This window comes from Mytilus californianus, unplaced genomic scaffold (genome assembly GCF_021869535.1).
Source record: "Mytilus californianus isolate M0D057914Y unplaced genomic scaffold, xbMytCali1.0.p SCAF_4, whole genome shotgun sequence".
Classification (NCBI taxonomy): domain Eukaryota; kingdom Metazoa; phylum Mollusca; class Bivalvia; order Mytilida; family Mytilidae; genus Mytilus; species Mytilus californianus.
The window spans coordinates 96,068,547-96,182,963 of record NW_026262690.1 but is presented as its reverse complement, the minus strand read 5'-3'; the positions used below and the strand labels follow the sequence as shown (position 1 = coordinate 96,182,963).

At 31.8% G+C, this 114,417-nt stretch overlaps 3 protein-coding genes across 3 annotated transcripts; 1 reads left to right on the top strand and 2 right to left on the bottom strand.

The window, feature by feature from the left end:
• Positions 1–8,288: 8,288 nt before the first annotated feature.
• Positions 8,289–30,683, bottom strand: LOC127698958 (endoplasmic reticulum lectin 1-like). The gene is made up of 14 exons (XM_052202738.1): positions 30,451–30,683; positions 25,451–25,537; positions 25,021–25,098; positions 23,750–23,827; positions 21,966–22,026; positions 21,434–21,498; positions 20,033–20,253; positions 18,947–19,061; positions 16,048–16,209; positions 15,455–15,514; positions 15,063–15,172; positions 13,463–13,540; positions 12,809–12,887; positions 8,289–11,904 (listed from the first exon to the last, which is right to left on the bottom strand). Exons 1-14 carry the CDS (start codon positions 30,598–30,600, stop codon positions 11,830–11,832), a joined length of 1,419 nt encoding a protein of 472 aa, XP_052058698.1. The 5' UTR covers positions 30,601–30,683; the 3' UTR covers positions 8,289–11,829.
• A 211-nt stretch (positions 30,684–30,894) lies between these two features.
• On the top strand, positions 30,895–83,214 carry LOC127698954 (transmembrane protein 87A-like). The gene is made up of 22 exons (XM_052202734.1): positions 30,895–31,024; positions 35,090–35,147; positions 35,870–35,973; positions 37,478–37,594; positions 48,666–48,716; positions 51,848–51,889; positions 53,252–53,302; positions 57,858–57,878; positions 58,749–58,833; positions 66,564–66,625; positions 68,079–68,199; positions 68,902–68,964; positions 70,091–70,190; positions 71,198–71,291; positions 71,800–71,881; positions 72,671–72,775; positions 73,034–73,092; positions 73,745–73,848; positions 77,716–77,786; positions 79,051–79,115; positions 79,423–79,475; positions 80,157–83,214. The coding sequence occupies exons 1-22, from the start codon at positions 30,905–30,907 to the stop codon at positions 80,227–80,229; spliced, it is 1,701 nt and encodes a 566-aa protein (XP_052058694.1). The 5' UTR covers positions 30,895–30,904; the 3' UTR covers positions 80,230–83,214.
• A 4,012-nt stretch (positions 83,215–87,226) lies between these two features.
• LOC127698955 (A disintegrin and metalloproteinase with thrombospondin motifs 18-like) lies at positions 87,227–106,374 on the bottom strand. The gene is made up of 18 exons (XM_052202735.1): positions 106,345–106,374; positions 105,995–106,134; positions 103,611–103,694; positions 102,888–103,009; positions 101,339–101,473; positions 100,836–100,967; positions 99,566–99,698; positions 99,002–99,109; positions 98,680–98,819; positions 97,676–97,739; positions 96,396–96,459; positions 95,807–95,931; positions 95,120–95,252; positions 92,542–92,616; positions 91,383–91,474; positions 90,703–90,814; positions 89,051–89,140; positions 87,227–87,325 (listed from the first exon to the last, which is right to left on the bottom strand). The coding sequence occupies exons 2-18, from the start codon at positions 106,010–106,012 to the stop codon at positions 87,312–87,314; spliced, it is 1,641 nt and encodes a 546-aa protein (XP_052058695.1). The 5' UTR covers positions 106,013–106,134; positions 106,345–106,374; the 3' UTR covers positions 87,227–87,311.
• Positions 106,375–114,417: the final 8,043 nt, after the last annotated feature.

Sequence of the window (114,417 nt, the reverse complement as noted above, 5' to 3'; positions counted from 1 at the left end):
TATTAACATAGAATACAGTTCACTCCAGTCCCTTCATAAAGATTAATTGGCTGAATAATGTACAGATTGAAGAACTTTTGAAATTTTGTTTGCACAACAGAATCACATTTACTGATTTTTGATACATATGAAATAAGATAAGTATTGAGATAAGTAAAAAATATTTTAGCATAGCAACATAAATAGATAAATAGATAATATGAATATATGACTTTTTACAATATTTTGATCAAAGATTGAAGATAATTTTAGTTTTTTTTTTTTTTTTTTTGGGGTGGGGGGGTCTTTCAGGATCATCTCAAGGAATTGACAAATATTTATCCAGTTTCTGCAATGCCTTAAAACTTTTCCTTGTGCACAGGTTTGTCTGTACTCAAGAGGAAATAAAAAAAAATGGCCATATTTGTCAATATTTGGTCAAAGTTCAGTTTCCTCAATGAGGTTTGTTTCTAAGATACTTTAGGCAATATATGTTAAATAAATTTGGTGTATGGAATGATTGTACGGCCTACATGTTTGTCTGATAGGGTTTATCTCACCTTGACTTCATGTTCATTCATCATTAAAATTTTAATTTAATGTAAAGCTTATATAAACTTATTTTTTTTACTTTCAACATAAATTCAATTATGAACACTAAAACAGGCGAGACATTTCAGTGTGTCCACTCTTGTTGAGTTATTGTCCAAAAACTGGAAAATCCCCCCTTTTTTAATGAATAAAACCCCATAACTCCGAAATGTAAAATGTAAAATTTATAAAATTCTAAACGGAGCTTACATCAATATATATAAACAATTCACCAAAGTTTCATAAGAGCTGCTGAAAGCATTTTTGATTTTTTGTCTGAAAACTGGAAAATCCCCCTTTTTTTTATGAATAAAACCCTGTAACTCGGAAATGTAAAATCTAAAATATATAAAAATCAAAAGGGAGCTCATGTCAATAGATATAAACAATTCACCACAATTTCTTGCAAGTTGGTGAAAGCATTCTCGAGTTATTGTCCGAAAACTGGAAAATCCCCCTTTTTTTAATGAATAAAACCCCATAACTCGGGAACGTAAAATCTAAAATTTATAAAAAACGAAAGGGAGCTCACGTCAATTGATATAAACAATTCACCAAAGTTTTATGCAAATTGGTTAAAGCGTTTTTGAGTTAATGTCCGACATATTGACGACGGACGGACGGACAGACGGACGGATGGAAGGACAGACAGACAGACGGACAACGGTATACCATAATACGTCCTGTAAACCGGCGTATAAAAACAACTGCCTGATTTATGCTAAAAATAATAAAAGAAATCAGTTACTGCAGACATCATCCAAGGAAAATCACTGGGTTACAGCCTCCTGACTTGGGACAGGAACATCAAGAACGTGGTGGGATTAAACATGTTTGTGAGTGCTCAATCCTCCCCATAACCTGCAGCTGTAACAGGTCATATGATGAGGGAAGGACTAGCATAGACCTTAGTTCTTAAATGTACAACTATTCCTCATATATATATTCATGTCAAGGCAAAGAGGCAAGTTAGTAGTACTGAAACAGATTTAACAGAATTGTTGTTTTCTTGGACGACATGTACATTTACATATTTAATTGTAAATTGCAAAGAGTTAATATGTAAAAATAAAGCAGCCAAACCATTTATAATATGAGAAATAGAATATATTCAATAGAACAACAGGACATATGACTTACCCTATATCGCACATCTGGCTATATCAAGGGAAAATAAAGGATTTTTAGTCCTCGTAGCTTTTATGATTAAAGATATCTTGATGGACAGTTGAGCTAGCTATAAAACCTGGTTTAATCCACCATTTTCTACATAACAAAATGCCTGTACCAAGTCAGCAATATGACAGTTGTTTTCCATTCGTTAGATGTGTTTCAGCTTTTGATTTTACCATTTTATAAAGGACTTTCCGTTTTGAATTCCCTTGGAGTTTGGTATTTTTGTTATTTTACTTTTTTCGATGGCTGTTCAACTTCCAGCAGCAAATTAAATGCATATTCAGGACCAGAACATGTTAAGCAATATGAATATGAGCCAGATTGTAAAATGCTAGTTTACAGTTCCGCAGGAAGACATGTAACCCTACCTGGACACATTATTCAGATTTTTTAAAGTCTTCTGATTGACCAGGCTGAGGATCAAAACCCCAAAAAATCCTATACTCAAGGAGAGAATGCTACCACAAGACTACAGGGGTGGTAAAAAATATCTTGAACTGAACTTCCAAAAGAAAACCATTTGTAAAATTGGTGTACAGTACATCCAAATCAGTATCTGACATATTTTATCTATTAATGCAACCAAAGAAATAACATAGTCACTATTACAATTACACAATATAACATAGTGTAGATTTGTTGGTTTGACATGAATGCCCCTGCCTGCAGCCTTATTGTAAATAGTAATAAAATGTTCCGCTGGGTGCAGCTTGATACGACCACAGAGGTCGAACCCTAAACAGTTGGGGCAAGTATGGACACAACATTCAAACTTGATACAGCACTGAATTTGGATTGTGATTAAATATTTGACACAGCATAGGTTTCTGACACAGAATGAATGTGGTCCAAGAACATAAAAAATTTTTAATTTACCTATTCAAACCATATCATTATTATTTGCTTTTATATATAAATCAGAAATAACCAATTTAAAATGGAAAATTTTAAAGAAAAAAAAGCGGAAAAAAATCCCCCCCCCCCCCCCCCCCGAAATTTTTTGAACCCCCTTATGATTCATCACCCCAAACTCAATCCCAGCCTCCCCTTTGTGGTATGGTACCTTGCAGTACAATTTCAGAGAGATCCATACACTTGAACACAAGTTATTGTCTGGAAACTAGAAAAATGCTTGTTTTTTGGCCCCTTTTTGGCCCCAAATTCCTAAACGTTTAGGGCAATTACCCCCAAACTCAAACCCAGCTTTCCCTTTGTGACATGGAACCTTGTAGTACAATTTCATAAAGATCCATACACTTACACACAAGTTATTGTCCTGAAACTAGAAAAATGCTTGTTTTTTGCCCCTTTTTGGACCCTGATTCCTAAAATTTTGAGGCAATTACCCCCAAAATCAATCCCAGCCTTCCCTTTGTGGTATGGTACCTTGCAGTACAATTTCAGAGAGATCCATACACTTGAACACAAATATTGTCTGGAAACTAGAAAAATGCTTGTTTTTTTTTCCCTTTTTGGCCCCTTATTCCTTAACGTTTTGGGCAATTACCCCCCAAACTCAATTCCAGCTTTCCCTTTGTGATATGGAACCTTGTAGTACAATTTCATAAAGATCCATACACTTACACACAAGTTATTGTCATGAAACTAGAAAAATGCTTGTTTTTTGCCCCTTTTTTGTCCCTTATTCCTAAAATTTTGAGGCAATTACCCCACAATCAATCCCAGCATTTCCTTTGTGATATGGAACCTTGTGGTACAATGTTAGAGAGGTCCATACACTAACACACAAGTGATGTATGGAAGTTACAAAAATGCTTATTTTTGGCCCCTAATTCCTTAACTGTTGGTACCATAACCCCCAATATCAATCCCAACCTTCCTTTTGGGGTATTGAACCTTATGGTAAAATTTCATAGAGATCCATTCACTTAAACTAAAGTTAGAGTGCGAAAACTAATGTGTCTTCGGACGACGACGCCGACGCCAACGTCATACCAATATACGACCGCAAAATTTTTTTGCGGTCTTATAAAAATTATGTAAGCTAAAAACAAACTCAATAAGGAAATCATTTTATACCCTTATGAGCCAAAAGTCAGCTGGTGATCTGCAGGCATTACAAAAAAAAGTACAAATTAAATGAAATTTTTGTTGTCCAAGAGCATTTATACTGCCTAAAGTGGGTCAAGCAGAATGAAACACAAACTCAATTTATAAGTCATTATACACTTATGTACAAAAAATCAGCTTCAGATCTGCAGTAATTACAAAGTCCAGACGAGTACAAATTTTAGGGAAAACCAAATTCAGTTCCCAAACCTGCATTTTACAAGTGAGAATTTTGTACCAAGTCAGAACTTCTGGTTTACAAATGGGAAAACAGTAATCACTAAGTCCTTAAAAAAAACCAGAAACTTCACACATCAATAGATTTCTTTTTTCTTTTAACATTGAGTCTTTATTTATGAGAAAAAAATATTTATAATGCGAGAAAAAATAAAATGCTCCGCTGGGGCGCAGCTTGATACGACCGCAGAGGTCGAACCCTGAACAGTTGGGGCAAGTATGGACACAACATTCAAGCTTGATACAGCACTGAATTTGGATTGTAATTAAATATTTGACACAGCATAGGTTTCTCACACAGAATGAAAGTAGTCTAAGAACTTAAAATTTTTTAATTTACCTATTCAAACCATATCATTATTATTTGCTTTTATATATAAATCAGAAATAACCAATTTAAAATGGGAAATTTTAAAGAAAAAAAAGGAAAAAAAAATCCCCCCCCCCCCAAATTTTTTGAAACCCCCTTATGATTCATCACCCCCAAACTCAATCCCAGCCTTCCCTTTGTGGTATGGTACCTTGCAGTACAATTTCAGAGAGATCCATACACTTGAACACAAATTATTGTCTGGAAACTAGAAAAATGCTTGGGTTTTTTGCACCTTTTTGGCCCCAAATTCCTAAAAGTTTAGGGCAATTACCCCCAAACTCAATTCCAGCTTTCCCTTTGTGATATGGAACCTTGCAGTACAATGTCATAAAGATCCATACACTTACACACAAGTTATTGTCATGAAACTAGAAAAATGCTTGTTTTTTTGCCCCTTTATGGCCCCTAATTCCTAACATTTTGAGACAATTACCCCCAAAAACAATCCCAGCCTTCCCTTTGTGGTATGGTACCTTGCAGTACAATTTCAGAGAGATCCATACACTTGAACACAAGTTATTGTCTGGAAACTAGAAAAATGCTTATTTTTGGCCCCTTATTCCTAAACGTTTTGGGCAAGTACCCCCAAACTCAATTCCAGCTTTCCCTTTGTGATATGGAACCTTGAAGTACAATTTCATAAATATCCATACACTTACACACAAGTTATTGTCATGAAACTAGAAAAATGCTTGTTTTTTGCCCCCTAATTCCCAAAATTTGGAGGCAATTACCCCCAAAATCAATCCCAGCATTCAAACCCTCAATCAGCATCATTTAACAGTAATATCTAAAAATGGAAATTACATAATAAAGGTATTAAAATAGAAAATGACATCATAGTCATGGCTAAAAATAAACAAAATCCTTAATCAGCAACATTTTACAGTAATATCTAAAAATAAAATTCCTTTGTAACCATAAAAGCCCATTTAAATACATCATGACAGATATTAAAATAGAAAATGACATCATAGTCATGGCTAAACATAGCAAAAACCTTAATCAGCATCATTTAACAGTAATATCTAAAAATAAAAATTTCTTTGCAACCATAAAAGTAAAATAGAAAATGACATCATAATCATAGCTAAAAATAAACAAAAAATTTTTTTATTACCAAATTTTAAATGGAGTTTAAACCCCATTTAAACACATCATAAAAGTATTAAATAATTCAACTACATCATAAGGCTATAAAAATAGAAAATGACTTCATAGTCAAGGCTAAAGGTAAACAAAAAACCTTCATCAGCAAAATTTTATATTGGCAAATTTCCAATGAAGTTTATTATACTAAAATTGTTGGCAAATTTCCAATGCATTTATTAACAATAAAGTTATTGGCAAATTTCCAATTTACATAATTTAAAAGCAGTGTAAGTGAGATATTTAAATGAGTTTGAATTACCAACCTTACACTGCTTTTAAATAATGTTTTGTACTTATTTGTCTATTAACCTGGAAACCCTTGTTTTTTCACCTTTTTTTCCCTTATTATTTAAAGGTTTGAGCCATAACCCTACCCCAAAGCCAATTCTTAAATTCCAATGTAACCTAAATTTACAATATACATAACTTCAATTTAAGTTTTTGATAAAATCAAACCACATCATTATTATTTGCTTTTATATCTAAATCAGAAATAATTAACCAACTTTAAGTGGAAAATTTTCACACATCACGCCCCCCCAAACTCAATCCCAGCCTTCAGTTTGTGGTATGGTACCTTGCAGTACAATTTCACAGAGATCCAATTACTTAAACACAATTAATTGTTGGAAACTTAAAAAAAATGCTTATTTTTAACCCCTTTTTTAGCCCCTTATTCCTAAACATTTGAGCAATTATCCCCCAAACTCAATTCCAACTTTCTCTTTGTGATCAGAATTAACCAACTTAAAATGGAAAATTTTAAAGAAAAAAAAAAGGAAAAAAATCCCCCCTCCCCAAAATTTTTTGACCCACTTCCCTTTGTGGTATGGTACCTTTAAGTACAATTTCAGAGAAATCCATACACTTGAACACAAGTTAATGTCTGGAAACTAAAAAAATGCTTATTTTTGCCCCCTTTTTTGGCCACTTATTAATAAATGTTTTGGGCAAACATTTTACAATAATATTTAAAACTGAAATTAATTTGTAACCTTAAAATTAAATAGAAAATGACATCATAGTCATAGCTAAAAATAAACAAACTATTGGTAAATTTCCAATGGAGTTTATTATATTAAAACAATAAATTTGCAACCATAAAAGCGCATTAAAATACATCATAAAAGTATTAAAAAAAATTTAACTACATCATAAGGCTATAAAAATAGAAAATGACATCATAGTCAGACTAAAGGTAAACAAAAAACCTTCATCAGCAAAATTTTATATTAGCAAATTTCCAATGAAGTTTATTATACTAAAATAATTGGCAAATTTCCAATTTACATAATTCAAACATAGTGCAGGTGAGATATTTAAATGAGTTTGAATTACCAACCTTACACTGCTTTTAAATAATGTTCTTTACTCAATTATTTGTCTATTAAAATGGAAACCCTAGTTTTTTAACCTTTTTTCCCCTTATTCCTTAAACGAAAAAAAATAATTACCCCTTTTTTGACCCCCCCCCCCCCCTATGATTCATCACCCCCCCCTTCCCCCCCAAACCAAGCTCAATAACAGCCTTGCCTTTGTGGTATGGTACCTTGTAATACAATTTTAGAGAGATCCATACACTTGAACACAAGTTATTGTCTAGAAAACTAAAAAATGCTTATTTTTCACCCCTTTTTAGGCCCCTTATTACTAAACGTTTTGGGCAATTACCACAAAACTCAATTCCAGCTTTCCCTTTGCGAAATGGAACCTTGTAGTAAAATTTCAGAAAGATTCATACACTTACACACAAGTTATTGTCATGAAACTAGAAAAATGCTTGTTTTTTGCCCCCTTTTGGCCCCTTATTCCTAAAATTTCGAGGAAATTAACCCCAAAATCAATCCCATCATCGACCCTTTGTGATATGGAATCTTGTAGTACAATGTCAAAGAGATCCATACAATAACACACAAGTTATGTCTGGAAGTTACAAAAATGCTTATTTTCGGCCCCTTTTTGGCCCCTAATTATTTAACTGTTGGTACCATAACCCCCAAAATCAATCCCCACCTTCCTATTGTGGTATTGAACCTTATGGTAAAATTTCATAGAGATCCATTCACTTAAACTAAAGTTAGAGTGCGAAAACCATTGTGTATTCGGACGACGACGCCGGACGACGACGACGACGACGACGACGACGACGACGACAACGTCATACCAATATACGACCACAAAATTTTTTTGCGGTCGTATAAAAAATTGGCAAAAGAGGTGGTGGACTAGAATATTCACCATGGAGAAACCCTGAAAGTAGCTTTCTATATTGTAAAAACACTTATCTACTGTTGAAAACCATATGTTGACCTCTAGATGAACTTAATGTGTCAATGGCTTGCTGTCCCATTGATGTATACTCTAAATCTTTCATTCATGATGGTGGTTCAAAATTCCAGGATATTGCTGAAAAAGCCTTGGTTGCTAAGATAATCAATATGATTTCATTCTGATTCAAATACTGTTCTACGCTTTGCCAACAAGATTCTGACAACCCTCCAGTCTACTTTCTGTTTGAGTGGCCTTTGGTTTCATTGTAACGATACACACTTTCGAAAATTTGAGGGCTGAAATTTCATTAGCTGATGAAATAATTTACAGAACAGAAAATAGAAAGGAGTGCTGTCAGAACCTTGTAATGGAAGCATGGACACATAATCTGTTTTACAATCAGATTGGTATGATTTTTATATGAAGGTTAAGACACAAGTTTTGTGTTAAAAAGCATTTTAATATTCATTAATTGCTTCATTTTTAAGAAGCAATGAACATTAAACATATATTAAATGAATATAATACAGATGATAAAATAAATAAATACATTACAATAAAGTATGAAAATAATTTTGCCTGTCACACTTAATACATTTCCAACACACTTTCACACAATGACTTTACAATGTCTATTTTCTGCACAGTATATCTCCCATTACTATGTGTTCTTTACAATAACATAATGATCATCAATACAAATTATGATGAACTGAGAAAATAACATTTTCTTGTTAAATATAATAATAAATCTACACAATTCCAATAATTGACTGAAGACAATACATCTTTAAATGGAAACAAACATATTTTCTTGCAACTGATCAGGGAGTTTTGAACCCCTACAGTGTGAGGTGATCAGTAAATGATGATGCTATCCAATTGACTAGACCTATCAGCAAAAGAAGCTACTAACCCAATAGAAATTTTTTTTTCAAGTCTATTTGAATTGACATATTTTCCTGTTGTCAGAGATTCTCCCTGACCTGTGTTTTTTGCAATTTTCAAATCTTTTGTATTTCACTGCAGCATCAAAATTAATTAAGACTAAAACCAATGATATTTCTCAAAATATTTGATTTTTTTTTAAAACTTTTTACGGCAATAAATTATTTTTTCACTTTGCAAATAAGTAATTTCAACTTTCTGATAGGTGTATGCAGTTTTCTTTTAATAATCAACAAAGTGCAAGTACTTATTGCAAAACCAAATTATCCAAAGATAGTATTCAAAGAGAGTGAAAATTCTTGACAATTGATGGAAATAAAATAAACAATTCAAATGATCCAACTCCTACAGTAGTAAGTAAATTTACAATTGGTAAAATAAACATGATTATAATAAATAGACAACATACCTCTAATTTACAACTTATTACAATATGTAACATGTTTTTGCATAGATATAATAAAATGCTTCGCTGGGTGCAGCTTGATACGACCGCAGAGGTCGAACCCTGAACAGTTGGGGCAAGTATGGACACAACAGTTAAGCTTGATACAGCTCTGAATTTGGATTGTGATTAAATATTTGACACAGCATAGATTTCTGACACAGAAAGAATGTGGTCTAAGAACTTGATTTTTTTTAATTTACCTATTATGGTCCAATGTCCAAAATCAAAATACCCTTTTGACCTCAATATGAACCAATTTGAAAGTCGGGCCCACAAATAAAAAATCTAAATACATGGTTAGATTCAGCATATCAAAGAACCCCATATATTCAATTTTTGTTGAAATAAAAAAAAGTTTAATTTTGGACCCCAACTTGGACCAACTTGAAAACTGGGCCCATAATCAAAAATCTAAACATATGTTTAGATTCAGCATATCAAAGAACCCCAAGAATTCAATTTTTGTTAAAATCAAACTAAGATTAATTTTGGACCCTTTGGACCTTAATGTAGACCAATTTAAAAAACGGGACCCAAAATTAAAAATCTAAATACACGGTTAGATTTGGCATATCAAAGTACCCCAATAATTCAATTTTTGATGAAATCAAACAAAGTGTAATTTTGGACCCTTTTGACCTCAATTTGAGCCAATTTGATAGCGGGCCCACAAATAAAAAATCTAAATACATGGTTAGATTCAGCATATCAAAGAACCCCATATATTCAATTTTTGTTGAAATCAAACAATGTTTAATTTTGGACCCCAATTTGGACCAACTTGAAAACTGGGCCAAAAATCTAAAATCTAAATACATGTTTAGATTCAGCATATCAAAGAACCCCATATATTCAATTTTTGTTGAAATCAAACAATGTTTAATTTTGGACCCCAACTTGGACCAACTTGAAAACTGGGCCCATAATCAAAAATCTAAACACATGTTTAGATTCAGCATATCAAAGAACCCCAAGAATTCAATTTTTGTTAAAATCAAACTAAGTTTAATTTTGGACCCAAAATCAATCCCCAGCTTCCTTTTGTGGTATTGAACCTTATGGTAAAATTTCAAAGAGATCCATTCACTTAAACTAAAGTTAGAGTGTGAAAACCAATGTGTCTTCGGACAACGACAACGTCATACCAATATACGACCGCAAAATTTTTTTGCGGTCGTATAAAAATACTGCTTCAATTAATTCTGCACCATTCTTATAAATACATATAACTTCATCTCTTCGTTTTGGCATTTGATATGTAATAACCCTTTTCAAACACTTCCAAGTACTTAACATTTAATCTCAATGAGTTTTTATTTTCACATTTGTTTTTTAGCATCTTCTTTACTCATTAAACATAGCTACAGATGAAATTGAGTGGTAGATAATATAATATAATTATTCAAATTAATTTAAAAAAAAATAATTTTGTTTTATGCCACTTGTGAAAAAATACAAAATTACAAAGTCTGTACACTAAATTGGAAGGAGTTTAATGTCTGTATTTTGGTCAGTTTTTGAATTATAGTGTCAAGTTGGAATGTAAAAATATTGTTATATTCAAATGAAGTAATAAGAAAGTGGATTTACAAATATTTTGTCAACTGTGCATAAAACACAATTTTATTAAAATGAAAACTTCAGATTTTTGACAGATTTCTTTCTTCAATGCATTTGAAAAAACAGCCCCTGTAACTGTGGGTTGACCTTCCAATTAATTCAAAGAAATAGTAACAAATTTATTTTAGTTGCATATTGTTATCAAATATGAAAATGAACCAAGCTTATAGAGACAGTCATCATAACCATGTTATATCACCACAAAACTAGAAACACAAAAAAAGCACTTTATAAAATCTTTTTTGAAAGATGTTATTTCTTACCGATCTCTGCACTTAACTAATGCTTATGGATGTACACTTTGTTTAAATGTGAAAAAATATTGTGAAAAAAAAACCAAAGATGATCATTCTAAAATGTACAATAAAATGCATTGTATGATTTAAGGTTTTAGATGTTTATTTTCTGAAGTGACATTTTGAGGAACTTACAGTTATCTCATGTAAAAAATGAATGTGGTGTATTAATTCATCACAATCCCAACAAACATTTGGCAAACCCCAAAGCAAACAGAGTTTTAATTTCTGTTCTTTTGCTTCACCTATAACTTACAATGAGGCTAATTCATAAACATTAATCTTAATAATGAATGGTAAAATCAAATATTTGTAGCCTTTTTTAAAGATATTCTTATATGGGCTAATTCTTATAAAACCAAATATGTAACAATCAAACACAAAGATAATGATTTGTAAACTTGCAAGCAATGTATGACAATTTGAGGAATATTTGAATGAGAAAATCCATTGCTCCATAGTCTACAACTTTTGCATACATGAAAACTTTACCCATGTGAGTGCATTTGTTTTCCTATATTGTTTTTTCTCACAGACTTACATGATTTCTTAGAGGATGAGCACTTACAATAAGATCATAATCATATTTCCAATGTTTCCTAACCCATTACAATAAAAAAAATATCACAGTTTTCATGACTTTTAATCTTCTGGAGGAGAGTCAAATGTCACACTTTGAAATCTTTAATGATACCTTGAGTGTCTGCTCTGTCTAATACATTACAAAGTAGTGGAGATTCAATCTGAAAATGATTGAAAAAATATTTGTTAAACAGTAAATCATACTTAATCAGCTTAAGACATGAAAGTAAAGCAAACACTTGTCACTCCAAATAAATTGTAGAAAACTGTGTAAAATTATTCACGGAGATTTCATTTTTACTATTTTGTTTCAACAGCAAAACATACATTTTATTGGAAATTCTTGAAATAAGCATTACATGTACACAGAGACTCTATTGTGTTTAAAAAACTTTAGAATATTTCACTGAGTCTATCCTGAATTATTGACAGCTACAGTAATACTCCATGCTACAAAGTAGCAGGGGTATAAAGTATTTTCTGCATAAAAACCTCAGCAAACGAAGCAATTAAAAATGTATTCTTAGTGGGATAAAATAACAAGAATGCCTAACCCTCACTTGCACTATACCCCCTCGTTCATTTATTTTTCACTATACCCTCCTCGTTCATTTATTTTTGAAACAATCACAAAGTGATACTGCAACATGTGCAATGTGCATTTCAAATATCTTATCTTTAGAAACTTCTAAAAAGAATATTCTTGCACAATTAACAATTTTTATTTTACTAACATACTGTTTTCATTAAATAATGCTCTATAGTTTGTATTTATAAATTTCTCCTTAATAATTTGTTTATCAAAGTTCAATTTAGTTTACTTACACCTAATACATATTCACAAGATTTAGGTTCCATTACTTACCCCTAATACATATTCACAAGATTTAGGTTCCATTACTTACCCCTAATACATATTCACAAGATTAAGGTTCCATTACTTACCCCTAATACATATTCACAAGATTTAGGTTCCATTACTTACCCCTAATACATATTCACAAGATTTAGGTTCCATTACTTACCCCTAATACATATTCACAAGATTTATGTTCCATTACTTACCCCTAATACATATTCACAAGATTTAGGTTCCATTAGATATATAGAGACAGAATGAGGTTGATTCTTCTTTTCTATACATCTGAAAAAAAATCAAAGGTTGAGGAATTGGTTTGGTGACTTAAGTAACTTTTTAGTCCCTTGCATTAAAAAATTAAAAAGTAATAATAATCTATCAAATAACACCTTCAGATATTTGTTCATCAGATATCAATCCTTATACTTTGTCTAAAATACTTACTTTGGGGCTTCAAACTACTTTCATTTAATGAAATACTAAGAATATATATATATTACTTTGGTTCTCAATGAGCTTCAACTTTGTACTTTATTTGGCCTTTTAACTTTTTTTATTCCAGCATCATTGATAAGTATTTTGTAGACAAAACACGTGTCTGGAGTAAAAATTTATAAGCCTGGAATCTATGATGATTTTTTTCTAATGAATAAACTACCAAAATAGCCTCATTTTTAGATCTTGTCGTTAATATCTAATTCTGTCTCTTACACCAAAAAACTATGATCAAAGATATCAATGTGGGTAAATATTTTCTTGTGTAAGGCTCTGGTTTATATGCCTTTTTTTTTGTAACTTTGTTGTTGCCTCATTAAACAAAAATATATATATACTTTGACATACAATATAAGGACACTAACTTTAATTTGACTTCTACTATTCTATCTTTTCCTGTAATATCACATGTATCTCCCCCAGTGTATAACAAAGACAGCTGTCTGAAAAGATACATATACATATGAAACTAGATTTTAAATGTTTAAAGACACTGAAACAGGAAATTAATAAAAACTAAATAATTTTGAACTAGGTCATTACTTGGTCTGGACCTGCATTGCTGCATGCGATTGATTGAGGTAACATGTGTGCTGAAGCATAACTGATGATGATGATTTCCTAAATCTTCAGCAAACTGGAAGTAGCTGCACAAGAGATCTTATGTAGCTAACATGCTACAACTCAAAACTATCAAACTGCAGACCAAAAAACATTCATTCCTTTTCATAGAAGCCAGAAAACTTTGATGAAAGTTTTTTTTCCTAAGATCGTTTGGACAGACAGATGGAATAAAGGACAAGTGCATTTATAACTGAGATTGTTGAATAATGGAAAAAAATGTGAATTTAATTAATGCTATTTTCAGAAATTCTGCATGCAAATAATACTGAAACAAAAGAACATATCAGTTCCAATTATTGAGATGTTTATCAAGTTAAATTTTGCAATAATAAAACATTAAAAATAAATGGGGAATGTGTCCATGGGACACCGATGATGCCCCCGCTGGCATATCATATAAAGTTATAAAGGGACATACCTGAAGAACGGTAAAAGTGACACTACCCAAATGTGTACTTGATCTGAGTTTTGTGGTAATAAGCATTGTGTATAAGTTTCATAACATTTGGTTGAGGCAAACTAAAGTTAGAGAACGGAAACGAAAAATTCCTTAATTTTTCCATTTGTAAAGGGGCATAACTCTAGAATGGCTAGGGTGACGCCTCCAAAATCCAAATTGATCTTTGTTTTTTGGTAATAAGCATTGTGTATAAGTTTCATATCATTTGGTTGAGGCAAACTAAAGTTAGAGAACGGAAACCAACTTTGGGACGTACGTACCGATGGACGGACGGACGGACAAGGGTAAAAATCTGAATTTACAGTATATTATTGATTTATGCTACTACATCTTTTTAACATGTTGACTTATACAATATGAAATGAATTCTTTAAGCAGCAATCTAACTCTGTAATGCAACCAAGAGCATGACTATACTATACACAAATCTCAAGTTGTCTTTTATGAATTAGTTACACAGGTTGACCCAAGGTCAATTGGCGTAAAAAACGTCATCAAAGAATCGGCTTTTACTGTGACTTAATAACACAAGCATTGTGACATAGGAAATTTACAGGAAAATGCACAAACTGGAAAGTCGTCTATAGACAGGTAGGGTTTATATTTGAGTTTAACACAAAAGTTAAGGATGTTGTTATTTAATTCTTTTTTTTATCAATGACTTCATTTTATGTCTGAATATAAGAATACATGTGACAAGTTGCAAGAAAATATTATAAAGTGAGTCAAGTGACAGCACTTCTGCTCTTAAAATGTTCTCACTGAAACTTCTTGTCCCAACATTTAAATCAATAACAAACTCATTATACCAAATACAATCTAATTTATAAAGGTATCAATTTCTACATAAAATAACAATCCTGCTTGTCAAACTATCTTACTTTCTACTTCCTTTTGGTTTTGGCATTTTCGACGGATTTTTTGCAATCCACTCTAAATGTTTGGCTTCATTCCAATATCCTAAGTTGATAACAATACGGCCGTCACTTCCCTGAAAGAAACAAGAATCGTATTGACAAACTTTGTCACACGAATGTTGAACTGATGGTACCCCTGAGAACCAACAGTCCACCAGCATCTAATTCATAAACCAACAAACCATTTTCTTTCTCAAGAACCATGAAAATTTGCATACATGACTTTTAAATTATATGAAATATACAGTGGATAAATATGAAACATTAAATCATATTGGGCAGATCTGTATTTTCATATTTTAAAAACTTGTAATATATATAGCATGTATATCCATTCCAAAGAAAAATATACTTACATCATGGAATTGACGAGCATGTTTATTAAAACAAAATTCATGTTTCCACCAGCCAGTGCCCTAAAAATATAAAATAAGAATTTATTTTTTTTCAAATTATGGGCCAATGGTGGTCAAATAACATTTACAGTACAATAACATGTACATTCTTTAATGTTTGTTTTGTAAATACTAAGTTCTTGGTGAAATAGTAAACTAAAACTCACAATAGATAAGAAATGGTTCATCATTTGTGTAATTAAAAATGGTTTCTGACCTCCAATCTGTGGCCATTTGAAAATTGAAGTATTAAAAAAACTAGTCAGCAAAAACCGGTGAGAAAAAAATTATGTATTTTTCTGTCATACCAAATATCTAAGGCTTAGATTTTTTTGAAAATACTAAAGCAGATGTCATCAAGAATGGGTTTGTGTTTCAGTTTAAAGTTATTGATTTTGTGGTGATGTGTTAGATTAGTAAATAATCACAAATCCTTATGAAATAGTAGTTTATCTGTTTCTCTATTACAAGCAAGTTGTTGGTTATATTTATTCATTTTTTTATTTTTATTTTGGGGGGGGGATATTTTGTGTGCTTGTTTTGTAAATACTCACTCCCTGGAAGCAGTAGTCACCAGACAGAAACTCCCTGAGAACCTGTTTGTCTGTTGTGTCAGTTAATGTTGTATCAGGTTTTTGAGGTTGTTTAGGAGTTGATGGTGGTTTTGGTGGTTCTTCCTTCTTCATTTCTCTTTGTAGAATAAAGTTACCTTGAACCTGTTGAAACACATTATAAACGAGTCAAAATGATATGAATAAAACAAGAGGTGAGGTTTATCCAAATAAGACAGCAAGCCAATAACAATAAGCAACACATGATACATCCTTATTGTGCATATAGAAATTGCTGCAAAAAAGGGATATCTAGAAGGCATTTAATCAGAAGCAAATAAAATGGCTCTGAAGAAAATATGCCTGATGATACTCTAAGGCATAAAGGTATTGTGTCAAATATGACTGTTAAAATTCCAATAACACTGAAATGACAAACCAGAAAATTTCAAAATCAAAAGCGAGTCTATGTTAACCAATCCCAACGACAGTGTCAAATTTAAAGCAATTTGATCCAATTGCAAGCATTTTAGAGCTAGTGTATGCCATTTAAAAAATGCCTTTAATTCCCTTAACTCTGGAATGACATATAGGGATTTTTTTTTAAAATCAAACAGTGTTTTATGTTCACCAATTCAAACAAATATGTAAAGTTGTCAGTACCGTCTTTTGGTATGTATAGTGCGCACATTTATACCCTGGGTCATGTTTCTTGTAAGAGGGGTGCGCATTATACATGCCTACAAACATTTTCTTAGCCTTTTTTCAGGTCCAAACTCCCGACAAAGAAAAAAACAGGTGAAGTGAAGAGTACGGAATTTTTCGCTAATTCCTCGACTTTTATTATGTTTTACATGTTATATTTGTAATATGTATCTTATTGTACTTTATATGTCATTTTTATTCAAATAAAATACATTTTATATCTCTGTAGTTACGTTCGTTTATCGTGTAAATTTGTCCATCTGTTTGCAATCCGGAAGTTTGCCATGTCTTAATAAAGACACCATGAAGCTTTTGTTGTCGGTTAATTTAGGCTCTGTGTTTCTTGTGGTCATAACTTACTGTTTTGTATGTGTTCATCATGGAGAGTAGAAGATAAGTGTATGAAAATTGAATAAACCACGCTCGTTTTGAAAAGATAAACCGCCATTTTTTTTTTAATGTATAAGGTGATCGCCAGTCATGTGACTGAATATTGTAAGGTGATGATTTATAGTCTATGAGAAGTTTTTTTTTTTATAAATACGTTTCTACTTTTTAACTTTTAAACAGTAACAACTGTTTAAAACCGTTCAAGAAATTATGATTGAAAACATGATTATCCCATAGTTGTAACCTGAACGAATTTAATTAGGAACAAGGTGAACCTGTCATTGATTGTTTTGACATCGATTAGACCCATTGATTGAGGTGTGATAATCCGGATTAACAGCTAGAATCAACAAACAACAAATAAAAATTATGAGATTTTAACAATTTATTTCAGCACTAATTCATAACATAAAATTAAATAATACAAGATAATACAATTCTGTATTAATTACGTATTCCGTACGGAATTCACCGACATCGGTGACCATTTAAAAAACTTCCAGTTTAGACTTCCTGTTTGCCAACAAACGACAAACATTAACTTGTGTGTTATAAAAAGAAGATAACTATTAAAATTCTTTATTCAGCTACAATAAATTCTTTCCATGATATTAATCATGACTTCTCATAATTCCTTGCCGAACAAAATCACGCTCAAGCAACATTTTACCGATTTTGGAGCTGTGACTTTTCCGAAAATGTCTATGTGTAATATACGAAGAAGAAACTTTTTTTCTCAAGTTTCTTGGACCAGAAAGGGGGTGCGCACAATAAACAAATGCGCACTATGCATAACAAAAGACGGTTTACCAATCCAAGCAAACTCAAGTTATGGTACATGTGAAAAATTTACTACAATCTGACAATTAAAGTCTCATAACTCTTGAACAACAAAACAGATAATTAAAAGTCGAAATAGAGCTTCCTAATATTAATCCCAACAATAATGTTAAGTTTTGAAGAAATCAATCCAGACACACTGGAGTTAGTGCATGATATGTGAAATATTTCCTTAAATCTAAGTTTCTAACGGTTAAAGTCCCGGATTTCTGGAACAACAAAGCCACAATTGTTCAAAATCGAAAAAGGGTGCTCTCCTAATGTTGTGTTGATTAAAGCAAATTTGAGTTATTGTAAGAAGAATTGATGGACAGATGGACATTGGTATTTGATAACACGTCCCATCTTCGACAGGCAAATAAACACAAAAATTTGTAAGGGGTTCAATGGAATCCTGTGTCTCACTGCAATTGCAGCTGTCTGTGTAAAAGTGAATCCATTTATCAGTAAAATACAGAATTTAAAAAAAAAAATCAAAATTTTTCTAAAAATGCTTTTTTTTAGGTCTTGAAGTTTAGCTTCTGTCCAAGTTTCATAACAATCCATGAAGGTTTACAAATTGATTATGTCAAAAAATTCAATTCCAGACTGTAGATGTAAATGTTAATTGTAAAAAACTAAGTCCATCTATCAAAAACATACTGAAAATGAAAAAAATATATTTTCAAAAGTTTGCTTCAGACATTATCTTGTAAGCTACCACTTTGAGAATCTGACTCAGCTGTAGTGTACAAAACATGTTTATATGACTTTAACATTTTTATGCATGCAATATTTGCCATTGCTTATCAAACAGCAATCAGTTTTGAACAACAAAAGAGTACCATAAAATTACAACATTATGACATGGTAAAAAAAAAGTTTTTCCCAAAAATGCTAATTCTCATACACCTGGCTCCTGGGAAATGTAACCTAACATGACATTTTATTTAATGACTCTGCCGCAGCGTAATATATGTCCACAAACCTGATGATCATACTGTGGTAATGGCTGTTTTTCCCAATCTGTCAGGGTCTCTGGTTTTGTGGGTGAACCATCCATAGCAAGACAGGATATTGTAGACACTGGAGGCGTTTTTGGTCTGAAATGTATACCTTAATTTTACAATGTAAACCATATATATGTTCTCAAGTTGTGGTCAAAAATTTATAACAGTTGTATTTTTGTCAAATTTCATGTATGAAGACTGCATATGAGATAGTTAATCATTTTTACCCTACTGATATCAAATGTTAATAATAAAATACCCTTTTTTAAATTAATAGTTCCTGATGATATCTGTGGTCCTGCACTCCTGGGAGGCAAAATAATATATAAGTATTCATAAACTTATATAATTCAAAGTGTTGTTTCAAAAATGAAGAAATAGGGTTTATTTGAAAATCAAACATAACCATGCCTTGGATTGATAGTTTTCACTGAATTATTTGTTCTTCTGATCAACATAATTATTAACTGATCAAAATAATAAGCTAACATTTTTTTTTAATTTTCAAGTCAAATGATGCTTATTTACCCAGCTGTTGTCATCATCTTTATGTTTTCTGTTTTTGTGGTGTTGATACCTGATCATCTCTGTTGAATATATTGTATATCGGGATAATTTTGTGTCAGGTTTTGTTTGCGGTTTGGGAATGAGAAGAAACAATTTAAAATTTAACGTTTTTATAGCTTGCATTGCATGGTCTTGCCCAATGCTTTAAGTTGGACAATAAAATGTTTGTGTAGGGTAAATTTCACTGACAAATGCCTACCACAAATATGGCAGAAATTAAACACAATCATATTTCCTGATATTTTGTCTTGATTTTCTAAATTCCTTGGAGGTTTTCCTAATTATTAAGTTCCATATGGTGACCTTTTGATGTCCTTTTTAGTAAACTTTAGTAATACCTCTAGAACTATGTTTGTTTTGGTTTTCTGGCTGGTTGTCTTTTGTTTCACTGATCTTTACCTTCATTCCTTTTTTCTGATATTTTGATGAAAATTTCATTTTTAAATAAAAATGTTTGGGTTATCTTAGAATTAAACCATAAATTAATGAATATTCACTTGAAATCTGGATGAGAGCACAGTACACTTGTTAGAACAATCACTTCATATTCACATGATGATGTTTCTTTCAGTTCATATATTTCTCCTCGTCCCTCTGGCTGACATACATACAAGATTTTTGCTTTTCGTGGTTGATTTGTTAATTCACATACTGTCCCATCTGTCATATTTATTTCAAAGTAAGGTAAGTCTATTAGGTCAATTCTTCTGGTTTTAACCTGAAACAGAAAGAGTAGCATTCTAATTTACAAGTTTCTGGATAATTAACTAAACAAAATTAAACCACTGAATTTAATTGACAGTACCCGGTAGTGTAAATCTTAATTGTCAAAATACTGCCAAATACTTTATGAAGATACTATGGATTCATTTATTTTCGTGGAAAACAATTATTTTTATGATTTAAGAGAAACTGTATTGTGTGGATACTTTATTTCATGGTTTTGTCAAACTCTGCATACAAGCTGATTGGAAATTTGAATCGTTGACTACTTCAACTCATGGTTCATTTACACTTTGCAATTCAAGCAAATTGTCACCCAAAAAATAATATTGAATCAGCAGTATATTGTTTTAGTGGCTTTAAATTTTATCTGAAACAGGTGATATCATTTTGATTAAGGTGTTTCAAAATTTCTCATATTAAGGTGTTTCAAAATTTCTCATGGTTTGGCAGATGCATACTCAATTATTGAACAGAATAAGGGATGTTCCATAAAAACATAAACGGCATTCATGGAAGGGAATTAACCACTATCGGTGGTTGTGAAATATGATTTTGAACACGTTTAAAATATTTGCAGGTTTCTAAAATTGTTTCTATTGGTTGTTACCCACATTTCAAAGTGCCTTATCTGGGTACTATGTATAAATAAGAAGATGTGGTATGATTACCAGTCAGACAACTCTCCATCCAAGTCACAATGTATAAAAAGTAAATAATTATACCATGTTTTTTTAATGGAACAGCACTAAGGTTAAATATGAAAAATATTTAAAGCCCAATTGCTTAGTCCAGACAAATCTTTAAGCACATAAAAAAAATGTCAATTCAGAAAATACAATGTGCATTTATTATTAAGTTTGTTGAGCTGCAGACAAAAATGTGAGGCTTATTAATACAATGACAAGAAGTACTATATATATATATGTAGTGCTAACACTAGGTTTATAAAAATGTGAGTTCTTATCAGTACGCTTCATGTAGTGATTTTCCACATTTACAGTATTGAAAATATACTAAATGCTGATGTAGACTTTACAAGGGACCTACAATCTGAATACATTTCTGATATCATTAGCCATATGACTTATTGCTATTAAGTAAATTTGCATAATACTACTCTGGCAGCATCAATTGGATTGTAACCAGATATTTTTCATAAGTTTCATAATAACCTTAAGTTTTTTATCCTCTGCTCTGGATTCTGATTCTGATGTGTCTTTGTCAGTCATCAACACGTCTGCAATATGCAATTATTCTTTTCGAATTGAGTAAATGAGTAATCTCAATGTTTTACAACTTTTATTTCAAGTAGAAACAGTTCTGTTTAAAAAATAACTTTAATGTTTTCCAAAGAAAATTATCCTATCTTGACTGAAACAATACACATTGTTTCATCAAATTACTAAAAGGACTTTTTTCCAATTTATTCAATATTTTACACTAAATATTTGCAATAAATTTTAAATAGTTTTTAATTATGACATTAGAACTTTGCATAAGAAATGTTTTTCTTAAAATTTTCTAATTACTGCAAAATGTCTGTGAATAGGTTATCTGAAACATAAACAATAAAATTTAATTTCCTTACTTAATCCAAATTAAACTGATGTATATATTTGTAATATTATGTTATCTAGACCTTACCTTTTTTGTCATCTACAGGTTGATAATAACCCAGGTAATATTATGTTATCTAGACCTTACCTTTTTTGTCATCTACAGGTTGATAATAACCCAGGTAATATTCCAATACCTGTGGCTTTTTCTGAAAAAATGAAATACCACTCTGTTTAAAATTGATCAAATATCCCTAATTTTTAGTATTTTCTACTCACACCAGTGTTCTCCATTTTTCACTTAAGTAAGGTGGGTGTTGTGAAAAAATTACTTGCAACCGGGTGTTTTTTTTTTGTTTTAACATTTCCAACCTGGTTTTTTCAAATGAGGGGTAACCTCTCAATATAATGACTATCTCTTTTATGAGGGGTACATTTAACAAGATAAAAATGAGCACATATTTATTTTATTTACAGAAAATTTTCCCAAAGAACTATACATCTATTTGGTATTATATGGTCAAAACATGTCCAAAAATTTTGTAATATTCCTGGACTTATATCTTCTTTATCATTAAAAATAATGGGACCTTCTTTTAGAAAAGTTGGTCTGAATATAACGATTTTTTCCCCTTTAAGTTAAAAAATCTAAGTTTTTCTCTTTTCTTTTCTTCAACAGAATTAACATAACCTCTTGCCAGAGAGACAGTCCCTCGTTTAAGGGATATCACTCATTTGGGGGATAGACGTATTTACACTTGTATGCAAATTTGTCCGCCATTATGTAAAATCATACAGATTCCCGTAAACTTTTCCCAACCTGTTTATCTTCGCGATTGCTTCTGTGCCTTTTCCGTTGTTTTGATACTTTTTATTCCATTTCAACAATTTCAATACAACTATCTGTTTTAGTTGACTTATTTGGAAAAAAAAATCCGGAATTTGAAAAAAAGCCGACCACATCCTAAAATGGAAAGGTGGTCGGCACACCCGGCTTAAATGCCGAATGGAAAACACTGCACACATATATATATATTTGGCAAAAGAGAGATACAAATTTCAAATATATTATCATGCAACATACATGTACACTAATCTTAGTTCTTACCATAACCTACACATACATTACATGTTATATTAATACTTGTTACACTTCCATAATATTTCTGAATGGAAATTATTTTTAGACAACCATTTGTTTATAGAAAGATGAGAAATGCATTGATACAACAAGACTGACAGACAGAATTCCATAAATTATTTGATGTTTAAAGATAGCAAAGCATAACAATGATAAAACTAACATTTGACCAAAATACTTGCTCTTTTGGAATAAGTATTAAGGGAAATGAAACATTTATTCTTACTGATCATCTGTTGAAAAGAATAACATGCCATTAAATTCTTTTAAATTGAATATATTCCAACAGAACAATTTCAAAGAAATGAAGATATAGGCGATACCACATGAAATAGCATACAAACAACACAGAAAACAAACAAAACATCTAGAGATCAACAAGAATCTCCAACACTAAGCAGGTGTCCAGGGTAAACAATATTTCAAGATCTAAACCTCCAAAAGTCTAAAAAAAAAAAAAGGCTGTTGACACAGAGATATGTGTATGTAATTTTGATAGTAAGATGCAAATGTTAAAATTAAAATAGCAATACTTTAACATGTAAAATATTCAGTCAATGAACGATAACAGAAGGTACAGAGCCAAATATTTTCCATGGAAATAAAAAGTATCAATACTAACACAACTGCATATCAAATATTGTTTCATCATAATTGGTTCCCCTTAAACAGTCCAAATCACAAACTTAAAAAAAAATTAATCTAAGCAATTATTTTAAAGTCAATAGACCTTGAATGAGGGAATGGGATTTTTACTGTTTCACTAATTCTTAAAATCTAATACCACTTACTAAACTTAATTCCTTATTTTCATGGTACTGTCTAAGATGTTTTCCATGGCACAATTCATAGGTCCAGTAACTCTCAATCTGAAAATAGAATGTAAGAAATTTATCCTTTTAATCCTAATGTAAAAATAAAACATGACTTAATCAAGCAACTTGAGAATTTATTTTAATATTAATCATTGCCACAATTTTGGAAAGCAAATTGTGTACACTTTCTATGAGCAAGATGACCGACAGTGCAAGACCCTTATGGGTAGTCAAGGTCGTTAAAAAAAAACTCGTTGTGAGCAAGATAATCAAAAAGGTACTAAAGAGTAACCATAAACTTGCAGTGAGAAAACTAGAGTATATGGCATAAAATTTAACAAATTTTTTTTGGTTGTTTTTATGATTTTGTTGCTATTTAATTGATGTATACTAAATAACATGTATATCAACTACTTCAGGAAATTCGGTTACATAAAAGGATTAACAGTATAATATTGAAGCTATTTCATAAGTTTGAATGCACCTCATTTTTAATGGAAGTTTTCTCCTATTATCAGTCAAGGGCGTTACTTAAACAAGTAATCTTTTTTAGTTACTTATATAGGTAATTTTTGTTTTTAAAAATTATAAAATTACTCAATAGAGTTATTTTAAATTTCATTAGAAGCATGGACTAAATGTAGTTTTCATGAATTTTTACATCATTTTATATTATAAAATGAAGAATTTATTAGATTTGAGAGGAGTATAGAGATAAAGGGTTACTTTAAAAATAATGACAAAAATATTACTTGAATAAGTTATTTCATACATCTTTGAAAGAATTAGTAATAACACTTATTTAAGAAACATTTGTAATTGTTTTGGGTTACAAATTATAAATAACTTCAAGTCTTAATTAATTCACAAGTTTGTATCTATTTAAATCTGTCTACCTTCAAGATTTTCAAGGAAAATGATATTTTAATAGTCCCAAGAGACCAATCTTTGACCCAAAAGCGTCTATATGAAAGATAAGTGCCTCCAAAAGGCAATTAGTGTTTCAGAAGGATTAGATTTTATATATCATGGGAAAAATAACCAGATGACTGTGAAAATTTGTTAAAGCTAGTAAAATCTGTATAATTGGACACCCATAAGAATAATATTTAGAAAAGTTACTTATATAAGTAATATTTAAAATAGCATCGTTTTCAACATTACTTGTATAGGTAATTTTAAAAGTTACTTGTTTAAGTAATGCCCCTGACTGATTATCTAACAGTAAATTCTGTCTTATTACATACCCTGTAGGAGCAGCTACTCTGCTGGAACATTGTCTGAATTAGTTCAAATCCTGATAAACCTCCATACACCTTCTTGGACTGAATATAAAAAAAAAACATGATATCAATTCACAGATACAAGTATTTACAACAAAATATGAAAGACCATGATAAAAATAAAGTTCGCATATGAGAAATGATCACTAATAGCTACAACACTCATTGAAAAAAATTGCAAAGAACCCTGTAATCAAAGCAAATAAAAACATTAGACCCATTGGTGGCCTTGGGCTGTTTTATGCTCTTTGGTCGGGTTTTTGCCTCTTTGACACATTCCCCATTTCCATTTTTCCATTCTCAATTTTATTAGGTGTCACTTTTTAACAGAGAACATTATGTACATGATTTAATCATTTATTAATATACAACATATAAATAATATAAATTGTACCTCATCATCTTTCCCTGTTAACTCTGGAATGATACACATGTATTTTTCATGATTAACTGTCATCATTTCTACAACACCTTTATCTTTCTGAAAAAAAATAAAATGCTTACCCGTATCTTATTTTCAATTTCAAATTACAATGTTCATATCAACTGTTATTAAAGCATCTAATTTATATATTTCAACTTTTAATAGACTATTTTCATATTACTGACTTTTGACTCCGGATTATATAATTTTTCGGCAGGTTACTTTTTCTGTGGTTAGTAATAGACATCCTGGTAGTCGGTCAAGTAAGAGCAACCAAAAGAAGAAAAATCAAACGCATAATCCGTGCAATTTGAGAAGAAAGTTTTCTGTTTTCTGATGATTTTATCGTGTTAAGAAAATATAAAGCAGTTAATTTTCCCCATAAATTGTGTCGATTAAAAACTTGATTTTACTTTTTTACGTTGCTCTTACTTGACCGAGTACCAGGATGTCTTACCACAGAGTAGGTTACCTGTCTAAAAAATATAAACTCCGGAGTCAAAAGTCGGTAATATGAAAAAGGTCTTTTGCAATTAGTAGTTTGTCAAATTTAATAGCAATGTCTGGTTATCAAAAGTTAAATAATCTAATTGTTTTAATTTATTCAACTCAATATGATCACTTCATTCATCAAAAGGGAGAAGAAATCAGAGAAATTGAAGACATAGGGTCTAGATAGTTATACAGGTAAGGTTTGTGTGCACATTAAACTGGTCCTACACACCCCACCAGTATGTGTCTGTACCAAGTCAGGCTATCTGGACCATGTGTTTTCCATTGTTATTTGTCTTTATTTCTGCATCTTTTTTTTAAGGAGTCAAGTGCTGGTTGTTGGTGGGGTCTGTTGCATATCAAAAATAAATCTTTTATTGCTAAAAAAAATCAGTTGTTGCAAACCAGTTAAACAAAAAGGGCCTTCAGACTTTTATTGCTGTCTTCAAATCATCAATCAGGACCTGGTAGGAGGTCAATGACCTTTCTAGATTTTTCAAAGACAGGAACAGCTGGATTGATAGGCTGCAGACATGTGACAGAGTTGTCAAGTTACAACTAGAGATTTGAAAATTTTCAGCTGGAGTTTGGGCCTCATAACTGATTTCTATCGACATTTTCAGAGATCATTTCGATAAGAAAACTACATATTTCCCATTTTTTAGATAGTTTTACAATGTAATATCTTAACAAGATAAATAAAGAACTCAATTTTCCCTTTGACATGTAAAAAATTGCTTTGAACTTCTTATGACTGAAGAACAAAATTATATTTCAAGCATCTATTTAATAGTATTCATAAATCAGTTAATTCAATAAGTAAACATAACAATCAAAAAATTTGTGTGTACTGGATAGATTTCACTATCTTGTCACTTTACTATTTGATATTCATTGGGTAAATATGTGTTCTTTTTTGTCTTTATTTATGTTTTCCTCAATTCTTTTAAAGTCTTTTCACATAGTAAAGTATGGTTTGAGTCTATTTAAGTATCAATCTAGCCACACCTTGTATGGTCACTTAATGTCATAAAAATCATTATAATTTTATGTTAATACAGTATATAACTTGTACTTTTCTCAATTTTATTATAAATTTTCAATCTATGCATTGTAAAGAAGTATAATAGATCTTTCAAATAATTTCAACATATTTTCTTCTTATTTGTCCTAAGAAAATTAAAATTATTTACTTACCATTCTTATATAATTCTCCCTTTAATTTGTATTTCATTTATATTTTTTACCAATTTACATTATTTTAAGGAGTGTAACTGGAAAAACATGATAAAACAAGGGAAGTACTAAAAATTTCAATCAAGCACACGTTTCAAATACACAGATCATTTATTACATAACAATAGTTAGAATGAGGCAGAAGACATTAATTAATAGTACATGTATGATTGTCACCCAATATGTCAAGTGGAGCCACATAATTAACCAAGATCTTTAATTTTACAGGTAAAATTTACCTTCATTAGTGACACAAAATCGATGTTTGATACAGAAAATGGAGAATGATGGTTTTTTAGGATTTCAAATTAAAAAAAAAAAACAGAAGATTTAAATTATAAGAGCTGTGGGAGGGACAGATGGGGGCTTAAAAATTTGGAGACTTTGACCCTAGCTTGAAGAATCACATGTCTGAGGAGGATACACAAGGGACCAGTTTGTAAAAGTTATCATGGTTAACCTTCAGTTCAATGTCCAAGTTGGCATACCTTTATTCATCAGGATGAAACTACTTTTCAATAGTGGGGACAGCTGGTAGGCCTAATATCATCAGGATAAAACTATATTTCATAAATGGGGGGATTTGGTAGGTCCTTATTCAACAGGATTTAACTCTTTTTTTATGCGTGGGGCAAGTTTGCAGGCTGAAATTCAGCAGGATTTAAACCCGTTTCAGAAGTTGGGCAAAGGGTTAACATGATAGGATTGAGTTGGTAGAAAGTTGGGGCGGGTTGGTCAGTGCAATTTGGCAATGGGGCGATTTGTCAAAGATTCCTTGCCCGTGTCCTTTGGAACAAAAAGATGATGTGGTGACTGCCACATGCCAGAGAGCTGCCTTTATCAAAGGAAGGTTATTCCCCCTCAAACAGGTTGGGACCAAACCCCCTATATCATGTATATGGTGATAATACCTGTATAGAGTGATTACCCTTCTATAGAGAGATAAAATGATCCCTCTATAGAAAGATATATTTGTTTAGACTGGATTTAAAGCAGAACATGACAAATGCACATTTTCTACTTATTATGGCAGTAACCTGCAACATTGGATGCACCAATTGATGTACTTAATCTAATTTGTACATGCCTAGTTTACTGCTAAACTGACCAACTAGAAAATGCACTTTTGCATCTTCCTGCTTTAAATCCTGTCAAATATATCCCTCTATAGACAGAAAACTTTATCCCTCTAAAGAAGGTTAATCACTTTATGCAGGTATTATTGTCGAGCCTTCGACTTTTGTCGAAAAAGCGAGACATAGCGATCCTACATTCCGTCGGCGTCGGCGTCGTCGTCGTCGTCGTCGGCGGCGTCCACAAATATTCACTCTGTGGTTAAAGTTTTTGAAATTTTAATAACTTTCTTAAACTATCCTGGATTTCTACCAAAGTGGGACAGAAGCTTGTTTATGATCATAAGATAATATTCAAAAGTAAATTTTGTAAAAAAAAAAATCCATTTTTTCCGTATTTTACTTATAAATGGACTTAGTTTTTCTGCCAGGAAACATTACATTCACTCTGTGGTTAAAGTTTTTTAAATTCTAATAACTTTCTTAAACTATCCTGGATTTCTACCAAACTTGGAAAGAAGCTTGTTTATGATCATAAGATAGTATCCAGAAGTAAATTTTGTAAAAAAAAAATTCCATTTTTTCCGTATTTTACTTATAAATGGACTTAGTTTTTCTGCCATTTAACATTACATTCACTCTGTGGTTAAAGTTTTTGAAATTTTAATAACTTTCTTAAACTATTCTGGATTTGTACCAAACTTGGAAAGAAGCTTGTTTATGATCATAAGATAGTATCCAGAAGTAAATTTTGTAAAAAAAAAAAATCCATTTTTTCCGTATTTTTACTTATAAATGGACTTAGTTTTTCTGCCAGTTAACATTACATTCACTCTGTGGTTAAAGTTTTTAAAATTTTAACAACTTTCTTAAACCATCCTGGATTTGTACCAAACTTGGACAGAAGCTTGTTTATGAATAAAAGCTAGTATCTAGAAGGAAATTTTGTTAAAATTTTGTTCCATTTTTACCGTATTTTACTTATAAATGGACTTCCAGTTAACATTACATACAGTCTGCAGTTAAAGTTTTTAAAACATTTATTAGATTCATAAACTATCCTGGATTTTTACCAAACTTGGACAGAAGCTACTTACAATCAAAAGATAGTATAGAGAGGAATATTTTTATTAATTTTTTTCCTCATTTTTGTTGAGCCTGCGATTAACAGCAAAAGTAGGCGAGACACTGGGTTCCGCGGAACCCTTACGAATTTTTACAATAGGTATCAGGTCTGTTTGCTCCCAATACACATTCGCACCCTACACTTTCGCCCCCTGAGTTCGTTCGCACCCTATTCTTATTTAGATACTGGTTGTTTTTTTTAGATGTATTTATCAAAATACAAAATGTATTAAAACTTTTATGAATAAAAATTTGTGATTTTTTAAATATTTTATTTGGTGATTTGATAATTAATTATTCAATGTTAAATAAATATGATTACTTTTAATTTGTATTTACAAAGCCACATTTGGTATTATTGTTCTGTGTTTTAAAATCATGATTGTTGTTATAACTAGATGTTAATACTGCACATAGTTAGCTTGGTATGAGTAAACTCAATGAAGAATTGGTATCTTCCGCCTTTTTTTTACAGTCTCAGATGAACAAACTTTGCTAATTGATCATCACTGGGACACCATATATTGTATAATAGTGCAAGATCATCATGACAATTTTTTAATCATGATTCATCTCGTCAAAATAATTGATAAAACACTAAAGGAAATCTGTTTACGTTTTTATAATGTCACTTTATTTTGAAACAATCAAAAAAACTTATTTATAGGAATACACTAACTTTATTTCACACAAAACCCAATAAAAAGATTGGAACAGACCCAGGGAGCGCACTTGAAAGGGGGCGAACGTGAATGGGAGCTAACATGATTTTGGGAGAACAGACCCAGATTCATCACCAGATAGGGGATATATAATAACAAATATCATAAAAGGGCACAGGTGCAAGATTTCCCCCAATATTTGCTCATTTGATAATCAACAAGGATTAACAGCAATGAAACGTAGAAAATAAAATATGTACAGCATCAAATAAAAATGATAATTACTGGTGTTTTCTGGACATGGACTACCCTAATATTGAAAGCTTTTAAACACTAAAATGTTCATTAAAAGTGGTGTTAAGTAGTAACACATAAACCATACCATTTCTTCTGAACTGAAAGTTGACTTATCAACCCATTCAATTTTATGCAATTCATTATCCATGAATGGATTGAAGCCAGAGCTTCCAATCACAACTAAAGTGATGATCCATATATAATTGAAGGACTTTTTTATGGTTAAAATATTCATTTTTCATCTAATGTTAAGAAATACGATGCAGCATATAATGAAGCTGACGTGTAGAAAATTTGTGTACTGAGCGCGGCCATATGTTAGCCCCGCATTTGTTTTTGTAATTTATCGTGTCTGTTATTGGATAAAAATTTCGTATCTGAAAAAATATTTATCAGATTTTAGTTCTTAAAATATTTTGATGATTGAAATATTTAATAAATTGTATTTGTAAATCATCAATGTATAAAGATTCTTATAAGAAAGGACTTATTATTTTACACGTTACATTAATTTACCGCATTCCGGTCACTTGGTAAACATGGAGGAAGTGAAGCATTCGCAATTTTTGATAATTGTATGTTTTGTCATTGTCTGCAGCTGTGTCATGGTGGCAGCCTTACCAGAGCAAGGTGTTCTCACAGTCAACATGAATAACCAAGTATACAACTCTAATGAACTTTTAAAACTGCACTGTCATTAGAATGTGTTATTTAAAATATTTTGCAATACCCCGACGTCTTATAAAAATGTGTCCATATATTTATCATAATCCGGGACCATATTATTACTTTACACTGCAAGAATGACCCTATGAAAATTTCCCTTTGGAGACAAAATTGCTTCAGATTAACAGTAATATTGCCAACTTTCAGGATACAGGTGTGAACTACACGATTTTGACATCTTCAATGATCTTGATTACAAATGTAGATTGCAGGTTTGCAATCGGGGAAAAGCTCCAAAATCATAATATTGTGAAAATCTTAATGAAAAAAATTGTTGGTTGCCTTTTTTGAGCCTTTTCACAAGGGAGACAATTGTCATAAGCCAATCAAAATCATTATTTAGTGTGATTACGTTCATTAGGCATTGTAAACATACCAAAATGGTTCTCATTTTCATGGTTCATTGTTCAATATCTAGTTTTATCATGGTTTGGTATGTTTCTTGTATACTAAAATTAAAAGGTCAACTTTGGTGCATGGAATGATTGCAAGTTGAAGATGTACATATCAGTCTGGCTTGGTTTATCTGACTTTAACCTCATTTTCATGGAACATTGATAATGATATGTTGATGTGATCATGGTGATACTTGTAGTAAAACTTAATTTGTTAGGACTATCAACATAAAATCAATTAAGATAAGTACAATGTAAAGCAGGCAAGACATTTTAGCGTGTACACTGTTCTATTCATATGTTCATATATTTATATGTGCCAAAGTTATGCAAATGAAATTGTAATCGCTGAACTTAGTTTTTTTTTAAATTCCTAAGACATATTTATTAAATTGTCATACAGGCTCACATCGGGGAAAAAAACAGACAACCAAAGAAAACTGTACGTTTTATGATTGAGTAAAGCCTTCCAATTGATATTTTATAGTGTTTTTTTCTATGTTGTGATGTTATACTATTGTTTCAGAAAAGGGAGAAGGTTTGGTACCATTAAAACGTTTAATCCTGCTGCATATATTTGCACCTGTCCTAAGTCAGGAATCTGATTACAGTAGTTGTCTTCTGTTAATGTGGTTCAGGTGTGTTTCTCGTTTCTCGTTTTTATATTGATTAGACCGTTGGTTCTTCTGTTTGAATGGTTTTACACTAGTTATTTTTTGGGCCCTTTATAGCTTGCTGTTCGGTGTGAGCCAATGCTCCGTGTTGAAGGCCGTACCTTGACCTATAATGGTTTACTTTTATAAATTGTAGCTTGGATGGAGAGTTGTCTCATTGGCACTCATACCACATCTTCCTATATCTATGTATGACTAGATAAACATTTATTCTTCACACAATTCTGCATTTTTCAACACAGTTTGTTAAAATCAAACCATAAATGCCTTTCAAATTATTTATTGAAAAATGTAGTTTTGTATAAAATATATAGCAAAAAATTGTGAGCGAAAACTACCTTTGCCATGCACTGTACACTGACCTACACGAAAAGTATAAATATAGGGAGTCATATACATTGTGTACATTAAAAAAAGTAGGAACAAATTGTTTAGTCCCAGTAATAATGAACAAAATCAGTAGGAACAATTTTACCATTGACTTAAGCTTGGGACGAATTGGTTTGGAACAAACCAGACTTAGAACAAATTGACTAGCATTAAAAAAAAATCCCTAGTTCCAAAAACAGGCTCAAATCATGTTTTATTATCCCATGAAGTTTGAAGTCAATACATGCACTTAAAGTCAATTACACTGTAGACAAACTCACAAATTCAGAAATCAGTACTGTAAATCAAAATTGACGGCAGCAACTCTTCAACTACACAACTGTTGTTCTGATTCTAATCGATTTAAAAAAGAAAATTATACGTTACACTTAGGGCTTAAAAAAATGTATAAACTTGAAATGAAATAAATTTCTGCAAAACTTCATGAATGATTTTGGTGTAAGACATCATGTCTAAATGTGACGTCATTCAAATGAGAACTTACAAACTTCTACGATTCAAATTTGGATAAAATCAGATCAAAGGGAGTTTTTTAGGTAGGTGATGTTTTATATCCCATAATTTTGTGGTAATAGAACATTTGTCATGTTTGTTGATTCAAGCAATTCAAAATGACAGTCTCTCCTTAGTTAACACATGTCAACTGTGGATTTGATGTTAACTTTTAGCCAATGAAAAATATTGCTACATAAAAATTGCATTAGAATGTCTGATTATTTATTACAGAAAAAGTTGGAACTACTTTGCAGTAACTTGTTTTTTGAAGGGGTTTCTTTTTTTGGTATAAATTAGGGTAGTTTTGTAATGGGATGCTGTGATTTTCCATGTTACTTATAATTGTTTAGTTCATATAAAAATAGGGAGATGTGGAATGATTGCCAATGCAATGAGACTCAACCATAGACCATAGGATGAAGATGTTAACTATACTATGTAGGTCACTCTGTGGCCTTCAACATTGAGCAAAACCTTTAAAAGGTAAAGCAGTATATTCTGCATTTGAAAAAAGAAAACCAACAACTTTATTTATTCTAAACACTTTTTTGTTCACTTAAGGAACGATTTGACAACGCAACACACCATCTCTAGCTGATTTTATGAACTTTCTCCCTCACCCTTGATTTTCATTCTGTGTTGAACCCTGCTTAAACATTCAGTGTCAGAAATGTTTTCAGATGAAACAAATGGTCTTGATAAGGACTATGGAAATAGATTTGAAGCTTTGAAATGTGATCATCAAGATGACACAGAAGCTCCATAAAAGATCAAATGCACAAGTAAAAAGAATCGTTACATTCTTTATGGCCATATTTAATATCTTCTAAAAGGGGACAGCACATAGCCAAGTGCACATCTTCAGTTGCAGTAGTTGCGCAATTAAAAGAATTGCTGTCGGCTTTGTGGTATTAAAATATTGTTTCCTCAGTGAGCTGCAGATGTGACAATACTTTAACAGATTTCTCAATTTTTGTGTCAATATGAAAGATTGATGTAATAACTGTATGAAAAAATTGTTTCTGTATCTGCAAAACATCACGTAAATATTGATAAGTGGCTTTAGATTATTTTTAAAACGTGGGGGTGGGGGGTGGGGGAGGGAGAATGCCCCCATACCCACCAAGCAGGTTTGATATGCTTCATGTCACTCACCAGTACAATACTGACATATACCACAAAATACTGACAAAAGACTCTTGACTACTGATGGTTTATAAAATGGGTAAACAGCTCTGGTGTCTGAATATGTTTTGTTCTTCCTCAGCAAAGAAAAAAAAGATATTGATTTAAAAGTGAAAACTAAACACGAAAAAATAATCTGATAAACTTGACTTTTTTCCTGTGATCATTCTATACTTACAGCTGATACTTGTATGTAGGGATACAGGTATGTTATCATTAAGGATGCATTGTTATATGAGTATTTATCTTGTGTTCCTGTGATCATTCTATACTAACAGCTGATACATTGTATGTAGGGATATGTGATCATTAAGGATGCATTGTTATATGAGTATTTATCATGTGTTCCTTAGCTGATACATGTATGTAGGGATATGTTATCATTAAGGATGCATTGTTATATGAGTATTTATCTTGTGTTCCTGTGATCATTCTATACATGTACTAACAGCTGATACATTGTATGTAGGGATATGTGATCATTAAGGATGCATTGTTATATGAGTATTTATCATGTGTTCCTTAGCTGATACATGTATGTAGGGATATGTGATCATTAAGGATGCATTGTTATATGAGTATTTATCATGTGTTCCTTAGCTGATACATGTATGTAGGGATATGTTATCATTAAGGATGCATTGTTATATGAGTATTTATCTTGTGTTCCTGTGATCATTCTATACTTACAGCTGATACATGTATGTAGGGATATGTGATAATTAAGGGTGCATTGTTATAATAGTATTTATCATGTTTATGTTGTACAATTGTGTAGGTGGGGTGCAGCCATAAAACTATATATGGCTATTCAGCATAGATGACTTCAGTTTTACATGTAATTTTCTTTTTATTTCAGAATAATATCACATCTTTATCCAAGATTATGTACAATAACACAAAGATATATGTTAAAGGTGGGTTGTTTATTGTATAGAAAACATTTTTTAAATAACAATTCCTTTTCAAATCCAGCTCTAAAACAGCATAATCACATCTTATTCTTTATGTAAGAAGTTCAATACATGTCTTGTACTAAGCTTGGACATCAGTCTACAAGTAATCAGTTTATGTTCAGATTGTTGATTTGAAACAATTTTCATGCTCCCATTCATCTTTTATTTCAAACTTTCATTGATCTTTACTTTTCAGCCATCAACATAAATTGCAATAATATTTGTTTTATATTTCTGTCAGTACTCTGTTGTCCTCTGTAAGTATATTTGATAGCAAGGGTGCAAAACTAAGATCAATAAGTCAAAAAAGTATAATGATTTCAAGTATAATTATACATTCTACCATTATTCTCCTGTATTTTGCCAGTTTTAAACCATATCAAACTGGAACCAATGGTATGATATGGTTGACAGTAAAACTCCCTGTAACACCATAAAAAATATTTTTTAGACTGTACTTATATTTACCATCTTTTTCAGTATACTTTATTAGTTCATCATGTTTTTTCTATTATTCATTTATAATATGGTATATTATAGGACCCATAATAGGATGAAAAGGAAACAATATTGCAGTGAATCAAAAATGGGTATCATTGTGATAATAAGCAATGGTTATCTTTATGACATAAAATTTATTTAAAAAAATTGATGTTTTCAATGGCTTCCTATTTTTTTTAAAGTTACACCAAACCCTGATAAAATGAATCCTGGAGCAGAATTAACCATAAAATGGATGCTACGATATTCTAGGTGTATGGAGGAATACATGATGATCAATCAACCAGTGAGTACTGCAAGAGACGTGATGTTATTGCATACATGTACATGTCATTTCATAAATATATATATATATATATAAAGTATGATAAAATATCAAGTAACTCTCTAAAGGTTGGGACTAAAAATGTTAAAAAAAGTTACATGGAAAAGGTTACCATTAGCATAAAGTACAATGTTAATAGTTAATTAGTATATTTTTTTTTGCCCTGGTCATGGTGCTATAGCAGTTGTAATGTGCACTTTATGTACATTTGTAAGTATACATTACCATACCTGCCAACTTACACAATTTAGACATGAATTCTTTATCCAAATGCATATTCCTGGTCTGTAAATTAAAATAGCCAGAAAACATTGATTTTTTTGTAAAAATCTGCTGGTCCATTATTTTAAAATTTTGCAAAGGGAGATAATCCAGGACAGTGATAGTTAGTCAATCATACATATTTTCTTGTGCTGATCAATGGTGGCATTGTAAACTGTTGGGCTAGCAATTTTCAGTTTTTTTTCTTCGCTTATGTGTTACCATTATAAAAATAAAAGGTTGATTGATCTGATGATATGGAAAGGGTCAAGTCAGTTATTTCTTTCCAAAAAAAAACATTCATGAAATATTTGCCACTCGACGTTAAGCAACCAACAATCAATCAATCAAAAAAATAATATTGCTGGTAGTTTATAATTTTATCTGCACGATTAAAAAACTACTATAATCATCTGACAGCAAAAAAATTGAAAGACTTCAATTTTCCCATTTATACATGAATGTTTTTTTTTCTCTAAATAAGGTTAAATCTCCACTTTTCTTTCTTATGGTTTACTGATGATGATGCAAATATGTATATAACTGGAACCTGATTCTCAGAAGAAGTGATATTTTTCAGTTATAGAAAAAATACTGTACTAAATTCTCCTCTATAATTTTGTTTTGCATCATCTTCAGTACATTCAAAATAAAAGAGGAGACTAGACCCTAATTCTACAGGTAAAAACATGCATGTATAAATGCTATGAAGATAGGAAATTCTTAAAAATGTTGTCTCAGTGATATTTGAAAAGATAAGAGGTATATACGCACCACTAACAAAAACACGGTCACCACTGTATAAAAAGCATTTTCAAAAAGAGGATAGAGGATACACAACTTGATGACTGTTATTTGAATCTAGGCATAACAAATCACAAATGAAAGAATTTTAATCAAAATTTAACTGGAAAATGCATGGTTGTACTGCAATGGGAAATTATCTTCTTACCATACTGAACATTCTTAGAGAAATCACTATTAAAGCACATTATTGGAATCCTAAGTGTGGAGTATGTCTTCCACATTTTAATTGATGATATATATCAAGAAAGCAGTTTTCCATGTTTTTGATGAAAAACATATGCATACATGATATGGTCTGTTTTTTTACTGACAGAATATGTCTTTTATGGAAGTTAAGTAATTTAATTATGTATTTGTAATGGATAATTATCTATTTATTACTTCTACTTATTTACAGAATCAGATGTACAGTTTTCTATCACATCCTGATATTCAATATCTGAATGGAATGCCTTACAACTGGACAGAATATAAAACAAATTCAATAACAGTCAAAGACCACTGGGATCTTGGTGTATGTATTTTGTAATTACTGTCTTGCGTCAAATAGAAATTAGTGTGTTTTAGGTTTCATGACTGACTCCAAATTTGAGCTTCAGATTCATTTCACCTTCGAATGGCCAAGTGAGCTTTTGTCATCACTTGTCTTCTGTCGTCCATCATTGTCTTTGTAGTCATTAACTTTTACAAAAATCTTCTCTGAAACTAATGATCCACCATTAGGGTATCTTGTTTAAAAAATGTTTGATGACCCTGCCTGCCATCCAGGATGGCTGACATGGCTAAAATAGAACATTGGGGTAAAATGCAAGTTTTGTCTATTATCGTGAAAACCACTATGAGTAGAGAAAATCTGACAAGGCAGAAATGTTTGGAATGATCAGATCTACCTATTGTCCATTTACTTCTAAACTGTCAGACCACTTTTTGTAGGAGTTATTGTCCTTAAATGACAAATTTTACCATTTAGTTAAATTTTCGCCTATTATCTTGTAAATTATAATAGATAAGGAGAAACTTCAAATAGCAAAAATGATCATCAAGACAAGATCTACAAATAAGTCAAACATGGTTGAAATCTTCTGACGTCCCTTTATTGGAGTTATTGCCCTTCAATGAGGATTTTTACTATTTTTTTGCAATTTTGTCTTATATCTGAAAATCTGTAATAGATAGATAGAAACTTAAATAGGCAAAAATGATCAGCAAGACAAGATCTTCAAATAGTTGAAAACATCTTACGACCCCTTATTGGAGATTTTCTTTTTAATAATTTTTGCCCCCCTCGAAACACCGTCTGGTCTTGTTGGCTCTCTCAGGTGTACGGTTCTTGCAAAATTTTTATGAAGCTTATATCATAGGTTTATATTAGCAATGTTGTGGACGAGTTCCAAAATCAGTGCCGATCAATTATTTTTCAAAGAGTTATGCCCCTTGGAAACATTAATTTATATGGAAAATTGCATCGTTATCGCTCTCATGTGTACAATTCTTGCCAGAATTTTATGAAACTTATATATATCATAAGTTTATTTAAGCAATGTCTTTGATGATTTCGAAAATCAGTGCCGATCAATTATTTTGAAAAAGAGTTATGCACCTTGGAAAAATTAATTATATGGAAAATTGCCTTATGAGCGCTCTTATGTGTACAATTCTTGCCAGATTATTATGAAATTTATATTAGGTTTGTATCAGTTATGTTTTTGATGAGTTCGAAAATCAGTGTCGATCAATTATTTTTAAAAGATTTATGCCCCTTGGAAATATTGATTTATATGAAAAATTGCATTGTTAGCACTCTCATGTGTACAATTCTTGCCAGATTTTTATGAAGTTTATATTGTAGGTTTATATCATCAATTTCTCAGACAAATTTGAAAATTGTTGCTGTTCATCAATTTTTAAAGGAGTTATGTCCCTTGGAAACATTGATTTTTACGGAAAATTGCATTGTTAGCGCTTTCATGTGTACAGTTCTTGCCAGAATTTTATGAAACTTACATCATAGGTTTATACCTTTGACACTTTCTAAAATAGGTGCTGATCAAATATTTTTAACGAGTTTTGCCCCTTGGAAAAATTAATTATAACAGAAATCGCATTGCATTTGCTCTGAAGCCTTTATTTCTCTAAGATATTTATAAATTGTTTTAAAGAACCCAAAAAAAGTACTTTTTATACAACCCAAAAATTTGCGGTCGTATATTGGTATGACGTTGGCGTCGTCGTCCGAAGACACATTGGTTTTCGCACTCTAACTTTAGTTGAAGTGAATAGATCTCTATGAAATTTTACCATAAGGTTCAATACCACCAAAGGAAGGTTAGGATTGATTTTGGATGTTATGGTACCAACAGTTAAGGGATTAGGGGCCAAAAAGGGGCCAAAAATAAGCATTTTTGTAACTTCCAGACACAACTTGTGTGTTAGTGTATGGATCTCTCTGACATGGTACCACAAGGTTCCATATCACAAAGGGAATGGTGGGATTGATTTTGGGGGTAATTGCCTCAAAATTTTAGGAATTAGTGGCCAAAAAAGGGGCAAAAAACAAGCATTTTTCTAGTTTCATGACAATAACTTGTGTGTAAGTGAATGGATCTTTCTGAAATTGTACCACAAGGTTCCATATCACAATGGGAAAGCTGGGTTTGAGTTTGGGGGTAATTGCCCTAAACGTTTAGGAATTTCGGGCCAAAAAACAAGCATGTTTATAGTTTCCAGACAATAACTTGTGTTCAAGTGTATGTATCTCTCTGAAATTGTAATGCAAGGTACCATACCACAAAGGGAAGGCTGGGATTGAGTTTGGCAGTGATGAATCATAAGGGGGTTCAAAAAATTTGGGGGGGGGGGGGATTTTTTTTCCTTTTTTTTTTTTTTTAATTTTCCATTTTAAATTGGTTATTTCTGATTTATATATAAAAGCAAATAATAATGATATGGTTTGAATAGGTAAAAAATTTTATACGACCGCAAAAAAATTTTGTGGTCGTATATTGGTATGATGTCGTCGTCGTCGTCTCCCGAAGACACATTGGTTTTCGCACTCTAACTTTAGTTTAAGTGAATGGATCTCTATGAAATTTTACCATAAGGTTCAATACCACAAAAGGATGGTTGGGATTGATTTTGGGGTTTATGGTACCAATTGTTAAGCAAAAAGGGGCCTAAAATAAGCATTTTTGTAACTTCCGGACATAACTTGTGTGTTAGTGTATGGATCTCTCTGACATTGTACCACAAGGTTCCATATCACAAAGGGAATGCTGGGATTGATTTTGGGGGTAATTGCCTCAAAATTTTAGGAATTAGTGGCCAAAAAGGGGGAAAAAAAACAAGCATTTTTCTAGTTTCATGACAATAACTTGTGTGTAAGTGAATGGATCTTTCTGAAATTGTACCACAAGGTTCCATATCACAATGGGAAAGCTGGGTTTGAGTTTGGGGGTAATTGCCCTAAACGTTTAGGAATTTCGGGCCAAAAAACAAGCATGTTTATAGTTTCCAGACAATAACTTGTGTTCAAGTGTATGTATCTCTCTGAAATTGTAATGCAAGGTACCATACCACAAAGGGAAGGCTGGGATTGAGTTTGGCAGTGATGAATCATAAGGGGGTTCAAAAAATTTGGGGGGGGGGGGGATTTTTTTTCCTTTTTTTTTTTTTTTAATTTTCCATTTTAAATTGGTTATTTCTGATTTATATATAAAAGCAAATAATAATGATATGGTTTGAATAGGTAAAAAATTTTATACGACCGCAAAAAAATTTTGTGGTCGTATATTGGTATGATGTCGTCGTCTCCCGAAGACACATTGGTTTTCGCACTCTAACTTTAGTTTAAGTGAATGGATCTCTATGAAATTTTACCATAAGGTTCAATACCACAAAAGGATGGTTGGGATTGATTTTGGGGTTTATGGTACCAATTGTTAAGCAAAAAGGGGCCTAAAATAAGCATTTTTGTAACTTCCGGACATAACTTGTGTGTTAGTGTATGGATCTCTCTGACATTGTACCACAAGGTTCCATATCACAAAGGGAATGCTGGGATTGATTTTGGGGGTAATTGCCTCAAAATTTTAGGAATTAGTGGCCAAAAAGGGGGAAAAAAAACAAGCATTTTTCTAGTTTCAGGACAATAACTTGTGTGTAAGTGTATGGATCTTTCTGAAATTGTACTACAAGGTTCCATATCACAATGGGAAAGCTGGAATTGAGGTTGGGGGTAATTGCCCAAAACGTTTAGGAATAAGGGGCCAAAAATAAGCATTTTTCTAGTTTCCAGACAATAACTTGTGTTCAATGTATGGATCTCTCTGAAATTGTACTGCAAGGTACCATACCACAAAAGGAAGCCTGGGATTGATTTTTGGGGTAATTGCCTCAAAATTTTAGGAATTAGGGGCCAAAAAGGGGCAAAAAACAAGCATTTTCTAGTTTCAGGACAATAACATGTGTGTAAGTGTATGGATCTTTATGAAATTGTACTACAAGGTTCCATATCACAAAGGGAAAGCTGGGTTTGAGTTTTGGGGTAATTGCCCTAAATGTTTAGGAATTTGGGGCCAAAAATGGGCCTAAAAACAAGCATTTTTTCTAGTTACCAGACAATAACTTGTGTTCAAGTGTATGGATATCTCTGAAATTGTACTGCAAGGTACCATACCACAAACGGAAGGCTGGGATTGATTTTGGGGTGATGAATCATAAGGGGGTTTAAAAAAAATTGGGGGGGGGGGGGGGGGGGATTTTTTTTTCTTTAAAATTTTCCATTTTAAATTGGTTATTTCTGATTTATATATAAAAGCAAATAATAATGATATGGTTTGAATAGGTAAATTAAAATTTTTTAAGTTCTTCGACCACACTCATTCTGTGTCAGAAACCTATGCTGTGTCAAATATTTAATCACAATCCAAATTCAGTGCTGTATCAAGCTTGAATGTTGTGTCCATACTTGCCCCAACTGTTCAGGGTTCGACCTCTGCGGTCGTATCAAGCTGCGCCCAGCGGAGCATTTTATTTTTCTTTAAAATTTTCCATTTTAAATTGGTTATTTCTGATTTATATATAAAAGCAAATAATAATGATATGGTTTGAATAGGTAAATTAAAAAATTTTGAAGTTCTTAGACCACATTCATTCTGTGTCAGAAACCTATGCTGTGTCAAATATTAAATCACAATCCAAATTCAGTGCTGTATCAAGCTTGAATGTTGTGTCCATACTTGCCCCAACTATTCAGGGTTCGACCTCTGCGGATGTATTAAGCTGCGCCCAGCGGAGCATTGTTTTTAGTTATAGCCCTTGGATAGATGAAATATGGGAACATTGGAACTCATTTCTTTTATTATCATTGTTTGAGTTTTTGCCTACTATCTGAAAAACTGTAGATACTGTGGATTCACTTTTATTCGTGGTACACCAATTTTTGTGGGTTTCGTGGGTCACAGCGAACCACGAATTAAAGAATTCAACAAAGAATAATCCTGAGAAATGTGTATGGAGTCGAATGTTTATTTCCCGTTATGTTATGCAGTTCTAGTATAGTGTTGACTTTCGATAAACATTGTAACATAACACGTGTTTTTATTAAAAGAAGATACAAGTATTTTGATTATATCAATAATAAATATATCGAATATCAGTGATAAGGCCAAATTAAATAAATGGTGTGTTTCCGGTTTCCCGACCCTACCTCAGTTTCCGATGCCGACCCTAAACATTTTATTGACAAAAATAAAAATAAAAATTCAAAATCCGGATTTTTCAATCTGTCCGGATCCGATTATTTGTTTACAATACTATTGATCTTCAAAGCGTTTGATAATAACGACCAATATGGATAAGTAAAGCGTTTCAAGGACCAATATTTTAAATAAACAAGCATGGCTTTTCGGAAAACGTGTAGCGTATTAGCTGTCAAATATGCGAAATGTGTTCACATGGACGCAAAATATAATGACATCGATTCCGGATAATAACGATATGATAAATCTTTTTGAAGAACATCATGATGGACCTATAGACGAAAAAAATACAAAGTTGACGCACTTTGCTCAACAGTCAACTTCTTTGAACAGGTACAAGCGAGATTTTTTAAATATTTGTATATATAACGAATAGAGTATTCAGTATATATACATATATTAACAAAATCTCGTCTTGTACCTGTACTTCTTTGGACCAAAAGTCAGACTCGTTTCAGGTTGGACAGACTGTATCTGTCGGTAAATTGACTAACAATTTTATAGTAAAATGAGTTCAAATTTACTGCTAAAATCAATCCAGCTTTTGTTGTAAAGCATGCTCTTACGAATGTTGTACAGAATTGTGCTCAGGACGCAACATAAACGGCTGTTAATGCTTTTTAGTTTATGATGGCCAGGGGACAGACAATGCTTTTTAGTTTATGATGGCCAGGGGACAGACAATGTGGAACGAGAAAGATGAAACTTGAGAAGCTTTCCCCAGTAGGCAGACATGGTGTATGATTCATATTCATTTATAAATGAATCTGCCCCAGCACCATGTCTACTTTAATTCTTTTTTTATTTCTCTGGCTGGTCCCATAACAATTTATACAAGAAAAGGGAAAAAAATCATGTCATAATTACATCTGCATTTTATTTGACCAGTAGATTAATGAGGGTCGTAATTGGGGTACCTTCATGACGAATTGCCACGAAATAGAAGTTCCTTCATAATAGAAGTTCCAAATGGAAAAAGTGTTCTGGAATATTATTTCCACTGGAATAAATAGTACATATTGTTTATAACAAAGTTTTCAGTGGAACTCCTGTTAGGCAGAACAAATATACGTAAACAGAATAACGATAAAAAATTGATAAAATGTACACTTTCTTTTAGACGGTAAAAAAATCGACTGATTTTGACGAATCACGTAAATTTTTTTCCAAAAATAACAGTAACGATAATTATTTGAGACCTCTGACCAAGGATTTGTATAGTATACAAATCATTGATCTGACGAATCACGATAAGGATATTTTGACGAATTAAGGTAAAATTTTAACCAATTTGACGCTAACGGTAGCCGAAAATGACTGTTTGACGCCTGACGGTAAAGGGCATTACTACCCTCATTAGTAAGACAAAGATTTCACATTCTCACTCTTCTCAAAACCTGGAATTTTAATATTGTCAGAACCACCCAATCTTCAATCAACATCACATTCTGTCAAACATCAACCACATCTGTATATCAAATAAAGAGGGTGCAAGGGCAGAGTATTAACCCTCAAAAAATCATAATTAACTGCTGCTTAGCATCGGTTCACAGTGTTTTCAAGGGGTACTTACCTGCTTCCACATGTAAACCCTGTGTGACATTTACATTTTTAGGTTCAACGAGGCCCAACATAATAACATACCATGCCAGATTTTTCACTGCCATTTTTTATTTAAGATAATTAATTGGGAAGAACATACACTTTTCCTTTTACGACCAATGAAATGCATAAAATTTTCATTAAAGTTTATTTTCATATTTCTGAAGCAGAACAAAAACAGAAAATTAAAAAAGCTGTAGATATAATTACTATTCTAAATATCAAAGAAGCCTGCACATCAAACTATTTGATTTGCTGTTGACCCTTCAATAGAAAAAAATAATAAAATGTTTTCATAAAATAAAATGTTTTACCTACCTACCCTACCTAATTTTTTTGGAGGTGAAATAGGAAACACACTATTAATTTATTTTGGCCTAATTTACTTTTTAAAATTGAATAAAACTTCATTGAAAATAACTGCAAGTTGTTAATTACCGTGTCATAGTGTGGTTTACTGGTGAGTTAAAATCAATAGGATTAAGTACGTGGATATTACCCAAAGGTAATATTGTTTATGACAGGAACATTTATTTTCACACCTTTTACTTATATGACTGTTTATTATATTGTGATCAGGGAAATGAGCTTTAAATCATAGAGTTTTGAATGCCTTATAAAATTCCGACAAGAATTTATAAATTGTAAAACAAACAAGTAATTAGTTGTCTCTGTCCATTATTGTAATAGAAGTTTTCAATGAACTCTTTAACCTAGAATGACCAAGCGAGGATTTTGACAATTCAAAACTTTTTCAATGAATTCCTTCTTTTTTGTTTGTTTTATTATTGATCAAACTAAGGAGGTTATATGATCTCCTAAATTAAAAAGAAATCCACGAATTACGTATCTGAATTTTTTTCTTTCTTTTTGTAATCAGCGATCCACGAATTTACATATACCACGAAACGTCTTTTTTTCTCTATCCAAGAAAATTGATACCCACGAAAATAAATGAATCCACAGTAGATAGAAACTTAAATAAGCAAAAATGATCAGCAAGACTAGATCAACAAAGAAGAGATTTTTGTTATGAACTCTTTTCTAGTCCACAAAGATGGAGAGTTTCTATTGTTGAAGATGCACATAGACCTAGGTGAGCGACACAGGCTCTTTAGAGCCTCTAGATATTATCCCTCACGGACAAATTTTGTCTGTTTGTCTAGACCAACTTCTTTAATACCCCCTGGAAACAAAGTTTGGGGTGGTATATTGAAATCAGCCTGTCTGTTTTTCCAGACCAACTTCTTCATCCTTTGTTTGATTTACTTCAAACTTTTCAGAATAAAAGATCATGATATGCCTACATTATCATGTGAAGAAATTTTTATTCTGTTTAATGTATCTTGAACTATGCTCCTTTCACCTTAGAAAATTTTACCCTATTCAGAACCAACGCTTTCATGATAAGTCCTTCTACATGGCCTATCCCATCTTCATAAAACTTTGTATATTGTTAGATCCTAATATGTAGATGTGCATATATGTAGGCTTTTCCAGTCCATTGCATATTTGTTAGTTATGCCCCTTTTAACTTCCAGAATCACAACTCCTCCTACATGGTTTATCGTATCAACATGACACTACTTAATTGTTAGATTTTAATATTCAGATGTGCATGTGGTTAGGATGTTCTGGTTCATTGTTCAAATATATTTGTGAGGCGCCCTAGGAATGTCAAAATATATTTCTGCCTACCCTTAGGAATGTTAAAAAATATTTTTTTCTACCCTTAGGAATGTTAAAATATATTTGTGTCTACCCTTAGGAATGTAAATATATTTTTGTGTCTACCCTTAGGAATGTAAAAATATATTTATGTCCAACCTTTGAAATAAAAGATGTAGGGTAAACATAAGAAACAGCAGCTGAGCAACATTATTTTTAAAAAATAGAAAGTTGAAAGGTCAACATTTTGTCTTTCTTGATACAGGCTTTACTTACTGTTTTCAACAACTTAATAGAAGGTCGTATTGATTGTCAAAGTCAATTTATCTTTTCAACTAATAAAATCCATTGTCAAATCTACTTCTTCTATTTTGATTATAGAATTGCTTGCATTGTAATTTGAAGGTTTTTATCTCGCCTGTGACGAAAGTCGCAGAATGTGAGACATAGTGATTACAATCTAGCGGCAATGACAGTGTAAACTATTTGTACAAAGCTTTATATTTCAGAAGGTAGAAGACCTGGATGCTTCATATCTTGTATGCAGATACCTTAAATTACCAAGTTTCCATCTGTCAAATGCAGGGTTTAAGCTAGGATTTTGAGGGCTTTAGTCACTTTTGTGCGGGATGAAAATCAACCTTATTTTGGGTAGCAGCAAGGGACCTAGGATGTATATTACTATCTATACATTTTGTCAGACTTTGAAGGACTTAAGCATACTAAGCAGTTACTGCATGAATTGACTGATGTGGCACTTTAATATGAAGATTAGGATATAAGATCTAGAAATCTAGTTCACAATTTCACTTCAGTTAGTTTCACGGTAACATTCCTAATCAGCAAAAGTTGGGATCCATTTTATTTTAAACCAGGAATCACAGCATAAATGAACTTGTAAGGACTATTTCACTGCATTATTCATACTCATTATCCTTAAAAACGTTTTAAAGCGATATTTAGAATTAATTCTATAAAGTTGGAACCAAGGATTTGTACAAATCCTTATTGGAACAATTCTAATGACTTTAAATTGTAAATTTATCATGAATAGATCACGTTTACTTTCCATTTCCAAGTGAAATGAAAACGGGAAGTGACAAGTGGATAATAAATTCAGAATGAATCCGGATTCATCTACGGATTGGTTCGTGTTTAAAAAGGGCAGGAAATTATCATTTTTTAAATTAAATTTGCTAAATAAGAACTATATTTGTCTCTCTTGTTTAGTTTGATACTTAATTATTTGTATTATACGTTTTAGTGTCTTTAAATTCATAAGAATATTTTCGCGCATGCGCAGTTCATCGTAAAAGAAGCACCTGTTTGACTCGTGAAAAAATTTCTGAATGTTATGAATAATAATATATCAAATATGACGAAAATACGTTCATTTGACGAAACTATGACAAGCGAACTGCAATTTGTGATCGTTTGAGAAATATTGAAATTTAAATGCGAACTGTCCGATGGAAAACTCAAATGACGAAACTACGACAAACGAACTACAAATTGTGCTCGTTTGATAAATATTGAAATTGAAATGCAGACTGACTGATTTTACTGAGGAAAATAATTATGATGATCAATTATGAGGTTGATGAATAATTAATGGATTAGTGACCCATCCGATGGCGATAAGCGGATCATCTGTAATCACAACTTAAAAACACCTGTTGTAAATGTTATTTTGAAAACTGCTTCGTAAATGACGAAAATGACGAGCGCTAGCAAAATCACTGGTCAATTGTCCATTGTCCTTGACCTCATTTTCATGGTTCAGTGACTGATTGGAAAAAAAAAAAATTTGTCAAGTGAAATACTCACTTATTATAATTACATGTAATAGGATAATTATATTTGGTATATGTGTTCCTTGCAATGTCTTCATGTCTGTCAGGTAGGGTTCACCTGACCTCCACCTCATTTCATGGATCAGTAATCAAGGTTCAAGTTACGTGGTCAAGTCCGTTTCTCAGATACCATAAGCAGTAGGTCTATTATATTTGGTGTATGGAATGATTGTATGGTGTACATGACTGCCTTGGAGGGTTCTATGACCTTGACCTCATCATTGATCATTGGTCAATGTTTAGATTTTGTGGTTTGATCTGTTTATCATAAACTATAAGCAATAGGTCAACTTTATTTGATGCATGGAATGATTGTAAGGTGTACATGTCTGTCTGGCAGGGTTCATACTATCTTGACCTCATTTTCATGGTGCATTGGTCAATGTTAAGATTTAGTGGTTTGACCTGCTTTCCAGGTACAATAAGCAATAGGACCTCTATATTTGGTGACAGGTGTATGGAATGATTATAAGGTGTGCATGTCTGTTTGGCATGGTTCATTTTACCTTGACCTAAGTTTCATAAATTATTAATAATGTTAAGTTTATGTGATACTTGTAGTAAAACCTTCATAAATGATATTACAGGCTTTCAATCATAAGTAAAGAAGGCGAGACATTTCATTGTGTTCAATCTTGTTGTAGAAGTTGTGTGCTTTTAATATATATTCAAAGAATTGTAGGTTTATACATTATTTTTTAAGGACCACAGAAAAGACGAAATGACAGGAAAGTCAATGATACCCTATCCCTCCGTAAGTATGATAGATAGTTATCAAAAAGCAGTAAAGCGGGTAAGTGAATGAGCATATCATTATCACAATGATTGAAGCATCATCTAAAGATGTATAACTACATATTCATGAATATAATCTCACAAACACATAGGGATAAAACCCATGAGCATTATTTTCACATTGAAATAATAAAATACAAGCATTAAGCAATCACCTTGTTTGTCCGAATGTTTGTCCAAAAAATATTTTTGTCACATTTTCTCAAGCACCAACAGATCAACTTTATATTTAGTCGGCAGCTTGAAAGTGATGACTTTTTACCTGTGAGCACTTTTCAGATCTGTTACACACCTACTTCCTATTTGCGGATACTTATTTAATAGGTGGAATGAACTAAAAAAAAATTCTACAGTATTAAGGAACAGAATGATTCCGTATTTGGTCTTCATCTTAAATTGACAATAATAAGTTGTAACATGTAAGGGCTTTTTATATATGTGGGACACCTACTTCCTGTTTCTGATACTTTGAATTTTTCAACATGTTGACAAAAAGCAAATATTTTCATCACAATTTATAAAGAAAACCAAAAAACTACTGTCAGAACAGAATGACTTCATATTTGATCAGCTACTTGACATTGGTGCGTTGTAAGGTGTGAGTGCTTATTGGATCTGTTAGACACCTATTTCCTATTTTCTGATACTTTTAATAACTTGTTCAGATATGCTTAGCACAACAATGCATGCATTCTTGTTGCTTACAATCTTATATTTACGCAACAAACCAGGGCTGTGCAACTCTTAAGGGTTTGGGGAAAAGACTTTTAATCCCAATCAACATATTTGAAGTAAAAAGTAAGGCATTTCATCTAGGTGATGAGTCAATTTGATTTGAGTTGAATTAGATATGTATGTCAAAATGCTGTTTGTGCACAACAGAGAATTGCAAGAATTGTTATGGTGTTTTATTTGGCTGTTTCTGTATTTGGCTTAGTATATATTCAAGGCTAGCTGTATTGACCCTGTTCATTTGTCAATGAAAATTTCATCTCATTTTCTCAGGAACTTCAAACTCAGATAATCCAGAAATTTGGTATCAGTGTTCATATAAGCTTGCCATACCATGTGATATGTTTTAACATCCATTGCTTTTCAGCTTCCTGCTTACTAAATACTTATAGAGAGGGCTATCATTAATGAGCAGTAGATCAATGTTCAACTTGTTTGTCAATTGATGAGCTTTCTTATTATCTGTCAAGCACTTAATCTGTGCTATGTAATTTTATCTAGCAAATAAAATAACCCTAGGCATTTAACCATTCTCATTCTTAAAGTCTGCTTTCTAAACAACAGAACATTATTTAAACATTTAATGTCATTACATTGAAGTATAGAAATATGATGAAAAATTTATCAGGTGCACCTTAATATGCCCAAAGTTTGATGCTTTATAAAGTAGAGGCAACAAGAAGGAAACATTCCCAAGGACAGAACTGCTGTATTGGTATCACCTCTGCAACCTCATTAGTATTGCACATGATGAATTAACAGGGCTGTAATAGGGCTGATTTGATCATATCATTTGATAAAATTATTTTATTGTGAGGCAAAATGTTTGCTTTTATTAACCGGATTTTTGTGTCAAAAATGTCGGTTATTGATTTGGGGATGTACGGTGGGCGGTCGGTCGGGCGGGCGGGCGGCAACCAAATGTTGTCCGTGCATTTACTCATGAACCATTCAACCAAACCTTTTAAAATTTTAATATGTTGTTACTGACAACAAAATGGAGGTCAAGTTTAATAATGACGATTTTGACTTTTACCGTTCAGGAGTTACGGTTCTTGAAAGTTTAAAAAATGTCGTGTCCGTGCATTTACTCATGAACTGTTCAACCAAACCTTTTTAAATTTTAATATGTTGTTACTGACAACAAAATGGAGGTCAAGTTCAATAATGACGATTTTGACTTTTACCGTTCAGGAGTTACGGTTCTTGAAAGTTTAAAAAATGTCGTGTCTGTGCATTTACTCATGAACTGTTCAACCAAACCTTTTTAAATTTTAATATGTTGTTACTGACAACAAAATGGAGGTCAAGTTCAATAATCACGATTTTGACTTGTTCTGCTTTTCTTTGGTAAATTGTTAGAAGAATTTTGTGACAAGTTTGTTTGTTATTTGTAAAAACTAATTTTCTGAATGCTGTATATTTCTTTTTTGATGAAATGAACTCCTTTAAAAAGTAAGTTTATATTGTCCATCAATAAACATATATTTAGATTTCTGATTTTGGGCCCACTTTTCAAATTGGTCCAAATAGGGGTCCATACTTGCTCATCTTTTCAGGATTCGACCTCTGCAGGAAAATCTGGTTTGCTGTCACTCGACAGCCTCTTGTTCTGGTTAATTTATTTACTTCATTATGTTTGGGTTTTTAGTCCCCTACCGACGAAGTTGAAGGGGACTTTAGGTTTGCACTCCGTCCGTCTGTCTGTCCATCTGTCAGTCCGGCAAATCAGTTTTCCAGACTTTTTTTCTTCGTGCTTGAAGATATTGATTTGATATTTGGTTTATTGATTTATCATGACAAGTTACAGGTCAAGTTCAATTTTCACGATTTTAGCTTTTCTCTTTGTTCAGTTAAAGCCCTTTCCCTAGAATTAAATTTTTGATGAAATACTTATTAATTAGTAGATTTCTATTCAAAGGGAAATAACTCATTTTTTAAAGACAAAATGACATTTTGGATTTTTTTCCTTTTCTTTGGTAAATTGTTTGAAGAATTTAGTGGTAGGTTTGTTTGTCATTCTTGAAGATATTGATTTGATAATTAGTATATAGTTTTATCATGACAAGTTACAGATCAAGTTGGAATTTTGTTCCAGTCTGATAATTTTGTGCAGAGTTATGGTCTTTGGACATAGAAAATTCACTTGAATAATCAGTTTTCAACAGTTTTTTTCGTCATGCTTGAAGATTTTAACTTGATATTTTTATGTAGTTTACACCATGACAAGTTATAGATCAAGTTTGAATTTTGTTCCATTACAATGAATTTGTAATCGGTAGGGGACTATTTTTTGCCATTCAATACTCACAGAATGCTTGTTTTTTCAATTTAAGTATGTGTTTTGGTTAATTTTAGAGAAAAAAACGAGAATCAGGAAAGGAAGCTCCTGTTCCAACTGTAAGTATAGATATTCCTTTAAGGATATGGCAAATCAATTCAATATACATGTATGAATAGAAATTTCGTCATATATTAACTAGATCTGGTTGTACTTGGATTTATATACATTTATATCTTTTTTCATGTTTATAATATTTCAGTCATTGCTTCTACTTCATTTCTTTATACTTGAGTATAGTCATAAAAAGTAACTACACATATAACTGAGTGTAGTCATAAAAAGTAACTACACATATAACTGAGTATAGTCATAAAAAGTAACTACACATCAACAAACTAGAGAAGCCATCACAAAAAAATAATTATAGGCTTGTGTCCTTTTCTCCAAAGTTGTTCAGTATTCCAGGCATTCACCTCTTCATTGTGAAATATTTTAACTTAATTTGTGATTGTCCCCTGAATCGTGCAGAAGGGTATAACATTGATTGATTGTTGCTTCCTTAACATTAAGTGGCAATAATATCATACATATTCAGGGCAATGTGCAGTAGATATTATGTCTAAATATTATCACACTCCAGAATACATCAGGATATGAAGGCATCATCTTGGTCTTCTTTTCATTTCATAGTAACAGTTTTTGTTGATTGATGTTTGATTTCACTGTTTGACAAATTCTGTATACAAGCCTATAGGAAATTTATTTTGTTGAAAAAAAAAAAAAGAGTCAGAACACTTAAATTGGTTGTTCATGTATCCCACAAATAAAAATGAGTCCACAGTAAGATTTAAAGTTATCATGGTTAATTTCTTTGTTGAGTTTCAGGTTAAAGGTAGAATCTATCTTCCACACAACCATCTTAATTCCCATCATGCAGGAATTTATATATCTGCCAAATAGAATGATATTATATGAAAATAAGGAGATGTAGTATGATTGTCAATGAAACAACTGTCCACCAAAGTTTAAATGAAATGGATGTAAGCAATTATAGGCAACCGTACAGCTTTCAATAATGAGTTGGCTATAACATACTTTTACAGTACATATGACATTATGATAGGATATGAAAGTAAACACAAGCTGATTCAGTCAAAGATCACTCTTTGTGAGTTTTCAAAGTGATTGTGGTTGATTCACTTTGAAACACCCCTTTACAATTCCATAAGTATGATACTGTAATTTATGTTAATGTTGTATATACTGTAAGAGTGTTATTACTCTCAATTTAAATTGTAAGCAGTCACCACCTGTCAGGCAGTGATTCCCTCAAAACCAACATGAGTGATTTTCAAGCAAATTGAAATAAACATGAAACAATAAATTGAAATGAATTTCATTTAGGTTTGTAGCAATTTGTTGTTGAGCAAAATGTAGTGAAAGAAATAAATGTAAGTGTTTTTATCATTCTATTGTAGAAACAAACAACACAAAAATCACCTACCAAAATAGAATCTTCTACAGTAAATGTAAGTTTGATTGATAAATTTATTATAATTCTTGTTGATATTGGTGTTTTTTATATGACTATAAATTTTCTGTTTTCTCATTGGCTAAAAGCATAGGAAATCCTCTTTGATAAAACATTAAGTTCACCACTGCAAAAATCACAAGGGGTTAATATAAGATTGGAACAGCGTCCGTGTACCTAAATATAGATATTCTAAGGCAACATCAATGACGTAGGTTTATGACGTCAAGTAAATTCCCATTTTTTGTTCTCCCTGCTACGAAAGTCACGGAAAGCGAGACATAGGGATTGCTTTTCTGGCAACAGCGGTGGCGTCAACAATGGTTAAGATTTCTGCTTAAATTAGTTTGATAGGAACTACTTAGATAGATCATTGATGTTTAATAAAAAGTTGATTACTATCAGTACATATCATTTTGAGGACTATTTCGAGGCCCTGCCCCCTAGGTCATGGTCCAGCAACTTTGAATTAACAGCAATTTTCAATGTTAAGTTTTCTGCTTAAGTTAGTTTGATGGGAACTAGTTGTGATAGATCAATGATATTTTGTATGAAGTCTCATTACTATCAGTTCATATCTGTTTGACGACTTTGTTGAGACCCTCGTCTCTAGGACATGGTCCAGTGACTTTGAATTAATTTGCAATTTTCAATGTTAAGTTTTCTGCTTAAGTCGTCAGTTTGATAAGAACTACTTGTATCATATCAATGATATTTTGTATAAAGTTGCATTACTATCAGTACATCTTAGTTTGTCGACCATTTCTAGGCCCTGCCCACAAGATCATGGTCCAGTGACTTTAAATTAATAAGCAATGTTTGCTGTCCATCAGATTGTCTTTTTCTGAGTTTTATGCGGACAGGCGAGACATATCTCTGTGTCAACAGTTTATTTCTTTTTCTTCTTGTTTTAGGTATATTTTTTCTCTTCTTCTTGTTTTTGGTGTATTTTTTTAGTAAACTTTATTGAATATTTCAACTTATGAAAATTAGCCACTGCATAAGCAGATGATATATTTTGTATAAAAACAGGGAGCAGTTAAAAAAGAATCTTGAGCAAATACTAGACAATTGGAGAATGATAAAAAGTCATATAATAAAACAATTGTTGACTTTTGATTTCAGTTGATACAATGATTTATCAACGCCAAAGATGTGAAATTCACTCTCGGCCATTGGCCTTGGTGAATATCGTATCTCTGGGATTGATAAATTATTGTATCAACCTCATCAAAAGTCAATAATTGTATATTGTTTGTTTGCTAAATACTGTAAAACCTGCCATAATGATTACATCAGATCAGCGGCAACCTTGGTCTAAAGGTTATTTTGAATCCCATCAAAACATTTTCTCTACTTTTTTAACTCTTTTAACTAGTCATCTCATTAATACTGTCAGTGGTCACTTATTTTGTTTTGAAATCATGTTTCCATGATAATAACAGCCATTTTGAACAGTCAATGAAATCATGTGATACCTCAAGTATGCAATATCATGTGACATGATGTTTTTCCAAAGGTTGAATTAGGCATTATATGATTAAAACACTAGGAAACCCATTTTAATTGTATATTTAATACATGTACAAGGTTCTTGTTAAAGGATGCATATTCATTTCTAGTATTTTCTGTTGAATCATTTACAACTGTCTAGATTCTGGACTATTGGTGTCTATCTTCTTCTATCAGACTGATGTTTTATTGTCCCCCGTGCAACGTGTTACGGGGGATATAGAAATACCTGGGGTCTGTCTGGTCTTGTTAGCGCTCTCATGTACAATTATATGGAAAATTGCATCGTTAACGCCAGGGCTTCCAAAAAATATTTGAGCCAGCCGAACATTTTTTGTTGTATCCCGATTTCAGTCCCTTAAGACTTAGTAACAAAAGGCAAGCATTTTAATCAGTTGGGCTTTATATAAACAATGATTGACATAAAAACAATTTTTAACTTGACTTTTGATATAAATTTGATGTTCTGACGTAACTGTTAAATTGACGGTGCATCATTAGAAGTGTGCAATATCAGCGTAGACTCTTTATTTGTGGAAATATACGCCGTCAAAAACTTTGCTTTCAATTTAAAAAAAAAAACTTCTAATACCAGATGTTGACTTGGCAATGGTAAACCATGGACCAGAGACGGATACGTAAAATCTGTGTATGTTTACAAAGCACGATTGAGTTTAAGTTGCTCTTTCCACCTTATTTGTTCAGGAAAATACTCGAAATGAATGTTTTAATTAGATAGAGGTATCAATGATAATTTTAGCATTTTTGAAAAATTCAGATGCATAATTAAACCTCACAACTGTGCACATACGCACATGTGTACTAGTTCAAACAATGTGGTTCTGACGATTTTTCGCTGACAACCTTTATTACTACCTTTTTTATTTTTCATCAAATCATGTTCATATACATATTTCTGATAATCTTAATCTTTTTGACTAAATTGATTAGATGCAAACCGCTGAAATTTAAATATAACTTTTAAATAAATAGACCAATCAATGTCCGGTACAAAATAGTTTACCTGTTGCATGTAAATTATGATCTTATCGTTTTAAATACATTTTTCTGATAGTCTTATTCTGTTTTCCTAAAAAGTAGTTAGATTTAGACCAAGAATGATTTTAATTTAAATAAAAAAAATGACTTCCAAAAAGATCGATTGATGTCCAGCACAAATAGTTTACCTTACACAGATAATCACAGGTAAATCTCACCTGTTAGACACTTAATTAACCTTGATTGTAATGAGAGGGGATTATAGTAGGGCTTGTTTATAGAGTACTGTCACTTTAATGACCGGAAAAGTGTGTCTGTTTTAGGCACAAGGTCAAGTCAAAATGGTTGATTTATCAGAATCACATGAATGTTGAAATGGCAAACCTACGTAGGATGTCCGTTTCATGCTTGGCCCAGTCGGACAATGTCAGATAAATTTACATTTGTCCAGCAAATATGACCGTTTTGGAAGCCTTTGTTAGCGCTCACATTTGTACAATTCTTGCCAGATTTTTATGAAACTTATATCATTGGTTTATATTAGCAATGTCTTGGACGAGTCTGAAAATCAGTGCTGATCAGTTATTTTTAAAAGAGTTATGCCCCTTAGAAACATTAATGATATGGAAAATTGCATCGTTAGCGCTCTTATTTGTACAATGCTTGCCAGATTTTTATGAAATTTATATCATAGGTTTATATTAGCAATTTCTTTGACGAGTTCTAAAATCAGTGCCGATCAATTATTTTTAAAAGAGTTATGCCCTTGGAAATATTAGTTGTATGGAAAATTACCTTATGGACACTCTAATGTGTACAATTCTTTCCAGATTTTTATGAAATTATATTATAGGTTTATATAATCAATATCTTTGACGAGTTCAAAAATCAGTGCAGATTAATTATTTTTAAAAGAGTTATACCCCTTGGAAATATTGGTTATTGCCAGAATTTTATGAAACTTATATCATAGGTTTTTATCAGCAATGTCTTTGTCGCTTTTGAAAATAAATGCTGATCAAATATTTTGAACAAGTTATGCCCCTTGGAAATATTAATTATAATGGAAATCACATTGCATTTGCTCTGAAGCCTTCATTTCTCTAAAGATCTTAATAAAAAGTTTTGAAGAACAAAAAATTGCTTTTTATGCACCCGCCGTAGCGAGGGGGCATTAAGTTTACCCTTGTCCGTCTGTACGTCCATACGTACGTCCCAAATTTGGTTTCTAACTTAAGTTTGCATCAACCAAATTTTATGAAACTTATACAAAATGCTTATTACCACAAAACACAGATAAAGTTTGAATTTTGGTGGCGTCACTTTAACCGTTCTAGAGTTATGCCCCTTTACAAATAGATAAAATTGCTGAATTTTTCGTTTCCGTGCTCTAACTTTAGTTTGCCTTAACCAATTGTTATGAAACTTATACACAATGCTAACTACCACAATATACAGATCAAGTTTGAATTTTGGTGGTGTCACTTTTACCGTTTTAGAGTTATGCCCGTTTACAAATGGAAAAATTGCTGAATTTTTCGTTTCCGTTCTCTTACTTAAGTTGGCCTCAACCAAATGTTATGAAACTTATACACAATGCTTATTACCACAAAATACAGATCAAGTTTGAATTTTGGTAGTGTCACTTTTACTGTTCTAGAGTTATGCCCCTTTACAAATGGAAAAATTTCCGTTCTCTAACTTAAGTTTACCTCAACCAAATGTTATGAAACTTATACACAATACTAATTACCACAAAACTCAGATCAAGTACAAATTTGGGTAGCGTCACTTTTACCCTTCTTCAGTTATGTCCCTTTATAACTTTATATGATATGCAAGTGGGGGCATCATCTGTGTCCCATGGACACATTCCCTATTTATTTTAGTTATTGCCCTTGTACTTTGGATAGTTAAAATAAGTGCAACACTGGGGACATTGGAACTCTGTTCTTTTATTGTTTTTGGGTTGCTGTCTTATTGATGTTTCCAGTCACATCTCCTTTTATTTAGAATAATAATATTTAATATATATTTTTCAGACACAACCAGAACATGCCAAGGTAATTATTCTAATGTTATTTTAATGACAGTCGTAGTTTCTTTTAAATTGGTCAAAACCTTTACAATACCCCCCCCCCCCCCCCCCCCCCTTTTTCCAAAAAAAAAAAAAAAAGGATCCACAGTAGTTTTAATATTGTTTTCATATACACTGATTTTAGATTCAAATTAATAACAAATAACAATCCATACATTGCCAACAGTTTGAATTATTGTAATATTTAATGGCATCTGTATAAATTTCTTACCGATATAACATGTTACTTTTATTATTCTTCCCTTAGTTTATTTATTTTGTATTTACATTGTGTCATAGGTCAAATTTATTTGTTCAGTGTATGTTCAATGGTGTTAATATGTCCTTTGATTGAGTTAAGCTATTTCAGTTGATATTTTATAGTGTGTCTTTCTATGTTGTGATGTTACACTATTGTTTCAGAAAAAGGGTGAAGGTTTGGTACCATTAAAACGTTTAAACCCGCTGCATTTGTTTGCATCTGTCCTAAGTCAGGAATCTGATGTTCAGTAGTTGTCGTTTGTTGATGTGGTTCATAAGTGTTTCTCGTTTCTCGTTTTTTATATAGATTAGACCGTTGGTTTTCCCGTTTGAATGGTTTTACACTAGTAATTTTTTGGGGCCCTTTATAGCTTACTGTTCGGTGTGAGCTAAGGCTCCTATAATGGTTTACTTTTATAAATTTTGACTTGGATGGAGAGTTGTCTCGTTGGCACTCATACCACATCTTCTTATATCTATTATGGGATGATTCAATAGAATACCATTTGAAATTGTCATTTCTATGTAAATATCCTTGCAGCAAATCCAAATTTATGGTATTATTTTAAATTTAAATTTTATTTTGTTGTTTTAGAAATCACCTTTACTTGATACTTGGAGAGATGGCCCATACATATTTATATTGCAAGTGGAAAGTACAGAAAAATTTGATATTGATGGTGAGTAATGATATGAAAGTTACAACCAATAATCGGTGAGAAAAAGACAGTTCAAATATTATATTGTGTGTAATACACATATGTTGTGTGTAATGCACATGGAGATTTTAATAACCATTCAGAACTTCAAGACAACTTTTCATAATATTTAGTTGATGCAAAGTTTCTTTTCAAGATAGTGTTTTACTATCATACTACAATGTATATATGTAAGTGAATGAAGCATATTGTATGGTGTTTGAAATAGAACTTAAAGGGAAACTTCGCAAAAAAATAAAAAAATTGATATTATGTCCATTCTGTATAAAAAAGCACAAATTCATAAATATTAAAGTTTTATTCTGCTAGATAAGAGATCACCATCGATTTTAAATTTAGAGTATCAATTCTCTGCGTGCGGCCATTTTGACATCTTCTCGGTTTAGAAACCCCGATATATCTATAAACCACAAAGGACCAAAACCAGCAGTAACCTAACGTAGTCGCATTTATCCGACTAACTAACTTGATACGGAAAATGTAATTATTTTTTTAAATAACTATGGTCTGTCGTTTTAAAACTGTTTTTTCTTTACGAAGTTTTTGAAACAAGAAATTTATATGGGAATTAGTTAAAAAGTCAAAGTTCAAAGTCATAAATAAGTGTTCCGTGTAAAATCGTTTTCGAAAATCTAATTTGTTCATAATTCTTTTATGTAATAAACTTATTTGAATAAATTCGGACCTTCTCTTATCTGATCATCATGATATTTATGAAAATCTAAATAATTCCAAAAAAAGATTTGATAAAATAAAAATCTATTTACATATTTTTCCAAGGGTAAATTGGGGAAAATGTAAGTATATATACTCGTTGTCAATAATGATGGACATTTTGAAACATGAAAAACTATTGATTTAAAAAATACGCACTTGTCGATCATTGGTTTATACGCCTAGATAGAAAGTTACGGAACTATAGATAGTCGCAATTTAAAATTGTATATTGAATATAAGAAAGAACATCTAGAACCAATTTGATTTAAATACAGGTCGATATCTTAACTTGCTTTGGTTCATCGAAGTTATGGACAAAGTAAAAATCACAGATTTATATTTCAATTAGATTGTTCTCGAACAGTTGAAGAAATTCGTCATCATCACAATTGTTGGGTATAATGTATATTAATGTGAACATGGTTCTAATAGAACCTTTTGCCAATTTTCCTGTTCCGACATGCATGTAATATATATGCCACTGGACGTACACTAATGATCCCCAAAAGTTTATTTGAAGAATTAAAGAAACTTCACTCCGGATAGACTGATAGTAGTTGTATTAATGTCTGATCAGCTTGAGGGTTGATTAATTTATTACGTTAGCTTGTGGGGGAATAAACCATTCCCACTATTGCACTTATGCATAAAATATTAAATAAGAGTAATATAAGAGAAAATATAAATACGAAAAGTCGCATATCTGGTAAAAAAAAAGAATCACCAACTATAGGATTTCACGTACAATTGTCATTATGATCGAAATAACGGACAGTCATTAAAATAAATGCATGTACGCTTTGATAAAAAGGGGTGCCGCAGTTGCATATTATTCATCATAAATCTATTTCAAGTTTATACTTTCCTGTTATTCTTATCAGTTAACGAAGAGACATGTAACTATACATCTCTAGTTAACGACAATCAACTATATAAATATCTGAATCTGATGTGACTTACAGTTCATCTCTAGTGGTTCATCTCTTTCTTTTTTTTTTTCTTCTTTTTTTTTTTATTTGGGCAGGAACATAAACATTGTTAGATATAATGTTCCCAGGTTTGAGGGGGGGGGGGGGGGGGGGGAGGTCAAGTCTATCGAAAGTTACAAAATAAGAACGTTGTATTTATGAATTTACAAGAAGAATTCTGTTCTTGGACGTTGTTTTCTCCTTTCTTTTTTTTTTAGTTCAGTGATTTAAATTGAGAAAAAATCTAGTCAGAATTTAAATCGTTCCGACAATCCCCCACCTAATACTCCTCTAAAATCATGAATGGTCATGCTTCACAATCATCAGAATTTACTTTGCATTGGTACATTCTGTATCGGTAGTGATTAACCTTGACATTTCCGGGTATAACAGAGCTACTTGTATATTACCTGTATGTGGTTAGGTACATCGTCCCATGAGGTCTTACGTATACAGGTTCACATTTATAATGGTTTCTGATATAACAAGGTTTTATGACATTCACACTTCTGCATGTTCTGTATACCAGTTTCTTATCTTATTTTCAGACCGAATGAAGATGTGAATATTTTCCAGGAAAAATATTGAGTATCAAAGTATCAAATTAATTTCGGGATTTTTTTCTTTCTTGGTATTAAATCACAGAAATTTAAAGATAATACTGCTTATAGATATAAGAAGATGTGGTATGAGTGCAAATGAGACAACTCTCCATCCAAGTCACAATTTATAAAAGTAAACCATTATAGGTCAAAGTACGGTCTTCAACACGGAGCCTTTGCTCACACCGAACAGCAATTAAGCTATAAAGGGCCCCAACAAATTACTAGTGTAAAACCAGGAGTATTCTTGTCAGTTAAGACAGACATATAATTATATGTATATATATGTCTGCTGTATAGACATAGTTTATGAATGAATGATAAGTCTTACAAAGGTACAAGATATAAAGCACATTGAACATTGATTCCGCCGGTCTGTCTCCATTCAATAAAGGCAAGTTGACGTTAGATTGATTCTGTAAAAAAATTTTAAACATCGTTGGTCAAATAGCTAAAGTATTTGTTGTGAGATGTAGAATATTTTAATAAGGACATTCCCGATTATGTAAATGTAGATCGCTTTGGACGGACCAAACTATATTAATGTAACTGATAATTTTCTCTGCACATTTAAATATTCAAGGTTACTATGATAATTCAAAATAGCACAGTTTTTGGTTTATACGCTCGTTTTCGTGGGCCATTTTTATTTATAAAATTATTTCATTGAAAGTTATTCAGAATTCCGATGTCACAACAAAGTACTCATCCATCTATTTAAAAACTGAGCTAACGCAAAATATAAAAAATATTTATAACGGCGATTCAGGTATTTTGCCACCATATTCCTCCCCAAATAATTATTTTTTTCTGTCTCGAACCCACATTTCTCTTTTATCATTTTTTTTATGTTTTTCAAACCGGAAAATAATTTTTGTTCTTAATTATTCGATCTCATTCCAATAAGACAAAGTTGACCTTAAATTTCCTGTCAACTTTTTAATTATCTTTCTTCAAATGGCTGAAGTATTTATACGTTGTGAGATTTAAAATATTTTGATAAGGACATTAATTCCTGAATATGTAAATAAAGATCGCTTTGGACGGACCAAATTATATAATTGCAATTGGTAATTATCTATTTCAAATATTTAAGGTTACCGATTCTAATTTAAAATAGTACAATTTTTATACGACCGCAAAAAAATTTTTGTGGTCGTATATTGGTATGACGTTGGCGTCGTCGTCGGCGTCGGCGTCCGAATACGCATTAGTTTTCGCACTCTAACTTTAGTTTAAGTGAATGAATCTCTATGACCATAAGGTTCAATACAACAAAAGGAAGGTGGGGATTGATTTTGGGGGTTATGATACCAACAGTTAAGGAATTAGGGGCCAAAAAGGGGCCAAAAATAAGTATTTTCTAGTTTCCAGACAATAACTGTGGAACGGTGTATGGATCTCTCTGAAATTATACTACAAGTTTCCATACGACAAAGGGATGGTTAGGATTTGCTTTGAGGGGTTATGGCTCAAACCGTTTAAGAATTAGGGGCAAAAAAGGGGGAAAAACAAGGTTGTCCTGGTAAATGGACAAATACTTTAGTACAAAACATAATTTAAAGCAGTGTAAGAGAGATAAATCAAATACATCATTGAAATTATCTCCCTTACACTGCTTTTAAATTATGTATAAAGTAATGGTTAATGAACAATTAAGATAATTTAAAACAGTGTAAGGGAGGTAATCCAAATACAACGTTTTGGTTACTTCCCTTACACTGCTTTTAAATTATGTTTAAAGAAATGCATATTTATAAAGGAAGACCAGTAAAAATATCTGCAAATGTTGCATCTTTTTTTTTTACAAAAAAATCCATATGAAAGATTTGACACTATATTTTAAATTTTATTATAAAATAGATTAAGTTAGCACTATGGTAAATTTAGATGGGTAATTATGGTTTGGGGGAAAAAATGGGGGGCGGGGGGTAAAAAGAAATTGTGGGGGGTCAATTTTTTCTCATTTCAGATTTCAGAAATTAAAAAGAATTATTCTTCAAATATTATTTTTTTTTCAAATTTCAAATATTAGAAAATTTCAAGAAGTAATCTTTAATTGCACAGTATGGCGCATTAGATTTGTAAAATCTTTGACCACATTTATTTATTTGTTATGCCGAATCTAACGATGTATTTAGATTTTTAATTTTGGATCCAGTTTTCAAATTGGTCTACATTAAGGTCCAAAGGGTCCAAAACTAAAATTTGTTTGATTTTAACAAAAATTGAATATATGGGGTTCTTTGATAAGCTGAATCTAAACATGTATTTAGATTTTTGATTTTTGGCCCAGTTTTCAAGTTGGTCCAAATTGGGGTCCAAAATTAAACTTTGTTTGATTTCAACAAAAATTGAATATATGGGGTTCTTTGATATGCTGAATCTAACCATGTATTTAGATTTTTTATTTGTGGACCCCGCTATCAAATTGGTTCATATTGAGGTCAAAAGGGTCCAAAATTAAACTTTGTTTGATTTCATCAAAAATTGAATTATTGGGGTTCTTTGATATGCCAAATCTAACCGTGTATTTAGATTTTTAATTTTGGGTCCCGTTTTTTAAATTGGTCTACATTAAGGTCCAAAGGGTCCAAAATTAAACTTAGTTTGATTTTAACAAAAATTGAATTCTTGGGGTTCTTTGATATGCTGAATCTAAACATGTGTTTAGATTTTTGATTATGGGCCCAGTTTTCAAGTTGGTCCAAGTTGGGGTCCAAAATAAAACTTTGTTTGATTTCAACAAAAATTGAATATATGGGGTTCTTTGATATGCTGAATCTAAACATGTATTTAGATTTTAGATTTTTGGCCCAGTTTTCAAGTTGGTCCAAACTGGGGTCCAAAATTAAACTTTGTTTGATTTCAACAAAAATTGAATATATGGGGTTCTTTGATATGCTGAATCTTACCATGTATTTAGATTTTTTATTTGTGGGCCCACTATCAAATTGGTTCATATTGAGGTCAAAAGGGTCCAAAATTAAACTTTGTTTGATTTCATCAAAAATTGAATTATTGGAGTTCTTTGATATGCCAAATCTAACCGTGTATTTAGATTTTTAATTTTGGGTCCCGTTTTTTAAATAGGTCTACATTATGGTCCAAAGGGTCCAAAATTAAACTTAGTTTGATTTTAACAAAAATTGAATTTTTGGGGTTCTTTGATATGCTGAATCTAAACATGTGTTTAGATTTTTGATTATGAGCCCAGTTTTCAAGTTGGTCCAAGTTGGGGTCCAACAAAATTAAACTTTGTTTGATTTCAACAAAAATTGAATATATGGGGTTCTTTGATATGCTGAATCTAAACATGTATTTAGATTTTAGATTTTTGGCCAAGTTTTCAAGTTGGTCCAAATTGGGGTCCAAAATTAAACTTTGTTTGATTTCAACAAAAATTGAATATATGGGGTTCTTTGATATGCTGAATCTTACCTTGTATTTAGATTTTTTATTTGTGGGCCTGCTATCAAATTGGTTCATATTGAGGTCAAAAGGGTCCAAAATCAAACTTTGTTTGATTATATCAAAAATTGAATTATTGGGGTTCTTTGATATGCCAAATCTAACCGTGTTTTTAGATTTTTAATTTTGGGTCCCGTTTTTTAAATTGGTCTACATTAAGGTCCAAAGGGTCCAAAATTAAACTTAGTTTGATTTCAACAAAAAATGAATTCTTGGGGTACTTTGATATGCTGAATCTAAACATGTGTTTAGATTTTTGATTATGGGACCAGTTTTCAAGTTTGTCCAAGTTGGGGTCCAAAATTAAACTTTGTTTGATTTCAACAAAAATTGAATATATGGGGTTCTTTGATATGCTGAATCTAACCATGTATTTTGATTTTGGACATTGGACCATAATAGGTGAATGTCCAATCTGTGTCAGAAACCTATGCTGTGTCAAATATTTAATCACAATCCAAATTCAGAGCTGTATCAAGCTTGAATGTTGTGTCCTTACTTGGCCCAACTGTTCAGGGTTCGACCTCTGCGGTCGTATCAAGCTGCGCCCAGCGAAGCATTTTATTAGTTCATACACTCGTGTTTAGAACGGCCATTATTATTTATTCAATTAAATTAATTCAGTATTTCATTGTTACAAAAATATTCAGCAGTCATAATTCATTTTAAACTGAGCTTACGGAAAATATAAAAATATACCACGGCTATCCAGTTATTGTGCCACCATATTACTCCCTCAAAATAATTATATTTCTTTTTTTATTTTCTGTCTCAAACTATCACTCCCGTTTATCATTCATACGAAATGATGTTCACACCTGGAACCGTGACGGCTAAAATTCACTGAGTGAAGATCAAAAGATTAGAATAACAGAATGCAAACCTTTAAATACCTTGAATTTAACCACGCATTCAACAGGTAGTCACTAAGTGTCACAGTACAATACACATTGTATTTACAAGGTACTAGCGGAAAATGTTTGCTAGACTGAAGTAAAAGGTGAGAATACAAACATGCATTTTTAATACACTATCAGTTAAATATGTTTGTTGAAAATATCCGTCGGAAAAAAAATTCATAAAAATATTCTATTGTATGATTTACTTTTATTACTATAATGACTATAATCATATCAGAAATCCTTAAAATATAAATCGTACATTTTATTTTTAAAAGTTGCACGGCTGATCACTTTACTTTCTTAATTATTAGTTGGTTAATAGCTACGCCAAAAGTCGTCGATGCGCTTTAAATCGCGTTATTAGATGATTAACGAACAAGACTTAAATGAGATTAATTCCACTCTTGGCATGCAAAAAGACTTAAACTACGTCACAGAAGTCAGGAAGTTCGAATAAATAAAATTAATAATTCCCAATTTTCTTCTTTATTAGTTTTCATATCCAGATAAAACTTGGTGAATATGTTTTTTATGGTATTATGAACATAATAAGATGATAAGTAAAAAATCGCGAATTTTCCCTTTAAACCATACATGTGTTATCTTTTTTCTTGCATCTGGTCAGATTGATTTAAATTTTATAAAGAGAAAGTGGCTTAGTATTGAAATGAATATTTCTCAATATGTCAATCTTACTACATGTTACATTATTTTAGATGTACAATATACCTTTAGTTAGTTCTACCTTAGAAATTCTGCTTTCAACACTTGATATTTTTAAAAACAGCTCATGGTAATAGAAAATATAGTTGACTATATGCCAACGATTTTGTTAACACATTTATGGTTTTGGTTGTTCGTATATTTAGGTATGAGAAGACATGGTAATTAAGAATGAAATGAATAGGTTATGTCTGAAAATGTATTAAGTCTTTAGCTAAGAACAATATTTTGATGAAGCTTAAAAGATTATTATATTTACAGATATGGCAGTAATTGCCAAAGATAATATATAAATGGTTTTATTTCAGTTGTAATCAAGATGGAAGGGAAACACCAGTATATTTCAGCAGTAGACTGGCCTCTTCTTATCGTAAGTATAATAGTCAAGTTCTGCAAGTATTATTATGCAGTGATAATTTATTGTTTCAAATTAGAGACTGCAGTAGAGTACTGATGTTCAAGTCTCATAAATCCATTTTAAATTAACAAATTAAAATGAAAAAACAAATCTGAGGGAATTACATGAACTTCAAATGGAGTGAGAACAGAATGTGTCATCAGGATATCCATATCCTGCTTTTTAAACTGTTTGATAGACTTCTAATTGACACATTTTATTTCATCTGAAACCACTGGGCATTTCAAGGAAATCATAATAATATTTTCCATGATAGTGCCTAACAAGATTTTTTGAGGACTGCAACTTTTTTCAAACTGAAACCATTGGATTTGATTGCTTCTGTAAATTCAGAACTTTTTGTACAATGAAGATTTTCACAATGGCCACCAGGGGTTTCTGAATTGCTGAAATGTTTTAGATCATTTTTCTTCAATAGGATTAGGCTACATTGAATAAGATTTTATTAGAATGTTCTTTGGATTTAGTCTTCTATCAGAATATGTCTACTTATTTTAAATATCTCTGGTAGTTTAACAAATTACTGTAAATTCAGAAATTATTGCTTGCATTTATTATTGCGAGTTTCATTATTGTGAAGTCGGAAAAATCTGCATACAGATCTATGTTTCAGTTATCAGAATGCGAGTTCTTATTATTGTGATACCATCCAGTCGTATTATTCGCATTAATTAAAACTCGCATTAATTTCTGAATTTACAGTATATCAAAATATTGGAGTAAATTCAGAACTTCTGCTTGTACAAATGTGAGATTAATCATTATGATTTCAGGAAATGATTGATGAAAATAATGCTATAAAAACATTGTCATTGTTCTATTTTTAGCTAAAACTAGCCCATCGCAATTTTTACATTACCGGTAATAGAATAATTGAAAAAATTTGTGATCATACAGTTATATCTTAAATACATTGTCCGAAAAAGAACATGTATGTTTTTTCCTATTTGCATATTCAGGTAAAGAGGTATTAGGGAAGGGTTTGAGATCTCACAAAACATGTTTAACCCAGCTGCATTTTTACGGTTGTCCCATGTCAGGAACCTCTAGCCTTAGTTAGTCTTCTTGTTTATAATTTTGGTTCATTTGTATGTTTTGGAGTTTAGTGTGTCATTCATTTCGCTGAACTACAATGTAGTATACATTATTGTTAAAGGACCCGCTAAAGCCAACCTCCCGGTGCTAGATTTTCTCACTGTGTTGATGACACCATTGGTGGCCTTGAGCTGTTTTCTCCTCTTTGGTCGGGTTGTTGTCTCGTGACACATTCCCCGTTTCCATTCTCTGTTCTATAATATTCCATGTCCTGCGAGTGAGTCATACTAATATGAACCAATATTTAGTATTTATAACTTCCTATACTAATGGTTGATATTTTTTACCAAATACATTCTTTCATTTACAGTTCTATGGTTTAATGGGTATAGTGTACATCATGTATGGGCTAGTGTGGCTGGTATTATTGGCTTGTAGCTGGAGAGATTTACTAAGAATTCAGTTTTGGGTTGGAGGTGTTATATTGTTAGGTAATATTTTATCATAAGACATACACTCAAACTGATGATATAAATGAGTATATTTATAATCAAATGTTAAAAAAAACATGAATAAACAAGACTGCTTTGTGTCCATTCTACCTTTGTTAATAAACAGTTCTTATTTGTGAGTTCTGAAGTAATATATTTCTTTCTGAAGATACAAATAGGTAACTATTTACCTTTAAATTAAAGCCAGTGTATAACTCTTTTGTTGTAGACTCATTTTATTTTATGATGACATCAATTATATGTTAGAAACAACATGCAAACAAACTGTGAATCCAAAAAAAATATATACTTATTAATCTTGGAGGTGTTGTTGGGCATACATTGATTGTTAATACACTGAATAAGGAAATGAAAAGTAAAACACATGCACCCTAATGTTTATTTTCTTTCTTTTCTTCATTTCAAGAAGTTTCTGTTGAAACAACATACTGTATATATTCAGAAATTATTGTGTGCATTTATTATTGCGATTTCTAATGAATGGACAAAATGTTAGATTTTTTATTGCAATTTTAAGAAAGGCTGCATGGATATTTATTTATCGGATATCAGAATGCAAGTTCTTATTATTCTAATTATACTTACCCAGTCACATTTTATGCTTTAGTAAATACCTTGCAATAATTTCTGAATTAACTGTATTCCATTTTACACAATCTAGATTTAATTTGACTGTTACAGGAATGTTAGAAAAAGCTGTTTTCTATGGAGAATATCAGAGTGTTTCCAGTACTGGAAAATCAGGTAGGTTGTAATATAAATAGGTTGTATCCATCTTACGAAATTGTGATGTCACAGTTACAAGTAACTGTTGATTTTTATGCCCCCACCGTAGCGGAGGGGGCATTAAGTTTTACCCTTGTCCGTCTGTACGTCCCAAAATTGGTTTCCATTCTGTAACTTGTTTGCCTCAACCAAATGTTATGAAAGTTATGCACAATGCTTATTACCACAAAACACAGATCAAGTTTGAATTTTGGTGGCGTCACTTTTACCGTGTTAGAGTAATGTCCCTTTATTTGTTTTGTGTCTTAATTTAACTTTATGACTGGACAGACATTTCTATCTTAAAGGCTTACTGTAACTTATAAGTATTTTTGAAGTTAATACTTGGTAAAAAATATTCAAGAAAAATAAGCCAAAATATACATTTCATCATTTGTCAGTACGCATAACAGAACAGCTTCTTTTATAATAAAATTTTAAGGTAAAAATAAAGTAAACATTTGCTGTGATAGTCATCATTTTTCGTCGACACATATTTCTATGTGAAAAATTGCTATAATTTCCATGCATGAAAAAGAGCACATTTGATATTTGATATAAAAACATATTCAAATTGGTCTTTTTCCATATTTAAAATTGATAAAGGGATGCTAAAATTGTACCATTGGATCTGAAAAGTTTTGCACAAACACCTAGGCTGTCGTCTTTGGGTGAAATCAGTGAATATGAATTTGACAGCCAATGCCCTTTTAAAACATTTCTTGTTTTACAAAATAAAATTGTAGTTATGTTTCAAACAGAATGTCATCACTCTTACATGTAATATTTTCAAACAGAATGACATCACTCTTACATGTAATATTTTCAAACGGAATGACATCACTCTTACATGTAATAGTTTCAAACGGAATGACATCACTCTTACATGTAATATTTTCAAACGGAATGACATCACTCTTATGTGTAATACCAAAAAGTATTATTACTGTTTCTATCTTGATGGGTTGTGTAGATTTATGAGTTTATGAGTTCAAATTAAATTCATAAAAAAATTTTTATTCAAATTCAAAATTTAATGTCGAAGGTTGTATAAAGTATGTAAACTACCCAATTATGGTAATGACACAAATATTATACTTTTCAGTTCCTGGTGCTATAGTTTTTGCTGAGTTAGTTTCCTGTGTGAAGAGAGCATTGGCTAGAATGTTAGTTATCATTGTCAGCCTGGGATTTGGTATAGTGAAGTAAGTAAAACCCTAGAATTGAGCCATTTTTACAGTATATAAAAATATTTAGCTCTGGACCAGCAGATTCAGCTTTTTTTGCAAAAAAGAATGCATTTTATCACTATCTACTCTTTTGTTTTACAAATGATCTGGTAAAGAGAGTATGTTTATTTTTTTTGTAAAGCCAAATTAATTAATGAATGATTATTTTTTCAAGGTGAAATTTAAAGTTCCCATTGAATGAACTTCATGGCATGGAGAACATTTTTTTTCAATTGGACTGTTCCCTTTGCAAAAATTTAAATAGCCAGGTAAACACCAACTGATTCTAGGGAAAGTTTTTATTTACTTTGCAATAAGAGTTGAGCAGAGACTTAATTTCAACAAAATTTTATCCATTGATATAAAAGGTTCATACATGTCAATAGTGTTAATGGTGAAAACCACAGGGTAGTGTTATGCATCTAGTGCATTTATGCCGCTGACTAGCATTGTATGTGAAAAGAGAGCCGAGTGTGTCAGTCTCTCCTGTTACTACATAGCCTAAACACTACCAATACTCCAATGGTGCCTCCTCACGACAATGCATGGATATTGGTCTCACTCGAGGCCAGGCCAAACTTGATGGAGATCGGGGAGCAAAAAGGCTCCATAGATGTAATGTTTAGGCCCACCGGTGTGTGGATATACCCTAGCACTCATCACCCTTGACCCAGCTATGGGTAAATAGTCGGGTCAGATTGGGTCGATAGCTCAGTAAGGCAATCCATCTAGGAGAGACAACTCTGATACCAATCCGGGTAGATCTTGGCTCGTAAGCCTTGGCTGGCAACCGATCTAAGAGAGTGGAACCTCAACTACAAATCCGCTGGCCCTCCAGGTTAGGGGGTTGAACACAAGACTAACTATCTCATCTTATAAAAAACTCTACAGTTACGGAAACCAGACCAGTAAATAATAATTTATAAACTTTATTTGACTCATAATACAGAAATACATATTTATAAGGAGTGATTTTTTTTTAGACCAAGACTTGGAGCAGCTTTTCATAAAGTTCTGTTTGTTGGTGGTCTTTATTTTATTAGCAGTTCCATTGAAGGTTGTTATAGAGCATTAAATGTAAGTACACCTACAATATGCAGGGAAAATGGAATGGTCATTGTTGTGTCAAAACCTTCTTTTATAACACCACAAAATTCTTTTTTTTAACATTTTTTTCATCATTGTGCAGATAGGAATGTTCCATTTGAGCTTGTAAGATTCTTGCAAGTAGGCACCTTGAAAATTGATTAACAAAACAAGACTCATTTCTGTGTTTTTGAATCTAAATCAGGAATATACTATGCTGTAACAATACTTCTCTGTGTGCAGATGAAAACAGAACCTTTTTTTTTATGCTGATGAATAAGATAGATTCATTATCCACCATATTTGTTTTAATATTATCAGTGTCATATAATCGGAATTTTGTTTGAAGAAAAATTTTGTATTTATTAAGAAATCAGAAAATATTTAATGCAGTATAAAAGTGCTTTTTAAAACAAATATGAATATGTATGCTTTTAGTTTTAGCCTGTCGGATATATTGCTAGTTAATTATTTTTTTTAACTATTTGTATTTTTACAGACAAATCAAGTAAACAATTCAACATTACTGATTCTGAATATACCCCTGGCGATAGTAGATGCTGTTATTTGCTGGTGGATATCCTTTTTATTTAATTGTATATAAAGTGAAAAAATTATGAGAAAAGATCAGGCAATCAGTGACTGACAGATCTTAGTTGTTAAGCTGATTATTTTTATCACTTTCTTCAATCTTTTGATAAAATTACTAATGTACTTGCTTTACATTGTACTATTTTATGAATGATTTTTTTTAGTTTCTTTTGAAATGAAAAGTCGGGTGTTAACTTTAAGTTCTATTGCCTCTTTTGCCAGTACAAGCAGTGTATGTATACCATTGCATGTTCATATCCCATTAAACAACAACATGATTAGATTGTACTGTTTATCATTCCTTCTTCCTGTAATAGTTAACAAGTTTCTGGAAAAGTTTGACATGCGTTCTCTGTGAAATCAAACACATTATTTTGAATAGTTCTGAACATGGAAACTGTACAAAATAAGGTGATAAGATATGATTGTAAATGAGTTCGAATCACAAAGATGATTGATGATTTTTATTTCAAAAATAAACATCTTTATTTCAATGATTAATTTTGAAGGAAAAGAATTGACTGCCAGGAAATTTATAGCTGTACCAAAAAAAGTTTTTTAATTTCTTCAGACAAACTGTAGAAAAAATAACAGATTATTTCAAAATGCATAAATTTTATAGGATGAAAGGAGCATAGGGTATTGAAATGAATATCTGGAAATCCAAAATTGATCATTCATGCTTTATGCTTTGGCAAATTTAATATTAGCACTATGCAAATACAACAGGAAAAGAAGTTTGGTTAGCTGAAAATATTTCCTTGACAAATCTCAGATATTCTCAAGTCTAGTCCAAACCACTAGAACTTTGAGATTAAGAAGGAATGTAGTAAAATTATCATTGTACAGACATTTTACTAATCTTCTTATATTTGCAGTTTTATGTAAGTATAATCAATTTGTTTCAATACTGAGAAAGAATAACATATTGGGAATAAATAGAAAATTTTAATTTATGGTTTTTGGGGATTTGTTTTTATTTTTTGTATCAGATCAAATCATTTTGACATTGAAAGATTACAATTATGAACATTGAAGTATTTAAACGAACTTTTCTCCATATTTTTTTGTTCACAATCTTTATTTAAAACTGAAGAAAATAGTTACACGGATAATGAATGTTTTGATTTATTACTTTACAGCTTCGGTGATATTTATGTTGTGGTCCCTTGTTACCCATAAATTAAAGAAATGTATTACAGTAAGTACAATGTTGACCTACTTAGATATGATGTCAACTGTTTCATTACTATTCAGATTTGTAAAACCTATGTAAAAAGGTTGTTTATTAACAGAGAGTGAAAATTTACTTTATAGAAAATGAAACCTTTTATTTTAGGTTGAAATACTTGAAATGAGTTTTTTATTTGGCCACAATTTTACAGTAACATAAAAAAACATAATCAGGCTGGTTTTTTTGGATGACTGTTGAACAAAAGTTGACACATTCTGTAAAGGATATGACATTTTATATGAATACCCATTTTATCTCCAGATGTTTATTACTTTTTGATTTAAACATAAGGTGGTTTTTTGGATGACTGTTGAACAAAAGTTTACACATTCTTTAAAGGATATGACATTTTATGTGAATACCCTTTTTATCTTCAGATGTCTAATACTTTTGGATTTATAGCAATCAAAAATGCTTTTGAATGTCAAACAAATAGAACCAGTGCCATAAATATGCTCTCACATTAGTCAAAACAACAGTTTTTGAAACTGATTGGTGTTTGACAGCTGTACCGGTCTTTTTAAAGTTTTAAAATTTCCTATTAATTTTAGTGAACAAGTTTTAAACAATTGTTTTTAATTCAAATGTTATTTACTCGTCATTAATAATATTATTATAGGACTGGGAAGAGATTTGGATAGACGATGCATTCTGGCATCTTTTGTTTTCTGTAATTCTTCTGGTTATGATGTTTCTGTGGAGACCATCAGCAAACAGTCAAAGGTAATACATGTATAGATATGTTTATCATACTCCTAAAAATATGTCATTTATGTTATGCCATACCATTAGATGTTAAAAACAAGAATGTGTCCATAGTACACGGATGCCCCACTCGCACTATCATTTTCTTTGTTTAGTGGACCGTTAATCTGGGGTCAAAACTCTAATTTGGCATTAAAATTAGAAAGGTCATATCATAGGGAACATGTGTACTAAGTTTCAAGTTGATTGGACTTCAACTTCATCAAAAACTACCTTGACCAAAAACTTTAACCTTAAGCGGGACAGATGGACGGACGGACGAATGGACGGATGAACGAACAGACACACAGACCGAAAAACATAATGCCCTCTACTATCGAAGATGGGGCATAAAAATTATGTAATTTCAGTGCACTTTCTTAAATAACCATCCTCGGGTATGATTGTGACTAAAAGTTTGAAAAGACAAAAAGTTAAACATTTGAAAGCATTAAAACTACAATTGCCAAAACAGAAATTCTGCCAGATTTCTCTGAAGTCAACTTTTCCTTGATGAGTTGCTAAGTTCAATTAACAGGAACAATAAAAAATGCTGGAAATCACAACAAACTGCAACTGCCATTTCATATAGAAAAGTTAAGATGACAGACTTTAAAAATTGGCATTGGCAGACTGACACCATAGATACAGATAAAATTATGGTTGGGCTGATATAGTTTTACATGTTCATAAAGACAAAACAATTATCTTATATATTTAAATCAACTGATGTTAGAAGATGTAAAGACTTTATAAATGGTCTATTAAAACACACTTTTCGATATGATGTCTATAGCTGTAAAATGCAAAAGATTTTTATACGACCGCAAAAAAATTTTTGTGGTCGTATATTGGTATGACGTTGGCGTCGTCGTTGTCGTCGTCCGTCGTCGTCGTCCGGCGTCGTCCGAAGACACATTGGTTTTCGCACTCTAACTTTAGTTTAAGTAAATGGATCTTTATGAAATTTTACCACAAGGTTCAATACCACAAAAGGAAGGTTGGGATTGATTTTGGGGGTTATGGTAATAACAGTAAAGGAATTAGGGGCCAAAAAGGGGCCAAAAATAAGCATTTTTGTAACTTCCAGACATAACTTGTGTGTTAGTGTATGGATCTCTCTGACATTGTACCACAAGGTTCCATATCACTAAAGGAATGCTGGGATTGATTTTGGGGGTAATTGCCTCCAAATTTTAGGAATTAGGGGCCAAAAAAGGGGCAAAAAACAAGCATTTTTCTAGTTTCATGACAATAACTTGTGTGTAAGTGTATGGATCTTTCTGAAATTGTACTACAAGGTTCCATATCACAAAGGGAAAGCTGGGTTTGAGTTTGGGGGTAATTGCCCTAAACGTTTAGGAATTTGGGGCCAAAAAGGGGCCAAAAAACACATTTTTTTCTAGTTTCCAGACAATAACTTGTGTTCAAGTGTATGGATCTCTCTGAAATTGTACTGCAAGGTACCATACCACAAAGGGAAGGCTGGGATTGAGTTTGGGGGTGATGAATCATAATGGGGGTTCAAAAAATTTTGGGGGGGATTTATTTTTTTTTCCTTTTTTTTCTTTTTTTCCTTTTTTGTTTCTTTTAAAATTTTCCATTTTAAGTTGGTTATTTCTGATTTATATTTAAAATCAAATAATAATGATATGGTAGGAGATACACACCAAACAGGATGTGTAAATTATTATATAATAAGTATTGTGCAATAGCAAGAAATTTTCAATTGCACAGTATTGCACAATAGCAAGAAATCTTCAATTGCACAGTATTGCGCAATAGCAAGAAATCTTCAATTGCACAGTATTGCGCAATAGCAAGAAATATCCAATAGCACAATATTGCGCAATAGCAAGAAATTGTCAATTGTACAGTATTGCGCAATAGCAAGAAATATTTAATAGCACAGGATTGTGCAAAAGAAGATACTTCCTATAAATTGCTTATTTCTTGACCAATTTCAATGGGGTTTTATTCTTGATTTCATGGGGTTCTTTAATATGCTGAATCTAACCGTGTATTTAGTTTTTGGATTTTGGGCCCCGTTTTTAAATTGGTCCACATTGAGGTCCAAAGGGTCCAAAATTAAACTTTGTTTGATTTCATCAAAAATTGAATTATTGGGGTTCTTTGATATGCCGAATCTAACTGTGTATTTAGATTCTTAAATTTTGGTTCCGTTTTCAAATTGGTCTACATTAAGGTCCAAAGGGTCCAAAATTAAACTTAAGTTTGATTTTAACAAAAATTGAATTCTTAGGGTTCTTTGATATGCTGAATCTAAACATGTATTTAGATTTTTGATTATGGGCCCAGTTTTCAAGTTGGTCCAAATCGGGGTCCAAAATTAAACTTTGTTTGATTTCAACAAAAATTGAATATATGGGGTTCTTTGATATGCTGAACCTAACCATGTATTTAGATTTTTGATTTTTGGGCCCCGTTATCAACTTTGTCCACATTGAGGTCAAAAGGGTCCAAAATTAAACTTTGTTTGATTTCATCAAAAATTGAATTATTGGGGTTCTTTGATATGCTGAATCTAACCATGTATTTAGATTTTGGATATTGGACCATAATAGGTGAATGTCCAATTTAAAAATTTTAAGTTCTTAGACCACATTCAATCTGTGTTAGAAACCTATGCTGTGTCAAATATTTAATCACAATCCAAATCCAAAGCTGTATCAAGCTTGAATGTTGTGTCCATACTTCCCCCAACTGTTCAGGGTTCGACCTCTGCGGTCGTATCAAGCTGCGCCCTGCGGAGCATTTTATTTATCCTTGTTTTCACAATGTACAGTCCAGTATGGTTGTTTTGAGCATTTGATTAATTGACTAAGATATTTTTAGTCCACTACCGACGAAGTCGAAGGGGCTTTAGGTTTGCACTCTGTCCGTCCGTCTGTTTGTCCATCCGTCAGTCCGGCAAATCAGTTTTTCACACTTTTTTTCTTCGTTCTTGAAGATATTGATTTGATGTTTGGTATATAGTTTTGCCATGACAAGTTATAGATCAAGTTCGAATTTTGTTCTGGTCTGATGATTTAGTCCAGAGTTATGGACTCTGGTCCATATCTAATGTTAGAGTACTATGTTAAACCATATTTCTTTACAAAGGGAGATAACTCATTTTTTTAAAGACATTTTTTGGTAAATTATTTGATAAAATTTTTGGCAGGTTTGTTTGTTTTTTTGTATAAACTAATTTTCTGAATGCTATATATATATAAAAAAAATTATGAAGTGAAATCCTTTAATTAGATAATAATTTATTTTTATTAATGTATATATTACATTACATTGTGTAGATAAAAATTGTTGACATTTTATAGATAAGTTACAAATCTATATTAGTTTGTGACAAATAAAAGAAAAAATATTTGGAACTATCAATTATATTTGATTATAATTTGAAAATAGATATACACTGTATTACATCATATCTAAATTTAGAGAACTATTAATCATATCTAATGTTAAAGTGTTTTCCACACTTTTTTTCATCATGCTTGAAGATATTGATTGATAATTGGTATATAGTTTTATCATGACAAGTTATACAGATCAAGTTAGAAATTTTGTTTCGGTCTGATAATTTTGTGCAGAGTTATGGTCCTTGGACTTGAAAAATTCACTCATTTAATCAGTTTTCCACACTGTTTTTAGTCATGCTTGAAGATATTGACTTGATATTTTCTTTTTGTTTACACCATGACAAGTTATAGAACAAGTTAGCTTTTTGTTCCAGTATAATGAATTTTTACCCGGTAGGGGACTATGTATTGCCATGCAATACTCTCAGAATGCTTGTTTATGATGTTTTATAATTTTTCATACCAGATATGCATTTTCTCCATTATTGGATGCTGATGAAGATGAAGAGGATGAAACATCAATGAATGATGCCTTTGGTAAGATAAGTTTATAATTTAAAACTGAAAAAAGCCTTAAGTTCAGGATTGGGATGTTAGATATTTTGTATAGAAAGTTTATACATTTCAACACCTTATCACAACAACAAGACTTTTTCAGTTGACATGTAAAAACAACCATTTGCAAAATATTTGTTGAAGCTGTTCCTTTGTTTTTGTGTGTTTTTTTGCTGTGCATGTGCTGATTTTGTGTCATAAATGGATACCCCATATCCTGTTTTTTCTATTCTTTGTACACATTTGATATATACCCGATTTCCTTCTATTAAGAAATTGAGCAGAACCTAGAAAAGTAGAAACGCAATGAACTTTATGGTATCTTTCATCCCTCTTTTACATTATATATTTTTTCAATTGTTATTATGTTGTTAAAATGCTATCTCTAAAGCCTTAAACAATTCACATTTAATACGATTACAGTATTAATCAGCCAGCTGTTTGTCAATTCATTTGAAGTAGCTTAGCTGTATTATCAGTTGTAAATTATGCTTCTGTAAACATAACTTGCTTGAATCTAAGTGTTGAATCTTTTTATGGTTACAGAGCTGACCATTATGTTTATCATAGATACTTTTTGATTTTTTTGCCATTTTTGAATAGAAAGCATGGTCTAGAAAATCTTCATATATGTTCTAATTTGAATTAGACAACTCACAAGTCTCACAAATTGTGCCCCTTCCCCTGTTTTGTATAGAATTGCAAAGATTGCCATTGGAAAACCAAAAAATCATTCAGATCAAGAATGGAAATAGGAATTGCTGAATGACATTAGGCAAGGAAGATTTTGTAAAACGTTTATTGAAATCCAGTCTGTGGTTAAAGAGTTGTTGTCAAAATGATTCCCTTTTTTTCATATATCACAAACCTCAAAATTAATTTTGATAAAATTCCAAGTAGACGAAATACAATGCTATATTTGGACTACAGGTTCTCTGAAAATTTCATTGACATCCAGTGACTAGTTTAGGTGAAGTTACTGTACAAAGTGTAGATAGATGAATAAACTAACAGATATAATGATCACAACCAGATTCAGTCAGTTTGGATATTAAAAATAAGTTCATAAGAATTTTATCATAACAAGAGCTTTCATTGCCATTAGTTCTAGAAGAAAAACATATTTTATTGACAATGAAACAGTATCCAAGTATGATAAGGTATCCCCCAAAGAATGACCTTTTTTATAGAATACAATAATCAAATGTTGATTAACCTGCAAGAAGTCTAAATTAATATTTTTCAGATGGCATGAAGATGAGAAATGTGAAAGGACAACCAAATGGATCTCCTAAACTGAGAAATAATCCAGTAAGTTATTCACTTTTTATTCGACAGCATGCAGACATTAAGGAATTATTCAGATATATACTTTAAAGTATCAACTGTAACATGGTTATGTAATGTAATGTCAGAAAAAAGATAACGGTGAAAAAGTAAAGTGCCATTGTTTAAAATCTCTAAGTTGAAAAACTTTACTGTTCATAAGTTAAATTGGAGCTTCTTACCATGTTTTACAAGTACATATAAACTGAACGCTTCCAGATTTATATTTACATGTATGTGAATGCAAAATTTGAAAATTATATATAATATAATCTTAAATTTATGTTAACAGGATGATGACTTGAAGTGGGTTGAAGAAAATATTCCATCGTCCATAACTGATAAGTATGTATACATTGTAGAAATTAAAGTGTTATAAAAGTATATAGTTTTAAATTTGCATCTAGTGCATGTGTTTGAATATTGATATTTTATATAAGGTTGTAATTGAAGAACAAAAAATTGGAAAAAAAATTCCTGTCTAATTAGTTTGAAAAAAAATTCTTAATGTTTTATTTGAGACATATTACCATGACCCTGCTGCATCTGGGGGGGGGGGGGGGGGATAAAAAATCCCCTTAAGACAAAGAAGGCATATTGAGGATTTAATATAAAATATCAATAAAAAGAGATATGGGGTGTATGTCAATGAAACAGCAACCAAACAACACAAACAGCCAAAAGACATCTAGATGATGGTATATGGTATTCCATAATAGACAAGTCTCTACAATATGTCAATCTATTAATTGCTCCGAGACTAGGAAAGTTGGAATAGTCTGAAACTTTCAAAGATCTGCCATCAACACGAAAAAAACATCATTGAAATAATTTAAAGCAACCATTGACAAGTTCAGTGACTTCATACAGGCCAGGCACTTGAACATGTGGCAAAAAATGATACCAAGAAGAGTTCAAATGAGACATGTCTTCTGAATAACATTCATACATGTACACTCATGACCATTTTGTAGTCAGTACATTCTCACATTCATTTAAATATTTTGTCATATTTTTTTCTGACAGGGTTTTACCAAGTTTATTGGATTCTGATGAAGAAATAATGACAACAAAATATGAAGCAAATAAGATGCAGTGAGGAGCTTTCTGTGACTATGCCATTGAACCGAGGACAATTTTATGTTAATTTTCCATCCATTTGCTGCAGCTTTTCTCTAAGACTATAAATATTCATATAAAGGTAGTTAGGGCTTGATAATAAAATATTTTGCTGTTTATTGAAATTTGAATATTAGTTAGAAAGCTGCCTTGCAGAAAATGAAAAATTCAGGATAAACACATTCCATGATATGTCAAGAGTAAGAACATTGCAATATATATCAAAGTTCTTGAAGAAAAACAATACTCTGTTGCAATAAATAGCTTTACTTTGTAAATGATGCCTCATGATGTTGCAACTGCTTTCACAAAAAGTTTTTCAACAGCTTTGCAAGATAAAATTATTTGTGAATTGTAATTGAAGAAACAAGTATGTGGACAACAAAAATATATATTCTAAAACCAAAACTAATTTGTTCTCAGTGTCTGTAGAGCAGACATAAAAAGAATGTGCAGCAGACAGAGAAACAAAATTATGCCTTCCTTAAAATATAGTAATGCAAAATTGTTAACAGATAGAAACTTATCTAGAATTTTATAATGAGAGCAAATTTGAAAACATTCTTTTTATCATTTTTTACTTTTCCCATTTAACCCATTAGGCCATACCAAATTAAATTTGTTTTCTTCGAATTTCTTCATACTTGATAAAGGTTGAGCAAACAGTTTCTTTTTCTATATGAAATAATTATTCACCATCTTTGAAACATGCTGAGCAAAAAACAAACTTAATTTTCTTGTATTTTAAGTTAGGATTTTATGAGGACCAGCTATTATTTTCTAAGATGCAGATTCCAATTTTTTTTTTAAATTAAAAATTACAACTAGTAAGTGCAAATTGGGGAATAAAAATGATCCAAAAAATAGGAATTGAATTAGGAAATTTTAGGAACTTGCAGTGTGAAAGATTAATAAATAAACTTTGTGTGCCCTAATAAAGAAATCACCTTTTTTTCTATGTCCATTGAGAGAAGAGAGAGAAAAAAAAAAAAAATTGAGCCATTTTACTTCTAGATTTATGCCTGAATATTTAACATATTTTAGAATTATTCATTGTATTTGATAAATATGTCCATAGTCTTGACAAATTTCTTTATTTTTTGTTTGCTCGGTCATATTATTGTCATATGACAAGTGATGTATGTTGTTTGTTGTGAGTTTGTATTTATTGGTGGATAAAGATTATATTATTTGTTGATGTTAAAGATTAATGTTATTATTATTATAAAATGGGACGATTTGCTATATATGTGTCTGTCTGTATGATACTCTGTTATTATTTGTGATGGTAGTAAAGTTAGGAGTGCATGTGTGTATGGGCAAAATTTAGAATGAAAGAATATTATATAAGTATTCATGTGAGTAATATTTCATAATATTGCCATTTAATATAGGTACGAAAAAATATTGACTTGGTCATAAGGTTATTAAAATAATGCTTTTATATATATATAGTTTAGGTTCTCAAGTCTAATCTGTTGAAATATAGGCTATAGAATGACAAGTTGTCATAAACTTCACTTTTGAATTTAGATTAGAATAGAAATTTAGACACTATAAACTGTTCTCCACATCATTATAAAAATAAAAATGAATATGTATGACTCCTTTAAAATTCTTGTGTTGTGAGTCAAGTTCTGTAAATTGTTGATAAATTTTGTCACATTGGCTTTTCACAAATATTCTATTTTTAATGTGCATCACTTATCTCAGCATTTAGTGTTTTGTTATTTATGGGATTTAAAATATGGTATGTTGTCAGAGATGATGTTAAATGGTTAATTGTTTTAAACATGCAATACAGTATTTTTCATATATTAAAAAAACATTCACAGACGGTATAAGCTTTTTATTAGGAATGTTAGTCTGAATACATTTCATCTATGTTCACTTTATTTGTTATTTCAAAGTTATGGAATTTTAAATGTAAAAAAAATAGATAATATTTCTTGCATGTATATTTCCAAATAACTGAAGTATGTTTTCTGTATTTTTTTTGGAGTAGTTGGGGGTTTGTGTTTTACTGTCATATAATTGGGTTATTTCTATTCTCCTTTTTCTGTATCTTGATTTCCCTTAGAGCTAACAAGCTCTTTGATTGAAAAACATACATGTCCTTGGTACAATGGTAAACAAACTACATTGGATTAAATCAATTTGATATGGTTCTAGCTTAAATGACTGAAATTCTTATACACATAGACATTCTTGTAACATCAGTTCATGTAGGTCAAGGTATATTCAGTATTTATTTATATTTCTGTTCATTTGAGGTTTAGTACGGTAACCCATGTTAGTTTTACAAGGTTATTATGAATAAATATACAACAAAGCAAGCCAAAACCAGAAAAGACATTTGAAGGTAAATAATGTCTTCAACTAACAATAGATATAGGAAGATGTGGTATAAGTGCCAATGGGACAACTCTCCATCCAAGTAACAATTTATAAAAGTAAACCATAATAGGTCAAGGTACGGCAAAGATACCAATGTCAAAGTCACCAGAGTTCAAGACAATCATTGACAAAGCTTTTGACTTGAAACAGACACAACAGCATGTGGCAGGGTTTACCAGTGTTAACGGACACACAGAAAACTATTCCTTAGTATGCAGACAGTATTATTATCTTCACTAGTAATGAAACCTAAGTTAAAAATGGAATTGCAATTTTTTTAAGAGAAAAAGCAGTTCTGCTTTCTTATATATCATATTCCTCATTGTGGTGTTTTTTTAATGGGATATAATTAGTATATATTTACTGATACTGACGTCATAGATTGATTGCTATTATCATTATCTTGTAATATTACATTTGTGTCTGTTTGGAGATCAGCAGTACATATGTTATATCATATCTATATCATTTAATGTTGTGTATTATTTATGAGGGTATAATTCCCAGCACAAAGTGCTATCTATTGTATTATACTGTATATATCTGATTAATAAACACATGTCTTAAATGTCTGGTTTTATGTGTAGTCTCTACTGATTGTGGTTGAAGACAAGTCAGATATGCTATTTTAATCGAAGTGAAAATGGCATAAACAAGTAATACAAAGGTGTACATTTCAGAAGGTACGAGTGCTATCAATCTTTATTTTTAATGAAGATGCCATATTGTTTCGTAGTTTTGATCATGCAGTTGTCTTAAACCTCATTTTAATGTTTCAATGACTTTAGTGTGCACAATGTGTAGCTGTTACATTGAGCACTTGGTAATTGGAAGCAGGACACAAAACTTTTACAATATTGTCATAGTTGACTGAATCTATAATAAAGGCAGCAGGTTATTGAATGTCTGGAATAATTTGGTGAGTGTTGGTGTGTTGTTGTCATTGTGGTCTGTCTAAAGGACATTCTAGAACCTCACTTCCAAAAGGCCGAATCTGGTATAAATACTGGTTTGCTGCTGTGCAGAGCAACAGTGAGAAGTAAAATATTAAACATTTCCAGCTTTAGAATCGAGTTTGATTAAGAATTATACAAAATACCATTAATGAATTTTTTATTTATATCAACCAAATATTATCTTAAAACCAACAGGGATTTAAAACTAATTTTCGTTGATTCTTTAATGAGCTTCATTGCCGTGAAGCAGTTCTACTTCCCCAAAAAAGGGAGATAATCAACTTCAAACTATAATTTTGGAGTAAAATTCGTTATTCTGCAAATTATTTTTATGGAAGGGCTATATGTAGACAATGTTTTTTCCAAATAACTCATGTTCTCTTTGACCTATAGTTATGAAATTTTGCCACAATACTCAATGACTTGTACTTGGCCCTATATTTTTTAAGTCATGTAATTCAAGTTTAACAAAAAGGAAGAATATGTTATATATTTTTAAAAGAATATCCTTTATTTTATTCAAATCTTCAGATATGTACTTCTATTGAATTAATATCTTCCTGTACTCTAAATTGCAGACCTCTTTTCCATATGCAGTGACCTTAACAATGAAACCTAGTTAAAAATCGGCAATTAGACATCGCAAGTGCGACAGGAAAATCCATGATGGAAGAAAAAGAAGATACATGTGGAAGGAAAATAGTATTACTGATTCCCCAAATTATTTTTACTATAATACACCAAATCATTTATCAACTGTTATGACAAAATTCAATTAACAAATGGAAACACATGGAAAGTGTAAATAAAAAACAAATAAACATAGCTATATCTTCTAATTTTATATACACATGCTCCATGATTCAGTGTTGATTGTTTATCAAGGTCTTGACCAGTAAACTTTGGAATTAACCTGAAATTTAATTAGCAGGCAATGTTTTCGATCAGCAATCACAGATAGAAATATTTTTTTGTCTGTCATATGGCTAAAATAAATGAAAAAACAAGTATGCACAGACTGAAATGTCTCGCCTGCTTTACTGACCATTGATTTTATTTTGAAAGTCTTAATATCACAAAAACTTAACATTTTGAAAGATCTATGAAAATGAGGTCAATGTCAGATAAATCCTGTCCAATTTTTTTAAACACCAAATATAGATTACCTATTGCTTATGGTAATTGAAAAACAGACCAAAACACAAAAACTTAACATTAACCAATGAATCATAAAAATGAGGTCAAGGTCAGATGATACCTGCCAGACAGACATATAACACCTTGCAATCATTTCATACACCAGATATAGTTGACCTATTGCTTATAGTACTTGAAAAGCAGACCAAAACACAAAAACTTAACATTGACCAATGAACCATGAAAATGAGGACAAGGTCAGATAAAACCTGCCAAACTGACATGTACCCATTACAATTATTCCATGCACCACATATAGTTGACCTACTGCTTATAATATTTGAGAAATGGACCTAATCACGTAACTTTAACCTTGATTACTGATCCATGAAATGAGGTCAAGGTCAGGTGAACCCTGTCTGACAGACATGTAGACGTTGCAAGAAACCTATATTCCAAATAAAGTTATCCTATTACTCATAATAAGTGAGAAATTCACATGACGAAAAAACTATAATTTTTTTCCAAGCAGTCACTGAACCATGAAAATGAAGTGAAGTACAATGTACATATGACAGACAGAAACTTCATAACATAAGGTATCTGCATACAAGATATGAAGCATCCAGGTCTCCTACCTTCTGAAATATAAAAGCTTTATACAAATAGTTTACACAGCCACCGGATAGTAATACCAGGCGAGACAAAAATGGAGTTAAAAATCAAGTGTTTCCACTTTTTATACGACCGCAAAAAAATTTTTGTGGTCGTATATTGGAATGACGTTGGCGTCGACATTGGCGTCGTCGTCCGAAGACACATTAGTTTTCGCACTCTAACTTTAGTTTAAGTGAATGGATCTCAATGAAATTTTACCATAAGGTTCAATACCACAAAAGGAAGGTGGGGATTGATTTTGGGGGTTATGGTACCAACAGTTAAGGAATTAGGGGCCAAAAAGGGGCCAAAAATAAGCATTTTTGTAACTTCCATACATAACTTGTGTGTAAGTGTATGGATCTCTCTGACATTGTACCACAAGGTTCCATATCACAAAGGGAATGCTGGGATTGATTTTGGGGGTAATTGCCTCCAAATTTTAGGAATTAGGGGCCAAAAAGGGGCAAAAAACAAGTATTTTTCTAGTTTAATGACAATAACTTGTTTGTAAGTCTATGGATCTCTCTGACATTGTATCACAAGGTTCCATATCACAAAGGGAATGCTGGGATTGATTTTGGGGGTAATTGCCTCCAAATTTTAGGAATTAGGGGCCAAAAAGGGGCAAAAAACAAGCATTTTTCTAGTTTCATGACAATAACTTGTGTTCAAGTGTATGGATCTTTATGAAATTGTACTACAAGGTTCCATATCACAAAGGGAAAGCTGGAATTGAGTTTGGGGGTAATTGCCCAAAAAGTTTAGGAATAAGGGGCCAAAAAGGGGCCAAAAATAAGCATTTTTCCAGTTTCCAGACAATAACTTGTGTTCAAGTGTATGGATCTCTCTGAAATTGTACTGCAAGGTACCATACCACTAAGGGAAGGCTGGGATTGATTTTGGGGGTAATTCCCTCAAAATTTTAGTAATTAGGGGCCAAAAAGGGGCAAAAAACAAGCATTTTTCTAGTTTCAGGGCAATAACTTGTGTGTAAGTGTATGGATCTTTATGAAATTGTACTGTAAGGTTCCATATCACAAAGGGAAAGCTGGGTTTGAGTTTGGGGGTAATTGCCCTAAATGTTTAGGAATTTGGGGCCAAAAAGGGGCCTAAAAACAAGCATTTTTCTAGTTTCCAGACAATAACTTGTGTTCAAGTGTATGGATCTCTCTGAAGTTGTACTGCAAGGTACCATACCAAAAAGGGAAGGCTGGGATTGAGTTTGGGGGTGATGAATCATAAGGGGGTTCAAAAAATTTGGGGGGGGGGATTTTTTTTTCCTTTTTTTTCTTAAAAATATTCCATTTTAAATTGGTTATTTCTGATTTATATATAAAAGCAAATAATAATGATATGGTTTGAATAGGTAAATTAACAAATTTTAAGTTCTTAGACCACATTCATTCTGTGTCAGAAACCTATGCTGTGTCAAATATTTATTCACAATCCAAATTCAGAGCTGTTATAAGCTTGAATGTTGTGTCCATACTTGCCCCAACTGTTCAGGGTTCGACCTCTGCGGTCGTATCAAGCTGCGCCCCAGCGGAGCATTTTATTTTATATACAGGATTTATTCTCCATAAGAATTTGATGCAGTTAGTAGTAGTACCTGATACATTTAAACAGAATTGACATTGTGTCTTCACGGTAGAATAATTTAGTTTACCCGTAACATAAGATTCTAAATGACCTATTTGTTTTGGGAAAAGTTAAAGGTTAGTTTACACCCACCATGGCAGGCAGTTGATCTTGCTGGCCCTTTTGTTGTTCTGATAAAATTTGATTTTTAACACAAACTTAGTATGATTTTTTTTATTATGTACATAAGCTGAATGTCCATTAAGGAAAAATTACTCTTATAACATGTATAACAGCAGTCATGGTTTTACAATGTTAATTATTATCTGTCCACTCATCTGTCACTCCCTGAAAAAAATAAAATGAAATGTATATTAAGATGATCTGATTCAGATAAACCACAGACAATAATATGAAATATTGTGTGGAAAAAAATTTCCTATTGATAATTCCACAATCTAACATAAAAAAAGTTTCACTGCTTATGTTCAGTCAGTGATTAATATTGTACAAGTTGAACTGTTTTATGCACAGTAAGTTCACCTTTACTTGGAAACCTTCAAGCTATTAATTACAATCAGCCTTAGTGCTCCTTTATCTAAGGTCCAGTTAATACTCTACCAGTTAAATGACTAACACCACTAGCTAATTGATTAACAGTGTAGTGACAAAGGTCTTTCAAACTAAAATTATTCAAACCACATCTATAATTCTGCACAATGATGCAACCATGAGGGCTGACCCTTGTAGTTAAGTGCTATTTCTAATTATATTTTTCAAGTTTGGTGCATCAAACTATTCTGATTGGACAGCAGTGCTTTTTGAGAAATAAAAGTTGAACTGTGAGCTAATGATACCCCTGCTTTAAGTTAAGTAAAAGAGCAATGTATGAGAAAACTCATCACAGTATGCTTACAGAAAAGAGGAAACCAATTCAGGTGTTCATATTCTACGTTCATGAGAAAATGTCATACATGGCAATTATATAAAGGAATATACAAGTATTCAGTAAGCAGGAAGTCAATGAGTGATAAATGAAAAAAACAAGTCATGCTCACAGGAAGCTTGCAATCAAATTTAAGGAAGCCCTAAGAAAAATGCAATGAAAATATCATACATGGCCATTTTGTGCAAGAATATATATATATAGTATTTGGTAAACAGAAAGTTGATGAGGCACATATGTGAAAATGAGTCACACTTATCTGTCACTATACAGCATGCTAACAGGAAGCTTGCTAACAAATTGAAGGAAGCTCTGATAAGTAGTTATTGAGTAAAATGAGAAGGAAATTTCATGCATGGCCATTATGTGTATGACTATATAAGTATTTGGTAAACAGGAAATTGATGAAGGCTACATGTGAAAATGCATTGCACAGTAAAGCATGCCCACGGTAAACTTACATTCAAATTTAAGGGAGCACTGATTTGTAGTTCATGAGAAAAATATGACCCAAACTAGGCAACCTTTTGAGTGCAACATGTAAAAAGTCTATGCATAAACAATATATGTAGCTCCATAAGAGGGGGCAGGCCCCCTGGCATACATATACCCCACCCTAAAATCGCCTCTTCATATCAGCCTGAGGCATTGGCAGAGAACACGACTAGTGATTGCCAGTTAATATCTTGGACTGATATGGAATATACTGTGTCATGAATTTTCAACCATTTTTATTTATTTCTTTTTCTACTTTATAAATTATAAATAATTACTAACAATTGTAATGTCTGGGTGTTATTCAGTACATTTGGCTATTTGATGATCTTCATGGAAAGCCAATGATAGTACACATGCATACCAAATATCATTGACTTACCATTAGTAATTTCCCATTAAATGACCTTCTCACAAACTTTTAACAAATTGTTGATGGCAATGCCTAAGTCTCATTCACATGATTTCATTACAGGCAAGGCAATAAAACTGTGCTGCAAAACATACTTGCCCAGGTAGAACTCTTTCAATTCAAGCTGTTTAACCTTGGGAATTTTGTTTCACACCTTAAGAATATATAGATTAGATACAGACAGGTTTGCAATAATGGTTTGGAATAGGGTAATATTTACCTTGACATGGTTTTTGATCTGGTTTAGTGAACAAATAACAGTGTTTGTCTTCTACTAGAGCATTTAGTTTTGTGTCCATGCAACTGATTACTACAAAATTATAAAATACAATACAAATTACATTACTGTTTATTGCCAAATTAGACCTAAAGGGTATATGAACAAATTCAAAATATGGTTCTTGAAAACAAGCTTGTAATGACAGTAAATACATGAAATTTTTAATTAGAGGTTGTCTGACTAAATATCAAGTACTAGAGTATTAGCAAAATTTTCTTTGTTTCAAAAATTTGGTAAAAAGTATGCAAATTGCCATAACCTTGATACTGTTCCTTGTGGTCAAGTACGTGAATCTGATTGAGAATTGGATGGGAATCAAAATGTGGCAATCACCCCCGGTGTCAAGAGAGTGGGCAAACATGAACAAAAATCCAGAACAATATTCTAGTCAGATATTGCAATGTTCATTATTATTTGTAGGATATCAATCTTCTTAGATTTTGTGGTTAAATATGAACCATGAATTCAAATGTTCAACAAAGTGCAAATTTTCTATAGGCTTCTATGCCAAATTTGGCAAAACCATGAAATCAGTTATAAGCAAAAATAAACCAGTTCCTCAATCCACAAAAATTGGTACCCAAGAAAATAAATGAATCCACAGAAATTCATGGTTTGAGACTTTAAACATAACAAATAATAGAAAATTTATGTATTTCATTGGGTATTTAAATCTGTGGTATGTTTTATCTGCTTGTAATTGGAGAATGACAGAATTTTCTCAGTATGGAATTTAAGAACCAATTTGGTAAGACAATCAATTTGCATATGAAAGAGTTTGCCCATGGACCTTTCGCACAATTGAAAAGAGAAGTTTTTAGTTGCTTTTAAACCATTCCACTAACTGCTCTAAAAGACTACTTTTTATTTTTGATACTGGATTAATACTACACTTAGTCTTAACCTGCATCTCATTTGCACTTCAAGTGCTTCCAAGAAATCTGCTATGAATCAATATCTGTTTTAATATTCAAATACTGTAAACCAAATATTTCATATGATCCTTATTAACAATTTCTTTCCAAATCCTAAATTTTTTTTTAACACTACTTGTAAATTAACTTTCTTTTTGAGAATACTGTATTAGCCCTTTCTATACAATTTAAGGCAATTTTTATTCAGGATTTTCTAAATTTTATTAAATATTTTCATTACTTTTAACAGTATTCCAAATTTAACATGATGGGCTTACAATATTGTATACTGTAAATTCAGATATTACTGCATGCATTTATTTTTGTGAATCACTGATTACTAGTAAACAAATTGAAATCCAATCAATGAGATCCCAATAATTCTGTGAACAAGGTGAAATTAAATCACTACTGAAATTATTATGAATATGAGTTTTTATTATTACAAACCTGAAACTCACATTTCGCATTAATACAAAAAATCCCAATAATTTCTGAATTTACAGTATAAACACAATGGTTTTTTTTATATATTTCATTGTTTATTTGTATATAATTTGATTTTAAGTTGTCAGAGGGCCTCTGAGAAGATTAGTTTTATACTAACTGTGTTATCCTCTAAAATAAAGTCACTACCTACTTACTAATTTACTAGTTATTATTTTACATTATACTTACCTCTGTCTGCTGTTGATGTGCATTTGGATGACCACTGGTATTTGCTGGTATGATGCAGTGATGTATCATATCTGTAGCTAACATTAGCCGCTACAGATTCAAAATACGTAATCTGAAAAATTAGACAGAGTCATACTAATACAAGTACACTAATTACTAGGATTTAGTGCATTTCTTGTCATGACTATGTATGGAATATTTGCCACTGGAAGTTAAGCAAACTACAATCAGCAGTCAACATATTTGGAATTTATTAAAACACCCATTAGGAATTTAATATTCCCAACATATTTGTTAAATGTTAAAACAACAGAGCAACAACATCTTGTATTTAGGTTTTGCTTTTCTGTGATGTTACTTTTCAACTTTTTACAGTGTGAGTCAGTAAATCATGTACAACCTTTACAGGTTTTCCATTTGATTTTTAATTGATCTTTATTTTTTATCTTTATGAAATACTTTTTTTGTTTTTGTTTTCATGTTTTTAGTTAGAGGTGTTAGTGTCAAAGTTGTATGCAAAATTTTACCACAAAGTGTGACATATATATAATGCCCATTTACTGTTCCTTGACCTTAGAATGCTACATATAAAACACCAAACAATGCAGTAAATCTCACTGACAGAACACAAAAGATCTTTTCAAATGTATTAACCATCAGAATTTAATTAAGTGACTTACATATAAACTTATATTCCACAGAGATGGCTCAGGAAAATCTTTAAGTACATCTCCAAACCTCAAAGTTCCTCCCTTTTCTTCATATTCTGCTTCTAAATAAAATACAATTGTGTAATGTACAGGCAATATAGTTATATACTCATTCCAAATTCTGCCTGATTTATTAAAAAAAATCTTAATTTCAGTTGAGACAGGATCATAGGAGAGGTTTCAATTTCCCAAATCACAAATTCCTGCTGAAAAAGTCAAAGCTTCTTTCCAATATTCTAATCCAAAAGTAATATTCCATAAGTTTAACGAGGCAATGCTAAACATCCATCTCCCATAAAGTTACACCTAGAGAAACCCAACAAGCCAAAATTATCCTTATTAAGAATTTTTATAATAATCAAGCATTGAATGTTCTTTTTGCTTAATATGACTCATGTTACTTAAACATGTAACTATAACATCATATATATTTATAATAACACATACAGAATGAATGATCCTTAGTCAACAAACTCACATACCCTATTCCCACTTTTTAGTCCCTTTTTCAATACTTTCTATAAACAAAATCGTACAGGGCTTTGGTAAGAATAAATCTTTATTCAAATTTGAAAGAGAATAAACAACAAGAAACATAGGTTCTATCCAAACAATGTGACGAGAAATACTGCCATTGGAAACAATGACTACTGCACAAAGTCAATACACCAGCTCAATATTTTACATCCAAATTTGACCACTTCAGTGAAATAACAAATTCCAGACTTTAAAACTGCTGATCATCAAATGTTAAAGAACAACTATTGTAAGCAAAAATACCCAGATTATCATCTTTGCATTTCTGGTTCAACAAATTGGACTTTAAAGATTAACAAGAATGCAGTCATGTTGTAGTGCTTAACATACTTCCTACACGTAACTAAAGGTATCTGCAAAAATTTTAAGTTCATTCAACATATAGAAAATTCAAAGTATCGGCAAACAGGAAGCAGAAGTCTAACAGAATAGAAAAATGTTCAGACATTACAACTCATTGCTGTCAAGCAAATGGCCAAATATAAAGTCATTCTGTTCATTTGTACCTGAGAAAAGTGTTACAGAAATATTTGTTGGACAACTTAGTACGAACAGAAGGCATGTGAATATAATATAGCCCAATCTGACTTACCAATTTGTGTCCAGTCTGTATTATGGTTTGAGGCAATTATTCCTGTAGATCCTGCTGGTACTGTGTGGATTAAAACTACAAGATGATAATAATAACATTATGATTGGTACAACTTTTTCCATTAAACTAAATAATATGAGTTAAACTAAAAAATAATGCATTCTTTTCATTGGTATCAATTTTTGTGATTGGAGAAATATTATACTGTTTCTATGATACTTTTTTTTAATTCATAATTTGCTCCTTTAAAATTAGCTAACACGCTCTATTTTTTGGAGCATATTAATTAGTGGTCCACCCCTTATCACGCCAAACCTGATTGGTTTCTATTTGGGAAATCTTCCCAACAATACTGCTGAAAAATAATTATTTTTGTAAAAACAATGTAAATATCTCCTTTTAGTTCCTATAATGGACCAATTTCCCTTCTGGTACCCTGTTTAAATTATCTATAAAGAAAGTATACTTATTTACATGCAATTGGGGTTATCCATCAATTCATATTGCTGAAAGCGTTTTAAAAATAAAAAAAAAAAAACCAAGAATTTTATAGTTTTTATTCTTTGGGCCCTCAATTTGCACCTCTTTAAAGACCCAATGCACATAATTTTTGAACTGAAAACACTTTTCCTAAGAATTTTTTTTCACAGCAGGAGTGAGCTATCCATATACTATCAAAAGGTTTTGGAGAAATTGATGTGAAGACAAAAATTACCAAAGTTGCTGAAGTGTGAAGAGCAGGTCATAGCAACCCAATTATTATAGAAATATATTGCATCTTATAACAGAAACATAATACTGAAATGTAAAATGCATTATAAGGGCTGTTGAGTGATGACCTTGAACAGAAAAATTTACAAAAGTTATTGAAACATGAAATGTAAGTCATAGTTACTCAAAGGATGTAAGCAGTATTGTACTATCTAAAAGTTTTCTGTAAAGTTGGAACTTTTCTTGAGGGATTTATTTTGGCTTATTTCATTTTTTTTAAGAGAAGATCCATTGTGACAGGGCTCACACTACTTCAGAATCATAGGGAGAAGTGATTTCTCTTTTTGAAACTGATAGGGAGAAGTGGTGAGATTTGAAAGAAAAGTGCTCGTTCGCTCGCGGCACTACAATGTTTGGTTTTTACTATATTATAAAGGGCCATACGTATCCTTTTTATTCATTTTTTTATATTGTTCAATTCAAATCTGAGTATATAATTAAAGTGAACAGTTGTTTCAGTTTATGTCTTTAATAAATAATCATTTATAGTTGCACAATTATATTAGTCAGAAACTACCAACTAAATACCTAGCACTAAAAAGAACTGTTGTTATATCAAAAAGGAAAAGAAAGTATTATATATCAATTAAAGTTTAGTTAAAAAACTATTCTGTTTATCATGTTTATGAAACTCATTGTTTCTCATTAAAAAGATATCTAAATTTAACAAGGTTAAGCAACTTTAATCAATAAATTAAAATAATGCATATACATGGAAATATAACACATCAAGCAATGAGATCTAACCAAAAGTTTGTTAATGCGTATTGAATGCATAATTTTCCCTTTTGGGATCATTATTCTTCTGTCAGTTGTGCCATTCGTGCGTCCATAGTTATTATACCGGTAGTAAGAATCCAGATTTTGATCATAGCTGGTCCGTTTCCGATGAATCCCGCCTCCGATCCGTAGTTCGCACAAATATTTTAATGGCGGATGAAGAAAATTTACTAGTTATATATAAACGATGTTTGACAAGCAATTTGGAAAGGAATATGACGCTTTTAATGCAATAAATGGATTAATCATTAACCAAAGGCAATTTTCATCATGTACAAATGAATAAACAAACTTATTTTGCTGAAATTCAGAATTTTTTTATGTATGCTCTCGAGTTAAAATACAAGTACCGGAAGTGATAAAAAGTTGTCATATAATCAATCCATACTTTCACCTCTTTTCTAAAGAAATAAATCATTTATGTCTTTGAATTTCTTTACTTATAAATGAAAAATTGCTGTTTCGTCTTCTTGGTAAAAACTGAAAATGGCTTATGACGAAACCGACTGAAAGCGACTATAGTGAACACTAGGGCGACTAGATATCACTTTTGACGATCGGACAAAGCGAAGTGATGGGCGGGAAAGCGACTTCTTCGCCCCAGTTGCCTGCTAGCGTAAGCCCTGAGATCATTATCATAGACACAACAAATGCAAAAACTAAAACCTCAAAAACAGGTTTTGTCCTCAAAATCATGAATATTAAACACAGCAAAATTAAACCCCTTTCCAGTACTATACTGAAAAATCACTGATATTCCATCGTTGATTTCAGTGATGGATAAATGCAAAACATAATAGAACTGTACAGACTGATAGAAATATTGATGGACAAAGGTAAATCTACTTGTCCTAGCTCAGAATGTAGCTGATATTAAAAAAGATTTTAGTATAATAGTGCCCGGCCGCTCACAACTACCCAATAAAAAACCCATGGAGAAGGTGAACACCTTCAAGTTTCCATACATCCCCAACAATGTCTCAAATCATGAGTAAATAGTATTATAACATGTTTAAGTAAAACTTACAAGGTGTGTCTTTTAATGTTTGGTATTTTGTGTATTGACCATGATGTTCTTGACACATGCTGCCGTCACCATGACACGTACCACATTGATCAAACTTCAATCCAGATCCCATCTTCCCATCACAACCAAAGGACTGCAAAATAAAATAAATAGAGTTTGGATGACAAACAACTAAAGAATAGAAAAACAAGAATAAGTATCAATAAGACACAATGCCCCACTCATACTATTACATTTCTGTGTTCTGTGAACCACAAAATATGAGCCAAAAGGTTCACAACATAAAAAACTTCAAGTTGATGTGACTACACATTCATGGTTAACTAACTTAAGCCAAATTTTAACCTGATACAGGACTGACAAACAGACATACTAATGGACTGAAACATAGGTTGTAAAATATGATGTCCCTACTATTATAGGCTGAACATAGAATACAACAACAAAAGAACATCTCTAAATGTTTGATATTTTGTGTATTGACCTGCATGATGTTCTTGACACTACTACCATCACCATAATATACACCACATTGGTCAAACTTCAATCTGGACAACTCTGCTGTTAGCTCTAAATGTTAGTTTTTTTTTGGTACATATACATTAGATTGCTGTGTAAATAGACTTTGACCACCCATTTTCTCTTAATCATAAATTTCCACAATAAAAAGTCACTATATATTCCTACCTGAAGTTTTCCTTTGAAGCATTTACTAATATTATGTGAAGAAAGTTTTGGATACAAGTCGAAACCATCAGGATAAGCTACCCATGTCCCTTCTTGTGTTACTCTGCAATAGCATTCATAGTTTCCTATACAGGATGCAATAAAAGAAAAATTTACAATGTTAAAAAATAACAAGTAAATATTTAAAAGTTATATTTTGATAAATACATGTTACTTTTTTGCAAAGGCAGCGTCAATACTCAAAACTGTTTGAAAGAATAAGATTGCACGGATTTTCTTACCACTTACAATTTGAAGGAACATATCTTCAAATCAGAAAAGTCCTGTCACAGGTTAATCTACTCATTAACTTTAAAATTAAAACCTCACAAACAGGTTTTGTCCTAGAAATTGTGAAACTTAAACAGCAAAAATAAACCCCTTCACAGTATTATACTGAAAATTCACTGATTTGAATATAAACAAATATCATAGTATTTTTTTTTCTCATTTTAGTGAACTAACAAGAACTGCCATATACTTTGATTCTGTGGCAAATTTAACCTTTAATTTATATTCGTCTGATTAAATCCATTTATTTACAACATACCAGTTTCTGTATTGTGAGATTCACACCACTTTGTTTTGAGGTCATTTAGATTCTGTTTACATATCTGAAAAATGTTATGTACAAAAGATATACAACCTTTTTGAATAAGTATAAACAGTACGTTTTCTTTAACATTGCAAATGACCTTTTCTTGACAAATATTGTTTATTTTACACTAAACTGCATATTATGAAGACTTTAAAAATAAAATAAGTTTAAACAAATGCCATGTCCCCTAAAATATTGGCAAGTGTATTTCAAAAAGCTATTTATCACCATTATAGCTTTTATATCATTTTTTGACCTGATCCTATCTCACTCATCATGGATTAAATTCTTGTACATTTAACAATAAATATGAAGCTGTAATTTTAGAAAACGAAATGATGTATTAACAAAGAAGTACATTTTTGTATTCCTGTTAACCAGGAAACTTGAAATTCCATGAGCAAAATACTCTGTAGTCATATATCATATTTTATCATATTATATATTGTGTTGATTGACCAATGTCAAGTTAAAAGAGTAAAACAACAAGGTAATTTGTCATGGTCATCTGAGTGTTTATTAAATGTTACTTGTTTGTGAAGAATTTTGGAGTACATATGTAATTTTCCATATGAATGGAACCTTAGATAACCTACAATTACAAAAGTTTATTTTTATGCCCCACCTACGACAGTAGAGGGGCATTATGTTTTTCGGTCTGTTTGTCCGTTTGTTTGTCCATCCGTTCGTCTGTCCGTCCGTCCGTCTGTCCCGCTTCAGGTTAAAGTTTTTGGTCAAGGTAGTTTTTGCTGAAGTTGAAGTCAATCAACTTGAAACTTAGTACACATGTTCCCTATGATATGATCTTTCTAATTTTAATGCCAAATTAGAGTTTTGACCCCAATTTCACGGTCCATTGAACATAGAAAATGATAGTGCGAGTGGGGCATCCGTGTACAATGGACACATGCTTGTTTTAAGATTTCGTTTGGTTCTATAATTCTGAAAATTTTTCTCAAACTAAATATAATCTAAATAAAGATTTTTCTGTTTATCCAAATAAAACAGTAAATGCAAACAGCTATTTTAGGAGTAAAAACAATTTCTTAAAAAATCAATGCTTTTTCAGGCATATATATTGTAAATATTTAACATAAAGGAAACAATAAGACGATTTACCAAAACAATTTTATGCACCTCCAGTTTGGATATTTACAATTTCCATATATCAAGGTGAAGAAATTTAGAAATTCATTACTTTGTTTCATTGTTGAGAAATGAAGTCTACTTACCTTCATGTTACAGAGTCTGACATCCTCTTTTTCTCCGATACAATCATGTGCACAAACAGCCTGCCTAAGAAAAGAATTTCAATGCAGTTCAGTTCTTAACACATAATACATTCATTTTCTTGCAAAAATCCTGATAAATAATAAATGGTCATTACAATGGTTTTCTTTTAAACATCCTGATAAATATTCATTTGGTCATTGTTAGGAATTTTCTAGTATATGGCCAACTCTGAACTGCCAATCCTTCGGGCCACTCCCTAAAATTAAAAATGCAGCAGACAATTTATCATTAAAAAAGTGATTTAAGGGTAGTATCTTTATAATCCTGGCATCCATATTTTTCATAAAATATTTCCTACCCTAGAAGTACAGATTATTGGAGGTCATTATGTTTCCTAATTTTAAAAGTATATTAATTATCATATAACATGTATTCTGCTAAAAATACTGGTTGATGTGAACATAAGCATTTCATTTTATCAATGGAAGGCTTACATACTGAAATTTGGTCTAGGGGGTAGTTAAATAAAATATGTCTCAAGATTAGTAAGCCTGCCATTGGTGACTTAAAATCTTTTGTTCACGGACACAATAAAATTATAGGCATATTTACATACCAATAGACAATTACAGATAATAAGACACCACCTATAAAAACTTCAAAAGTATGTTTACATTATGGGACAAAAATTAACACAGCACAAAATTTACACCATACACAACTACAAAGGCAAGTTTGTATAAACTACTTCTTATACAGGTGCATATGTACTTTATGAAAAATGAATCCAAATGGTTTATTTTTCGCTTAAATTTCACAATAAAGATAAAATCATGAAAATATTCCTTTGTGTGATCTGTTCTTTAAAAGAAGATTAAAAACACAGACAAGAAAAATCTTTAAAAAATAAAACCTTGGTAAAAAGATTGGCACTAGAAATCACGAAAATAAACGAATTTACAGCAATTTGTCTATCATCAAATAGTAAGTAACTGTAACCTACTTATTTTGACAAGTTCTTCTTCGATGGGTAATACCACCACCACATGGTCTGCTACAATCTGACCATGCTCCCCAGGCTGACCAATGGCTTGGTGTATTACAATGACCTGTATATGGAATACATTTTCCTTTCATACACCACTGAAAGTGAAAAAAATATAACATTATTCAGTAATTAAAAAGGGTACATTATTTTTTATCCATAAAAACATAAAAAAGAGGTTAACATACAGTTTTTAACAATAGATAGGTGTATATATACAATTTGTCAAACTCTAAATTGCCCAGAGTTTAGAAAAAAGTAGACTAAATGGTATACCCACCCTGAGTTGACCATCTTTGAAACAGTCAGTTTTATCCGCCATTGGTGCTCCTGTTATACATTTATGCTCATTATCTGGAACCTGGCATGCCAGACTTTCACATGGATCCTGTAATCATATCAGTTTTATTAATTTTTTCCTAAAATGTTGAATTTAAAATTCTTAATTTTGAGCTTAGGAATGATTGAATTTATACTTGTATGTTAGTAAATTCATTCAACAGTATTCCTTAGGGCTGTTCCATTAAAACATGCATGGTACCCAGGGAAGGCACTTTAAAAATGGGGTAACTAACTATAGAGGCAATTTAGAATTTCTCATTACATTTTCACTGTTCAAAATTATTTTAACACCCACCCATAGTTGACATTCAAAGTGCTTTCCCTGGGTCTCATGTATGTTTTTATGAAACAGCTCTCAGTTAAAGCTGATCTAATAATTCAATTTTATCTGTTCAATGCAATTGCAGAAATATATGGGCATAAATTTATTGTTCTGGTTATCTTTTAGCAACAAATTACCAGTAGTGAAATTAAGTACATGTATAAATAAAACCATCCAAACCTTATTGGGCAAGCTGAAGCCACAAGATGTATCATGATGGGCAAATCTACACTGCTGATCTTTATCATAAATCTTTTGACGTCCTGGCATTATTTGTAATGGGAAATCATTTAAACATGATGAACTGCTACTTCTAAAAGTACATTTGATAGAACAGTTATTCTTGGTACGACAAATTCCTGAATGAAATGATATTGTACATTTTTAAATATGAAATAACAATTAGAAAATTTTGATTTCTGGACAATTAAACAACACTCGTTTGAGCAGTTAATTTTTCATATTTTAAGGGTGAGAGGTTGGAGATATTTTTGGAAGTAAGGCATGTTGTTATGTGTACAGCTTTATGCAATAAGTATGTGTCACCAATAATTTTTTGCTATATATTTCAAAAAAATGATTTTGATGACTTTTATGGTTGGATTTTAACAAACACAGAATTGTCTGAAGTCTATTTGTTTATTGGTCATTGTTTTGTCTTCAGTTGGTTTGTTTTCTTCTGATGTGAACATGTTTAATAATTCTTTAACTTCTAATTTGGTTGAAATATATATAAAATTTTAGGATTAAAAATAATCCTTATGTTTATATCATCAGAAAATGAGAACACTCCACAACAAAAATATAACCAAATAAGCAATAAACCTGTGACAATTCTGCATCTATTGGTACCAAGTTGATTTAATAACCAACCAGAAATGACTTCACAATAATTTTTTTTTAAATATATAGCAGACTATAGTGACAAATACTTATGGTATAACATTGTAGCTGTGCAATAATTAAGTGCAAAATAATCCTGTACTCACTGTGCACTGATGCATCACAGACTGTTGTGTGTTAAGATAATTTACAAATGATCCCAATCCAAAACTACTTTATTACTTTTAGTGCTTCAAGGAAAGCAGCCTGGAATCCTTCCTCATTGCTCAATATATAATGCATTCATTACCTCTGACCAACATATCATGATATCATAGGTATACTGTTAATTCAGAAATTATTATCAGGTTTTTATTAATGTGAATAATGCAAATTTGGTGAGTATCGCAATAATAAAAACTTGCATTCTTCCTTATGAGACATATACCCATATGAAGATTTTCCTGTAATCACAATATTTAATCTTTCATTTTTATCCATCTTAAAAAATCGCGATAATAAAAAATAAAATGCACCCAACAATTTCTGAATTTACAGTAATAAAATTGTCTACTTATATGGTACTGTTATAAACTCTATTTATTAATTTTGACAGACAATATCTTACTTTAGGAATCTATCTAATGCTCTGGAACTACATGTTGACCAGTGCAATCCCATGCTTCCTGTATAACCCTGCGTACTCATAATATTTCTACTGATTCCACAGGGAGTATTTTCATCATGAATCATGCCTAACCTGTAAAACACAGAAATGTTATCTAAATAGGCAATAAAAATTTGAAAGCAGAAGTTCAATTATTAAAAAGAAACCTATTCAATGTTTCAAAAAATATGTTTTTTCCCTAAGAAAATTCTTTGCTTCTGCTTTCAACAAGATTTTATAAAAAAAAATTTCTATAAGACATTTGATGCTATTTTTTAAAAAACTTTCAGAAATATTCTTGTTGAAGTTTGATAAATGGGCTCTAAAGAGGCCATTGTTTGTTCTTGCATAAATAATGTTGAACATTGAATTCTAACTCTGAAATAATATTATCTAAAATGCATTTCACTAAAATTTGGCCCCAGATATGATTTTATATAATGTAGATACATTGATATACATACAAATGTCCTAAGTCATGAGTCATGGTGATTGCTGTACTGACAAGTCCAGAATCTATGGCCACCAAACAACTGTGGTCAGGATTGCACATTCTTCCTTGATGGGTTACAGCTAAATTAGCAAGGGTTTCATTATCCCTAGAAAAAATTAAAGAGGCATTCTTGAATTTAAGTGATTCAAAGCATATGGTATAAAATGTAATTAACCAGTGGCTCAAAACAAGGCTGTATTACTAAGCCTTCTTAAATGTGGCCCACTTACTTTGTATACTGCATAAAAATCATTATGTTACAGAGGCAAACCATTCAACTAAAATTGAGAATGGAAATGGGGAATGTGTCAAAGAGACAACAACCTGACAGAAGAGCAGAAAACAGCCGAAGGCCACCAATGGGTCTTCAACACAGCGAGAAAATCCCGCACCCGGAGGCGGGCTTCAGCTGGCCCCTAAACAAAAACGTGTACTAGCTCAGTGAAAATGGACATCATACTAAACTCCAAAACATATAAATGAACTAAAATTAAAAAACATACAAGACTTACAAAGGCCAGAGGCTCCTGACTTGGGACAGGCGCAAAAATAGGGCGGGGTTAACATGTTTTGTGAGATCTCAAGCCTCCCCCTATACCTATAGCCAATGCAGAATAAACAAACACACAGCAATACGCACAGTAAAACTCAGTTTAAAAGAAGTCTGAATCTGATGTCAGAATAGGCAACAAAAGAAACTAAGCAAAATGGCGATACATAAATTAACAAAGGACTACTAGCAGTAACTGACATGCCAGCTCCAGACCTCATTAAACTGATTGATTGAAAGATTATGTCTTCATCATATGAAAATCAAGCACAATCCCTCCCGTTAGGGGTTTAGTATCGTACCATCATAAAATATATGAGAAGAACATAACCCGTATCATGCTAACAACTATATATTTTTGGGTAAAATATATCTGAGATTTCACGAACAAACAAAATTTCGACTGTGAACCAAACTGCATCAGAACTACATCTGGTTGCCATGTTTTTTGGTATTTTTTTATCTAACCGGATTAGTATAGTGAAATTTTAAAATAGACCTTAGACAAATTATTCTTGCAATTTTTTTTCATGCAAGTTCAATAGTTTCAGAGGAGATAAGAATGTGAAAATTGAAAGGGTAGAATAAGGTATAGATATTGTGGCTTCATATCTGCCTACAGTAAGGAGGCAAGTTTATTAGCATAATATGAACTATTCTTTAAACCTAAGAGAGAAGAGGATATTGAAAACTGACCAACCAATCAGATTATAAACAGCTTCAGACAACATTGCTTTGAAAGATTTTAAACCTTTTCTTTAGATAGACAATTAAGTCAAATATAAATAAGAAGATGTGGTATGAGTGCCAATGAGACAACTCTCCATCCAATTCACAAAGTGTAAAAAGTAAGCAATTATAGGTCAAGGTAATATATATGGCCTTCAAGTTTGTTTGCTGGGAGACAGCTGATTCATATAAATGTCATGGACAAATCTAATTTAACTGTTTTCCTGTAACAATTACTAACTTTGTTATATAAATTGCAACATCAGAATTTCCCTGGTGATTATCATTTCTATGATTTCTTCGAGAAGCCCATCTACAGAAACTACAAAGTGATGATACACAATCTGGTGTCTTTGGTTCTGCCTAAATTTTAAAAAAGAAAACTACATACAATATCTTTATACATTTTCTAGCTAAAATAAGGTTTACCCAGGTGTATTCCAATCACCTGGTTACAAGTATTTGCATTGAAATGGGGGATTTAAAATTTCTTGTGTGTTTTATAAATTTATGGTATTTTAGTGAATGTCATATTGTTGGACAAGAAGATGTGTAAAGCCCTTTCCAACAGATTTTTACAGTTTATTCTAATAATTTACTGTAACATTAGTGTCCCAGATTTGGGAGGGTTGCCTGCTCACAAACATGTTTAACCCTGCCACATTCTGTATGTGTCTGTCCCAAGTCATGAGCCTGTAATACAGTGTTTGTTGTTTGCCATACATGTATTGTTATTTAGTTATTGTGTTTAGCATAAATCAGACCCTTGGTTTTCTCCTGTAAAATTTTTTCACATTTTTAAAGTTGGCTTCCTTTAAGGTATATCATAAAGTATAGTTTGCACATTGTTGAAGGTTGCAAGCTGACCTGTAGTTGCTTACAATCTCATCTTTTGGTCTCTTCAAGTCTTGTGGATATTTGTCTCATTGGCAATCAAATCACATTTCCATATTTTAATATTTACCAATGATCTGTCCAAAAATTCTACTTTGTTGACAACTATGTTCAGAGGAGTGCTTAGGGTACTGTCTTTGAATAAATTATGCACCTGTAAAGACAAGTCATGGAAAGGTTATTTCTAGACACTAAATACTTAAATAATCATAATACCGTAGTTGAAACCACTGTTTTTTTCAAACTTAAAGTCATAATGACCCATTTTATAAACAGCTGATTTTGTTATGATTGTTATTGTATAAGTTGCACAAGATTAATTGAATCATGTGCTGCTTGTGATTGTGCCTTCCAAGGTCAAGGATAAAAGGGAGAATTTAAGTACTAACAAAACTATAGTTTAACCCTGACAAGTATTTAAGTGCCTGGTGTCATTAGTCAGGAGGCTCTTCAGTATTTGTTGCTGTCCAAGCATATTTTCCTGTCTACTGAGATTTCTGTGTGGACGTATCTCTTGAATTGATTTACAATTCATCTATTCTTTGAGAATTTGGATGTTTTTCATTCAGTGAAGCATTTCTTCATTGTTGAAGGCCATATAGTGGCCTATAGACTTCTATTTTTGTAGATTGGGTTTCTTCTTCATAAATGTTTGACTTGTTTCCTTTTTTCATGTATTTAACATCATGTTAACTTTTCAAAATTTTTGTGAATGGTATACCATGTATCTAGTAGAATATAATTTATTCGCATAAGCTTAAAAAAAAATATTTAGAAAACTTGAAAACTATAGCAAAAAATTCATGAGATAGACCTGAATATGAATGAAGTGTTGCCACTGGACATGAAACAAGCAACAATTAATCAATATCATACATGTGAACCTCCCGACGGGAGTACAATAATCCCATTTTCAGGGGTCTCCTCCAGACCTCCCGTTGAAGAGAAAAAAATCCTGTGTATGAAATATTTCATGAATGAAAAATTTCAAATCAACATATCTGGTGTAACTGACATTACCTGAAGTTATATTTTACCTGTAAATCAATTAACATGTATAATTTTATGGCTTCACTTGTCAGCTAGGGTGTCAAACATACTGGTAAGCAACGATTTTTACCTCAGGCTAACTGCCGTTGTGTAATAAAAACTTGTGTATTTAAAAATAATTGAAATGAATTTTGGGTTACTTCCCTTGATTTATCCTGTTTTAAGTTACTTTCCTTTAAATAATGTAAATTTTTAAAAGAATATAAATAAAATAAAAATTGAACAAATAATCATAAAAGGATGGTAATTAAATGATTTTAAATGTCTTAAGACAAATAAAAAAATTATAATTTGAAAATTATTTAAGGGTTCTATACTTCCTTACAAGGCTTAAATTGAAATTTATGTAATAACTATGACCCAACTTTCTAGATTGAAAGTAAATCTGCCTTTCTGCAGATAGTGAAACTAATAGAAAAAAAAAAAAAAAAAAAAAAAAAGATAGTGAAACAAATGTTTTGATTGCAGTGATTGTTCTAAAGAATAATGATAAAAAAGATAGAAAATAAAGAATGTTGAATTGAACATGTTGAATAAAGATACAGTAAATTTATAAGTACAAGGGTACTATAAACATAATACATTTGGATGGAAAGTTGAAGAAAACACACTTTAAAAGACAATTTCTACAGCACACGGTTACATTTACGACAAAATTTATGTCGATTAAAAACCTCCTGACCTGAGTCCTAATCTCCTGACCAAAATTTCCCAATCTCCTGATCTGAGTTTCACAGTCCATCACATGTATGCAATATTGCATGAGATACAGGTTCTAATTCCTAACATGACATTTAAAATACATCAGATCTGTCTGTCAACCATTTTTTTGTAACCAGGTTATTTCATTTGATCTTTATTACAAATTGTTATGACTTAAGATGGATTAAGTTGGCTCTACCTAAGATTTAGATTTTATACCAAAGTTTCACCTTAACAAAATTAGTTTCAGCACTTGTCATTTTCAAAATACCTTTTGATAAAAATTAAATTGAAATTGACCATTTGCCAGACATTTGATAACATAAATTGTTTATGCTAAAATTGAATGGAACGTTCAGCAGTCTTCACGCTTAACCACAAGTCCTACGGCCCTGGCTTGTAAAATTGTTTTCAGGCTTGTAAAATTCTTCTCTACAAGCCAACAGAATCCAACTAAAATTTTCAAAAAATTGAGCTTCGGGCTTGTGGACTCAAAAGTTTATCGTGAAGGCTGAGGTAGTATGCATTTGCCCTTTTGTAAGTTAAAATGTCCTGACTACTTTGCTGTCTTCTAAACAGTTCATGGTTTGCAAATACTTTGAATAGGTGGAATCCCATGCTAACTGACATTTATTTATTCCTCCATAAACTACCTTTAATCTTAATGCCCGATGGAGTGTCGATCTTGAATCTATTACTTACAATCTTCATTATATTCATAATGTAAGACCTGGTCTCCACAACACTTCCATGAAATCTTTGGATACTTGGATCTGCTACAATCCAGGTTTGCAAAATGTTTGGTACAGAACTTCTCTTTTGTAATCTGACGGGAATAAATACTAAAAAAAAAGAATATAAGTTGGAAAAATGAAAATTAACTTAATAAATGTGTTGTGACTGAAGCTCTTTTCTAGATTTACATTCATCAGGAACACTAAGTGACTCATACCTAAAAATTTGAATGTCAAGGATGTGTAACTACCTTGAAGCATTATGCACAGAGTTATATTATTCTTGAGATTTATTACCGAAACTTGTTTTGTGCTTACTACTGTTTTAATCTTTTTAATTCCTCAAAGATATGTTTACAAAATGATATGAAAATAAATACATTTATTAAAACTAACAAACCTCCAAGGATTGGTAAATTGTGTTTATTTAGTTTTGCAGTCATTCTTTTCGCTATTGAGCAATTAATTTTATTTTTATTTCAGATCAGACTAACAGTCACAGACAACACGTGGTATTTCTATGTCCCCTGCACTGTGTTGCACATTGTACAACAAGCAAACGGTACACCATATACATATGACTTCAATGTCATTTTGAAGTTTGGAGGAGTTGTACCTATCAAAACCATATTATCTGACTTTTATTAGTTTTATATATTTCATTTTCTTGGCTACCCACCTAATGACTTGTTGCATGATTCGTTCTCGTCCACAATAGTAGCTAGAACTATTTGAAAATTAAGATTGACTATGCGAATGCAAAAACCGGAAATCAATTTTCTAACTATTGGATTGGTTTCGGTAATTTTAAAATTTCGGTATCATTATTCCTAAACTGGACCCCTGTTGTTGTTTCAATCTTATGTCGAAGTATCAATCAGCGGGTGGCCAGTTAACATTATTCCCTGGGACTATTATACTAACTATTAGTATAATAGTCCCAGTTATTCCCGAAATACAAGGGAACTAATTTAGGTCCAAATCAAATTGACTGGATGTGTCCTAATATATAGTATGCATATTCATAGAGGCTGATATACCGTTATCATGCGAACCTATGGTTAATGCATATACTTTTTACAAGCGACTCACTCCTAACGTTGCCTTGGTGCCCCAACCCCTTTTCAACGTCCTGGATCTGCAAATGAACAATTTCATATAGCCATAGGTTTTCCATGTGTCTATATCAGATTTAAAACCTTGAAAGGTATAAGAATAAGAATAAAAATATTTATTATTCCAATCAAGAGCCCTTGATGGGCAGCATGACATGTATGACATGTATAGAATAGAATAGAATAGATTATTTTTATTTCCCAAATTACACACACAAAACAATACTTGATAAGATATGCCAAAATAGCAAAAAACAACGTTGTTCCCTGTTGAGCCCGAGAAGCATTTACATGCATTATTACTAAGGATTTTCAACCCAAGGAATAGATTACCTTAGCTGTATTTGGCAAAACTTTAGGAATTTTGGGTCCTCAATGCTCTTCGACTTCGTACTTTAGTTGGCCTTTTTCATCTTTTTTTTATTCGAGCGTCACTGATGAATCTTTTGTAGACGAAACGCGCGTCTGGCATACACAATTTCAATCCTTGTATCTATTATGAGTTTATTTCTTCGTCATATAGCTCTCCACGTGTTCGGGTCTTATACATCCTTGGCTCTCAAAAAGTTTGGGCCTGATGGAGGTATTGAAGTCCAGAAAAGCGCTTCGGACGCACGAAATTAATGGAATTGTTATTTTCATGCATTAGCTATGTGTCAATAGTAGGCGGCGAAACACACGAGAATATATATTAGGCGGTAAGACTGTGCTTTTTAAACACACAAACACTTACTTTTCAGTAGAAAATTTTGAAAAGTCTGTATCGATATTTTCCTACTATGGTTTATTCACAATTTTTACTTTGTCAAAATTTCGTCAAAAAAAATCGAACCTCCCTCATACTCGCAAGTATGTCCCACCGCCATTGTTGTCGACGCAAATTTTTCGTGTCAAGTTTGGATATTTGGTGTAAAATTAATCCAATAATAGCATATACCTGCCATTGCATGTTTTGTGTGATTTTCAGTTCTTGTGATAAAAAAGAAAACAAAATTTGTACTAGCGAGAAAAAGAACACTACTTGAGAACGTTTAAAGATGTGATAATGATACTCACTATGACTTTTGTTGTCACACATATCTGTTTTAGCAGAATTGTTGTGCCTCTGAAATTGATTCAAGTAAAAGATAAAGATGTTTCTTAATCGAAATTAATAGAAATTTGATTTTTCCAAAATGGTATTGTTTTCTTTTTCCCCTCAAAGTTTCTTTTCATTTTTATGACGGTTTCTTTGCACTGTTTAAGGATTTATGTATTTTCGAAAATATCAGACAGGAATTTGAGATCATTGAGCAATTAGTTGACCCATTAGTAACGCCTTATTGACGTACTTTAAGCCGGTAAAAAACAAATGCCGACCTGGGTAGCTGTGCCTGAAGTAATTTCCTGGCATTTTTTTCTTCTTCAAATTTGATATCATTAGTCATGGCATTTTATTGTTATTATATATATTATTATTATTGTTATTATTTTGAGATACATTTTATCTATAAACTTAAATCAATGTACATGGATAAATACTTGCCTTAAGGTTGGCTACAGTGAATGAGACCAATAACCAGATCCAACTATGTAAAGAAGACATTCTTTCCAGAAGTAATACTCTTGGTTGTCAAATTGCATTTATTATTACATGTACTTTCATGTATATATATATATATACACACATTGGTATGCCTCTAGATGCATGAAAATTAAATAAATCATTGGTTATCTAGATAAAATGCAGCGTACTTTCTTATTAGTCGTCAAAATGACGTAATTAATTTGTAAAATAACTCTTGACTTAACAGTATATCCCTATGAGTTCATTAGCAACCTATCCATAAGGATATAATGAAATTCTCTTAATTCAGATATGAAGAAAACAACTAGAAGAGTTGTTACTGATTTGAAGCAAAGGTCGCTGTTTGGATCTTTCCCCATTCGAAGGAAGTGGTTGAATTATGGAAAATCTGTGTTCTTTATCTTACGGATGTCAAGAATTATCTGTTAAGATTAAAAGAACGTCAGACCGTGATAAACTTTCGATTCGCTTGTTTTTGATCCACTCAAAACTTTATTTAACAGAAGAGGTACAACTTTTATATTTTTCACTTTTCTATATTTACACTGCTGTTATCAACTTAACCTTCACCCAAAGCTGAATACATCCTACGCAGAAAAAAAGAACATTAATTGTTTGATATATATATTTATTTTAAAACGTAACTCATACATTTTCATGGGTAGATACTGTATCAAATATCACATTTTTACAATTTACTATTGTTGTTGGCTTGTTGTTACATAGACGTTTATTTCACATTACCCAAATTCTCTTTCATGCATTTAAGAAGAAGAAATACGATTATGCATTACAAGGCGTTTATAATATAATTGAAAGCTAGTATCTCCTTATAAATCAGCACATGGAGTTGTGCATTTCGACATTTATTCCGGCACTGTTAGATTGAAAGTCAGTTTATGCTGTCCGTAGTTGGATGACAGATTGTTGATCTCGATTTCAAGTGAACAACTGTCAACCAGTTACTCGGACAATAGAAACCGGTCATTCTAAGAGGATAACGAGTACGAAGATCGATATTGTACAAAAACCAACAAACGAATGAATAAACTCATCATATATGTTCCAGGCTAAGAGTATTGTACGCCAGACGCGCGTTTCGTGAACAACGGACTTACCAGTGGCACTCGAATCAAAAGAGTTTAGAAAGCCAAATAAAGTACGAAGTTGAAGAGCATCAAGATAAACTTGCAGATTCAAACGCGAAACTGTGACCAAACAGATTAATGTCTACTGGATAATATAAACAATTTCAAAAGGGAACTGTCAGCACGTTGGAAGGAAATTATTAATCTAAAGAGTGAAATTCGTGAAGCTTGAAGAAAAAGAAACAGAATAAAATGGGTGATCTAAACGGTGAGGGTTACTTCAATCCCTTTGTGGTGTGGCGGAACAGCTGAGACATCCAATACAGCACCCTTTTCATATATATTTTGAATATTAATAAATACATACTCATCATATATTTGTTGACAGAAATAGATCTATTGATATATTACGCTATTTCACGGAGAAATAAATAGATTTGACAAATATATGAAGCATGAAATAGGGACCTACTCCAGCGGCCCATTCCTACCACTCAGTATATGGTAGATGCCCACTTCCCATTTAAGATCAATTTATGATACAAAATCACAAGAAAACCCTTTTATTCCTGTTTTTTTTTTCTTAATCCTTAAGTTTCAAGAAAAACTGGACCTGATTGTTAAACAAGGAAATTAGACGCATTAGAGATGACAATTCAATAACTGATTAAAGAAAAAAAAAAACGCTCCATTGTTTCGTTAATTAAGACTATTTGACAAAGATGATAATTTGTGACTACCAATTAAACCCCAGAGAAACAGATTTATTCGCGAAAAAAACAAATTTATTCGGCGAACTCGGATAACGAGTTATGATAGGTGAGGTAAATGCAAAACGACCATGTGCTCTTTCACAACACAATAATATATCCTAGATATGAATTGAAATAAAAATATGATTGTTATTTATCATTTTACCCTGCTGGTGCTGACATTTAAGGTAACACATGGAATATGTGTTTTTTTCTTGAACCTTCGGAAAAACATTTAGCTTATAAAAACTTGGTTATTTATGATGTTTTGTACTCGAAGTTTTTTACAAAATCTTATCAGACAGAAAATTGTCTATCTCTAAACCAATAAATTTTACACTGGGTTGAGAAGAAATCAAATGCTCAATTACAGGCGATGGAAAACTTTTGTACTTTTCACTGGTTATTTTTTTTTATTAGACTTATAAAGCAAGCTTTTAATTTTACCGAGAGTGAGAGATTATTTGTTACTGCCACCAGCCAGTAATATGCTTAAATGTATGAAATATATATATATACAAGACGTAATTTCTTTGATACAACCTCATGGTTGTTATGGGAATATGATATATATTGCTCCATTACCCAATACAGTAACAGTTTGTAATCGTGACATTTGCTAGTTGACATGTCGTTTACATGCAAATAAACATAAGACGACTCAAACTAGTGTCTAATGACAGCCCACAATTTACATTTACGCCGTTTGGGCTAAAAAAAATCTTTCCTCAAAAATAGGATTCAAACTACTTTATTGAAGATACACACAGACATGGAGTCCATTTGCTAAACCAATATTTGGTTATCCCTCGTGTCAAACTCTTTTGTAGGTTTACCATTCCAGTACATATAGCCTTCTTGATATGTGTGTTTTAGATAAGACAGGTATCGGTAAAAACCTGATTGCACGTCATGCAAGAGGTATCTCAAACATCTAGTTTAATCCTAGCTGCCACATGTCAATGCGCCTGTCACAAGTCAGGAGCCTCATCAGTGGTTGTCTTATTTCATATCTTTATTTTATTTGAAGTCCGGTATCTATACAATATGTAAAGCTTTAAATTGCCCTCATTCTAAAAAACGATTGTGAGTTCAATAAAACATCAGAAATCTGCCATCAACGCCAGCTTCTCCATGTCAAGTTTTGTTTCATTCAGGTTATTGGTTCTTGAAAGGATCTTTATAAATTACACAAATCCTGATTAAGTTAGTTTGATTGGAACTACTGGTGATAAATCAATGTTATTTTGTGTGAAGTTGCATTGCTATTAGTACATATGAGTTTGACGACCATTTTGAGGCCCTGCTTCCTAGGTCATGGTTCAGTGACTTTCAATTAATTAGCATTTTTTTATTGGTTCTTGAAAGGATCTTTATAAATTACACAAATCATAAATTGCATCGGTGGTCTCATAGTAACATGTATGTCATAAGTGAAGGAGGTCAGGGGTTTATTCCGCTGCTAGGTCAAATCAAAGACTATAAAAATTGAATCTGCTGTTTCTCATTGAATTATGTGGTATTTAGGAGTACAGAAGCAGATAATGTGTTTGATGGAAAAAATTACAGAATTCAACGACACATAGAATGCAAAAGTGCACACATTGTAATGTCTTGCCTGCTTTACTGACCATGATAATTTTATGTTGAATATCTTAGATAAAAGTTTACTACAAGTATCACATAAACTTAACATTTTCAAAGATCCACGACAATAAGGTCAAGGTCAGATCATAGTAAACCCTGTCAGACGCACATGTACACCTTACAGTGATTCCATACACCAAATATAGTTGACTTATTGCATATAGTATCCAAGAAACAAACCAAACCATGAAAATTAAGTCAGATGTCACATGCCAGACAGACATGCACACCTTACAATCATTCAATGTGCCAAAAAAAGTTGACATATTTCTTATAGTATCGAAGAAACCTACTTAACCAGGAAACTAAACATTTATTAATGAACAATGTGAATGAGGTCAAGTATAGATGAACCCTGTCAGACAGACATGTACACCTTACAGCCATTTCATAAAACCACATACAGTTGACGTCCCTACTGCTAATAGTATCTGAAAAATGGATCAAATAACCTAGCTTTAACCTTGTTCACTGATCCATGAAATGAGGTCGAGGTCAGATGAACCCTGTTTGTCGGACACGTATACATTGCAAGGTACCCATATACCAAATATAATTATCCTATGCTCATAAGAAGTGAGAAATTCACATGACAAAAAATTATAAACATTTGTTTAAGCAGTAATTTTATCAGGAAAATGAAGTCAAGGACAATTGACATATGACAGACAGAAATTTCGTAACATGAGGCATTTGTATAAAAGGTATGAAGCATCCAGGTCTTCTACCCTCTGAAATATAAAGCTTTATACAAATAGTTTACGCTGCTGCTAGATAGTTATTCCTATGTCTCATATACTGAGACTTTTGTCGCAGGTGAATCAAAAATGAGAAGCTTTACATGTCTACTTGCAGACTGTTATCTTGTGAACTAGAATGTTAATATCTGACTCAGTGTGTTTGTCTGTACAGTACATAGCGGGGTTCATATTTGTATCAAATTACCAAGTTATTGTCATGAGAATATTCATGTAATAACTGCCACTGGGTGGCTGGTGGTTTATGCCACAGGGTAGTGATATGCGTCAAATGTAGTAGCAAGTCTATGATTTGTTTACCCACCGATAGCTAACATACTTGCTGTGTGAGAAGAAAGCCGAGTGTGTATGTCTTTCCTGCCAGTGCATAGCCTCTACACTACCAAGACTCCTGCAGTGCCTCCCGATGACAGTGCATGTAAACTGGGGTCTAGTTCCTCAGGCTAAACTGCAGAAGATCTCGGAGCAGCAAGGATCCCAGAGATGCAGTGTGTAGGCCCATCGATGTGTGGACACGCCCTAGCACTCACCAACCTTGTTCCAGCTATGGGTTAGTAGTCTGTTAGATGAGAGTCGTAGCCCAGTAAGATAACTCATCTAGGAGAATGTAAACTTCGAAAACAAACCTGGATAGAACGGATTCATTAGCTCAGGACAGAAGCCCTTCTAGAGGATGGAAACCTTGACCACAAATTCCCTGGCCCTCTGGGTTGAAGAGTTGGGCATGGGGTTAACTCCCCCATCCTGTAAAAACTATCACAGTTACAGAAACCACAACAAATGAAACTAGATTACCCTCAGTTATAGGTTCAACGGGAGACTCAAACAACAGCGGAATGACTTCTAGTGAAACCCATATTGTGGAAACTAGGAAAATGAATATGAGTCTCCTAGGGCCTAAAGCACAAAGACATATATATAGGAGCCTGGAATGTACGAACTATGTATGAATCATCAAAGACTGCACAGATCATTAAGGAAATGCAGCACTGCAGGTTGAACATTCTTGGAGTGAGCGAATGTCGTTGGACTGGATCAGGAAAGACTAGAACAAATAGTGGAAACATCCTACACTCTGGACACAAAGACAGTCATATTAATGGTGTAGCAAAATTTATAAGCAAAGTAAAGGCAAAAACAATCCTAGAATTGGAACCAATCAGTAATAGATTAGTAACAGCAAGATTTAATTCAGACTACTGTAAGCTTTTTATCATCTAAAGTACCTCAACACGACATGCTGGTAATAATGAGAGATCTTAATGCAAAAGTAGGACCAAATAACGCTGATGCTGAAAATGTCATGGACAGGCATGGTTGCAGGGTGAAAAATGAGAATGGCGAACGTACTATCGATCTTTGTCTTTACAATAAATTGGTGATAAGAGGAATCATCTTTCCTCATATAAACATCCATAAACTAACATGGAAATCACCGGGTGGAAGAACAGTAAACCAGATTGA

Bases quoted from the DNA above. Each gene is read 5' to 3' on its own strand.
- LOC127698958 (XM_052202738.1), bottom strand. From the start codon at position 30,600: ATGAATATTTTAACCATAAAAAAGTCCTTCAATTATATATGGATCATC. The intron at 25,538-30,450 runs GTATGGTTTATG...ATTTTTTTTCAG, and splicing joins CTTTCAGTTCAGAAGAAATG to AAAGATAAAGGTGTTGTAGA. The intron at 16,210-18,946 runs GTTTGTGGACAT...GTGTTTCAACAG, and splicing joins TACCACAGTATGATCATCAG to GTTCAAGGTAACTTTATTCT.
- LOC127698954 (XM_052202734.1), top strand. From the start codon at position 30,905: ATGGAGGAAGTGAAGCATTCGCAATTTTTGATAATTGTATGTTTTGTC. The intron at 58,834-66,563 runs GTGAGTAATGAT...GTTTTATTTCAG, and splicing joins AGAAAAATTTGATATTGATG to TTGTAATCAAGATGGAAGGG. The intron at 68,200-68,901 runs GTAATATTTTAT...TGACTGTTACAG, and splicing joins TGGAGGTGTTATATTGTTAG to GAATGTTAGAAAAAGCTGTT.
- LOC127698955 (XM_052202735.1), bottom strand. The intron at 99,699-100,835 runs GTAAGATATTGT...ATGTACTTTTAG, and splicing joins GCATTAGATAGATTCCTAAA to AAGTAGCAGTTCATCATGTT. The intron at 90,815-91,382 runs GTAAGTCACTTA...CTAATTTTTCAG, and splicing joins TGTGGAATATAAGTTTATAT to ATTACGTATTTTGAATCTGT.